Source organism: Rissa tridactyla, chromosome 17 (assembly GCF_028500815.1).
Source record: "Rissa tridactyla isolate bRisTri1 chromosome 17, bRisTri1.patW.cur.20221130, whole genome shotgun sequence".
Classification (NCBI taxonomy): Eukaryota; Metazoa; Chordata; class Aves; order Charadriiformes; family Laridae; genus Rissa; species Rissa tridactyla.
This window is the reverse complement of record NC_071482.1, coordinates 7,075,367-7,217,218: the sequence shown is the minus strand read 5'-3', so window position 1 is coordinate 7,217,218 and position 141,852 is coordinate 7,075,367. Positions and strand designations below refer to the sequence as shown.

At 52.1% G+C, this 141,852-nt stretch overlaps 1 protein-coding gene across 2 annotated transcripts; it reads right to left on the bottom strand.

Annotated features, from left to right (window-relative positions):
* Positions 1 to 53,969: 53,969 nt before the first annotated feature.
* ETS1 (ETS proto-oncogene 1, transcription factor) lies at positions 53,970 to 133,621 on the bottom strand. 2 transcript variants are annotated; one of them, XM_054222983.1, is made up of 10 exons: positions 133,490 to 133,621; positions 126,147 to 126,229; positions 123,982 to 124,126; positions 79,499 to 79,618; positions 78,614 to 78,814; positions 75,087 to 75,164; positions 73,782 to 74,030; positions 70,113 to 70,373; positions 59,810 to 59,928; positions 53,970 to 59,054 (listed from the first exon to the last, which is right to left on the bottom strand). In XM_054222983.1, the coding sequence occupies exons 2-10, from the start codon at positions 126,216 to 126,218 to the stop codon at positions 58,839 to 58,841; spliced, it is 1,461 nt and encodes a 486-aa protein (XP_054078958.1). In that variant the 5' UTR covers positions 126,219 to 126,229; positions 133,490 to 133,621; the 3' UTR covers positions 53,970 to 58,838. The 2 variants fall into 2 exon arrangements, with proteins under 2 accessions (XP_054078958.1, XP_054078960.1); XM_054222985.1 differs by lacking the exons at positions 123,982 to 124,126; positions 126,147 to 126,229; positions 133,490 to 133,621 and adding an exon at positions 103,244 to 103,416.
* Positions 133,622 to 141,852: the final 8,231 nt, after the last annotated feature.

The following is a 141,852-nucleotide window of genomic DNA, read 5'->3' as shown; positions in this document are numbered from 1 at the left end:
GCTGGTGGCTTGGACCTTAGTCCTAACTGTGGTATCCAAGCCTCTTCCCTAGGCAACCTCATGCTTTTTACGTCACTGCACTTTCCACAGATCCTCTCCTTGCAAAGATCAGCTCAGGATAATTTATGGTCAATTAAGAGCAAGGAAAGAGCATGGGGGAGCTTCTAATGGTTTGTAGCAAAGAGGCAATAAAATCACGAGCCTTGGAGGCACAAAACCCACGCACGGACAATGGCTTGCAGGTTGAGCACCCCACCGTGATGGCTTTTTGGCTCCAGCCTCCTGGTGCCGAGGTGGGAGAGAGAATAAGTTGCAACGCAACTAGTTTAAGTGATTTATATTATTGCATGTGTGCAAAAGAGTCTTGGCGCCTCAAGGAGAGGTCACTGCCAACTTCAGGCTAGCCAGGCTATACCCTGGTGTAAAATGAAACGGATGAACAAGAACATTTTTCCATAATAACAGAGCGAGAGATGCAAACGATACTCCTCAAACATCCATCTCTAATTCCCTGACCTTTGAGCAGTCTGGCAGCCGGTCCCTGAGATGAGTAGAGGTGATAAAATCTCTTGCCAAGCCCTTGTTTCCCAGCTCCGTCCGGACTATCCAGCAACAAGCACTTGCATCCCCCCCAAGGCCGTGCAAGGGCCATTTCCAAGCCATTCCCATGTATTGCATCAAAGAGACAACGGGTGACTCCTCTTGGGTAGGACCATTGCAGGTGCCACCACCTCAACTACTGATAGCCTGGGATGGAAGCCGGTTAAAGCACCCTGTGGGATCCACGTGCCGAAGCATTCACTGCATCTTTCCTGCCTCACCAGACACTCAGCTTTTCTGAAAAGACAATGTTGGGTCTACTGAAACCTTTAGCTCTGAACCTAAAACTCCTAAATCTCCTAAAGTTGTAAAGCTTATAAACTGCCTGACAGAAGAGACCACCTGGGTCATCAAGGGGTTGCAGAAGAACATGCAAACTCATGCACATTAAGGTCTTCATGTGCAAGGAGGAAAATATCCATGGCAAAATATCCATGTGCAAGGAGGAAAATATCCATGGCAACTCTTCGGCACAACAATCTGAGATGTCAGCCCTGCCATACGCGTTCCCCCCATGGGACTCCCCCAGTCCTCTGTATGTTCAGCAGAGCTTGCGTTCAGCAGCGCCCCAGTGCTTTCCCTCCTCTTGTTTACATCGCTTAAATATTTTGGGGCTGTTATCATGTCCTGGGGTAGTCGCTACATCACCGAACTGCAGGGATGCAGGGGCAAAAGGCTGGTGGAAATTGGGATTTATCAATCTTGGCTGAGAGTCTCAAGAAGATGGAAGGGTTTTCCAAGGCTTTGGGGGGAATACGTGTTGTTTCTTGCTCTGCTTGGATAGCGTTTATGGCAAGGAGGTTTTAATCCAGACATGAGATGTTGCTCCAACAGATAATTAATAATAACCTGTTTGTAATTCAGCCTCATCGCCTTGGGCTGAACCCATCCACAGACCATTTTCCCCCTGCAAAAGGGAGGTGGTGCATCGCTGTGAGCCTTCACTACCTTACAGCCTTTCTTCTTTCCCGCATGTCATTTCCTCAAGGCTGCGGGTATAAAACTTGCAAATGTGATATCAGAGGGCAGGATCCGGCCCTCGGTGCCTAGACCTACTGGATGGCATTGCCACCCCCTTAACAACCTGCTGCAGGGACCCACTTGCTGCATGGAGCCGTCGTGTCACCCCTCTCCTCTCCCTACACGGCCGATCTTGAGCTGCTTCAGGGCTTGGACACGGTGTGAACGTGGGCCAGACGCCAGCGAGCACTTTCCCGTCTCTTTTTCTGCCAAGACTCGTCCGTCTCCCTGGCCGCGGGGCTGAGCTGCAGCATAAGGATCCTGCGAGCGGAGCAGACCTCGGAGGAGGACGGCGTTGGGACGCGGCGAGGTTATCTCTTTCACAGGTTTCTCCTGTCCTCTGAACATATGTGCAGTAACACATCTCTGGAAAATATGTGAGTGGGTGAGTTTGGACTCGGCTCTCTCCCAGATGGGACATTACACAGCCCACATCACAAAACCATCAGCCGCGGTTTGACAGAGCTGCCAGCACCCCCCATCCCTTTATCAGAGGCCCAAAAATGTCCATATGATCCCTCCTCTCCCCCAAACCTCCTTGTTGCTCTCATTCGCAAGCAGGAAACATGTTGGCAAAAGGGTTTGGCCCCAGAGAAGGGGAAAAAAAAAAAAAAAAAAAAAAAAGAAGAAGAAACGAGAGGGAAGAATAAAGCTTCGAAAGGAGAACGTGGAAGAGATGAGACTCGGGGTTGCCTGGAGGGCTGCAATATTGCGGACCCCGCTGCAAGCAAAGCCGGCACCCCTAAGGGGCAAAAATACCTACGCTTATTCCCCAGGGCACCCAAAACTAGCCGGTTTTGCCCCCGTTTTCCAAGAGCAGCTTTGGACTTCTGCTTCACGGCATCCTCCCGGTCCCCTCCTGGTGCTCCTACAGCACAGGATGATGCTCACAGGTTGCACAGCCCCATAAATTACAGCAACATCTCTAAGACAGAGGGGACTTACGGCCTTACACAGCACCTAACCCACACTTTTTAGACTAAATCCATTTGCGTCTGTGAAGGAGGAAGGCTTCGCTAAGGCCAGAGTGACATCTGAATTCAACAGCCCACAGCTGGGACGCATTTCACCAGCTCCAGAGATTGTTCTAGTGTAAAGAGCTATTTCCCTGCAAACAACCCAGCGTAATTCTTAGGAAAACCATCTGAGCCCTTGGCCTTAGCTCAAAACACATTAGAAAATCAAAAGCATTTATTTTATCCAATTTTTCTCCCGGGCTTTGTTCAATAGTCTCCAGAACAAGTAGGCTTAATAGACTTTGTTTTGTGACTGCAGACACCTTTCATAGCTTTGCTTTTTCATCACATGTGAACTCAGATATTCATCATCTGAAATCCGGTTAGCAACGTGTTCTCCTTCCCTAGCCCGATATTTGCATTTTGTCCACTGTTTCTTAATGAATTTAATATGTCAGGGCTTCTAAATCATTAAATTCATTAACTGTTAGCATCCCATTTTACCACCAAAACCCTCAAAGTGCCATAAAGGCATTTAAAATCTCGCCGGGACAGTGCTGTAGGGAACAATCTCTCATCTTAAGGTTTTGCTGTGTTTTTAAGGTGCTCAAATTGGCTAAAACGTAGCAGATTTTGAGGAGGCTGGTGGGGTGCAGGAAGGAAACTATTCACCAGCTCAGACTGAACTCACAGCTTTGACAAAATTTGGCAAAAAAAGGTCCAGACAATCCATTCTTCGTCTTGCCATTTTTCCAAAAGGATGTTTGCGTGTTGGGTTTGTTGGTTTTTGGGTTTTTTTTTACTTTTGAAGGATATTTTGGTCTTAAAAATAGAGCCAGCACAGCAGGGTTTACTCCTTTACCAAAAAAACTCCTCTTGAAAGTGAAAAAAAACCATTTGCTAACTTCAGAAAATAAATTAGTTTGGCACGTGACACCAGTTCTGTTTGCTTTGACCTGACCCGAACTTTGCTTGGCTCCTTGCTGATGCTTTCACTCCTCTGGTCTGGTCCAAATCTCATGGATGGCTGCAAACACCTCGGGCTCGGCAGCCTGGGGACCTCATCTCTGTCATCCAAGCTCCGAAACGGGTGTCGTGAATGCCCAGATTTAAGGTGGGTGTTAAATCTTGGCAGATTCATGCTGATCCAAAAGCACTCTCAGTCTCCAACATCCCAGAGATGCTTTCAGGGTGACAAGCGGCTCCCAGGAGCAAAAGCACTGGCAGGGTTAGGTACAGCAAACCCATATTCAAGCTCCTAAAACCTGCTCTTCGCAACTCTTCTCTATTTCCTTAAAAGCAGAACTGCATTGATTTCTGACAGTCCAAAGCTCTATCCCATTGCTAACTGGGACCTGCAGGTAGCAGATGCTGCTATTACTGGATTTTTCCTCCATAAACCTGGATCCCAGCAGTATCAGATGAGTCAACCACACGCGCGACCCAACCGTGATGGGATTATTTTACTTTTTTTTTCCATATTTTGAGACACCAAACACCTTGTCGCTTCCTAAAGCGAGCAAGTTCCATTTCAACACCCATAAATCAAAAAGACCAAGCTCTGAATCGGGCTCACCCAGATCTTTGAAGCATACTTTGGTTCGGGGTGGGGCGGTGGTTTTTTTTTTTTTCCCCCCACTCTTTCTGAAAATTATTATTTTTTAACAAACTCGCTGCCAACCAAAAGACAAATTTTCTTTGAATGTCAAAACAGGATGTTTTTGACAATTTTAGGACATTCTAAAAGCTTTTTTTAATTTTCTTTTTGAAACAGGAAGCTCGTTTGAAAGCCCTTTCCTGCGAACGGTTTCAGTTGTGACAAAACTAGCACTTTCTGACAAAGTTTTGGGTTGTGTTTTTTTGGGTTTTTTTTGTTTTTTCAAAAAAAAAAAAAAAGATGCCACACGCAAATAAAGTTTAAAAAAACCCTCTGCCAGGTTGCTCGGTACTGAAGGTGGGTGTGAATTTCTGCCCCTAAAAAAGACCATAAATGGGTAACATGTCAAGATTGAAGTGCCGCGGCTGCTGGGTGGTGGGGATGGGGATGCTTGACATGGATATTTGGAGACCAAGGTCATGGCAAGCCATTGAAGTGCATCTGTCCACGACATGTATCTCCACACAGATATCTCTGCTTCGTCCCCAAAAGCTGGCAGGTGGCCCCTCTTTGGGTGCAAGCGCGATGCAGGAGGGAACGGAGGTGGCGGTGGATGGTGGAGAAACCTCGGTGAAACGCGGCGCTGCTCAAAATGCTCAATTCTCAACGAGGAACCGAAACCATATTTGCAAGTCAAACTCTTTCCCCCTCTTTGCACGCAGAGGGAAATGGGGCTAAGGCAGGTCAAAGGGGCAAAAGACTGGTCAGGGTGGGTTCATGGTGGGCTAAAGCATAGGAGCTCTTGAGTGGGGCTGGAAGGTGGTCAGGGCTTTGTTAAATCCCAGTTGCGATGTTCGTTGAGCTGGATTCTGCACAGACCACCGGGGACTATAAACCGGGGGGCAGCATTGGCTCCTCTTCCTCTGCCCTGCCAAGGTATTTAACCTGACCTCTAGATGGGATGGCAACAGGATGAAATCCAAGCCCCGTCACTACCAAAAAATGATGCCAAAGGGCCAACAGGGTGCTTTGGAGTCCTGGATCTTAATGCATTGACCTAGATGCATTAATGAAGCTGCAGCCTTTCCAAAGAGGTCTCCTCCTTTCCTAACCTGACTCTGGCTCCCTTAATCAGCCCTGGCTCCCTCACAATACAGGGACGGGAAAAATAACCTGTTTTACACACAGGAACAGGTATTCCAAGCCATTAATGTTTTATTTTCTTAGCGATGGGACCAGCACATCCTGGTGTGGCTTCAAACCATCGCCACCTTGCTTGGCTCTCATCTGGTCCTTGAGAGGATGAGCACCCACCTTTCCAAATGCCAAAAGAGCAGATGATCCTTTGAGGTGTCTCCTCCAGAGGCTGCTAAATATGGTCCAGGCATCGCATCACCAAAGCTATGGGAAGCCTCCATGAGATCCCAGCTTTGACAAAGCTCAGTGTCACCCACAAATGAGCCTGTATGGGCAGCTGGACCCCCAAACAGATAAGAGTGGCAAAGGTAAAATCGCCATTGAGCATCAAGCCTGTTTTCTGTATCGTTGGGTGGTCTGAAAGTTATGGGATTAATATGATGCATACACAATACTTTGCATTCATCTTCTCTATTTTTGCCAGGTTTTTGTGGTGACTTGCAAGAGAAGTCAATGTCAGAAGGAATGTAATGAAATATTCATTCCTTCTGTTAAGGAAATTCAGAGAAAGGCAGGAAGAAGGAACCAAATGTGAGATCAAGACAGGAAGATGTGCCCTGCTCGTTTCATTTGCATTTCTGTAACCCAGAGCAGGGAGAGGAGAAGTTTGCCTCCTTATCATCATATTGGATACAGCAGCACAAGCAAAGAGCAAAAGCAGGACAAGGGCTCTGATGGGAGAGACAAAAATCTCCTTCTTGATCCACAAGGAAGAGAAGTGCAGGTTTATTTGAATTTTAGCAAAGGCAGAACATTGCCGTGAGAAACAGGTCTTGATTTTCTCCCGGGCGGCCCGAAGCAGCGGTATTTCTGTGATGGAAACAACGTTCACCTTCATCCGCTCGCCTCGGACAGGGCGGTTGCTGAGTGGCACTGCCTGGATGAGTTAATGCTCCAGCGCTCCCCATCAGAAATGTTCTACAGGAGTGCAAAGCACTAATAAAATTGCTCCCCAGATGGGATTTTCAGACTTCGTTTTCCTTGTCTTTCATCTAATTTGATTAACTTAGCTCATTTCCTGTTCTCCCTGTGATCTCGCTTATGAGATGTGCAATCACAGGTTTTTATTGCAGCCTGATTAGGATCAGTAAATGACAGGAGGGAGCTTTGCAAGCACGACCTCAGCCCGACTCGGCTGCTTCCGTGTCCTCTGAGTTCCCTGGGCTACGTCTCTCTACCCCACTGTCGGGAGAAGAGATGGCCCAAGGTGGCCCGAGGTGGCCCGAGGTGGCAGGAGCAGACTGGGGGCTCCTGGGACAGCCAAAGAGCACCTCAAGGCTGCAGCTCACAGGTTATGGGCAGCCCAGGACCTGCTGTGTTTTGTGCATCACGGATAACATGGCAACGTGCTGGGTAGACCCCAAATTTTCTGCCCTGGCTCTGCTTTTTTGGGGTACCAGCTCTGCACGGCTGCGAGTGGAGTATCGCCCGAGGTGCAGAGGATGGGAATGGGGCACTTGTGCTCCCAGCCTTGTTATCTGCTCTGACCTTACTGTTTAAACAACGTTAAGCCTTCAAAAAATAAATACGCTGGAAAAGTTTGGCTTTATTCAGCTTGCCGCCTGGCAGCGCTCCTAAAAAATCCAGGAGTTCTCCAGAGCTATTTAGCTTAATATTTGACACTTCTATCACTCCTTTCATCCCGAAGTGCTTCTCAAACCCAAGACCACCATTGGAGTCAAACTGCTCATCGGACGGCAGGGTTTTTCCCTAGGGACCAAATCCCACATCGTCCTGGCATCCGCACGCATCCTCCATCCCCCTAAAATCAATGAGAGCTCAGCACGTCGCACATCCCTGAGGATGTAGCTAGGATGACGTGACTGCAAAGAGGTTGGGGAGCTCAGGAAAGCGATCCTGCTTTTGGAAAAAGTGGTACTTTTGGGGGGAAAAAAAATGCCAAAAATATACAAAGCATTACATTTGGCTCTGTAGTACTCTGCTGGAGCATGGGCTGGTAGGGTGTTGCTGGTAATAATACCCAAAGCAGGACAACCACCTTCCTAGAGCTGATTCCTACACACTTCTATGTTTGGAGCCACTTTGTGTCCAGATGGAGCGATGCTTTCCGGGCTTTAGTGGTGACAGAGCTCCCAAGCCATCAGTCTGTCCCGGGAGAGGGATGCAGGGACAGGGTGAGGGCGACACGGCATCTTGCTTGGCACCTTCTGAGGACAAATTAACCTCGGGCTTGTTTGGTTTTTCCCATCTGTCTGCCCTTGGCCAGACCCCAAGCATTTAAACTCCCCGTTCTACCCCAGTGTAGGTGAGACGGAGCAGCTCACCCACTTTTTGCGGAGTTTAGATCTCCCTGGAACACTGTTCATTGAGAAGCAGGTAAAGCCTTGGATAAAAAAAAAACACCCCATAATTAAACCCGACACTCGACAAACACTGGTATGAAAAACCTCCAGCGCAGCATGGGGTCACGGCAGCCGCACAAAGAGGGTTCAGTGCGAAAGGCCCCGTTCCGATGTTGCACTTGGACTCCATCCTTCCAGCTCAGTGAGATTTTAATCTGCTGTTTTCCTTAAAATCGCCACAAAGAGGCGACTGGCCCCAAAATCCTTGTTCTTCTCGGTGCTGGGCTGCAGGAAGGTATTTACCAGGGGGCTGAGAGGTGGGAGAAGATGCTTTTGGGTCCAGCAAGAACCAGTTTGGTGAGGAAGGGAGATGCTCTGGAGCATCACGTTTCCAGGCAGGCTCCGGAGAAGCATCCTTGGAATTTAAGGCAGGATTGCTAGGAAAAATGAACCAAATCTGGACAAAAATGAGCCTGGGGCTTTCTGCAGGAGCTCTCCTCCCTCCTCCAGACAGGACACCCAGATATTGCCTTTCCTTGAGGGAAAGAAAGCGAGTGCATTAACCCCTCCATCGCTGAGCTGGGGGGGTTAATGCAACCCCAGATCTGCTGCTGCTTCAGCTGGTCTTTGCTGGTCAGGCGCTGGAAGAGGGAGCAGGGTCCAGGCAGGGTGGTTGGAGCTGGAAAGTTCGTTAGGGAAGGATGGCATCTCCCCGCTAATGAGGTTGGCGCTAGGGAATGTGCAGCGCGTCGGGGAGCTGCCTGCACAGCCCGGGCTGAAGTTAAAGGGAAGGCAATTATATGATTACCGGCTAATGAAGGACAATTGAAATGGATAAGCCGTGCTTGGAAAAACCAAACGAGGCTGACCACGGAGTTTCTAGGGAGACCAAATTGTCATGATCTCAGCTGAAGCAACGGCTGAGGAGGAGAAAGGGAGGCCGCAGACCCCTGCCAAGCCAAGCCGGGGAGGACGACGTCTTTTCAGACTCAGGATCCCCAACTTTGAACCATCTCGGAGTCATCACATGCACCCTCCTGTACCCCAAACTCCTCCCAAGCAAAGCAACAGCTTCTTACAGCCCGCTCGAAAAAGGGGAAAGACAAATTGCATTGGCTGCCCCCGTACCCCACCAGTGATTCCTTCTCCCCCGCGGCACGGTGCATTTTCCAGCCGCTGCGACTTCAATCATGTCTCCTAGTCCCTGGGCAGAGCTACAAAATGATGTTTAATGTGTCTGACCGGGCAGGAGGTTATTAATTTGTCTGGGGGCACAGGGGTACTGGTGGCGTTTCAAGCGACGGTGCTGCTTTCATCCAGGGCTGTGGAAGCAAATCAGTGGGCGCTCAGAAGACGGGGCATCTATTTATTTGGTTTATTTAATAAATATCTTTAATGCTTAAGCCTTGGCTGGCCTCACAGCCTAAACTGACCTCCCACATGAATAGACGCTCTGTTGGGGAAAAGCCGGAGAGCCGGATGGGTTGCACATCCCTCCTGAACCCCGGCAGCACCCGCTCTCCCGCATCCCTGGGTGGGATGGCCAAGGGGAAAGGGCAGGGTACCATATTCTTGGCATGGCAAGAAATACCGGGGTAGCTGAAGGCCTGAGCAGATTATCCATCTCCAGCACGCGGCTGTTATTTCTGCTGCCGGGAGATAAAAGGTTGTAAATACGTCCGAGCTGGGTGCGCCGGAGATATATTTCCTCAAAACAGGTGAAACGCTCAATGGCAGGGATTGAACCGAAAAGCCACGGTGTTCGGAGACATCCTGCTCGTTGGGGATGTCCCATCCCCGTTCCCAAGCTCGGTGCTTTCGAGCTGATGTGTTTTATCCCCCCACCCTCCCCAGGCACGGCGAGTGGGTCCGACCCACAGCCAGGAGGGGGTCGCGACGGGCTGATAACAGCCCCGGAAACCCATCAGAGACACCCAGCCCCGGCCCTCTGCCTCTCGTCAAAATTACCTGCCAAAGGAGGCTCCGCTCCAGCCCTGCACCTTGTCAGCTTTTATGGTAATAGGAAACAGCTGCTTGTGGGGGATGGCGAAGCAGAAGTGAAAGGGGCTGGCGGGGAGGGGGCGGGGGGCTGGGGGGTGAGACGGAACCATTCATAATTTTTGCTCTTTGCCCAAGGCCTCCGGCGCGAGGCAGGCATGGGGAGGAGACGCCCGAAAAGCCCGGCGGTGGGGATGCTGAGGATGCTCGGACCCCCCCGGAGCCAGCCCTGGGGACCTTCCCACCTGCTCTGCGGTCGCGGCCGCAGCCGGCGCGTGTGCTGGGGTCGTTTTTTCCAGCTCCGTGGGGTTTCCCTTTTCCCCCCGAGTTGGTCTTGGCTCTGGTGCTGGTTCCTGACAGCATCCCTCTGCCTCTGCTCGGGGGAAAGCTTTGCACACAGGGGGTCCCATCTAGCGCTTCCCAGCCGGGGCTCAAGGTCGTGCCCAGGAGATAAGCTCAACTTTTTACCCAAAACAGCCATTCCACCCCCCAAACCGCCTGCAGTGCTCAAATCACTCCTCTGCACAGACCACAGATCTCCAAGGAGGACCAGAGCCATGGGGATGGTTGGCCTCTGGATGCGACAGCATCGGCCCTCCCTGTGCTCCGGCACCCCGAGCGCCGCAGCACCCCGAATTTTCCTCATTCTTTTGGGGATTTGCACCCTCCTCAGCGCTGGGAATAGGAGCGGGGTGGGGATTTACACGTGTGCCCAGGATGGCTTTCTGGGAAGAGCAGCACCGTCAAGGAACCGGCTCCTTAATTAGGTTAGCTACGCTCATTTTCAGGAACAGGTTGCTGCTAATGAGTTTTAATTAAAACCATCTTCACGGTGTCAGCAAGTTGAAATCAAGGGCAGCTATTAATATCGACGGTAATTCTCCCCGCCGGCTCAGCAGGCAGGCAGCGGGTAGGACCGGCCGTCTGCCGGCATTTCAATTTGGAGGCAAATAAAGCAGAATTTGTCAACCCAAAAGGCTCAAGCCCCTCTCAGACCCCCACGCGAAGCCCGTGGTCGGCTTAGCCTCTTCCTACAGTGTAGATCCTTTCTCACTTTCCCATCTCCCGAGCTTTCTCCAGGCTAATTTTAGCAACCAGAAGGTTTCTCCAGAGCTTAATCCTGCTCATGGCGGGGGGAAGGAAGAGTTTTCCTGCTGTGGAGTCACTCTCTGATTTTTTTTTTTTTTTTTTTTTTTTTTTTTTGCCACGAAAATGCTAGTTTTGGGCCGTCTGAACCTCTGGAAGAGATTTTCCCCTTCTCTTTCCCAGCCCTGGCTCTGCCCGGAGATTTCACAGCTCATTGCAGCCACGCTTTGAGTACATCTTGAGTGTTTTAAAGACGGTTCTTTTATGCTCTCTCCAGCTTTTAATGCTCGAGGGAGACAGGGTTGCGGTGGTTTCGGATACACCGATGCTGCACCGTGAAATAGGATCCGTGCCTGGAACCGCTTTCCTGGCCGGAGGAGGGTGATGGGTGCTGCTGAGCATCACTGGGTGCAGGAGAGGATCCAGCCGATGGGAGCGCAGGCTTGATACAGCCGCCTGCTTTCTGCAGAGCTGTGTAAATTCACTTTAACAGAGGCCAAATGTATCTGGTGCACGGAAAAAACGCCCTCTGCCTCTATCCTTGCAGTTCTGACCGTTAGGTCGGGCTCACGGGTTGCTCTGGTAAGGGATTTAATTCCCTGAGAGAAAAAAATCCAGTTCAATCCATCAGTGGAAAATAAGTATTAAATTCCAGGGGCTGTTTGAGTCCGTACCATTTCCCTACTTAACACCCCAACACAAGAAGAGCTGAAACATTCTGCTTCTCAGCACAGAAGCGCAACGTTTTCCATTTTTTTCCCACAAATCCAGGTCTCCAACCCCAAATCTGCCGCTGCTGTTGGCTTTTTGTCTCCCTCTTGTGACTGGCCTGTGGAAAGGGTTTCCATCCGGCGTGCTGCGAGGAGCTGGGATGGAGCCGGGATGGAGCCAGGATGCTGCTTTTGGCACGTCGGGTCTCAACTCCATGCCAAGGATGGGCTGAGCGCGAAGGGGCTGTCGTGACATGGGGCAAGAATTAAAGGCAGCTCAAAGATCCGCCTTCTCAGTGCGGGACTGTCCCCAGGGAATCGCAAAGGCACAAATCCCGGGTGGGCACGAGCATCGCTCATCCGCCACGAAGCCCAAGGACCAGCGCCTGCAGAGAAAAGCAGAATTTTTAGAAAATCTCAAACCCGTCTTGCTTACCTGGAATAAAAAGACCCTGTTTTGCTATTAAATAAAGGGAAAAACCTGCTGGAGGGGGTTTTTTTAGGTCGAATGACTCCAGAGCAGGGGCAGGGGGTGGGTTTTGTCCACACACGGTGCCTTTAAGACCCCGGAACCGGAGCGAAAGTTTGGTTTTTCCCAGCCCTGGTCAGAGGAAGAAGCGATTGGAAGCAGATGTTGGAGGCAACAGCTCCTTGCACGGGGGTGGACGGGGCACGGCGAGGGGTGCGAGTGGCTGGGACCGAGCCCCCGCCGGCAACCCCGGGCTCCCGGCGCTGGAGGGGGGGGTTGAACTCGCAGCTCCCCCTCCTCAGCGATGCGCTCGGCAGACGGATCCTAACCCAAACCAGATGGGAGAGGACAGCTTTGGTGCTTTTTTTTTTTGCCCTTTTTTTTTTTTTTTTTTTTTTCTTTCAGGGGGAGAATGAGGACCCGGGGAGATAAAGTGATTAAAATAGATCATGTGCAGTAAGACAGCCGAGGTGCCCCGGGGCTGGGGGATAAAAATTTGGGATAAAGCCTCCAGCGATGGGGGTTTTACTGCGCCTCCTTTGCAGGGATGCTCTCGCAGGGATGCCTGAAAGCATGCGTGTATGGCAAACGTCTGGACAGTAGGGGTTTTTCCATCCTAGGAAGCGGAGTTAATCCAATCTCCTTTCCGAGACCCAACTTCTGGCAGGTTTGACACTCCCCAGCTCTGCCTTTGCATTTTTCTCCCCATCCCTCACCCGGATCCTGCAGCGGGAGCGAGGTGTGAAGGCAGCATCCTCCTCCCTGCCCACTGCTTGCATTTCACGCGGGGAAAAAATACAAGGAAAAGTCCCGTTTCCCTCAGTCCTGGGGAAAATTTGGGTGTTTTGTTTTTTGTTTTTTTGGCTGGAACAGGTGACGATGCCCATATGAACTCCAGGGAAGGATTTGGGGGTTGGCAGGGTGCCGCATCGCCGTGCAGCGTGCTGGCAAGTCTCTTACAGAAAAAAAAAGGAAAAAAAAAAAAAAAATCAACTCAAAAAGCACGGTGAAATTTCCTCTCTTTACCTTTTAGTTCCAAAAAAGCAGAGGAAACAGGGCGGGCATGTCACTGCAACGGCTGATCTCCATCTCCACTGCAGATTTCGGGGGCATCTGCGGGAAAAGCTGCTGGTTTTGCAGCGCCGCACGGCGCAGGGGATGGCAGCACCGTGCGCTGGCTCCGGCCAAAACTGAAAATCCAGTCTTGACTCAATATTGGTTTGTTGTTTTTTTTTGCTGACATCCTCCCTGCAGACTGCCCTAGGCAAAAAAAAAAAAAAAAAAAATAAAGAACCCAAAAAGCCCTTTTCTTTCGCCTTCTTGAGGCTGGGACTCTGCACGCGCAAATTCCTCCCGCTCCCTTTCCAAACCGGCGTTGGAAAAGAATAAAATCATTGAATTAGCCAAGTTAATCAGGTGAGTTTCTGACTCACCTCATTTATCTTTCTTTCGAGCCTGAGCCCGGGAGACCCAAAAATGGGATTAAGTGCAGCGATAAACAAAAGATCCCAGACGGCCAAGAGATTTGTGGATTTTCCCCTGGTCTGAACTCTGGGCTGGACGGCCCGACATTTGTTTTTTATTTTTGAATAATAGGAAATGACGGAACTGGGGCTTTTTTTTTCTGCCACACTTTAGTGACCGATTAAAATAGCCCGGCGGAGACGGGAGGGAGGTCTGGCAAGGTGATGGCTGGTGGGATTCACTGATCGACTTTGGTTTGGGACCTAAACGAAGGGTCTTCTCCACCCTGGTAGAGCAGAAGGGTCGCAGCTCCCACCTCCCTTTGCCCAGATGTTTCCCAGTCCGCGTCTCCCTGTCCGGAGGGGAAACTCACGGAGCTCGTTTTTTGGGTTATTGGGAGTGCAAGGCTTGGGATGAAACCACTCCCGAAGCTTTCGCAGCCTGCCTGCAGACACCCTTGGCCACCTCCATCCATCAGCCTGGATCCAGCCCCTGTAGGCAATCCATCACTTGCAGGAGCCCTCTCTGCCCACAGCGTCCTCCTGATGCCTTGCAGACACACAGCTAAATCCTCCTTCCTCCCCTGGCCAGCCCTTGGATTGAGCAGAAACCGCGTTTTCTGGTGTTTTTTTTTTTTTTTTAAAAAAATAATCCTTTCCTTGCAAACATTCCCACCACCCATCGCTATTTTCTGTTCAGCGGGGGATTTTGGGTGCAACGGAGCTACTTACACTGAGAGTAAGCAGCAAAGCCGAGATGCTCTGTGTCTGGAGGATGTCATGGCAAATAGAAATGCATCCCCGGACCTTTTCGGCAGTGCTTCTAGTTCAGGGATAAGTGGAAGTCCTTTTCTAGGATTATAAGAAATCGAGACATAGGGGGTTTCAAAGCCTTTGAGATAAGCGAAAATTTTCTAGCTGCTTTCTCCTTTCGCGTTTGGCTTTTCTTCCCCACATGAAATATGTTCCTTCATCTGGCATTTCCTGAGAGGAGCACAGAAACCCGTAGTCACGGTTTGAAAAATTATAATTGATCTCTTCAGTTCCGTATTTTCAAGGCAAAACTTTTTTGCTGGAAGATTTTAAAGGTTTATTTTAAAAATAAAAACCCTACCTGGACAGCAACCAGCATCTTTCTGTGCAAGCTCTTCTAAGAGTTGCAGTCTTGTTCCTAAGGCTCCCAAATCAGCATCATTTGCAAATACTGTATCTGAGGAATGCATCTTCATAAGAAAATGGGTGGTTTTCCTTTAATTCAATAGCAAACCACCCTGGAAGGACAGAATTCACTGTTGGATGGAGGAAACTGCCTTTTTTTTAGCTGTTTAAGATACCCTAAAACCAGTCTGCAAGGGTTTGGATGGACTGTGTGGGCGTTGAAGTGAGCGTGGACTGATCCGGACATAAAACCCCAGACACGCATCCACAGCGATAAAATCCAGCCACCCCCCAATTTTAAGGAGTTCTCCAAGTGGAAACTTTATTTCTGCAGAAATCAGTAAGAGTTTGTTGATGGGCTGGTGGAAGGGGAGAGAAAGGGAGACCTTTCCCAAGGAATAAATGTTTCACACCAGCTTACGTGTGCGTTGAAACCGCTCAGGTCAGCTGGAAATAGCTCCCAAAGACCCTATGAGCCAGGAGAGTTGGGTTCTTCCTTTCCCTAAGACCTTTTACGATTTGGGTTTCATGCTTCCAGCATCCCAAAGGTGTCCCAAAGCATCCCAAAGGAGTGAAGCCAGGCTGGAGGCAGGAGGAAGAGGAGGAGGTGGCCTTCTGACCCCAACCCAAAAGCAGAGGAGGCATCTCCGTCCCTATAACCACTAGATGGTGCCAAGAGAAAGAGCGTGGGAGGAACAAGGTGGGAGGAAGGAGGTGGGGGGCACCCAGGCCACTAAAAATCCCTTGGGGATGGGGGATGTTGGGCATGGTTGCCAAATCCAAGCCTCGACAGACCAACTGCAAACCGCTGAGCACCAAAAAATGGATGGTTTGCAGCTGCAGATCTCCCAGACGTTGTCCATAGGGAGGTGACAGGCTTCGCCCCAGCTGTGGAGCATTTAGAACCTATCCGGCGGCTGTGCTGGGTGACGCGGGTATAGTGGGAAAGTCCTCGGTTGGTTTATACTGGGTCTGCAGGCTGATTTCACTGCGTGCGGTTGTGCTTGCACCGGGGGGGGGTCTCGCTGTCCCCATAAAATGCCCTTGGTTTCCTCAACCAGTGAAGACGTGATGCGTGGAAAGAGGGAGATGTCTCTACCATCACACTGGGAACTACGGTGAGGTGGCTCCTGGCTCGCTCACCTGTGGAGACGCCCAAGGAAATGAAGTGCTCCCTGCACTGTAGGGGAGTTTCTCCCACTAGCTGGGCGCCCATAGAGTAACTGCCCTCCCCACGGCCACCTGTGGGCTGTAAGCTTGCTATTTCCACTGACACACAATTTGGAAACCTAAAAGGCTCAGGTGGATCGTACAGTGTCACCAGCCAAACTTTCGTTTTGAAGCCAACCTGTTGCATCATCTGGTTTATTCCTCCCTTGCAGCCAGACGTCCTCTTCCACAGCCATCCCTGCCCTTCCTGCTGCCTTCCCAGTTCTATTTTACCAATGACCTACTGGCGGAAAGCCCACAGCTACTCTGAAACCAACTCCTGGCTTTCACCAGCCTGTTGCTCCATCACCAAGTGTCATTTCTTGATGTCCATCTTGTCCACGCTCACAATGGAAGCCCAACCTCTGCAGAAAACCAACGCATCTTCAGCTCCAGGGGGACATTTCAGAGAAGCCTGATGAAGTGTGGCCACGCCACTCAGGCTACATGTTGCCTTAATTCAGCTGAACCAAGAGCCAGAGACGTGACTGTGGGTTTGCCACGCTGAGGTTGCTCATAACGGTACCCTTGTAGGCTCCTGCTGCAGGAGAAAGCCTGGATGGAAATACTGCTGGGGTGGGGGAGATGTAGGTGCATTGGGTGGACCTGCAGGTATTACAGCCTCCTTGCAAATTCGGGGTACAAAAGGCCTGGAAGGATTTGGGGAGCATCTCTCAGTTGCATTTCAAGATCAAAAGCAAACCTCATTTGGCTTCATTCCGATGAAAGCTGAAAGCTTGAAAAAAACCAAAACATAAAAGTCGAGAGAAGTTTCTCTGTATCCGTCAGCCCACTGAATTTGTTTGTCCGTGCCAGGTCGCCTGAGCTGGTTTTGTGTCTCACACTCTTTATATTTCTCCTAAAAGCCCCAGTTCCCAGAATCCCGTCATTGCAGAGGAACCTCAGCTTTCTTTTCTTTCTAATTGAGGCAGATTCGAGACCTGACTCCACCTCGAAAACATGACCTCGGGGCACCTCAGAGGCCCAGAAAATCCTTGCCGGTTCCCAGAGGACGTGTAAAAAGAGCTCGTGAACTTTGAGGTCCTCTCCACGCTGGGGAGGGGAGAGGGGAGAGCTCGTGAGGCCGTTTCCATCTGCCTTTCGGTATCGATTTGCCACAAGAGGAGCTTCCTCACAGCCAGATGGGCGGAATGGGCCCACCTCATTGCATGTGTAAACATTTCAGTTTTAAACTGGAGTAGGAAAAGACCCAAAAAGTGCAGAAAAAGGCAGAAATGTTGGGTTTCCCATGGGCTTCCCATGGTATCTCCCATACAATAAGGAAGATCAAGGAATAACGCCATGGTGCACAGAGAGACGAAGGGATGGGATCCACACCCCCACGCATGATGCTTTCCTGGGGAAACTGAGGCACAGAAGGACTTGGCTGTACTGGAACTCTGCAGCACAGCTGGTAGCTGGGTGTAAACCTGCTGAGTGCCCTTTTCCCATGTGTTTTCACCCTAATAGGCAAGAAAAAAATCGCCTGCAGCATGGGCATTTCTCAGGACTTGGCTGCAGTCAGTCAATAGAGCTGGTAGGCTGGTACGTGGTGTGGGGATGTGTCTCCAGGCCCTCTTTCACCCTTCTCCTTCTCTTCTCAAAGTCCTGGGATTTCTTTTCTTCATCCTGTATCACATGGGCTGGAAAATGGATGTGAAAGCAGCGGTGGGCTGGATTCTCCATCCACAGCATTCCCAGAAAGTGGTAGTTTCTTCTGATTTTTTAACTCCCTTACCCTGCAATCAGCGGCGGGGGGGGATGAGCAACATGTTTCCAGAGAAGAAACCACTTGAACTTGCCCACCAAGCCAAAGGGAAGCTCTTTTTTGTCCCTGGCCTTCGGATACGGCTCAGCATGGAGCAGCCATCCACCACGGCTCAGCCGTGCCACGCTGCCGCGTTCCCATCCCCAGCGTCCAGGAGCTTTTCCTCTTTTAAAACCAACTAAAAAAAGGGGCAGATCAAGCTCAGGGCCAAAACCCGAGGAGAAAAACCCTTCTAGTAATAAGCTGCGTGCCGAGCGTCTCCCTCCTCGCCCCTTCGCCCGCACGTCTCCGTCCCGGGGAGGCAGCTGCGGCGTGTAGGAGAAAACGACCCTGTCACGGCTGTCTGCGCTGTGTTATTGTTAGTGTTACGTTACAAATCCCCTTTCCATGCAGAGGTCCCGGGGGGGTCATAAACTGGGAGGGGGGAGGTCAGGACCCTGCCAATAAACAGGACCCCCAGCCCCACCGCCGGCCTCCCCGCGGCGGCTGGAGAGAAGCGGCTGGGATTTACTGGCTTCTTTGCAGGCTTGGTCCTCCAAGACCCTGGAGATGATCGGCATCCATTCCCAGCCAGCCGGGATACATAAATCCCCTTGGAAACACAGCAGCGGAGCTGGGGAGCCGGCATTGCTTACAACCACTCGCAGCTCCGTCTTGCAGAGATGAGGCTTTTAAAAATAAGCATAAGCAGGAATTGATGGTTTCCCCCCATAATTAATATATGTGTTTTGCTGATGCTGTTGCGTGGTGGCAACTTCCAACCAAGTATCGTTTTCCAGTGCAGATTCCCTGCACAGCTCGGTGGCTGTTCATAGGCACGTGGAAGCATGAAAATATCTTTAAAAAAAGTCAAGGGTGGATGGAAACTCAGGGCTGATGCTGTGAGTCCGTTCCTTGCCCACATCGTAGGGTGGCTTTGCAAAGGCTTTTTGGCATCTCCTGAAGGAAAGAGGATTTTGAGAGCGTCCCGGTGGGGGATGCAGCGTTCAGGACCCTGAGAAGCAGCAGGGAATGGGTTAACGCAAGATCCCGCAGGAGACGGATCCCATCGGATCCCCTTAGGAAGGTGCACGGCAGCCCACGGGGCAAATATCAGAAGGATCTCACCCTCTTCTCATCATCTTCCCCTCAGCTGGACCATGCCACTGAGGATGCTTCTTATTAATTGAGGAGATTTCTTATTAATTGAGGACATTTCTTATTAATGTGTGGATTAAAAACCCAGCAAAAATCACCCAGGTGAGGACCCAAACTCAGGCTCTCCTGCTTGCATCCCCTTTTCCCACAGGCTTCTCCAACACCTTCTGCCCTCCTATGAGCACATCTACAGCCCTGCATAGGTATTTGCAGGGAAGATTTCCAGGGGGAATATTAAGGAAAAAAAGGGATTTATCCACCACGAGGACCGAAATCAACCCCTGCAATAAATCATAGATATTATGAAGACAATACTGTTGAAAGCATGGAGGTTTCCAGATGATTTAGGAGCTTGAACCTCATTCAGATGGGGTTGAGCGAAGCTGTGCTCCACAAGCAACGAAGCTCTCATAAAAAATGCCACCCATGGGCGCCGTGGGAGGGTCGCAGGGGTGGAAGCAGCGGTTGGTTGCCCGAGTCCGAGCAACTTTTGGTGGTATCTCTGAAAACCCAACGCCCAAGGAGCAGTTGGCTGCCCACGGACTGAAAGACGGCCCTCCCGCGCCTGACTCGCGCAGCCGGGCTCAGCTCCGAAACCACCTTGCGGGTAGTTTGCTACTAGGAAGGAAAAAAAAAAAAAAAAAGAAAAAAAAAGAGAAAAAAAGATTTAAAAAGAGAGATAGAAAAAGAAGGGCTCAGCTGGAAGAAGCTGCTCGGCTCGAGCTGGTGATGGAGCATCTGGGACCGCTCTAAGGTCCAGCATCGGAGCGAAGTTTTAATCGCCAAAAAATCTGGTTAAAAGCAAAGTTTCTGCCACCGCAAACTGAAACTTTTCAGAAGGGCACAGCTCGCGCCCGGCCCGTTAATTGTCGTCTCGAGGAGTCAACAAGGACCCACGTTTCTTATCCTATTGGGGCGTATTGGCAGCGACGCTCAGCAGCAGAGGAGGCTTTGGGGCAGGATGCTCTCCGGGCAAGGAGGCAGGTTGATTGTTTTAAACATCTCTTTTAGGCTGCATCTCTTCTGAAAAGCAGGTGTTGTAGATGCAGCAAAGAGATTTCTACGAGTCCTCTCATGCTGAGATCCTGAGCGTGTTACCGTGCGCACCCAAAAAAACCCGAGGCAAACAGCACGGTGACTCAGAGGTATGTGTGATATCAGTTTCGGGTAGATGTGAAAAGAGCTCCCCGTCTCATTTCTGCTTGCAGGTCGGGTTGGTAACAGCTCCTTTTTTAAAGGCGGGTTTGGTTGGGTTTTGTTTGCCCTTTTTTTTCTTTTTTTTGTGCGTGTGCGTTTGTGTGTGTGTGTTTTGTTCTGTTTTGCAGATGCTTTTGCCCAGAAGCTGAGCAGAGCGCTGGCGATCAAGATAAAGGGCTGAAGAGCGACGGAGGACCCTGCAATAGGCAAAACAAAATAAATAGGTGCAGAGAGCGAAGAACCGCAAGAGTCAATGCCGGGGAGGGGGGGCTGGGGGGTGGGGGGGGTTGGGTTGACGCTCTGGCTCTCGAGCAGTTATATGGTGGAGAGAAACCAAGGGGACGATTCCGAAAATGGCTTTACGGGCTTCGAGTCCCCCCCTCCAGATTACATACGCAAAAAAAGACGGAGCACATCTTCCCCGTAAAACCTTGCAGATCGCTGCAAATCCGTCGAAAGGAGTCGAGGTCGGCGAGGAAAACGCGAGAGCTCCCGGCCCAGAGGCTGCAATAAGCTTTATTTCGGAGGGATTTTTAATCCTTTGGCAGATCAAAGCCTTTAATCGCATCATTTTTCCCGGGAGGATGACAAAGGCACGGTGCGCTTGGCGAGGGTGAAAAAAAAAACCCTGTTTGTAGAAACAGGGAAACTGAGGCATGGCATGGGGACGTGACTCACTTGGGATAAATCATGGCCAGCTACAATATGTCGCGTTTATTGTAGGATTTTGGACCTCATTTTTATGATTTTGATGGATTAAATCAGGGGCTGGTAATAAAGCGGTAAGAAAATAGTCTTGTGTCCAGGGAAACTTTGACTGACAATGAGTCAGGGGAGGAAACGGTGCTGAAAAGGTCAAGTTCATCTCCAAAAAGGCAAACCGTTGTCTATTTTGACAAAAAAAAAAAAAAAAAAAACACAACCCTTTTTTTTTTCTGAAGGCAGCTGATATGTTCCCATGTGAAGTTGTATTTTGCCCATTAAGAGGAGCCGCCTTGCCTGTTCGAGTGTCCCAATAAAGGTTGAATAAATAAATAATAAAGAATATATTAAATAAAGAACACATATAGGCATCCTTGCCGAGTCCTTCTCTGTCCCTCGGTCTGTCCAGGAGCAACGGCAACTTCAGATGAAAATAAACTCCCCCCTTCCCTCCATTCACTTTTCCTCCAAACCCAGGTTTTTCTTTGGAAACCAGAAACCTCCAGCATCAGAAATATTCCAACTTTCCGCCTTTCTTTTTATGGGAAAAATCGGAAAGACAGCATCCAACTCCGGTGACAATTTGCATCTAGTCAAATCCCGATTTTCCACGCATGCATTCGGGTTTTTTTCCGGCCCGCCGCCAGGCCTTCCCCCTTCCATGAGAAAATATTTTAAAGGCCTCAGAAGAAAGGAGCGATTTGGGCTCGATTCAACCCAAATATCACTAAAAAAGCGAAAAGCCTCCACCTTTCTCAGCCTATTTTTGCCAAACGATGAAGGGCTGGAGCATCCTGGGGAGGGAGGACTTCGCCTTCATCCCCTCTTTGCCCGTCGTCGCATTGAAAAGCGGTTTATTAACGAAGCCTGGTGTCATTATATCCCCTCCTCATGCTACCGTGATCTTCAACACTCTAAATAAATGGGGTTAGCGTGTTTGATTCCCATTTTCCCTCCGGCTCCGTCCCCCCCAACCCCAAATTTCCTCTTCCCTGCCTCATAAAAGGATTTTCTCCCCGAGAAATGCAGTTACTATTTTACTGATGGGGACAGGACCTTTCTTTTCTTTTTTTTTTTTTTTTTTTATCCATTTTATTGCCCCCCAGGGAGTGAGACTTTCCATCTGGGGAGATGTGTAACGCAATCCCAAAAATAACAGCACGGCCGGAGAGCCGGAGAAATGGAGATCGACGGCAAAACCCCGCGCCAAAACACCCATCCTGTGGCGCAGGACCAGCATCGCACACGTTAGAGAGAAAGATTCGGATATATATTTTTTTTTTTGGTATATTTATCCCCAAGGCATCGTTGCTGAGGGTTTACGTACTTAAGGAAGCCCTCGGTTGTTAAAAAATGCAGTGGGTGAGGATGGGAGCATCTTAAACCGGCTTTGCCCCCGCAGTGATCTTGGCAACATCTGGATCTGGGATATTCCCCCTTCAGGGGAGATGCTGGGCCAGCTGTGCACCCCGAAGGATTCACCTCGGCGAAAGGGAAGCCGAGCAAGGCAGTGTTTTCCTTGTAAAAAAAGAAGAAAAAAGACCAAGGTCTTGTTTGCTTTTCTTTCGCCCTGTGCCCAGCACGGCAGAGCCCGAGCCGTGCCCAGACGCGCGGGCAGACGCTGATAACGACGAACCCTCTGAAACGCTGCCGCAGCCCGGCACGAGGTGGGTTGTACACGCTTCAACTAGCGCTTTTCCTGGGTATTTTTGCAACTTTTGTTAAACTTTCCGTGCTTCTTGCTGCGTCTCCGAGCCCAGCAGGTACCCGGGCTCCGTGCAGCCATGAGGTCCCACCAAACCCTGCCGCGGTGGAGCTGCAGGTTACCGGGTGCGCTCATCTCTGGAGCGCTGCCTCGGCCGGTAGCGAAGCAAAACCACCTTTTCCTCCTAAAGAAGTGGGCGTGTTGGCAAATCCACCCTCCCCTCCAGCTCATGCTTTGCAGCATCCCTTATCTTCTCTTTCCATTTTGCTCATCTACGGCTTGGCGTCGCCTTCCCCCTCCCCACCCACCTGCCTTCTCCTCCAGAAAAGAGAAAAAGGCTATAAAAAGAAGAGCGCCCTTTGGCGTCACCCCATCCTTCACCTCTTGCCATCTCTCCCTGCCTCACCCCGAGCACTGTCATTCGTCTGGTCGGCACGATGCTCAAGCACAGCCCCACCACCTCCACGTTCGGCCATAATCATCATTAATACTAACGTTCTTAGCACCCATAAGGTAATTAGGGAGAGGAGGGCATCTCTCCATCCTCCCACGTCGAGGTCTTGCTCCGTTATTTTCAGCGTGGGCTTCTCAAAGCGGCACCCAGCTGCCAAACCTCGCGAACGCCCTGAGGACGTGGGCGCGAAGCTCTGGGGACTGTCGGGCTGGCGTGCCCCAGTACAAGGGACAAGCCGGGGCTCAGGGTGGGGAGCTGAAGGATGCTGAATTTGGGGTCGCCTACGCAGAGCCCTCCAGCGCCGCGCACACACTCAGTTGCAGCAGAAAACTACATTTTTGAACCCTCACCCACTCAAATCGGCCAAATCCGCAGCTTGAATATCTCCCCAAAATAGCCCAAAACCAACCTTGACTTTGGAAAGCTTGCCCTGCCCGGGGGTACCGCCTCCCCCAGCCCTGTCCCGGTCCCCTGCACCCCTGCTCCACCCTCCCCGCGGCCTGATCTTATCTGTGCCCCAGCCCGAAACAGGCGTCGGGTGATGCCTCCAACCCTCTGCAACCCCTACGCGGGGAGAGGCGGGGGGGAAACGGTGGCTTTTGGCATGGAGAAAACACACGCAGAAGCTGCCGGGCTGCTGAGGACCGACCCACCTCGTGTCACGCACCGGCCGGCCCCAGCCCCTTCGCATTGGAGGGGACGGGAGAGTCCTTTTGAGGCTGCTCATTCAATACGGCACGGGAGATGTTTCCTAAAAGCCACTCCGAGCATGGGCTACGGGTCTCCCCGCGGGTTATTCCCCCTGGATACCCAGCAAAATGCCCCGCTCCGTCCTTTTTTTGGGGTTCCCCGGCTGGCCCCCGGGGACGGCCGCAGGGTGGGTGTCTGGGGTAGCAGACGGCAGGAATCCACCCCGAAACCTTTCGCAGCCCAGACTAAAAAGGCCGCCTCTGCCCGCAGCCGCTGCCACCCCGAGAAACGGCTCTTTCTGGCCCAAAAAAAAAAAAAAATCACACCCCTAACCGACGCGGCTAAATACCAGCGTGTGGGGGGGTACTTGATGCACGGGCAGGACATAAATCTGCCTATTTCCTATGAAAAACTGGGATAGGATACGAAGGACAGGGCGGTTTGGGGGATTGTTTTATTATCTAGGGTTTATTTAATAAACGAATCCCGAATATACAAGGAGGAGGTTTTTCAAGTCACCTTTTCCCCTTCTCCCCTTAGTTCAAACGGTTGCAAGCTTCCAGCCGGGAAATAAAATTTAAATATTCCCCCTCCCCGGCCCTTGCCAGCAAAATAAACATCTATTTATTTTAGAAACACAGCTTGGAAAGCAATGCGAAAAAGCGTTTCACGAATCCAGCCGTCCCTGTAAGCCCCCCGAGCCCCCTCGAAAGCCGTTTTTCCTTTCGAAATGGAAAGGGGGAAAAGCAAAAGTTAGAAAAAAAAAAAAAAAAAGCCTGGTCCCCGCGTAGCCCCGTTTCTCCTCCCGCTGCATCACTCCGCCTTCGGCTTTTCGAAAGGGCTTTTTTTTTTTTTTTATTATTTTTATTTTTTTGCCTTCCCCCCCCCCCGCCCCAGTTTTGAAATGAGTGCTGGCGCGCCGTTCGTTGGTTCAAAAAGGTGCGGAGAGAAAGGTCTCAACCCGGCTCCTTCCGTAGGCGGGCTTTAAAAAAAAGAAAAAAAAAAAAAAATTAAAACCCGAACCACCCCGGCAACAGGGATTGGGGCTTTTTCTCCTCCTTTAAGGAAAAAATAATAGGAAAAAAAAAAAAATCAAAATTGCGCTTTTTTCGGTGTTTTGGGGTTTTTTTTCGGAAGCGGGGCTGACCCTCAGCACAGCCAACACCACTAGAGGGCCCGAAAAGTGTTTCAAGTGATGCTGGTGCCTTAAAAATGGAATTAGCAGCCCCCCAACCCCTCCGGAAAAAATGGCATTTTAAAAAAACAAAAAGCCGAAATTAAAAAGGCACCGGCCGATGCTTGGAAGGACTTTGCTGTAGAGACTCCTGCAAGTCTCCCGCAATGACGCATTTTAGACCCTGTTTGCAATTCCCAGCGTATTTATCTGCGTTTATAATCTGTATTTTGGGTATATTTGTGCCCGCAGAGAGCTGTTTCGTATCGCTACGACCTGCGCGGGTGTAATTCCCCTTCTCGGGGGTGGGATTCAGCCCCACGGGGACGGGTTCCTGCCACGGCTGATGCTGGACCCCATCGGCTCCAGGCTGAAAATTGATAATTATTTCTCCTGGGGTTTGGGAATTGCTTTTCCACATCCCGCCATGAAATGAAAAAGGGCATTGCTTTTCCTGGCACTCTCCCGTCGTGATATTTGGCTCTCAACTTAGAAAATATAGAGGGAGAGAGCCCACGCTGGGCGGGGGGGTGGTATTTGGGGTATTCCTGCCATAAGGAGCCGGAGGGGATCGGATGCCTCCGAGGCGGGGATGTCGGGACGTGTTATCCCCAGCCATTCCCCAGCTGTCATCGCTAATTGATATCTGCACCTCCAGCATCCTGAATTAACCCTGTCGTTTTCGCTAATTCCCGCGGCGCGCGGTGGCGGGGCGGGGGGGGGGCAGAGGCATTAAGAGCAAGCGGCGTCTCCTGGGGGACACCGTTAAGGAGGAGAAATGGCAAATGCAATATTTAATGAGGGGAGCTGACGATGGTGGGGATGCTCTTGCCGGCGAGCTCAAGGTGCAAAGTCCCGAGACCCGAGCAATCACCCCAGCCCAGCGTCTGCCCTAAATTAGGGGATTTCCAGGGGTAAATTCATTGGGTTCTCTCTGATGCTCAAGCGCTTTCACATCCAGTGGTTAAAAAGCCCTTTCAGACAGGACTACAAGCCCCAGGGGACGTTTTGATGCCCAGCGTGCCTCTCCGAAGGCCCAGCAAGGAAAATCAATGGATGTGAGGATATTTGAAGGATAGGCTGCTGTCCCGGAGGCTTCCTGAGCATCCCCGCACCAGGGGACCGCGCCGCCCGCGTCGGGCGTGCAGGAAGGGGCCGGGCTCCCCTCCAGCGCCGACACGATGCTCTGGCCGGCGGTCACGAGCGGCCAAGATGTTTCCTGCAATTCTTGCCGGCCCTGACCTGGCTTTCGTTATCGAGCGAGGTCCTGCTGCTCAGCACCCGCAGCAGCCGCCTATCGCTGACCTTCCCCGGGCTGCAGCATCCCCCGTTATCCCGGTTTATCTGTCCGTGGCTCTCGCTTCCTTTGACGTCTTTAGGTTAGCGTGGAGCAGAGGTGGCTTCGCGGGGTGGATTATACAGCTGGGGAGCAGTGCAGCCTCCTACGTCCTCGGGAGTCATGGGAATGTGGATGGATAACCCCATGAGATGCTGGAGCAGGGTGGGAAAGCCTGCCCTGCTTCCAGTCAGAGCTGGAAGAGCAACCAAAGATGCTCACGTTGGTCGTGAGAAGCTCCTTCACTACAAAATACCTCTATTTAAAGTGGCATTGGTGTCAAGTCCTGGCTAGATTTAGGGTGTCCTTGCAAATTCCTGCAAGCCTTGGTGTGGAGCGGGATGTGTGACTCCTCCTTTCCAGGCTGTTGGGATGCTCAGAGTGAGACCATGGCAGTGCCTTAAATCATAGAATCACGGAATGGTTGGGGTTGGAAGGGACCTTAAAGACCATCTCGTTCCACCCCCTGCCCTGGGCAGGGACACCTCCCACCAGCCCAGGTTGCTCCAAGCCCCGTCCAACCTGGCCTTGAACCCCTCCAGGGATGGGGCAGCCGCAGCTTCTCTGGGCACCCTGGGCCAGGGGCTCACCGCCCTCACAGCAAAGAATTTCTTCCCGATATCCCATCTAAATCATCCTGCCCAACATCAGCCGGGTGCTGTGTCCCTTTGCCATGGGAAACCAGTGTCCACAGAGGTTCACGCACCCCATTTTGGGACGTGGAAACCCCAGAGGTGGAAATGAGGAGCTCCAACTGCCAAACCGAAACCCCCGGAGACCGTCCCACACCAGACGGTCCAACCCTACGAAATAACCCAGCACAGCTCTGCTGATGGGAGGGGGTCACTGTGCATCTCACCCACAGCGCCCACCACCCCACGGCGGCCGATCGCACCCCCCCAACCCGCCGGGAGCCGAGCTGCATCGCTGCACTACCACCCGGCACGGCGGCCTTGGCCCCACGGCGCTAACGGCTCGTCCTCGCCAGCCTTTTCCATCCTCCCGCTCCCTATTGTTTGCCGGAGCCCGGCCCTGACCCCGGGTATTTATAACACCCCCTTTCCGGCACGGCATTGTGTGCCGGCAGCCCCGACGCGCACCCCGCGTCCTGGATGAGCCGGGGCTCGACTCCTCGTTTCCTCGTTTTCCTGTTTACGGGGCTCGGGAGGAGCCGGTCGCAGCCACTCCTCGGAGACCTCCGTAAAATCCTATTTCTCCTTCCAGCGGAGAGAGGGACGGCGGCTTGGGATGGGTCCGGTGGATCCATAAAGCCCCCAAAATTTGGGAAAAATGGGTGCTCCCCATGGGAGAGTGTCTCCCGCGTTGTTTGTCCGTCCGTGGGGCCAAACCCCCTCTGCGTTCCTCGCCTCCTCCAAGACAGGCGTGTTTTGCCCCAAGCAACCAAATCTGGGCTACCTCAAATCCTTTTACCTCCCTGAAAATGCTGTGTAACCCCAAAACGACATCCAGGCTCGGATTTGGGCCCCAAACGGGCTTTTTCTTCTCTCCTAGAGCAATTTTAGCTCGGTGAACCATGACCGCGGCCATGCCTTGATGCGGGCAAGTCTTGAGCGTACGCTGGATTAAGAAAGCGGAAAAAAAAACCCAATTCTCCACTCTGCCCTGGTCTCGTGTGCGAAAGTTTATTCCAGCAAAAGAGACCTTTTGCCCAAATAGCTTTTATTGTTGGGGAAGGCAAATCAGCAACGCTGACAAAGGACCTTCGCCGGGGCGCGGGTGTTGCCGAGAGCTCGCAGGCGTTTCCCCCCTGCTCCCCGGCGCCAGTGACCTCTGCGACAGAGCCGGGCCAAAACAGGACGGCGTTTGGGCTTCTCTCTGCCGCAGGGATTCGTTTCAGGCTGAAAAAAACAAATTTTCAGCCCGATCCCAGTTTCAGCTGCTTTTGCTTTGGGTGGGGGGTCCCCCGAGGCTCACCGTGATGCTGCGGGAGGCGCATCCCGGCAGAGAGCCGAGACAGAGGGAAAAGGCATTCTCCTCGTGCCAAAAAAAGAGGGTAAAAAGTTGCAAAAAGGAGGAAAACCCACCCCTTGGGTTTGCTCCGAATACCTTATGATCAGCAGGTCGGGCAGAAGGGTGGCCTGTTCCCACCGTCACCCCCTCTGCGCTGCGCGGGGGCTGGGGGGGGTGACTTATCCCCATTTTTTCCCCTTTATTTTTTAGGGACACATCGCTAATGCCACCGTTCGCAAAGGTTACCCCCAGGGCCAAACTCCCTGTGTCCCCCCCGCCCCCCGCCATCCAACATCCTCATTAGCACCGTCCCCGGGTGCCGCCCCAGCATTTTTAATGTTTAATTCCCCAGCGGCGGGAATTAAAACAAAGCCAAACAAGAACCCTCCCAGCGTTAATCTAAACCCTTGCAAAAGCTGGGTGGAGCGAGCACTCCAGGAAACCCCCATTCGAAGCCATCCATTAGTCAAAAGGCTGGATAAATAATTATCTTTGCTGCCGGTTGCCCAGCCCTCAACCTCCGGGTCCAGGTGGGGACGTCAATCCCGGCGGCTACTCATGGCTGGAGGAACACCAGTCGGTTTCCACCACCACCCCCCGGCTCCGACGTGCAAACAGCGGTGTGCGAACAATAGCCTTGCGTCACCCCCGGTCCCACCGCCGTGGCTCGTGAAGCTCCAATATTTGTGGGTTTTGTTTGGTTTGTTTTTTGTTTTTTTTTTTTTCCCGGTCCTGATGGAGGATGACCCCCCGAAATCCCACCTGGAGCCCCGGCCGGGCTGTCAGATGTGCAGAGCCCGCGGCTGTCACTTAACGCTTATTCTTTATCTGGCTATGACAGGCAAAGCAAACATATTTCCAGATGTTTCCTACCCCGGAGCCCAGCCCAAGGTTTTGGGGGATTTTTCAGCGCTGGGCTGCCCATTGGGCCAGGCTGGCGGTGGGCTCGTCTGTGGGGCCGGGGGGGGGGAGCAGCCACCTGCAAACGTTGATTTTTTCACCAAAAAAAATGGGAAAAAAACCCTAAAAAAACCCCAAAATTCCATAGAGCTCCCATTAATCGATATTTAGTATCAAAATAAAATCTCGCGTGCTTTCGTATTAGGTGATTGGTATCACCGTTTGGGGGGTTCGGGGCTGGGGAGAGGGATGGATAACGGGAATAATCCCCCGGAAAGGGAGTCAGTAGAAACGTCACCGCATCGCGACGGCGTCCATCGGAGCCGGCTTTTGCAAGGAAACCGAATTTCCTTCGCTGGGGATGGTAACGCGCTGGAAACCCAGCTGAAGGCTTGCCACTCCATGGCTTTCACCAGTCACTGGTAGGAACGGGACTGAAGCAGCTCCCGGTACGATTTTGGATGTGTTGGTTCGGGCAAAAGCTGATCTCATCAGAAAAAAATTTAAAATAGACTTTAGTTTTCATTTTGGATTATATTTTAATTCTAAAACAACACCGCGTATGCGTTTTCCATGGAAAGCCCGCCTCTGGATGTCACCGTCTCCGAGGTGGAGCTGGCGAACCGGATCCAAACATCCCACCCACATCCCGGCAGGAGGAAGGTCCTGCTGCCAGCGTAGGCTGAGGTTTCTTGGTGCTGTGACTTATTTACTCATCGGCTAATTGTTGGTGTAAAACGAGCTTTCCCTTCGCACCGTGCACCCGTCTCCAGTGAAAATCCCACCCTGCATCACCTTCACCCCCCCTGAAAGTCCTCCCGCAAACAAGCGGCGGCTGGGGAAGGAAAGCAGTTCCTGGAAGCAAGGTGACACTTCTCGGTGAAAGAAATTGTGCAGCAAGGAACATGGGGGTTGGGTGATACGGGTATTTGCGGCTGGGTAATGTGCATTTTGTCAGGACAAAAAGAAAGGATGGTGCTGGTGACACGCCTGAAATGAGCAGGGAAATTACAGCTGAGGTAGCTTGAGGTTGGAGATCCACCATCCTTCCAGGTGGTAGCCACGCTGCTTCTGAAAGAGCTCTGAGATCCTGCCATGGGTTTACCCCAAGTATTTCCTCCCTGAATCAGTTCTTCCCTTGGATTTCCCTTACACAAGGACTAAGGTTGAGTCCTTACGCAAGCCCCCAGCTGCATCGATGCTCCTGGTGCTGTTGGTGAGGTCCGTGGAGATGCCCCCATCGCTTTCTGACCTTTCCCTCATTTGGAGGAAAGATATAGCTCCTACCTAGATCTGAAATCTACAGTCGGGGGAAATAAACTCCATCTCTAATTGATAAGGAGAAGCAGAGAGAGAGAGCACAAGGTCACACATTGATGGGGTAATTAAAAAAACCCTACAGTTCTTCCATGTCCAAAGGAGTCTTCCCGAAGCCTTCGTGCACTGCGGGACACTGAGCCCAGCTTGGGTCCATATTGAACATCTAAAAAGATCTGAAATAAAGTGATTGGAAAAGAAAAGCTCTTTCTTTTGCTGACTGGTTAGTGGAGGCACCAAGGCTGTAGCTACGGGAAGTAGAATTTCCCTTCCTTTATATTCAGGTCATTAGAAAGAAACCCTGAGAGTTGTGGCTTTCTTTATCGCTGGTCTTCTAGATGAAAGGGTGGACAAGTGCTCGGTGAGGCGCGCAGTCGTGTTTGTTTGCTAAGGGTGGGATCCATCTTTCTTGGTACAGGTCACCTTGGGTTGAGACGTCTCTGTGGGGCTGATGGCCAGGATTTTGTGGGGACACGGCTTGAAACTACTGGAGTCGTTTCAAACCGCTCTGCAACTGCAGAAGCGGCTGTTGGGTGGAGGTGGCCCCACATGCCACGTCCTCACCACACTGAGCGAGGGGGGTTTGGGCCACCTGGGGAGAAAGCCACCGGGGCACGCGGGTTTAATTTCCCTCCTCAGCCTCTCCTGAGATGAAGGAGAAATAAATCGCAGCTCTACGGCCACAGCACCCGTGGGTTTCGGTTCCTCTTGGGTCACCCAAAGCCCGTGGAGCCGCCGCGTCTCCCAGGTCCCACTTGTTGTACGTCCCGGCATCTGCACAAAGCCACGTCGCAGCCTCCCCACGCGCTCCCCTCGCCTTGCTGCTGTGACTCAGGAAACCAGAGCCTCCCTGTTTGTAAACTCAGCAGCTTTTATCGGAGCCCGGGCCCCAGCGTGGGGTAAAGGGGGAGAGGACACAGGCTGCTTTGTTGTGCAGGCAGGCTGGAAGGAAGGAGGTGGCATGAGAGCTAAAAAATGTCCCCAAGCCACAGCTGGACTCACGGAGCCCGCACGATGCGACACTGCCCACACAAACCCACCCATTTTACAGATGGGGAAACTGAGGCAGGGCGTTACGAGAGAACTAATGAGAGTCCGTGGCCTGAAAAAACTGCTTAACCTTCCAAATTTATTTTAGAAAGCCACCTAAATTCTGTGTATCTGGTCCAGGCTGGTGGCTCTCACCAGAGATGGTCCAGCTGGGGCTTTTTTTTTTTTCCGAATGTAGGTAGGCTTTCAAAGCAACTTGGCTCATGCCTAACCACACCGCGCTCTTATTCACGCTGCTGAGACGCTGCTGGCTCTGTGGTCTTCGCTGCAGCGTAGCAGAGAGCAAAGACTGTGCGAGGCAACGTCTACCCGCCGCCGTCCTCCTCCCCCCGGGCTTGGCCCTGAAATTTCTGCTACGTAACATCGCGTATTTCTTTTTAATATAACATTATACGTGCTTAGGATAGCGCTACAGCGCGCGCAAAGGCGGCTCTTCTTCTCTGGGGAAGCTCTGCAGAGCCATTCAGCCCTGGAATGGGAGAATTTGGGGAAGAAATTCCCTTTTATTGGCAAAAATGCTAAAAATTTCTCTTTTTTTTTTTTTTCTTCTTAATTAACCATTACTTTTTTGGGGAAGGAAACGAATCCCCCAGAAATTTATGAGATTTCGATGAAAACCAGATCCCTGCCCCTCCTTGGACCCACCAAAACCTCTTGCATCCCTTTGCGTTGCAGCATCCCTCCCCCCCCCCCCCAGGACAACAAAAGTCACTTCCCCCCCCCAAGCCCTTCTAGAAACCTTCCCAAGCCTTGCTCCCTTCCCCCTTTATTTCCTCCGGGATCATCCAGGCCGCGAGGAAGTGGGACGAGTGGAAGATTGTTTAGACGGGAGGATAAACGCCCCGCCAGAAGGAGAGGTGCGCGGCGCAGTGACGTCTCCCCACTGTATCCACCCGTGGGGCTTGGGGACGTCGCAACGGGACCCTTGGCGGGTGGCCTTGGGGAGGTCGGCAAAAGCCCGTGGAAATCCAATGTCTCCTCTAAAACCTGGCTCTGGAGACGTTTCGTTTGGAGCCAGGTGACCTGGGGACACGTCCAAAAATGCTCACCAATGTCTTCACGCCAGCGTCACTGCGATGCCACCAGGCTTGGAGAAGAACCCGCAGGGAGCTTGTCCCATTCCTGCTTCAGTTTCCCCACCAATTCAGCCGGGATTAATGATCTTTTCCACCCCAGGTCAGCGAATGCCTGCAGGGCACAAGGGCTGTATATAAAAAATACTCTTTTTTAATGCTGTTCTGGCATTCAGCATCTTAATCTTCATAAGAACGGAGCCAGCCGACGGGCGCCTCTGCACCGCGAGCCATGAGAAATCCATTGCAGAGCTCTCTGGGTGGGGGGGGGGGGACACGAGCACGGGAAGAAGTTTGTCTTGTTTTGTTTTCCAGTGTTTTCTTCTGTTTCCCAGCGCACTTCAAAGCTTGGGTGAATATAAGCAGGTCCCTACATTTTTTTCCTCCGGTGGCGGTAACCCCTTTGCACCCACAGAGAAAGGTGGAGAAGGGCCGTGTGTCCACCAAGCCTCACCTGTAGCCGGCAGACGCGACCTGCCAATATTCGTGAGCAAAAGGTGCTTTGGAAAAAGAAGAAATTCCAGGGAAATTAAGGAGGAAAGCAGCATGCTGCAACGCCCTGAATTGCCCCACAATTGCTGTGGAGGGAGCTGGGATAAAGCTTCCCCGTCCCCTGCAGCCCTTGGGGCAGGACCACGCACGTCTCCAGAAGTGCTGAGTGTATAGCCCGGATGTAAAGAACAGGTTAATTTGGGAATTACAGGCTAAATTTCCTACCCAGGTCAGTGCACTGCAGCCTCTAAAGCTTATAAATCTCTTAACTCAGGACCGTTAAGCTAATTACAGCTGGTTACCCTCCCAGCTAATAAAATATTTGTCGTTTTTAAAGCACGTGGGAGTTTTTCTTCAGCTTAACCAAATCACCCTGACGATTCCTTCAACTAAAGAGATTCCCAGCAGCATTTTTGCCAGAGGTAGGAAAAATCTGATTGCGTGAGATGACAAAAAGGTGCGTTCCCGCCGTTTTCCCGGCCGGAGCGTAAGGCGGTGGACGGAAGCGCTGCGTGGCTGCGTCCCTCCCGCGTCGCTCCCGTCAGTAATCCAGCAGCGGGGATGGAGGTGCGAGGAAATTCGGGGTTTGAACCCGCAGAGACCCATTGGACGCTTGGGTTTGAGGAGATTCGGCATTTTGGCTTCATCCTTAAGCCGAGTCTTGCTGAGCCTGGGAGGATTTAAGTTCACTTGGCTGTTTTTTGGGTATTTTTCAGCTCCGGCTGTGCTTGAGACACGTTAATTCAGGGAAGGGAAGCAAAGCCTTTTGAATGAGTTTCTGCATCTAAAGACAGCTTTCTATTTTTTTCCCCCCTTCTATCTTCTCTTATTTTTTAATGGACTTAATAAAAAAAGGAAATGTATTAGCCAAGTCCAGCCCATGTGTTTTTAATAACTCAATTTAATTAACATCTCCCAAACTGTCTTGTTAAAACTAAATTAAATCCTTATTTGAGATGTTTAATAGATCGCGCAGGCTTTGTGCGGAGACAACGGCAGCTGTGGGAGTGCCAGAAAAGGAAGCTGAGATTTTCCTTGCTCACCTTTGCAGGGGCCAGACTTGCTCCTTCCCCCATTTCCAGGCCACAATCCGGGTCTCCCACCGGGATAAATCAGCACTAATTCCCTGGGGTCGGAGAGATCCAGGGGGTAGAAACGGGCGATAACTCCCCAGCTCCATAGTCTGTCCTGGAAGACAACGAGAACTGACGACACAGCAAATTAGGCAGAATATACAACTCTGTCCACGGTGTTTTCTATTTCTCGAAACCGCTTTTCGATTTAAAAAAATGAGGATGCTCAGGTTAAAGAAGAATTGTCCCAACAATCGCGCCGTTTGCGATGCACACTGCATGGGAAAAGAGTTGGGCTTTGGGTTTTCCTGGAAACAAGTCATTTTTTCGAAGGGAAAGAGGGAAGAGCAAGAAAACACCAGTTTCTTGTGCAAACGTGTGCTCTCAACAAGAAGCCAGCAGGAAAGTGGCGGCTCCAACCACCCTCATCTTTTGTTGAGAAGCTGGTGCCTTCTCCTTGTGCCTCGTCCCCATCATCTCATCCTTCTGTGCCCTTTTCTGTCTACTTTCCTTCGCTTCTTTTCCACTTTCGGTGGGTTTTTTTTACCTTTGAGGTGAGGCCGGGGGGGGACACCTCCCCTCGCCCAGCTTTCGCGGCTGCTCACACTCCACAAAACCTCTGGCCACGTGCTTCTCATCATGCTTTTCCCACCAGGATCTCCAAAGCCAGAGAGTCATCCAAGCGGGCGCCTGCTTTCTGTCACACCTGCCAGGCAGGGCTTAGATCTCCTCCACTTTTAAGACCCGTCGGTCCATTAAACGTATCCAACCGGATTAAAACCATGTCCAAACAACCCTCGCTCGTGGCCGCCGTGGCCCGGCGGGTTGGAGTTCAAAGGAGCTTGTTGGGGGCGATGGCCTGAGATTGTGCGGCCCGGAGCCGTTGGCGAGGACGCCTTGGACCTCATGGTCAGATGCACAGGCTTGAAACGCCCGCTGGTGTTTTTATTCGGCATCTGCCGGCTCATGTCAATCACCGAGGTGATATCAAACACATGGCCGAGCTCTTCCCCCGCGCTCTGGATGGATGGGCTGGGTATCAGGGTTCAGCTACTGCTTTTTTCCCTGCAGGAACGCAGGGAGCTGCCCCGGCTGGATGAGGGGCACCCGTAATGGTGGGAATGGCCAGCCCCAGGAGATAACGTCAGTCTGGAAAACGTCTCCACTAAACATGGAAGACACGGGGCAAAACAGCAGATGCAAAGGCCACGGGAGTCGGGGAGAGTCGTGCAAGTGGGCTCAAATCCCTTAAATCCAGCTGGGCAGAAGGTCACCTCCGAGAGGGGCTGGAAAGTCCCACTCCTCGGTGGGGGAACGAAGCCTGGTTTCCCCGGGCACACAGCAGCAGCGGAAAGTCCACGATTCTTTCATTGGTGAGCCCAAAAGACACCCCACGCCCATCAAAATCGACACCACGTCTCAGCCAAGAGCGTGGGGCAGGCAGGGGAGGGCTGCCAAGGTGGGTCAGGCACCCGACTCCAGCACTGGCGCCAAAAAAAAAAAAAAAAAAAAAAAAAAAAATAATTAAAAACAAAACCGGATTTGAAAACGCGGTAATCGGTTAAAAAGCCATTGTTTCCTCATTTTGCTTTAAGAGAGCAACTCTGAGCCGGCAGCTGGTCGTTTTGCAATTGCGTTGACGACGAGTTTCCAACCTCGTGCCCATTCCCGCTGACGTGCGTGGAGTTCTATCACCTGGAAATCTGCTCCAAAAACATGTGTCGAGCAGCATTGTTTGCCGGCGTGTTTTATTTTTTTGATCCTCCATTTACAGCTCCTCTGCTGCAAAGCTACCGCCGCAAGCCGTAAAAGCGTCTTTAAAAAAAAAAAAAAAAAAGCCTTTGTAAGTGGAAGGGGAAGGAGATTTGAATCACCCAGCGCTGGAAAACTTCTCTCGTCTGTTTGTTCCTGGGCTTGACATCTCCAAAAAAAAAAAAAAAGAAAAAGGAATAACCAACCACTTTTTCCAAAGCCAGAGAGGGTCTGAAAAGGTTAATCCCGGCACAACTTTACCATCAGCCCTTCTGGAAGCCGTGTCCCCATCGGGAAGCGTTATCTTCGGTGGGGTTCATTATCTACGGTTGGGTTGGGGTGCCCCTGGACGCTCTGCTGTGGGGCAGGGAGAGGATTAGCCCCTGTGCTCTGTTTGCACCATAACTCCTTTTAATGGGGGGAGATAACGATCGTGTGATAATTGCCTCGGAGCAGGGAGAAGATAAATTTTCATGGTTTCTCTGCCATCGCTTGTACAGCTCCAGCCTTGCGCCGACGCCGCTTGGGGAAAACCTCCCTTTTTCCCTGAAAATCATTAAAAAGATTGACGGAAAACCGTCGCCGGGCGTTGTTCTCATACGGCGCCTTCAAGGGGCAGCCCGTGACTTCTCCCAACGAGGATTTTGGGGTATTTTCTTCCCATCTCAGTTTTAGGGAGGCATGGGGTGGCGTGCGGTGATGGCTTCAGCGAATGGTGGCATCTCCACTGGCTTCGGCCCGGAGACCCTGAGCATTTCGGATGAAACATGGTGGTGTTTCAAAGCCGGAGCTCGGGCTAGAAGGGTGATTTAAAACCCAAGCTCTGCAGGTTTTAAAGTTCTTATTTTCTTTCTATAAAGTGTCCTTAGAGCCTCTTACTTCTCGGTATCAAAAATCTGCTTTTCTCTTTCCTGGTAATTCAGATTTATAGCTCTTTAGTTGAGCCAACCCTTCCAGCATCCCAAGCAGGCTGGCTGCCATCATTAAGGACACGCTTACAGAAACTCAGGCAAAAGAGGAAAAAAAAGGTAGACATTATTTTCCTCTTGTTTAAAAACCCCCTTTCCCCTCTCTGCCACCTTGGCCCTTTTCATCTGTTCCTTTTCCTTTCGCAGAGCGGCGGGTTGCCAGCGTGGTTCAACCTTTTCCTTTTCCAATTGAGCTTTTTCATTTCGAAGAAAAATTTTCAGTCTTAAAAAAAAAAAAAAGAAATCAAAAAACCCCAAAACATTTCCAGGGAAATGGCACAGCAAAAAACATAAATCACTGTCTTAAGTGAAAAATAGCTGGAAAAAACAAAGTTATAGGCACTTACTGACCCACTTCTGTACAATGGTGATACGCAACCACCCTCTTAGGGTCTATTTTTTTGAGGTTGGTTTGTTTTCTCTTCCCCAAGCTGCCTTCCTTCCCCCCAAGGACCTTTTTAATGGTGTGAGCACCACGAAACGCCCGTGGAAGCGGCGTCCCCTCCCGTGGTCCCCCGGAGCTTCTCCCCCTCCCCTTCTCAATGCCATAACCTGAACTTCCCAAGAGCAAACCACAGCAACCATCAAAGCCTGGGGCAGTCGCGGTTGGTGCACAGAAGCCTGGGGGCTGGTTTCAAGGGTTTCGGGAGGCGAAATCCCCCCCAGCGAATCTCCAGTTTGAAGCGGAGAGGTTAATGCGGCCATTTATAGGTGGGAGAAGAGATTAGACATGTTGAAAGGGGAGAGGAGGAGGAACCCAACGTTGCTTTTGATCCCTCTCCGCCGTTCCTCCAAAAGCCACCATGTGCCCAGCACCTGATAAACGCTATTTATAAACCTGGAGGAGGAGAAGGGTGGCCATAAATCTTCTTGCTTTCCTTTTCTCTATGGATCGAGAGGAAAATTAAAACCATGCGCTTGATTTCCCAGGGATGCCCCATCCTCCTGCCCAAGGACAGAGGTGGCCCTGGGGACCTTCCCGTCCAGACCCGGTGATAACTGAGTAAGTCAGGAGGTGAAATCCACATACTGGTTAGGGTGATGTTTCCCCCAGGTGAGGCATTGCCCTGTAAAACTAGCGGGGAAGAAATTTTACTGGTGTTTTGGTGGGGTTTCACGTGAAAAAACAAGGCTCCAGGGCCATAAATTTCGCTGCTGAACCTCCATCTCCACCTCCTTTGTGGACCGTATTCCCCCGAGCCATTACCAAAGCCATTTTATTGGAAAGCAGAAAGCTGATCGCTTTGGGTAGGAAGCCAAACCCTTGATTTTACTAGGAAGGAACCACGGAGTTTCCACTAGGCTCATGCAAGCTGCAGTGGAGATTCTCTGGTGTCTAATAAGGGGTTAAGCTCGTGCTGCAGCCCAGCAACTTCTACGCTCGTGATAAATTTGGTTGACGGACCCAAAATTCGGGGTGAAAAGGTGGACGCCAAGCAGGCAGCACGCTCCTACGACACCAGGCCCAGCGATGCACGGCACCGTGCTGGAGCAACGATGCCCCCCACTAACGCGGATCTGATGGGGAAAGCTGCTGTCTTTGGGAGCAACGGGTCAAAGGCCAGTGCCACCGACTGTGACCCACACAGATGACCTCGTGCGGGGGCGAGGAGCACATCCAGACCCCAAAACTCATTGCTGGGGCGTTGGAAGAGGCGACATGGGGAGATGGGGAGGGTGCGGTGCTCCCTCCTCCGTCCCCGCCAGGGTGAAAGGGGAGATGTGCTGGGCAGAGCCAGTGACCCAAAAGGCCACGGGAGAAGTAGGACCAGATGTTAAACAGAAGCCCGCAGTGTTGCTGTGGCCAGCGGGAGCCTGCCCCGGAGGAAATGACCCCGCGTAAGATGCATTGTCACCGAAATTTCTTAACGTGAGATGGCGGCTAACGGATTCGGACGAGCTGCCCAGGGGCGGCAGCTGCTAAAAATACCAGGAGGCAGAAAAAACTGGCTCCTCCTGGCCCTGCAAAAATGGTGCCAGTGGGAATTCACCGCGCTCTTTGCAATGGAAATAGGACCAAACATCCAGTTTGGTGGGTTTTTTCCCCCATTCCTCCATCCTTTCCATTGGGGGTGTTCAGTTCCATGCCCTGGACCTAAAATGCAGAGGCTGGGGACTCCTTCTGCCAAAAAAAAAAAAAAACACCCCAGAGAAGTGTTTTTTGATATCATCATTAAGATGGGGAAACTGAGGCACGGAGCAGGGATGGATATTACCCTCCCTTTTTATATCCTGGGGTTGAGACAAGGCATTTTGCGCCAGCTTCCATGCAATCCGGGCCAAAATAAAAGCTGATGCCCAGCTCCACATGGACACGTGCGATGCCCCCCCTACCCGGAGCAATGCCACCCTCCGCTGTGCTGCCCAAATCCATTTGCATCCCCTTTCTCTCTGCCAGAGGAAAAATAAATAAATCAAACAAACCGAGGCGCCAAAATCCCTCCTAAAAGCCCAAGTTCTCACGGTCGGCAGCAACCGGCCGGCAGCGAGGAGCCTCCCCGCAGTGCTTTCCTTGGAAAAACTTGGGGTTTTTTTTAATTCGTGTAGGATAATCGGAGCAAAAAAAAAAAAAAAAAAGGGCTTATTTCAAAGGCGCGAGTCCCACCGGGAAGAACCCGACGTGGTTGCAGACAGAGCCTGCCGGAACCACGTTTTTGGGATGTAGTTGGGCATAAAATGGGGAAAAGCAGCAAAAGGAAAAAGGAAAAAAAGGCAAAATATCCTCCAGCGCCATCCAAGGGTTTCTTAAGCCTCCCGGACGGGGCTGCGCACGCAGGAAAAGGGCAATAATTCAGTGAATAGGAGCGGGATTTCAAGCATTGGGAAAAGCAGCGTCTGAAGTTTCCAGAAACGTCCCACCAGCACCTGCGTAATATTTTTTCTTGCTGCCTTCCCCCTAATTGCATCCATCTGGGACGGAGTATCTCTTTCAACGCCGCAGTGCGTGGGCAGGAACCATCGGGTTTTTTTGCCCCATTTTTTTCTCACAGATCGCAGATAAACATGACCTCTTCCCTCGGAGAGGCGCTTAGATGCTACGATGCCGCGAGCACGCGGTATTCCTCTTCGGGTGCTTGCAACGGCGCCTTTAAGAAAGAACGCTTCACAAAATTAATTATTTTCGTTCTCTTTTCTTCGTGGTTTTGGGAAAGGGGGGGGAAGATGCTGAAGAGAAAACGGAGAGAGCAACCTCAGCTTTCCTTTTTTTTCCCCCGGAGCATCACCGGGGGATACAGGCACTTGCTGCCAAGTCCTGCGCCTGGCCGCGTGCCTCAGTTTCCCTGCTTGTCTTAGGGAGACGCTAAAACTCCATGCTTAGGTGAGATTTGCCGAAAAAATAAAAAAAATATGTTTAAAGTAATGTTTCCATGTGCTGGTATGATGTTCTCTCCGTCAGACCAGTGTCAAACCAGCAGGAATTTAAAGAGAAAGAGAAACCGGTCCCATCACACATCGAAACCTCTGCTAAAGGGATAACTCCTACGAGACAAGGGACTTGGGGGGGGGGGACACGGGTTGGGATGTTTGGAGTTCAGCATCCCCCCAGGGAACAGCATGAGGCTGCAGCAGGGGCTGGGATTGTCATCACATTTTTTAACGTCTCTCTAAAACATCCAAGTTTTCTTCTGGTGGGAAAAAGGCCGCAGCGAGGCAGGACGGTTGTCCGGGGTGGGGCGGGGGGGGGGGTTTGGGGTGGGTTTTTTTTTCCTGATTGCAATTTTCTTTGTACGGATGTCAAGCCCTGATGCTCCAAAACACCCCAGTGACGGGGATGCTTACGGACACCCACCGGAAAACAATCTTTTTGGGTTTTGACGCCATCTGATAAAGTCGTGGAGAGATTTACCTCCCCATCAGGAGCCTCTATCAATGGCTTCCTAAACACGAGGGAGAGGAGATCATTTAGCGGCCATTTCGGTGAAACCTCGTTAGGTGTTTCGAGATTCCATCTCTCCTAAGTGCTCATAGGGTCCCTGCCACTGCAATTAGTCTCACGGCGATCTTTTTGCTGAGCTCATCCCACATCACACAGCTGGAGAAGGGGGAAAGATCCAAACATGAGACGCCCAGGGATGGAGAGAAGGGTTGGGAGCAAGGATTGAGACCCAGCCCTTCGGGAGACATTTCTGTTTCTCGTGGCGAAAAGTTTGGGATGAGATGTTCCAACGCCAAGTGGTGGCAGCTGAAGCCCCAGCGGGACTCACGGAGGTCTCGTAGGATGCTGCGGCTCTGATGCCGCCTCGGCACCCACGTGCCATGAAACCACTCGCCAACTGGATCAGAGGAGGCTTTTCTCTGCCCCAAGGTCCTACCTGCTCCCCCCAGCCTTGTGCAGGGAGCGGGAAGAGCTGGTCAGGGAGGGAGAGGAGGGAGGAAGAGGAGGGAGGTTCAGGGCCAGCAGACCGCCGAGGTTTCTGCTCTCGTTGTTTCTATTTTTACTCCCTTTATGTTTTTCCAATTTCGAAATTCCACTTGGGGGGGGGGGGGGGAAGAAAAAAAAAAAAAAAGAAAAAAAAAAAAAGAAAAGAAATAAAGCCCTGCCTGGAATTTCTTTCATGCCCCGTTCTCAGCCTGCGTGCGTATTTCCCAGCGCGTCGTCAAGGGTTGCATTGACTCAGCGGGGACAAGAGCCAGCTCTGGTTTCTATTACCAGTGATTAATGCCAGGGAACATGTTTAGACTCCCAGGGCTTACACGCTGCTCAGGGACTCGGGGAATTTTTGGTACCAGCTCTGGTAAAACCCTTCATTCCTAGGGGGCAGCCGGGTTCACGTTACCGGCCGGCGTTTTGAAGTCGGCTCCCCGGGAGGGTGGGAGCGGGACGGCGGGGCAGGGCACCCCGAGTCCCGGCGGCTGCCGGGGCACCCCGCGCTTTCCCTGCTCTCTACGGAGGATTTTGTCATGCTCAGGTCCCGGTTTCTTCCATGGGAAACCCAGTGGTGCCATACGGGGAGGAATGGGAGTGAGCGGCGGGAAGAGGTTTGCAATGGCAATCGCGAAACCAAGCAGATCAACGCAATATTCCTCCTTCCCTCTCTGCCAATAAAGTCCTGGGGACATCCAGAAATAACCTCCAGGGCCAGCATCTTCTTCACCCCCAGCCATTTTCAGCTAACTTCCATCCCTTCCCTACCGAAAGGATCACTAAATCCACTTCCGCTTTATTCCTTATAGTTTTATTTGCTTTACTTAGTTCAAGTTGCAAAGACTGGAGCTGGTTGGTCCCAAATCCTAAATGGATTAGGAGGAATCAGGAAAGCTGGGAAGATCTTCAGGGCCATGGGATCAAAGGAATGCTGGCCGGCCCAGGCACACCAAGCTCGGGGTTAGGAGCCCCCGTGCTCCTGTGCTTGGGCTTCAGAGGTGAAGCCGCTTCTGCCCTGGGAGGGTTAAACCCCACGTTCCCCTCTCCCGAAGGGATAATGACAATCCCAGGTAAAGCTTTCCCCACGCTGGGTTAATTGGATTAGCCCCAGGAGGAAATGCCCAGGCTCCCCAAACTTCTTCTCCAACAGATGTTCAAATAACACCGCATTAAAAAAATAAAGTTTCGTCTTCCAGGTAGCTTTAGCTGTCAGCGAAGCAGAGGTGAAGTTTATCCTTTCGCTCTTGACGGTATAAATCCTTTCCCGGGCTTCGGGCCAAGGCAGCTGCTGTTGAGGGGCCGATAGAAGCTCGGAGAGTTAATTCCTGCTGCCCTCACACCAGCCAGCCTGGACCTACAGGGGGAAAAACCCCAAACGCCTTGAAATCCCATGGGATTGACTGCTTTCCAGCTCCTGGAAACAAGACTTCTCCCTGCCTGCAAGAAAAAAACAAGGCGGCCTCGGAGGTGCGTGAATTATTTGGGGGTACATGGGTGGCATTGCCACGCAAGACCTCAGCAGGTTGGTTAGGTCACCTCTCTCCACCCAGGCCGGTGGAGGTATCCATCCCTCTCAGTTGCCTCCAAAGCCTCAAACGGCCACTAAAAATTCTAGCACTGACCTTCGGCAGCCGTTGCGGTGAGTTGAAAACCCCTTTAGAAACCCCATCGACTGTGATTTTTTTCTGAATGTTTTCCATTTTCACCTCCATTCCCGGCTCCTTCCAAAAGGATGCCCTCAGGCCTGGGCTGTCTTCGGAGAGAAGAGATTTCCGCCGCCCAAAATATCGGCACGGGGTTGCTTGCAGACCTGGGAGAGGTTCCAGCGACCAAACCGTACCTGACTTAGTGCCACAGGCAACTTTTATCTCCTTTACCTGTTTATCCCTATGCCTACTGGTGATGGGTAACTTCTTTCTCACCTCAATCTTATCAATGTTGCATTATCAGCTTCATCTCAGAAGACGCAGCTCTTTATACCTCCCCATGGTCACCTATTTCTAAGCTTTTGAAGTCATCTTATTGGAGGGTTACAGCAAGGTCAGGGCTTGGTTTTGCAGGTGGAAAGGGCTACGAGATGTGGAAAAGATGGAAGAAAGAGCCCCTGTGCCGTGCTGGGAAAGCTGCTTGGGTTACAGACTCCAGTACCTTGAGCCTTCGGGAGAGAATGATGCTGGGATTTTGGGGGAGAGATGGTCAAAACGGGTTTTGATTGAATTTCCTTCCTCTTCACCCCAGAAAATTGTTATTTTTCAGCTACAAGTTAAACTCTACCCAATTTACTCCCACACAGAGTATTTCTGTGTAAGTCTGTGTTAATCCCTTCCCTGCTTTTGTACCGTCAATCCAAGGATTTCTACGGAAAGCAGACATCTTTAGAAAAAACCTACCAATTTATCAGAAATCCCATTCTTCACCTAGAAAACTGTCTTGAGGGATTGTTGCCTTTTCCAGGAATGCAAATTACGTCCTTTTCAGGCTTTCCTTTCATTCAGCAGTTCAAGCCACCAAGAAGCTGGCAGAGCCGTGGGGCTGCAGGGTAGACACGTCCTGCTCCTCTGAGCATCCGGCATGGAAGAGGAGAGCAAGCTGGGGTTGCGTTGGCCCGTTCAACTCTGCTTGAGGTTACGGTCCCTTGCGTTCCTCCTCCATTCCTGGAAAGCGGATGGATATTGTCTTCTCCATCCTGCCTTTCAAGCCAGACTTCTTGCTTCCCAGCCCGTCCCACGCTCTCCTGCGTGGAGTCTGAGCAACCAACTCAACCCCAGTTTTGCTCTGCTGGTGATGGAGATGAAGAGCCAACATTGCCTCCTCCCAACCGTGCTCCTAAATAATAACACACACACACACACAAACGCGTACTTCCCGCTGACTTCGGCGAGACCTCTTGTCTGCTTCCCCCCCGTGTCCTTCATGGGGAGAGAGAAAGTGGTGGGAAAGTTATTTCCCAGGGCACCCAGCCGGCTGCAGCAGCGTCTTCAGGCTTGGAACAATGCTTGGAAGGGAAGATGGGGAAAAAATAGACTGGGATGACGGTGTAGGGACTTATCCAAGTAGCAGCAGTGCATAGTTTGTGGTGGAAATGTCCTAGAGTTATTTCCTACAGAAGTCTGGTTTAGGTTAGGCTGCCCCACTAGCAGGCTGAGATCTTCACAGCTCCCAGTTCCTTTGCTGGACTTTCATTCATTAACCACCAGCATTTCTGCTACAGGCTTGACTTTTCCCAAAGGAGAACTGTTGGCCTCCTGCCTGGTTGGTTTTCTAAGGGATGTTCCCAAAAACATGTTTGCTGGTGGCTGGGAATTCATCCGTAGGAGGACACCATGGGACTCCTCACCTGGACGTGCAGGACCGGAGTCCCCCAAGATCGCATCTTTGCTCTTACCGTCCACCACGTCCCTGTGCTGGGGCTTCAAGAACGAGTCAGGGACTGTGCCAGAGATTCTGGTGGCTGCAGTTGGGTGAGTTGAAGCTCATGGAGAGGGTTTGTCCAGCAGAAATGGGGACACGCACGGCTTGGACCTCACTGCTGCCAGAGTGCGACAAGAAAAGCAAATGGGCAACCGAGTTTGGGACTTCTCCAGTGACTCTCAGTGTCTTGGGCAGGGAAACAGGGAAGGTAAGACCTGAGTTCCCATTTGTCAGCACTTTTAATATCTGCGAGGACATGAAGCTTATCTACTAGGTGTTTTTTGAACAGATCAGCCCTTGCTGGTTTCATCACTCATCACCGCCTTCACCACTCATAAGACGTGCACACGGGAAGGCACCAGCGTTCTTTCCCATTGCACCTTCATTCATGTCACTAAGTTTGGACCCCCCTCTCCGTAGCTCCATCAGCTCCTGCTCATAACACCGTGCTGTAAATTTTGGGACCCCACTTTGGAGGGCGTTCGAACAGCCCTGCTTTTCCCAGACAACATCACCAGCGCTCTGCGAAAAGCCGCCCCCTTCAAAGCATCTGGAAGTTGAGTGCACAGAAGTTGGTCGGTCAAAAACCACAAGTCATTTTTATCCACCACCAGAAAACTTCTGTGTTTATTCCTGTCGTTACGGCAACCCGAAACGAAGATCTCTATGGCTTAAAAAGAATGTCTGAGAAAATTGTCAATGTATCCGAAAGACCATCCGGGGAGAGAAGGGATGTGCTCAGCAAAGAGAAAAGGATGCTGGTCCTCACGCAGGACGGGGCTGAAGGACCATCATCAGCGCTGTGCTGGTGCTCCTCCTGTGTCACCTCGTTTTGGTCATGGTCAAGGCAAGATTTGGGGCTAACTGCTTCAAATTCTTCTTCTGTCCACTTTCCTGAACTAATCCAGCCCTTATCTGCGATGGGTCATCTCCACACACGTACACGGGGGCTGAGGACCAGCTTGCAGATTCGTGCAAAGCCGGCCGGCGAGCGCATACCAGCCGACGACTGATTTGTATCAGTTTTGCTTGTGTGGTTAAGCAAGTTTGAATCATAAACCAAATTGTTTATTAAACTAATTTAGCTAAAATGTGCAACTTCTGGAAGCAGCCTGCGCTCTATTTTTTTTCCCCTCCGATCTCCTACGAGCCCGATGCTCGCGGTGGGGGAATCGAACGCTCCAGCTGCCGACATTTCTAAATCCGCACATAAAACTTTATTTGCTCTCTTTCTGTTTATCATTTCCATAAGCCATCCCGGTAGGAATTGCACATTCCTCGTTGCTAATTTTAACGGAGAAGGATTGCGCAGATCGCCAGGCCACCGGCAAGAATGCTCCTATGGAAATTGCATCGCGTTCTCCTGCCAGCACGTTGTGTGTGCACTGGGTGGCTCTTCCTGAGAAGACTCACAAATGGCTTTTTGTTGAGTTGTTGGACTCGCCTTGGGGTTTTTTTTTTTGCTGGTGGGTGAGCAAGCAGTTGGCACGACCTCGCCGGTCTTGAGGTTGCCGATGACTCACCGTGACCAGGCAAACGCAGCCACATCGCTCTGGCTTTTTCCCTGCGTGTCTGGTTCCAACCACCCTTTTGAGTTGGGGTTGGGAGGCTTTTGGGGACGGGCACCAGCTTTTTGCTGGGTTGGGGAGGAAAAGATGCAAAAACCCCATTTTACTACTGCCACAACGTCGGGATGGGTGAGGGATGGCCTTCCCATTGGCACGGAGGTACGTTTCCACCTCAAAATAGGATTCGGTTGGAAAAACTCTCCCAAAATTCATGTGAAACTCTCCAGTTTGTTGTCAGCACCTCAGCCCTTGTGTCTTGGTGGGGTCTCCGTGAGGAGCTGCTGTGCCCTCTGCTACAAGGCACGAAATGCATTTTTTTGAGCCAGAGCAAATATTCGAGGGGTTGGGGAGCAAACCAAGACCCCCCCCCGGGCTCTGTTTAAGCCACGGCAGTCGTGAGCAAGCCCTTCCAGCGGTTAACGAACCTCACCGCTAAATACATCTTCCTCATTTCCACTTTCAATTTGTTCACCGCCCAGTTTTTGCCTCCGGATCCCTCAGCCAAATTTGTCTTCCCCGCAGCGGGAAGGAGCCGGATAAGCCCTTTCCTACCCATAAGGAGAGAAACGAAGCTCCCGGAGCTTCATTCCAATCATTTTCCTTGCTCTGTCCTGAATCGCGGCCAATTTTGCAGCTCCTCCGCTCCGGCTGTAAATATTGGTGCTGCTGGAGCCCAAAAGCTGTCACCCCGCGGGGATGTTCCTCGCTGCTCCCAGTTCTTATTCCCCTGTTTATTCACCCCAAAATCACATCCATATATTGGCAGAGACATGAGACCAGCCACTCTTTTTTTTTTTTTTTGGGGGGGGGGGGATGTTAGCCTTATTTTACGGGGGGACAAGGATGCAGGGACACTAAAATTGAGGGCGAAACCCGGCAAACCCTGTGGCAGCACCAAGCGACATCATACGATGAAGGAAATCTTGCAAAAAAAAGAGGTTTTCCCCTGCGTCACCCAAGGTTGGGGGTGAAATCGCGCCGTTTTAATACGTTTCCCCCGTATTAATACCCAGGGCAGCGTCCCCTCGCCCTCCCGCAGCCCAGGGAGTGCCACTCGCTTGCTTTTATTTATTTATTTTGCACTTCGTCCCCCCCTTTCTCCCCCTTCCCCTGCTGGCACAAAGCCCTCGGCTCCTATTTTTATCAGCGGGGATGGGATCGGCCATGAAAGCCGCCGCGTGGGACCTCACAGGAGCAACGCCGCGACCCCAAAAAAAAGGGGAAAAGGAAAAATCAATACACCTCTCAGCCCGTGCCAGCCAGCCGGGTTCTCACAGGGGGAGGGAAAAGCCGAACGGGGGCTGTGCCAGTTGAGTGCCGGGAGCGATATTTCCCCCGCTTGCAATTATTTTTGGTGCCTTTGTGATGAAAAACGAGCCCCGCGGTGAGGCAGAGCCGGGTGATTTACGGGCAGCTCTGCTCCGACAAGGGCTTTCCGCTTGCCCAGCCTGAGGGGTGCGGAGGGGAAGGGGTTTTTGGGGGGTTTCGGTGGGGGGGGACGAACGAGCACGAGCTGGCAGGCGGATTGGAAACAGATGCTGACGGTGCTCACGCCAAGGGCTGCGAAACGCCGCCAGCCCAACCCGTCACCCAGGGTTTGAGGACACGGCGCCTCTGTCTGCCTTCGCCATCACCGAGGCGCAGCCACCGCCACCGGCCCCGTTTCAGGTGTCCCCGAGCCCCCCCCCGGAGCCCGCAAGAGCAGGATGGGTCCAAGCTGGCTGAAGCCATGCTCTGCAGAGCGGGGTTTGGCTCTTGCAGGTCATTAAGGTCCAAAATAACCCAGGTTAATTGTTAAGCATAGAATGGTTGGGGTTGGAAGGGACCTTAAAGCCCACCCAGTGCCACCCCCTGCCCCGGGCAGGGACACCTCCCACCAGCCCAGGTTGCTCCAAGCCCCGTCCAACCTGGCCTTGGTGCCTCTGCTCTCTCAGCTGTCCCCCATCTTCCCAAAAAAGCATTTTGGGGACCTGGGTGGGTGTATTTGGGAAAACATCACCACTGGCAAAGGCTCTTCATGGGAAGCAAGTGCCCCGAGATCTTCAGACAGAGCATCCCACCGCCCTTCCCCCCTGATCCCTGCAGCCCCGTGCCATCCCCAGCCCCCAGGTTTTGGGCATGGTGTCCCCAGGGAAACCCCAGACAACATCCCCCGGCGGCCCCCATGCCACCCTCCTGGGAGATATTTGGGATAGAGCCGGGGAAAGGCTGTCGGAGACACCGGCATGGGTTTATTCTGGCCAGGTATACGGGTAATTGGAAAACGGCTTTGGTGAAACAACACGGGGGTGGCGGGGCCGGCAGGAGCAACCATCCCAACCCATTCCCAAACACGGACTCCCAGCGTTCACGTGGCGCTTTTAAGCCAGGCAGGGCAGGCTTGGGAAATAGGTTTGGGCTTGGGGAAACTGAGGCAGGGAGGGCGAAAGAGGCCAAACTTCCGAACAGCTCCTCGAGTCACGGCTTCTGCCTCCTAAACCCACGCCGTGGGACACCTGCCAACCCCTCCTGCCCTTTCAGAGCGGCAGCAAACCCCTTCCCTGCTGCCAGATCCCCCTGCCTGGTTTCTGGAGCTCATTTAGCAACAGATTCGCCCCCCTCGAGCGGAGCCCCTGGCACGAGGACGGCGACGCCATCACCGGCGCAAAGCCACGGCCGGGATTTTTGCAGGAGCGAGCGGGATGGGGAAGGGGAGAAACATCATAAACCCTCAAAGAAAAACCCTAATGAGGGGATTTTTATTTTTAGTTTTCCTTGGAGCGCCAAGTCCCTCAAAGGATGATGTCCCCCCTCTGAAAGAAACATTTCCTCTGCCGGCACTTTCCTCTCCCCTCCGTCGCCCTCCCAGCCCTCGCAGCCGCCCGCACCCAGCTCCCCGCGAGCCCTGGGGCTCCTTGGCTTTGGGCTCAGGGCCCCGGGCTCGCCGGTGGTCCGCGGCGGGCACGCTGGTGGTCCGCACCGAGCCAAGGGTTTGCATGGCTCTGGCTTCGCCTCGTCGTTTCCAGCTGGTAAATGTCATTAATGGAAGCTGAAAATACATGGCACCGTTCCTGTGATGCCTTTTCCACGGTGCAGGAGCTGGAGCAGGAGGAGATGGGAGGGAGGGGGCTTGGCATTATCCCGGGCGGGGAGGGGGCGGTGGGAGATGGTGGCTTTGGAATCCCGGGAGGGGAAAAGGAGGAGGGATGGGAAGGAGAAGGGGTGTAGGAAGGCAGCTAAGAAACAGCACAGAGCTGGGCTGGGGCAGGGAGGGGGAGGCAGAGATCATCGCTCCGGGTCCATCAAGGGCGATTGGAGCTGGGGGAAGGAATTAGGACATCCCGGGTTTACGCCGGTCAAAGACAGCGCTGTCTTAAGGAAGAAATAAATAAGCTCAGGCTGCAAGTGCCCTGCTCCCATCCCTGACCCTGAAAGGATGCTGCAGGCAAGTGGGGATGCAGCATCTCGGGGAGCATCCTCACCCCAGGGGTGAAGCATTTTGGGGAGCATCCCTGCCCCAAGGATGCAGCATTTTGGAGAGCATCCCTGCTTCGGGGATGCAGCATCTTGGGGAGCATCCTCACCCCACAGACGCAGCCATTTGGGGAGCATTCCTACCCCAAGGATGCAGCATTTTGGGGAGCATCCCTACCCCAGGGGTGCAGCATCGTGGGGAGCATCCCCGCCCCAGGGATGCAGCACCTTGGCAAGCATCCCCACCCCAGGGATGCAGAATTTTGGGGAGCATTTCCACCCTAGGGATGCAGCATTATGGAAAGCATCTCTACTCCAGGGATGCAGCACCTTGGGAAGGATCCTAACCCTGGGGATGCAGCATCTTGGGGAGCATCCCCACCCCAAGGATGCAGAATTTTGGGGAGCATCCCTGGCCCTGGGCTCCCCCGAGGCAGCTGGGTGCTGGCAGGCACACGGCCCCCCCCCCCTCGGCAGCCGGGTTTTGGCCCCGGTCGCTGCCTCCCCTCCGGAGCAGCCTGGCACAATGGCTCATTGTGGAGCCAGCTTTCAAGCGAGGCCAGGGACCGGCAGCGCTCGCCGGCGCGGGGGAAAGGCCGCTGGAAGAGCCGGAAAGTTGCTGTTGGACGGTGTTCAGAGGCCTCGGCGCAGCGGGAGGCAGCAGCCGTGGAAAGCAAACAGCGCGTGGAGCGGAAAGTGCTGACTCCGAAAGGCGGCCCTGGCAACCCCGGCACCACCCACGGCAGCGGCACCCCGGGCACGAGGAGCCCCGGGAGGGTAAATAGCACCCAAGTGCCTAAATACCCTCCAGAAACCCCAAATCTGCCGTTATTCTGGTGTAAAAGCCTCCTGGTCCCCTGCAAGCTCTTGGCTGTGAATGGAAAGGGTGTGCGTGGATGTGCATGGATGTCCGTGGATGTGCGTGGATGTGCATGTGTGTGCATGGATGTCCGTGGATGTGCGTGGATGTGTGTGGATGTGCATATGTGTGCATGGATGTGCATATGTGTGCATGGATGTCCATGGATGTGCATGGATGTGCATGGATGTGCATGGATGTCCATGGATGTCCATGGGTGTGCATGGATGTGCATGGATGGGCATGGATGTGCGTGGATGTGCATGGATGTCCATGGATGTGCATGGATGTGCATGTGTGTGCATGAATGTCCATGGATGTCCGTGGATGTGCATGGATGTGCATGGATGTCCATGGATGTCTGTGGATGTGCGTGGATGTGCGTGGATGTGCATGGATGTCCATGGATGTGCATGGATGTGCGTGGATGTGCGTGGATGTCCATGGATGTCCGTGGATGTGCACAGATGTGCATGGATGTCCATGGATGTGCATGTGTGTGCGTGGATGTCCGTGGATGTCCGTGGATGTCCATGGATGTCTATGGATGTGCATGGATGTGCGTGGATGTGCGTGGACGTCCATGGATGTGTATGGAGGTGCATGGATGTCCATGGATGTGCATGGATGTCTGTGGATGTGCATGGATGTCCATGGATGTGCATGGATGTGCATGTGTGTGCGTGGATGTCCATGGATGTCTGTGGATGTGCATGGATGTGCATGGATGTCCATGGATGTGCATATGTGTGCGTGGATGTCCATGGATGTCCGTGGATGTCCATGGATGTCTGTGGATGTGCATGGATGTCCATGGATGTGCATGGATGTGCATGTGTGTGCGTGGATGTGCATGGATGTCCATGGATGTGCATGTGTGTGCGTGGATGTCCATGGATGTCCGTGGATGTCCACGGATGTCTGTGGATGTGCATGGATGTCCATGGATGTGCATGGATGTGCATGTGTGTGCGTGGATGTCCGTGGATGTCTGTGGATGTGCATGGATGTCCATGGATGTGCATGGATGTGCATGGATGTGCGTGGACGTCCATGGATGTGCATGCGTGTGCATGGATATCCATGGATGTGCACGTCCCACATCACCCAGGGAAGGGAGCAAAGCTCCCGGCCCCGCCGCTGCAGCATCCCGTCCACCTCCTCACACCGCTCCCTCCATCCTCCTGCTTCCCCAATACTCACTTTTCTCCTCTTTCCGCCCCTCTGGCTCTACCTCAGACATTTCTCGAGAGCCCTTCCCTGAGTTTAGCCTTCAGTAATTTCGGTTCCTGTTTCAACCTCTCTTTATTTCCCTCAAGCACCGGTTTATAAGTCTCATTTCAAGCCACCGACCTGAAAAAGACCCGTTTGCTCTCCGGCCTCTTATTTCCAGCAGCAGCTTCTCGGCGGGCAAAACCCCCTCCATCCCTGGCTCCGGAGGTACGCTGCCTCCTGCTCCGCTGCTGGATGCTCACATCCCTGGACACGTATACACCAGAGCCTGGAAAAAGCCCTGCTCGCTGCTCTGGCTTTGTTTAAATCGCACCCGAGCAGCCACGCGGCAGCACCTGGGGCCACTAAGCCGTGCAAAATCCTCCGAAAGGTGCAATTCCCCGCACAGGCAGGTTTTTCCTGCTGGGAAGCTCATCCCACCCAGCAACCCCCTTCCCATCAAGCTCAGGTTCGATGCTCTTTTTAATTCTTCACGGCCCGCCCGCAGGACGCATTGCTGCAACAGCCAGGGATGGCTTTTGGGGGGTGCAGAGCTGCGGCCGCGATGCTTTTCCCACGGGAAGAGCCCTGTCTCCCTCCCCGAACCCCGCTTTCCCCATCCCAAATTTCCTGAGCGGGTTATTGCACCCGGTGCCGGCACGGGGAGCCTCGGCAGGGGAAAGGGAGATGGCGGGGACAGGGAAGGGACAGCAAGGGGGGAGCACTCACTTCGTCGGCTGCCCCCGGTGCTTCCTTTGGGGGCGCGGGGAGGGGGGTGCTTGGCTGCCGGGGGCCGTTAACCACTGGCCATCATTTCCCTAGCGGCTACCCCAGGTGCGCGGGGGGATCCCCCGACGAGCCACCCACCGGTATTTTTAGTGTGAGCGTTAAAGCAATCGTCTGCAATGGCTGGGGGCAGGGGGGGACGGACGGACGGACGAGGGATGCTGCCCGCCCGCGGCTCAGCTTCCCCCTTGGTTTTTAATTCCTCTCCTTCCCTCTCCCCGGCGAGGACCAGCAGCATCCTCAGGGTTTGCAGAGGTTTGGGGAGCGCTGCGAGCCCCCCCCGGCTTGCACAGCCCTTCTCCAAGGGGGGCAAAACCCCCTCCAAGTGCTGGGGCACCATCACCCCTTGGGGTTTTTTTAGCCGAGAGGCCTCCAGCTGCAGAAGGACTTGAAAGCGGCGGATGGGAAAAAGGATCCGGCTCGCTGTTCGTTTGCCCAGGGCGGCCGGGCTCTGCCGGGCACGAGGCCGCGTTGCCTGGCCCGGCGGCTCCAGCTGCCATGAACAGAGCCACGGCATGATCAAGGTCCCGCGGCGGCTCGGCCGGCGGCGAAGGAGGGCTCCGTCCACTCCCGCTTGGAGCTCCGCGTCTCCAAGCCAAGGATGGAGCCGGCTGGGTGCTCGCCCGGCCGGTGTCCCCAGGGCTGTCCCCATTTCGGGGTGTCCCCCAGCCTCTGTGCTGGGGTTATTAAGCTCAGGGGTTAGCTGAGATTTCAAAACACAGGGGTGTCCCCCAGGCGTCCCAGGACCACGCCACGGCCGCGATGACCATCACGGTTCTCCACCCCTCGTCCTTCAGGCCTTCCCCAGGACCTCTTGCTTCCTGCCCGGCTACAAGCTGCGTCGCTATAAATGGAGTTATTATAAATATTCCTTATCCTGGATTCATCTGTTGCATCCTCTCGACGCCGATGACTCCTCCGCCCTTCTTGGTATCCAACAAACACGAGCGGCGCGTTCCTGGACGCTGTGTCTGAGCCACTTCGTGCTGATTCAAGGCAACCGGCGCCAACGGTCCCATCCTCCGGGAATTTCCCCATCACACAAACTCACCCGCCCGATGAATAAGCGCCGGCTCCTCCTGGACCCTGAGCCTCGCCGAGACACTGCCCTCGTTAATCAGCGCCTCCAGACCGACACGCTAACGGGCTCCGATCAAACCCCTCTGCAATTGGGCACAAACAGAGGTTTCCCGGCTTGATGGGGACGAGGGGACGCCTTGAACCAGCACAAAACCCACCGGGGGAAAACATAATGTATAAAACTCTGCTGGATTTTTCAAAGATTTGAAGCGCAACGGTCTGATTTGATGTAGTAGGAGGCTGGAGGCGGATTTCTTGATAGCCCCCGGTAGGAAAGCGGATGCCCAGCCAGCACCTTCCCGCTGCAGCCAGGGCGAGCTGGTGGCCACGGGGGCTTTGCGAGCCGGCTCCCGCTTTTCCACAAGGGCCTGCTGAAGAAAACGCTACTTTAAAAAGTAAACCACAGATATCCCAAGCCCACCGGCAATGATTCAGGATGAAAAAGGTCATTTTGCAACCCTGGAATTGCCCCTGGGCCGGGAATGACCGTCCTGGCAGCATCTCCCTTCTCCGGTCCCCGAGACCAGCGGCTGCCGACGCCAGCCAGAGCCCGAATCCCTATAACCAGGCAATTTTGTTCAATAAAGGGGAAGAAATAAAAAAAAAAAATCCAACTTGCTGGGATTTCGAAGTTTTTGCGTCGTTTTTCCCCTTTTCTCCCCGAATTTAAAGAGTAAAGGCAACCAATAAGCACACCGACACCCAGGGGTTATGAATTATTCCTCTTTTAATTTCACATGGTTTAAAATATGATAGGAAATAAGGCTACAGTATATAAAAAACTCTCCAGCAAAATGATGTGCCAGCATCAAGAATTAAAACAAAACCAATGCCCTCCTCCTTTAAGAATTCAATGTAGGAGGGATTTGGGTTTCTTTCGGTTTTTTCTATCCTTTAAAAAACGAAACAAAACGAAACACGACACACGGACACACACACACACACACGTCGCTACATCTCTAAGCTACCTCAGCTCAGTTTTGTTGGTTTTTGTTTTTTTGTTTTTTTTTTAAAAAGCACCCGCTTTTTCCTTTTTTTTTCCGTTTTTAATCTCGCTTTTAAAATTTTTTTCCACTTTTAAAAAATATAAATTATATGAAAATACAAGTTGGAAAATAGTCGAACAGCACAATATAACAATCTCTTTTTTTTTTTCTTCTTCTTCTTCTATGTTTATCAGCTTAAAAAAAAAAATCCCATGTGTAAAAACAAAAGAAAATTAAAAAAAAGGCTTTTTTTTTTTTTTTTTTTTAACTGAGGCAGTTAATTCCCGGAGATATTCCATTATAACATATATGTATACATAGATTTATCATTTATTTAAACCTCTTTGGAATGTAGACAACAGCTCACGGATGTTATATAGACCCTACCAGAGAGCAGAGCACGCCAAGGCATCCAAATTTTGCGACGTTAACGAAGAAAAAGCAACCTAAAGCCCTAAAGCCTCGCAGAAAACCCATCCGGAAGAGCAAAAGTCGGGAAGATGGAGACGTCTCCCGCATCACCTGAATTTACGGGCGCTTACTGGGACCTGCTTTTTTGGAGGAGGCGTCGGTTTGGAAAGACGCGAGAAGGTTAAATCTTACAATATCTTTGATTTCTCCCCCCGAACGATCGCGGCCGGTGGTAGCGCGGGAATAAAACGGGTCTACGCTCGCACGAGTGTCCGTGGGTTATGGTCACCCTGCAGACAGGGACGGAGAGGGGCAGGCAGCAGAAAAAGTGCTTGAATTTTTCATCTGGTTTTGTTTTTTTTCCCTTTACCGAGGTCCCAAATAGCGATTGCTGAAAGCCGTTTGCAAGGCAGGGCTCAGGCTCTGCCGGGGTGGGGGGGGGGGGGAAACCAAGGGGACACGGCCCCACGCAAAGAACAGCAGATCACGAGCCAAACACAGAAAATACCCCAGAAAAACCACCAAAAGCACCTGAGACATCCCAAAACAAGACAAAATCACCCCATTCCCAAAAGCCACGTGTAGCTGCCGAGGGCGAAGCTCGTCCCCGCGCAGAGGGCGGCGCGGGCGCGAGTCCCATCCCCGGCAGATCTCCGTCATCCCAACCCAAACCCATCCTCTGGTCCAGCACGTGGGCGGGCGTTAACCAAATTTTCACGGCCTCGACAAAGAGGAGGGCAGAGGGTTTGGGTTCCAGCGCATCCCTCGCCAGAAGCCAACACGCAATTAAAAAAGCAGAAAGGAAAAAAAAAAAAAAAGAAAAAAAAAAAAAAAAAGAAACGAAAACAAATCCGCAAATTTCCAGTGTATAAACAGCACGCAGCCCTCTCCGGGATGGTCTCTAGGTTGGGAATAAGAAGCAAAAGGAAAACAGAAAAGGATGAACCTGACGTCCCTGGGACCGACCTGCCCTTCTCCTGCTGCACTTGCCCCCAGGTTGTGGGCTGGGATGGCAAAAAACCGGGAGAAACGATGGAGAAGCTCCAGCCGGGGGCTACTTCCGAAAAACAGAGCCGCTTTCCATCATTCGCCCTTTCTAACCTTTAGACCATCTTCCCCAAATCCCTGGGAACGCACAGGTTCGGGTTTGGAAACCTGGAAAAAACAAGCACAGCGGAGCGGAGGAGGAACGTAGCCTGGCCGAAGGATGGGCTGGTACCCGAACCCGCATTTCCATCCAGCGGAGGGAAATTTTATCCCTGTTTTCTGCTTGAAAAAGGCACTTTGGCTGCAGTGGAGCATCCGTGCAAAGCAGAAGACACATCCCGGGGCACGGCACGGTGCCGAGGGCAGGAGCCGGGGCGCCTGGCCTCCTGGCAGCACCCTTTCTAAGGGTGTAAGGGGGATTTTTTCAAAGCAAGCGGCCCCTGAAGGGTAAGCGAAGGGCTCTCTGCATCCGCAGCAACCCCGAACGCCTTAAAACAACCCACCCGGCTGCCGCAAATCCTACCCAGACGATGCGTCCCGTTGGGATGCTCTTTAACAGCTCGCCTCCCCGGCACGTTTCCGTGCCGTCACGTCTTGCCCGACTCCCTTTTCAGCTGCTCGGCGGCGGCTGCGGCGAGCCTGGGCTCGGCGGCGGAGCTCTGCCCCGCTGCCCTGGGGTGGGGGGACCTCGTCCACCAATATCCACGTTTTCCTTCCCTCTCTCCAGCTCGGCCGAGCCGCGTTCTCCCACTCGCCCTGTCTGCCCAAGGAGACACGCTGAAGTTTAACCTCCCAGCAGGCAGCGTCCCTCTCCTCCTTTGGGGCATGCTCCTTCCACCTCCCTTCCCTCTCTTTTCCCTTCCTTTCCATCCCTCTCGCCCTTTTCTTTCCGTGCGCTCAGCGGGACGATGCGCAGCCCCCGTCAGCTCACAGCAAAACCTCCCCTTCCCCAAACCGCCCGCTTCCACCCGCCTCAGCTGGAGCTCCCTCTGGGCCCACGCGTTTCCCCTCCACCATCATCTTTTTTTTTAAAGCACGCAGCGGTTTTGGGGTTGATTCACCCCAAAATGACCAAGCGGGGATACGGAGGCGCTGGAGAATGGGGAGCCCGGCGCCTCCAGCATCACTTTGCCCTGGGGTCGAGCTCCCCATCCGACACCGCCCCCAGGCAGCGGGGGTTCCGTGCCCGAATATTTCGTTTCTTTGCACGCAGAGCCCTGTCCTGCCGAGCCGATATATCAGGATCCGAGCATCCCTGGAGAGCCTTCCCCCCTCTCTCGCCCCCCGCTACCATCTCGCAGCGCCTCCGTAATGAACGCAACGCCCTAAAACACACAGACAGACAAACAACACAAAAAGAAGGTACTTTTGGTTCAAACGCGTAATACTGTCTTTAAAAAAAAAAAAAAAACCACCCCGTGGCTCCCAGGGGCGATAGACCCCATGTCGGCAGTCGGATCCACACGGATCCAGCTCCGGGGTCGTATCGGGATATGAAATCACCGCTCCATCCTCTAACTCACACCGAGCCCACCCCGACGGCCAGCCTCAGGCTGCTCCGAGCATCCCGGGAATCGCTCGGAGCAGCAGGATTTAGCCCTCTGAAGGCAAAAGGGTTGGAGGACGGACGGAGCAGCTCCCCCCGGGACCGATCCTGCAGCGCTCCGGCACGTGAGACCTCTCCTTTATCCCGGGCATATGCTCCGTGTTACTCACACCCTGCCGGGGTCCGCAGGACCGGGCTCACGAAGAGCAGTAAAGAACCCGTTTGCAGGGACAATTTCCTTTCTGCATGTGCCCAGGCTGGTTAAGACACAGAGCAATAAAGATAGAGCTGGTCGAAACAGGAAGGAAAAAACATTTCCCTTTGGTTTTTCCAATTTTTTCCTCATTTCCCCCCGCCCCCGCAACCAACTTACATATTTTTTCCATTTATCGCATTCAGGGGACTTTCTCCCCTTTCCAAAAAAAAAAAAAAAAAAACCACCCCGCAAATTTTCTGAAAGCACCGAAGCGTTCCTTGAGCAAAAAAAAAGGTGGAATTTGGAAAATGCAAAAAAGACATTTTGCCCCGCAAACCTTGATAGGTTTCGTGCGCACGACGCGGCCATACAAAACGGCCCCCTTTTTTTTAACACCAAGGGGAAAAAAAAAGAAAAGAAAAAAAAAAGCAGAAATTTCAACCAGCTTTATCAGCAAACGGCGGGGCGAAGCGTGTGGGACTGGAAGTGAGAGCGGCACATCCAGCCGGCATCGCTAGGAGCCAGGTTTGGAGTTCAGTTTTCCTTCACATACGATTCGGAGATGCCGAGTCGCAGCGCTCCAATTCTCCAGTGGGGTCTACATAAACTAAACTTGCTTTTTTTTTTCTCTTTTTTTCTTTTTTCCACTTTTTCCTCACTGATAAAACTCTCTGCTGGCGTAACAGAAACAAACACACACAATATTGCAATACTGAGACCATCTTAGAGCTTAAGACTATTTTTAAAAAAAAAAAAAAAAAAATACTGGCACAAAATTTAATAAAATAAAACTTTAACAAATTTTAAAAAAAAAAAAAAAAAGTTTTGATCCCTCCTAGCAAAAATTCTGTCTTTTGTAGAAAAGACGACAACCGACAGAAAGGCAATGTAACAAGAACGACAAAAAGTTCTTGTTTTTTTCCTATATTGCCCCTCCCCGAAGAAGGAATATTCACCCACGTTGGTTTTCCCTCCCCGCCCCCCCCAAAAAAAAAGTTTAAAATCCTCAAATCCTCGGGAACACTGTCGTTTCCTGACCTGTCAGTTTGTGTGCGAATAACACAAAAACCAAAGGGATCCATTGGATAATATTCTTTCTAAACAGCAAGGGATGGGGAGGGGGTTGTTGTTGTTTTTTTTTTAAGTGAGCTACATTTTTCTGGCTTTCTTCAAACTCAGAATTTCTCAGAAAAAAAAAAAAAAGCCCATCCTTTTCTGAACCAAACTTTTTAGGTTTCGGCCAAAAGTTTGCCTCTTCTACCACCCAACACCCTCAAAGCATCATATCTGAGTTGCTCTTTTTCTTTAAAAAAAAAAAAAATTAAAAAAAAAACGAACAACAAAAATGACAGCAAAAATTTAAAAAAAAAACCAAACCAAAGAACCAACAGAAAAAGTCCCATCGACTCTCCACAATGACACGGGGTGATTCTCCGCCCCGGCCATCCGTCTTCACTCATCGGCATCCGGCTTGACGTCCAGCATGGCGTGGAGCTCCTCGGGCGTGTAGCCCAGCAGGCTCTGCAGGTCGCAGACGAAACGGTAGACGTAGCGTTTCCCGGCCGTCTTGTGGATGATGTTCTTGTCGTAGTAGTAGCGCAAGCCGCGGCTCAGCTTCTCGTAGTTCATCTTGGGTTTGTTTTTCCTCTTGCCCCATCGCCTGGCCACCTGGGAGAAGGGTGAGGAGAGTCAAGGCGGGGATACGCATCGCAGGGAAGGGAGGGAAAAATCCACCTGGCTTGGTTGGGCTGACATCGGTGTCAGACACGAGGGAAGGGAGAGGACTTTCCTCGTCTTTAAGATGGACATGGATGGGTCACAAGCATTCAAGTTTGGGAAAACCAACCTCCATGCAATGGCAGAACATTGCAGAGGACTCTATGAGGATATAGCATGACAGGGAAGGAAAAAAGGAAAAACCCATCTGGCTTGGTTGGGCTGACATCGGCATCGGACACAAGGGAAGGGAGAGGACTTTCCTCGTCTTTAAGATGGACACAAATGGGCCACACGCATTAGAGTTTGGGAAAACCAACCTCCATGCAATGGCAGAACATTGCAGAGGACTCTCTGAGGATATATAAGTCAAGGAAGGGAATGGATGTCCTATCTGTTCCCCAAAATCAGGGGGAAGCTCCCTCTCTCACCTGCACACATGCTATTTGAAGAGCTTTGGCACTAGATCTATCTCTACGCTGTTTCAGCTACTTCCCACCAGCTTTCCCAACAAAATTACTGCTTCCTAGGCATTACTGCAGCCCCATTTTTAACGAGTTTTCATCTGGGCTCTAGTTCCTTGTTTTCCCCTACGCATACCCAAGACCAGAACAACAAATCTCAGCCCTGAAGGGATGAGGGGAGGGTTATCCACACCAATATTTCAGAGGGATTTGGGCTGGGCACTTAATCCCAGGGCACTCTACCTCGTCTGGGTCGGAAAGCTTGAATTCCCAGCCATCACCCGTCCAGCTGATGAAGGACTGACAGGACTTGTCAGTGAGCAGTTCCAGCAGGAATTGCCACAGTTGGATGGGTCCACTGCCTAGAAAGACAAAGGAAACGTGAGACATTAACGCCAGGAAAAGCAGCGGCGGGGGGAATCACATGCAAACGGTGCTCAGTGGAAAAAAAATGAAACCTTCTACTTTCAAAAAAAAAAAAAAAGTATCAGTGGCCACAGGGCAGGATCTGGGCTGAGGTGACAGCTTGAGAGTTAAATCCTGCAGGTAAAAGAGCTTCCTATTTGCAAGAAGAGCTGAATATTCAATGCACCGGAATGCTTCACTTCGACTTACATAAATAGGATTATTTTTCTGGCATCCAAACAGCGAGGAGTCATTGTCTTGGCACAAGAGCACCACCGTTTTCCTCCGTGCCAAAAAGGCTCCCGGCCATCGCATGAACCCCGGCAGACTCCCGGCTTCCCGACCTTGACTCTTTGCTGTTCACCGAGATAAGGCGGGGGTTTGGGGGGGGCGGGGGGCAACGACCCAAGTATGAAAATTATTTGGCCTCTTTCCAGGGCGTGTTGCTGCAGGAACGGGCTCCGCCGGCTCGCGGGGAAGGCAGGGGCTGACGGGCTCGGCAGGCAGATCTCACCAGCTCAAGGACCGGTGGATCTCCCCATCGTGGTCTTGGCACGGTCTTTGCAAAGCCATAAGCAAACCTCCCGGCGGCTGCTGGTTTTCCTAATCCAGCCGGAGAGGCACGAGGTGACACGCAGCATCCCGTGCCTGTCCTTACAACGCCGCGGCCTCCATCTTTCCCCCGGGGGTTAAATTTTGGCCAACAGCGATTTGCCTCGTGGTCCTGAGCCCGACCCATCTAACCCGCAGTGCCCGGTGCACCCCGTCGCCAGCCGGCGGCTCCGCAGCCTGCTTTCGGCTGGATTCGTGGTGTACGTGGAGTGATTTCGAAATCCTTGTCTTTGCTCTGCGCTTGTGCCCCAACCAAAGGTAGAGGAGAAACCCTCAAGCCAAAATCTCTTTGATGAGCAACTTCCAAATGCGGCCGCACCCAAAATATTGCACTTAGCTCTGGGCAACGTGTTTCGGGAGTGGTTTTGCCATGTTTTAAAGGCAGCTTAGAATACATCACTAATAATAAGCATGACAATAATAATAATAAACACAGGCAGAGGTTAGAGGAAATTATTTATCACCGAAAGAATTGCACGGACTGGATTAGGATGGCAGGCTGGGGTAAACCCGCCTGCTGAGAGCCATCAGGACAAGCTTCAAGCCGGGAAAAAAGTTATTTACTCAGAAAAAGAGATGGAGAACAGCCTATTTCCACGAATGACACTGAAGGCTGTCAGAGCTGTGGCTGCGGGATAACCCGCAGAGGGAAGAGAGGGCTGTTCCCCCTTTTCCACAAGGTTTGAAATGACTCAAGAGCAGATGAGCTGCTGGGGAGGAGGAAATGAGAGAGCTGGCGCCGGGACAAGGGGAATCGCTGTGCCCCGTCCAGCCCTCCCCAAATTGTTTCCCTCCTGTTATCCCTAAGGAACCGCTCCAAGGTTTTGCAGGCTACCGAATCCTCTGCCAAACCCTGGGGGTTATCGCACAGCCCTGGGCGGGACGAAGCAGGGAGCTCACAGCATCGCTCTGCTTATAAATGGGAAGACGACACTCAGCAGGGAAAGGCTCCAGCCCATCGTCCTCAGCGGGAGCTTGCCAAGACGTTGACTCCACGACCGCGCTCTCCGGTAGGGATGGAGTTGGGTTATCCACGCCAAAACGAGGGAGGAAATTCAAATGACGCCTTCGCCTCTCATCCGAAAGGGAAGAGCCAAAACCCTGGCCTGAAATGCCACCGCATCTCAAAGCTTCGACCTATTTATAGCAGCGGGCTTTAAATAAAGAGAAAACATTGGGGAAAAAGGTTATTTCAGCTGCCTGAGGTCCTCCAAAGGCAATCACAGGTGATTTCATCCGGGGCTGGTTTCTCTTGGCCCATCCGACTTTACACCAATTCCCTACAATTTGGGCTTACGGAGAGCCGCCCAAATCAGGTTGAGAGAGAAACAGAGACAAGATTGAAGCAAGACCAGGTTTGTCACCTCACGTTGATTGTTCTCCAGCCCAACCGAAGAAGGAGGACTTAATCTTTTTTATTCCTTCCCCAAAATAGGATGGATGGAAAGCCACCACCTGGGCGCCAGGTTCTTGAGTAAGCAACTGCCCTCAAAATACCCCTGGGCCACGCTGGCTTTGTGGGAGCCTTTCGAGGTTCAAGCATCACTAGTCCCGAGCCAAGTGGCCGCCTGGTGCTCGGGGCTGGGCTGCCAGCTGGCACCGAGAGGTGTCGGGAAACCCGGCAATTTCTCGTCCTCTCTCCAGCAAGCGAGGTAGGGCTCCTGCCGCTGCGCCGGGTGCCGCTCTGCCGGGTATTTTGGGATTTTGAAGGAAGCGGTGTCACCCTTGGAACAGGGATTCCCAAGGTCTATTCCAAGCTGCCTGCGGGACGAGCGTAAAACCCCAAATTCCTCTGTGTTGGACAAGCAATTATGTCAAGAATGTGTTTACTGCAGGGCTCGCAGGCATGTCTCGGCTCCTATAAACACACGCCCTGCCAGAGGGGAAGGCGGCGGAGGCCCTGCAGATGTGCCGCTGCCGCACGACTCCGAAATGTCAGCGAGGCGGGCGATGCACGAGGTGGCAGGAACCAAACCCCAGCACATGCCCGAGCCTGCGTGCCCGAAAACAGCGCTGGGGAGATCGCAGGGCAGGGGGGCTGGAGGCTCCACGCATCATCTGGTGGCCCACTACAGCTGTAATTAGTGCTGGGAGGGCTATCTTCAGAAATGAGCTTCTTTCGCCCGTTCTGCGGACCAGCAAGGAGCAGGGAGTTATTATTCCCAATGCCTAAAGGATTTCAAGGGGACCCTTGGCTCGCACAGAGGCGATCGCCCCAACATGGCATCCCCAAAGCAATCAGGGCAAGCATGAAGCTGCCGGGCTTGTCTCCGCACCCCAAACCTCCGCCCCCGCAGGAGCTGGGAGCAGCGCCCATTTTCCATCCCTTCTGCTTCAACCCTTCTGCTCGTCCCCTGGAAATCCCCACCGCGACGCCTGGTCCAGCTCACTTCATGGTCCAAAGCACGCACAGCCGCACCGGCGGAGCTCGGCGGGTGGACCCCACCACGCGACCTGCTGCCTTGGTTATCTCCAAAAACAACCCCCACTGGAGTGTTCTTGCAGCCTTTTTTTGGATGCAGCCCCAAGCGTGGGGTGGAGGAACACAAGCCACCCTTTATGGCGCCGGTCCCACCACACGCATCCAGGGGCATCCCAGAGCAAGCCTGGCCCTGGCTGGGGAACGGGGGCAGCCCCCGCTCCCCAAAAGACAAGGCGAGGACTCAGAGGGTGGTGGGATGTCCTCCAGCCCTGCCACGACCTCCGGCACCCGCGGAGGCTGCTAAGAATAGCCCCCGCCAGAGGGGCTGGTCCGTCCGACCGGGCCACAATGGGGACCCTGTCTGGCCTCGGTGGCACTGAACGGGGTCCTTCAGCGGGGAGTGTCACACCACAGGAATTCTCCCGCGTCAGGGGGAAAATATGCCTCTTAAGCCGGATGACGGCCGGCTGCTACGGCGGGAAGCGCTGGCTGAGCGGTGCCTCCTCGGCACCGGTCCTCCCATGGCACCCGTGGGTGTCCCCAGAGCAAAGGGTTTGGTGCCACATCCCCGTGCCATCCTCCCTCGGTCAGGATGTGAGGTCCCCTACCACATTCTTACCCTGTGCCTCTGGAGGGGTTTGAAACCAAAATATGCAAAACGGGCCGCTTTCGCTGGCATGGTGATGGTGGTACCACCCAGCGGGGCCAGACGGGCATCCACGCCGTACCTGGGAAGGCACAGCCCGAACCACGTCATCCCCACTCTCTCTCGAGACGGTTTCACACCCCCACCCCTCTCAACGGCCTCTGTTTTGTTTTCCTTCTTTCAAACAACAAGAAAAGAAGAAAAAAAAAAAAAAAAAAAAAACAAAAAACCCCTACTGAAAAAAAAAAAAAAAAGCGGCGCACCTATGCTTTTCGCTCTGTGGTTTGTGGTTCCAACCCAACAAAACAATTGGGCATAGCAACGTCTCCAAAACAGCCTTCGCCTCACTCACGTGCCCGCCCTGCCCGAGCCCCCTTCAATGACACTGTGGCACCCAAGGTCCCCAATCTCCCCCACCGCGTTGGGGGGACGGCAAAGCTCGTCCCCATCGCTCCCTTTTTAGACCAAGCCCAACCGCCTCCTCCCCAGCTCTTGCCCAGACTGGTGCAGGTAGTGCCGGCTTTGCATGGGTGGGAGGGAAGCGGTGGAGCTGGGATGGAAGCATCTCCAAAGAGCAAAGTGGGGAAGGACCCAGAAAGCAGGAAAGGACCCAGAAAGCACCTTCCTTGGGGAGCCACATGCTTTTGACCATGCTGAGAGAGCTGGGGGGGTTCAGCCTGGAGAAGAGAAGGCTCCGGGGAGACCTTCCAGCCCCTTCCAGTCCCTAAAGGGGACCTACAGGAAGGATGGGGAGGGACACTCGATCCGGGAGTGTAATGGTAAGACAAGGGGTAATGATTTTGGACTGAAGGAGGGTAGATTTAGATTGGATATCAGGAAGAAATTGTTTGGTGTGAGGGCGGTGAGCCCCTGGCCCAGGTTGCCCAGAGAAGCTGTGGCTGCCCCATCCCTGGAGGGGTTCAAGGCCAGGTTGGACGGGGCTTGGAGCAACCTGGGCTGGTGGGAGGTGTCCCTGCCCAGGGGGTTGGAACTAGACGATCTTTAAGGTCCCTTCCAACCTGAAACATTCTACAATTCTATGATTCTAGACAGGAGAGGAGCCAAGCAGGCCACTCTGGGCCAGTTCTGCTTTCCCGATCCTTCTCTGTTTCAAGGAAGAAGGTGCTGGGAGGACTGGTCTCACTCCCGAGGCATCTGGCAAAACACAGCGGGTTTTGTGAGGTTCACATCTCCCCCTGAAGGTGGTCCTGCAGGCCAAGAGCTGCCGTGCAACGCTCCAGCTCGTTGCTTGAAGGAGGGACTAAGCCACAGCTGCTGCGTCGCCGTCGCCTCCGGGCTGCTGAGAAGCTGGTGCCGGGGGCTGCAGCAGCTCTGGTGAGAGCTGAGCTGCCGTCACGGTTGGGCAGCGTTGCGTGGGGCTGATTTCACTGTCATTTGCACATGTCTGGCAGGTGGAGCAGGAGCCACTGAACCAGCCCCGAGCCCCACCCTCCAGCTCCCCACCTTGCGGAGGCAAAAAAAAACGCTGCCGGGCCCATGGGGGCTCCGCAGCGGGGGCAGAAAGCGGGCAGGAGCTGCTGGCTGGTCACACTTGAAGTCACCCTGCAAGGGCAGGTAAAGGGGGTGACCCAGAAGGAGGGAGTTAACAACATCCCCGGCATGGCGCAGGGGACAGAGGTGCTGTTGTGCTGCTTCTGATTGCCGGGGAAGCTGCCCTGGACCTCCAAAATCCCCTAACGCGAGATACAAGTGGTTACGGATGCCCACAGAGGCACACTTCTCCAGAAGTGCAGGCAAGCAGGCAGGAAGGATGCCGATATTTCCAGGCAAGCTTCTGCACAGGGTCGGGATGTCAAGGACAGCCGGATCAACGGACCGTGGTGGGAGAGGGGCCAGGAAGGCAGCTGCTGGTGGATTTTCGGATGCCGATGACCACAGCACATCCAGGGAGCTAGCTGGTGGAAGCTTCAGGCCAGCAGCATAGGCAAGAAGAAGGGGGGGAAGCAGCACACAAGCTCTCTTCAAAGAGACCCACTTTCTTTGGCACCGATTTGACTTTCTTGCAAAACAGCAGCTGCGTGCTTTCACTTCTGTGTCACAGATAAGCATCGCGCACAAACGGAGGCTTGTCGAAGGCTTCAGGATCTGCACCGCAGACAATTCGGACAGGGCAGATGGGTTTAGCAGGCAAATTTGGGCCCCTATCGACATGGTGCTGCGAATGCTGATAGCAAAGGTCAGGGTTGGATCTGGCCTGGGCGAAACCGTCGTGTAGACAGAAGCGCTCCTGGGCTCGTGGGCGAGATAGCATCTGCGAGAGGTGGCTATTCCCTGCAGTACTTTCTGTCTTCTCTAAAGACAGCGTGATAATGAAGATAGCATCAATCTGTCACTGAGAGAGACACTCAGGTCATGTCTGATATTAGCTGGGAAGGGGGCATTAACTCTTCGGGTGCTGCGATTGTCTATACAGGCATCAGCAAATTCCTAACCAGGTCCGTAGGAAAGGACAGCATCACGAATGCAAAACCAGCCTGGCAGATGAGGGATCAAGGTTTGCTGTGCACTCGCTTGACCTTTCTCATCCCTCTCTCCTCCCTTCGCCTCTCAAACACGAGGGGTATCGCCCTGCTCTGCCTGTTCCGCTACGTGGAGCAGCAGCTCGGCACATCACGGCTCTCGCGGTGGGGCAAGGCAGACAACACCGTGAGATGGAAAGCCCCGGCCTGCACAGCCGATGCTGAGAGTCCTACGTACCGCAAAGCCAACAAACACCATGTCTTGGCTATAAAACCCACGCAGGTGCTTTGGAGAGCTCAAGAAAAGCCAAAAACAATTCAGTCCGGAGTGGCCATCGCCAACCGCAGGGGCAGAGGGAGGGTCTGAACCTCCACTGGACCTGAATCACCGGGAGGACAGCAGCACAAGTAGGTCAGCAGAGTGGAAAAATGAATATAGGGCAGAAAGAAAGGCCAAAGACCAATGCGGTCAGACCCACACCACCTGCCCTCCGCATGGGCTGCACGCTTCTCTGCTACAGACCGCACGCATTTCTCCGCGTGGTGTCAGGTCTCACGAAGGGTGCTGGTGGCCACGGTCGGAGACAGCGGCGTGCAGGATCCAGCTCCGGCACAGGGCTGCAGGTGGCACGGAGGCAAAGCTGAGCTCGATTTAGCCCAGCTGGGCTCAGGTACGGAGGAATCTATACCCATGTGCTGGCATGCACCCACCACGAGCCGCCCACCCACACCAACCACCGCTGCATGAACCGGGGAGCTTAAACTGAGCTGGGCTAAGCCAACGTGAGGTTTAGCACATCTGCCTGCAGAGAAGACGCCTCCTGACACCCCTCTTGCCTAAATTTAATAGATGCATTCCGTCTCCTGGGTCACGTCAAAAAAAAAAAATAATAAAAATCTGGTAATCTGTAAGACTGGCCAAACTTTGAGAGAGCTGGCCCCAAAACCAGAGGCGTCCAGAGCCGGCCCTCCCTGCAGCTATGGAAACTGAAGTTCACCAACTCCTGAGCAGTTACATTTCTCCTTCAAAAAAGATAAGAAAATTGCATCAACCTCTATCTGAGCAACCATGGCAACTTGTTAAATTAGGTCAAGATGTGGGGGCAGATAACACAGCTTTGAAAAGCTGCTTGCGAGCTGGGTGAAGAACACATCAAACGCGAGTGGAGCTTCCGCCAAAATGCACCTTCTCACCAAAGCATGCGCCTCCTTGGGCAGATACCATCAGAGATCTGCCACGGCTGCGATAAAGCACTGTGCCACCTCCCTGGGCCACCGGCAAAACAGGCCCTTGGTAACAAAAACCTGAACAATATTGTCAAGTTCTTAAAGTCAACTCAGAGAGCCCTGGAGACGAAGGACGTCATCTCCCAGGCTTCACCCTTGCACACCATGGCATGTCTGCTGGGTGGCCCACTGGGTGGTGACTGGTGTTGGACCCGCGCTCGAGGCATCGTCCGAGCGAGAAAGGGCAAGCGGGGGTCCCGGCGCTGCGGGACCCTGGGCTGGTAATCCCCTGCTCTGCTCGTTTGGAGGCTCCACCTCCTCACCAGAGCTGCAAACGGAGCCCAGACTTCAAGTTCCTCTGCTCTAACTGTTAGACAGCACTTCCTCCCACGAGTGAAGTAAAAGTCATGTAAAGCAAAGCAAAAAAAAGAAGGACCTAAGAGTTCTGCCTGAGAGTCCCCGCGGCTCCTTGCTCAGCTGCCCCAAGAGGCAGGTCCAGCACTTCTCGGTGGCCAACCTTTATTTTTCTCCTTTTTTTTTTTGTGTGGTTTTTTTTTTTTTTTGCAGAAATACACAAACACAAAGCAGTTTTGAGACTGCCCAGTTCTCCTACGGTTTGCAACGCGACGTGTTCTCACTTGCTCTCGCTGCGACCTGCTTTCACAGCGACCTGCCTTCACTTTGCACCCGTGCTGGGCTCCCTTTGCACCGCTAACGTCAGGCACTGACACATCGGGAGGCTTTAAAAAGGGACAGAGGACATCTCTGGGGTCAAGTTCACCTGTCCAAAGATCTTTCCCAATGGTAAATGCAGGCTGGGGCGGTTTGAGTCCTGAATTATCACTTAGCAGGCTTCGGAGCATGCAAGCAGCGCTCCAGCCCAAGGATTTCCAAGTGACTGCCGATTCTGGAAACCTCCGCTTTTCCTCTCCTCATTAAAGCTTCTCAAATGAAGCAATGCAAAAAAATAAAAAAATCAGGCGCTCCCACTTATTGATCACACCGAAATGCCTGGGCCAAGGGATTATCTTCCCGGCTCAAAACGGGGTTTGAAATGAGGCAAGGGAAAATGTTACGCAGCGCAAAGCGTTTGGAAGCCTGCTCTGGCATTGCATTAACCGAAGTCTCCCCTTCCTGGCGGCACGAGTCCAAGGACACTCTTTGGGGTGCTAATATTCCTTGGCAAAGCACAGGGGCCAGCCGCCGACTTCGGCTCCTCGCTCGCGGAGGGAGCTGGGAAGGCTGCCTCTCTACGGGGGCGGCTCTTTTCCATAAGCTACAGCAAACGCGGAGGGAAACATCCAGCTCGGAAAAATAAAGCCCCTCGTTTTGCCAGTGCTTCCGTGCCTCAGTTTCCCCAGCTGTTAAAACGCAACCAGCCCTCCTGCCCAGGCACTGGGTACCCAAAACACTCCCACGGGCCGTAGTGAAAGGCGTTATCAGGAGAAAATAGGAATTAAAATTGCAAGTTGTGCTCGCTGGTCTCTTTTCTTAGGAACATCAGCTTTCGTGGCACGGCCCAGGACAGTGCTGGGGGGGGCACAGCCCCTCCGACCACTCATGCCTCTGCCCACCACATCCCCCCAACGAAAACCATTCAGGAACAACAGAGCACACTTTTATTTTGCATAGACTTGGTCGAAACAGGCTCATTCAGCAGGCAGGGCTCAGCTTTCTTTCTAACTAAAGCTATAGCAACAAACCACTTCCTTTTTTACACATAGCTCCTAAAATTATCTCTCCACTTCTCCTCCCCTCGCCATCTCTCCCCCCTTTACAAAAAACTAGATATATCAGCCCTAAGATGAGCCGTGCGTGGGAGGAGATTTCAGGGACAGTCGCACCTCAGGATCTGCTCTGAACCTTCTGATGATCTTTATCTGCACAAACTATTTCCACCGCTTGGCTCCTCCGGGCCACAGCTGCTACCAGCTGGGGCAGAAGAGATCAGTATGTACAAGGGAAAAGGGAACTGGCAGGAGGCTGCCCTGCGAATTTGACTTCTAGCACAGGGAAAAGACACGGCACAGAAAGACTGGAAAGGATTATCTCAATTTTAGCTGGAAGCCCCATCCCACCTCTCTCCATGGAGATGCCAGACTGCTTGGAGGGCTGTCATATAAAAAGCCAGAGTTTCCGTGGCCTGTCACCTCCTCAACTTTCCCAGTGCAAGGAATGGAAAACGTGTGGGTCTGCTTTGGCACCATCCCATCCCTGCCTCGTACCAAGGTAAAAGAGCAAAACCGAGTGCTTCCTCCATGCCAGAAGCGGAGAAGATCATTTCACATCACACACAGCAATGCTGGAAACACAGCGGCTCCTGCCCAAGGTGGGAAACCACAAGCAAGTGGCCAGCACGTTGCATAAAAGTGTTGGAGAGGGAAACGAGGGCTCTCTACTACTTTGTGTTCTCAGCAATACAAACCAGACACCAGTTCCTACCAGACCCAAGCAGGAGCCGTAAATGAAAACACAAGGCATCAAATGCTCTGAACTCAGCCAGGTTCTACACCCTCCCTGAGGTCTGGAGCGCCCGCGCTTGAAGGGCCTTGGGGGGCTGCATACACTCAGGTGTGCCCACGTGCATGTGGCTGAGCCCAGGGACACCCCAAAACTCCTCACTCACAGACCCCTGGGCTAGCAACGCAGGCACTGGGCAACCCAGAGACCATGAAGGCTTTGCCCTCCACCGATGGAGAAGCTCTAACCAAGCCGCTCAGCACCGAGGTGGTGTCCTGAGGAGTGTGACCCTACCTGTGTAGCCAGCAAGGGCAGCAGCAGGAATGACAGGCTTGTCCTTGTTCATATCGGCCCGATCTCGAACATAGTCCTTGAAGGTGCCCTTGGGCTTGTGGTTGGGCAGGGCGGCGGGGTAGTCCTCCGAGTCGAAGCTGTCGTAGGAGGGGACGCGCTGCAGGCTCTGGAAGGAGGACTGGCTGCTCCAGGACTGCGTCAGCCGGTCGCAGCTATCGTAGCTCTCTATGCTCTCGAAGGAGTCCTGGCCACCCAGTTTACCTGGCGAGAAGGAAAGGCGTGTGAGATGTGCCCGGCCAGCGTGGGGATGCTCTAACTTGCCATGGCCAGGAGAAAAATGGTTCACCTGCCTTGTGTGCATGCAGGAGGCAACCAGGCAAATGTTACTGTCCCAGCACACCTCGTCGCCAAACAAACTCAAAAGTACGGCCTGAAACTGTGATACTTTTGTTATCTTCATAACTCAGAGCAGGGCTACCTGAGCCCTGGAGATGTTCAGGCACCAGGGAAAGACAGAGTGAGTCAGGGGAAAAACCCCAAAGTCCTGACTCTCTACCCAAGACCGATGCCTGGGACTAACTGGAAATTGTCTGTTTCAAAAAGGCAACGGCAGAGAAGTAATCCACTTTAGACAGATATTCAAGGCTCAGTTCAGGCGCCAGGACCTCTTGCTCTTGCTGCTGACAGGTATGGGTCTCCAATGAGTCCCATATTATATCTGCCAGCCCTATATAAATGCTGCTCAGGCATATTCAAGGGCACTGGACACCCAGCTTCTTTACTTTTGATGTTTCCCACAAAACTATCCAGCAGCCTTTTTTATTGCCATATGTTACAACCAGCTTCCACCCCCAAATCCCCAAACAGCAGCAGATTTGATGGAGGAGGAGTGCAAAAGGCTGAGAAGCTCAAACAGCTCTTTTTCCAGTTCTGGTAAGGTGAGCACAGCTGGGTTGTATCAAGGCTACTCTCTGGGGTATTTTTAGTAAAGACCAGAACATGAGAGGCCAGATCCTCAGCTATGCTGCTTTACACCCACTAGAGACAGCGTAAGTATACCCTCCGTACGTAAAACAGAGAGCTAAAAAAGGATCCGAAGAACAAACTGAAATTGCTCTCTCTGATCTCCCGTACGCTGCCGATTGCTCAACATCTTTACTGACAAACTAAGAGCGTAACAGGATCATTCAAGTTCACTAATTTCCCAAACCGGGCTAAAAACAGCTGCTGGGATTGTGCAAGAACTCCTGGAGAAATTTCCATTGGCAGAGCTACCCGCAGCTTGGGCCCAGATAGTAAATCACAGGGGAAGAGGAACGTGGAAGGACGTTGGCACGCTCCCCCAAATATTTGTTGTGTTGTAGTTTGAAGAGCACTTGCTGCGAAGAAACTCAACTACCGTGGGCTCTGCCCAAATTGCTGGCCCGGAATCATTTGAAGTTTGGACCCCTTGGCTTGATTCTGCTGGTAATATCCGTGCTTCAAACTCGATTTATTTTTTTTCTTCTTGTTTTTTTTGAGAATTTCAATCACTTCCTGAATCCTGCAAGGGGAAAATTAACACTGCTTTGTGCATGTTCATTAATTGGCGTAACCACTTCCCTGAGAAGTCCTGTGGCACAAGCTCGTTTCGAAAAGGAATTAAAAATCTTCCAGATAAACAGCCGCAGTGCCGGAGAGGTGACTTGGGTCATTTCATTGACAAGTCACCTAAATTTGACCTAAACGTGAGCCTTTGGGAAAATCAGGGCTTGCACCTACTCAGGAGAAACTTGTTAAGAGTCTGGCAGCTCCACTTCCCAACCAGACGTTCTCGCTGATAAGGTAGAGTGAAAAAACTCCCAGGGGACCACAAAATTAACTCCTAAAGCCCACACAAAGCAAGACAAAAGGCGACCGTCTGGAAAACCTTCATCCTGAAGTGCTTGACTTCGCGACAGACTCATCTTTTTAATACACTGGAAGGTAAAGACGTACGTAAATATAAATAAACTGGACTCTGCTTTCTATTGAGGCTTCTTTATACCACGCTGGGAGGATTGATGCCACCCAAAGGCCCTTCTACGTGTCTGAAATGTCGCGTTAGTGTAAGCACGGCCGTAGCCTCTTGCATTTCTTCAATTGCGATCAGTATTGGGCCCCAAAGGGGAGTTAAGGGCTCCTTCTTCCCTCCCCTGGAGCCTTTTTAGGCTTGCCAGTGAGAACAGGCTCAAGGTAGAATTGCAAAAGCATGCCTGAATCGTTGCGTTTCAGTGAGAATTATGATGAAATCACCACCTATGGTAAAGAAAAGGTCAAGAAAAGGGAAAGACGCTGATGAAAAGATAGCCAGAAAAACAACCCCAGAAAGAGGAGCTTACCTAAAATTGTAACACCCCTGCCCTCTTGGCTCACCGTATCGTCCAAGTCACCTCTCTCATACTAGCACTCAGCCAGCAGCAGAAGCAGAGGCAATAATACAAATAATAACTTTCCTGTCATTAGCTCTCCCAGCTTGGAAAAAGAATGAGAAACTGGAAATGAGCTCCTCCGGGCCACGCGTATGCGACGCAGACCTGCAAAGGGGCTGCGGCTTTCACAGGGACCCAGCACATCCTCAGCTCTCGTAGCTGGATGAATGGGTTTAAACGTTCAACATCAAACCTGGCTCACAGCAACACGTTACTATAATGCATTTTAGGCATAGGGACACCTGGATGCTATTCAGGGCGCGATCGCAGGCAGGTCAGATCTCTTCCCCCTGCCTCAGGTTCCCTACCTGGAATCAGGAGATAACGATACCCCTTTGTAAGTGACTTTGAGCTCTGTGGATTCAATTTTTGCTTTGAATAGACGCTGTGAGCCAGATCCTCAGCCTTGCATTAAGCGATGTAATTACAACGTACTCCGCCATCTGGGCCCCATGTGTTCAGAATTTAATAATATTAATTGAAAAGGCATTTGGGCTCAGATCCTCAAAAGTGTTTAGGTGTTTAAATCCCATCATCTCAAACAGGAATCATGTACCTATAACTCTTTGGAGATGTAGGGTTGCGGCACAAGGATTCGGGGGGTCCTGCAGCTCTGTCACTGACTCAACCCATGACATCTGCGTCTCCTAACAAAGCACAGGGCTCGGGTTCAACAGAACAGATTATCAGTTCAAGCAAGCAGACATCAAAATCAATGGAGATAATGGATAAAGACTTTGCGTCACCAAGTGTAAAACTCTTCAGAGCCTTGGACATTAATTCCTGATGAGAACTTCTGAAGGATTTGTGGGGTTTTGCCTGGTCTTCTAGGAAAATGAGATTTATACAACCACACAGCAGTCTCTGTCCTCCCTAATAACCTTAAAGCCCATTTCAACTTCACTCAAGTTTAACATCAAAGTACAGAGCCAGAAATCCTACATTTTTGCTACAAAACCAGGCAGCAGAGTAGAGGAAAGAAAGACCTTCTTCACGTTTTCCCCAGACAGAAAGGCAGGGAGGGCTCAAAGCCACCAGGGGAGCCATCTGGAAGTTCAACCTCATCAGACACGTGGCTTCGTTACTGGCATTGGCACAGTGTGCTGATGGCCTTGGTCCCCCCAAAATACGTGTCCTATAGAGGGGAAGGCAGCGCTTACGTTGATATAGGTAGAGGTGGGAAGAACCCAAGCAAACCCTGGGAGATGGCCAACTTTACCTCGACTGGCACGTCCCATGCACATGTTATCTGGCGTTACTACTTCTTGCTTGATCGTGAAGTAGTCTGTCTGCAGGGAGTCCGTCTGGACTGGGTCACGCAGGATGACCGAGGGATAGTCGTTCTCGTACTTGAGAGACAGGAGCTCTTCCGAGCTGATGGGATGGAGGGTCTGGTAGGACTCTGTGATGAAGCTGGGCTCCGAGAACTCAGAGGGAGGCACGCACTGCGCATGCTCGATGCCATAACCTGTTGGCAGAAGGGGAGCGTCAGAAGGCAACCCAAACACAAGCAGCCCAAAGAAACCAGAGCGTTGCTCACTCCCCCTCCAGTCTCCCCCAGCACAGTGAGAGCTGAGGTCTGACCTCAGTGATCTGAGACTGTCTTTGGATATAAGACGCCTGGAAAAATCGGGCACTAATTTTGAGCAAGGTTTCTAAAAGCTACAGAGAGATTGCGTCTTATAATTGCAGCAATTTAAAAAAATGAGACCTCCTCAACCACCATCAACGTGCATTACGCCAAAGTCCTCTCAAGCAAATTGCTAGTGGGGAAAAGCTGGAAAATCATGCGGAGCGTAGTCTCAGCAAAAGAGATACAGGGCAAAGAAGCTTCACTGATGACTGTAATAGATGAGTCACTTCTACGATCACCTCTCCTCACCGGCTCCCAATTCAGGTGAGGTGGGGTTTTTTGCTGGTTCATGAAATACATCACAGATTTCAAATGCCTTTAAAGAACATCTCCCAGTGGCAATGGGAAGGTCAGGAGTCTAGACGGATGGCTCGTCTCTTTCCTTGCTAGGCTCCTACCTAGCAATTCAGAATTAAGCCTTCTTCCCCCACACGCCTTCCTTTTTAGTAAGTTTTTTTCAAATTCCTAACGGTCTGGAGTGTTGAGGTTGCTTTTGGTTGGAGGTGTTCAAGGCCAGGTTGGACAGGGCTTTGAGCAACCTGGGCTGGTGGGAGGTGTCCCTGCCCGGGGCAGGGGGGTTGGAACGAGATGATCTTTAAGGTCCCTTCCAACCCCAACCATTCTATGATTCTACGATTCTTTTCAGGTCTACTGAGCTACAGCTTCAAACAAACGGTGCTTGCAAAGTCAGATTATGGCACCTCAAGGTGGTCCCTCCAAAATAAAAACGGCTTCTAAATAAACCCAAACCCCTTGGAAAGACAGAATTACACACTTTGCATGCTCTGCCACGCCAGAGCAACAACCGCATGGTGTGACGCAGACAAACCTCTACTAGGTGGCACTTTCATGCCTGGAAGCACCAGAGTGACACTGATAATTGAGACTTACTAATGAAGTAGTCTGAAGTATAGCGGGATTCTGGATATGTTGTATTCACTCCGTTTGCTGGGTACGGTTTTACCTCTTCTGCAAAGAGAAAAGGAAGGAAATGTCACGTGTCCATAGGCATACCGTGCTTCGCAAGACTTGCTGTAACGCAGAGAGGTCTGAACTTCCTAAAATGCTCCTCTCTGGGTTAAACCGGGACATTCAAAGGCACAGAAATGAGCTGAAATCCCACCGAAACAAGTGCTCGGTGCACTTGGGTTCCTTTGGGGATTCTTGCTGCAGGCATGCCCAAATTTAATCAAAACAAAAACAAAACAAAACAAAACAAAACAGCAACAACTTTCTCAATCAGAGGCTCCAGGTGGTTCTGAAATACTAGTTGCATAATTTCCTTGCTTGCCTTAATTTTTGTCGTCCTTCGTTCTCTTGAGGATTGCTTATCACACTTACATGTATGAGCTCGTGAAAGAAAACCCACCCCACCGTACAAGGACGGTTGTTTTCCTGAAAAAGCCCCTATTTTGAGACCAGCAGTAGGTGTGCGCAAGTGAGCGGGTATTGCATCCCAAAACCAGCTCCTACAACCCCAAATTAATGCTAATTCCCAGCCTACGCAGCACCTTTTACCTTGCGCCTGATGCAGGCAGAAGATCCTACGCTCAAAAAAGCTTTGCCGCACTGTCCACCACCCAACTCCCGATACAGACTCCGCGGTGTTACGTATGGGCAGCACGCCAAATTTTAGCCTTTCTATCAGCATAATTCGCTGAGAAAGAGCACATTTTACATCAAAGCCTAGATCCTCCGCTTCCCGTTGCTTTTTCCGAGCACGTTGGTAGTCCTGGGCTTGGCGCGGAATTTGCTTTCCCGTGTAAAAGCCACATTGCTCCTACTCTGACCGGTTTTTCCATTAACACCTTACTCGTTCCAGCACGGCATGTGGGCAGAGATACCGGCCTGGGAGATTTTATTTTCTTTGCAGAGGGTAATGAAAATAAAAAACACACAGACAACTCGGGGTTACGTTTATTTCTGCCGAGGCTAAAGAGGACAGAACCGAAGATAACGCACGTTCGTTTGCAAGCGGCCTAATTTTGGCCCTCTCTCCTGGGGATTGCAGAGTGGAAAATATTCTCTAACAAAAGGAGGTTTTGTGCAAACAGAGAGACCTAATGAGAAACGCTCTTTTCCTCTCCCCACGGTGTCTGCCAAGGGGCAGGGTGGGTGACCACAGAGAAAGAGAGCAACCTTCAGCTACGCTTACAGTCAAGTGAAGGGCACTGCTGACTGCTGGTAACTGAAGAGGTTATTTTAGGAAGAAATTTGGAAAAATATGCCTGAAAATACCCAAATCCAGGCAGGGAAAAGTCGCCCATCTGCTGCCTTTTTTAAACCCCGAGCAGCCTGTGGTACATGAGTCACTCTCAGAAAGCGCTCACAAGGGAGGCATGTTAGCAGGAGGGACAGCAAGGTCACAGCCTGTCCCAGCGTGACCCGATGCCGGCGGTCGCAGCGCTATAGGTAAAGCCCAGCATTTTGGGGTTAACCACCACTCCCAGCATCAGCGCCCCCAAGCGATGATGGTGGGTGGCTGGGGAAGACGGATGAGACGGGGACTGGCAAGTTGGACCTTGACTCCTTGGGTGAGCCTGGGGAATCCTTGGTCTCTTCACGCTTCAAAGGTCCTTCGCCTTTAAAGGTCCGTTCCGGCCTGACACGTTCTACGATTCACATCCTCAGCTGCAAAGCAGAGACGACCATCTCCTCTTGCGCGGGGAGAGATGCGACAGGGAGAACTTTGCACGAGCACAACACAACCCAGATCTTGTCAGGGGTTTGGAGATGTCCTGCCAGTAAGATGAGTCCTGTGACTTACAGGGAACAGAAATCAGTCCTTGGGGTGAGGCTGGTTATTTCTTGGAAGCTCTTCTTAGTTACTCTCCAAATACTTCACAGATACTGCCCTTCTGGGAAACGTGTGAGGAACTCACCATAGAAGCTAAGGCTCAGACAGCTTGTGCAAGAGGTGACATGTAAAACCGAACACAGGATGGAGACTTCTTGGTTCCCAGGGCTACACCGACAGTGTCGAAACAAAGAAATTCAGCTTTATTTTCTCATCCTTTTGGAAGAAAAACTCCAACAGGCACAAAGATTCCCAGTTTTCTTTGTAAAAGCTCCTCTCTGTCTCAGCCCTTTTGCATCCTCATGACTGCAGCATCCTAACACCCGCTTGTGTCAATGCCACAAGGAAAGATGGTCCCTACCTGACGGTGAAACTCCAGCACCAAGTTCATCCCCGTGGCCTGGGGAATCTGCAGGAAGGAGCTGCAAAGCCAGCTCTGCTGCCTCGGTCAGTACCCGCAGCACATCGCAGCCCTCTCCAGCAGGTTACAGCCCAAACGGAGGGAGAAGGGTTGTGGGAAGGCATCGCTACGTTACAGGCAACGGCTTCCAGCAAGGAAAAAATCGGACTGACCACAACGTTTTGCTTTGTTTGGTTAAACTGCTTGCTGTTGATATAAGCACTCAATAAAAACTAGGCAAAATGAGAAGAACAGAACAGATATAGAGTCAAAGAGCAGAAAACCAGCCTGTCCGTACACAGACCCTGGGAAGAGCCGTGTTTACCTTTTGCAAACCACAGGTAGCAGTAAAATTAGTAATCGGCAATTAACATCCATTTGTCAATGGTTTCCTGGAAGGCATAACTTTGCTCCCCCTCCCCTTCCTGCCACCAGCGCAGGCCGGCTGACAAGCACGCAGGGTCGGTATGACAGTGTGAGGGATATTCCAGGAAAGCAAACAGCTCTGCGCAAAAACCAGCCAGAGACAGAGCCCAGATTTGCCGCTGCTCCTGCTGGCGGCTCCGGTAAAGGTGCTGAGCTCTTCACCCGCCCTTTAGAAACCATTTAAAAACCCTTAAGCGTTGCTTGGGCATCCAGACGCCATGAAAATCAACACCCAAAAGCAATGTGTGTGTCCCCAGTCAATAAAAATTAATGCTGGCGTGCAGGAACTGGCAGAGATGGCTTCTCCTGTGGGGGACGCAGCCACTCTTAAAATGCCATGCCAGCTTTTGGGACACCAAACAAAGAAAAGCAGCTTCCAATCACAACTGGGAAATTAGGGTGGGATTTTGGTGGTATTGTTGTACCCAGTTCTACCGGAGGAAGCAGTAAAATTCACAACGGGAGCTGAACAAGGGGAGGAAGAATGCTTTGGAAAATCCCACCGTCGTTTCCAGGCAGGCGGAGCGTCCCTGCCCGCTGTGGATTCCTGCCAAGCGGCCGGCACAAACACCCTTCCTCTTTCAAGCAGTGCCAGGATTTGCATTGCCCACTACCGGTTGGGATGCCCGTTTGAATTCCTACTGGGAAGTTGGGCTTTGAAAGCTGCTCTTCTTGGGATTAAAGCCTAAGGTGAACACTCATCGCACGGCCAGGCTGCCAGCCAAGGTCTTTGGAAAGGCCCAAAATCAGGCCAGCCGGGATGGCACAAGCCATCCTGGAGACTCCAGGACTCACCTTTCTGCAAGATCTCCAGATGTTCCCAAAGGATATCTCCCACAAAGTCAGGCGCTAGCTCCAGGAAGCACTCCTTGCCCAGGGCGCAGAGGGCAGCTCCGTTCATGCAAAACTTCTGGAAATCCACTCCCTTCAGGCTAAACTCGTTCACCGCCCACATCACCCAGTCCCGCACGTGCGTCTCCGTCCACTGCTGGGGATCTGCACCAAGGGGTTGTAGAAGACATCCATTAATGAGCAATCACAAGCCCCTTCCCCAGGGAAACAGGACACAAACAGTGCTAGAGCTGTCCCAGTGGATAAGCACCTGCAGAGTTTCATCCCATAGAGACTGATGGCCCGTTGGCAGAAGGGTAAAACGTGGTGGGGGAACACCGTACCTGCAGTTTGGGTCAGCCCTATTTCACACAAGGAACGAGCTTTGGATTTGTTTGGGGCTTTTAACAATTCCACCATTTCTTTGACCCTTTCTCCCACCCTTTTCTCTGTTTCGCTTGGCTTCTCCCTGTCATCAGCCTCCCGTGAAGGGTCCCCTGCTGCTTCTCCATATAGTGGAGATGACTTGCAAATAGAAGTCCTGGAAGGAGCAGGTCCCCAAAGAGAAGAAGTCCAAAAGGAGCAGGTCCCCAAAGCTGCAAGAGCAGTCATCCAGCAGAAATTAGTAAAACAGACAGGCACAATCTGTCAGTTGGGTGTAATATCCAAGTAGTACTGAAAGGTTTTGCCTGTATGTCCACATTTTTTCCAGCTGAAGCTGCCAAGAAACAAGGCAATACTACCTGAAGAGCACCACAGAAGAGATGGCAGATGTGGAGAAGGGCAGCCTGGCAGGAGGACACGATCTCTGCGTCTGCCACGGCTGCTCACTGGGAAGCCATGTCTTACCTTTGGGGATTCCCAGCCGCTGTTGCTCTTTCGCGAAGCCGCTGAAGGTGGCTTTCAATGCCTGAGACATCATTTCTTTGCTGCTGGGAGTTAATAAAGGCACGTCCGCACATTCCATATCTGAAAGATGAAGGAGAGAAAAATGGCCATAAGGACATGGCACTGGGAAAGACGACAGGAGTCGTGCTGGCCATTGAATTATCAGAAAAACAGAGGAATCTTTCTTTCTTCTGAAATTTTCACACCCAGACCCTCCGGCCCTATACCTCAACCCTGCAAGTCCATGAGCAGGCTTCTTAAATAGAAGAAAAAGAATCTTGTGCTTATAATAAACCTGTACTTGAAGGGCAGAAACAAGCCGGGCCTGGTGAGGTAGGTGACATGGCGCACATGGTCTCCCTCCAAGCCAACCGTGAACGTGCTACTGGAAATTTGATGGTGATATCAAAGACCTTTCCAGACATCAGCCTGCTGGGCTTCACCACCCCAGGCAGCACCTGGAGCCCGGGAGATTGCTGAGCAGCTCCAGACGCCAATGAAGGTAAAGAGTCCTACACCAAGGTGACCAAGGACGCAAGGAGAAAAGCGTCTTTGAATCACCACTCCAGCTTTGGGCATCCCAGTCCAAAGAAAAGCAAAAGGAAAAAATTAATTTTAAAGATTCACGGGCAATCCTGGAAAAAAGTAAGCCGAGGCAGGATGAAGAACCGGCAGAAAACCCATCCGAGGAGGGAGGGAAAACAAAGAGCTGGAAAATCCCACATGAGCACAAGAGTTACATCACGCGCAGCCCAGAGCGCGGAGCGACGCAATTCGGGGTGAGTCACTGAACAATGCTCAGCCGCCCCCAGGGGAGAGCGCGGGGCCAAGCCAAGAGCCGGGCCTTGGAGTAAGTCCCGATGAGAAGCAAAGCTCTTCCTTTTTTTTTTTTTTTCTTTTTTTTTTTTCCTTTTTCTAATTTATTTGGAAGGAGGCGGGTATTTGTAGCCAAAGGGTTTCATAAACAAAAGCAACCGTTTGAAAAAAAAAAAGCAAACCTCCTCGATCTGAATAAAGGTTTGGCTCTTTTTCATATATTTTAAGCATTCCTGAAAAACATCTTTTGCAGAGAAGGGAAGCCTCAGACAACCCCCATCTCAAACAACTGAACTTTATTGGTCTCATATGTAAATCTTCCACCTGAGGCTGGTTTAGCACCGTAGGCGATTGGAAATTTTTCAATGAAAACTCTTCTCAGTGGAAAAACGGCAACGCGCGCAAGCGCTGTTGGTGTTTTCGTGAACGTCTGGATGTAGACATCCACGAGTCAAAGAATTCTCTGTCCCGTGGAAATCCCAGCCACCTCGGCTTACCATCGCTCTAAGTTAATTTAGGCTCTGATTTAATAAGCCATTATACCTGCAAAACGCTGGCGAGTGCATCCCTAAGGCAACGGCGAGTCAGGGCTGGAGACGGCGCTGCAGCATGGGCAGCCCAGCTTCTTTCCAGTCTGACCCGCTCTGGGGCTCCCGCTCCCCTCAAATCCTCCACAGCCAAACTCGCAGGCACCGTTTCAAGTCCAAACAACACAACGTTGGCTTGTTGGTTTTTTTTTTTGTTTTGCAAGCGGGAGACCTGGGGGTTGGCTCAATGAGCACCCACGTGCAGCTCTGCGGCACAGGGGGAGGTCGACCACGCTGCGAAGCGTCCCCCAGTCGTCAGCTGGAGGCACCGAACGCCGTTCCGCCGCCAAACCAAACGGCACCACTTCTCCGTCTCCACCTTTGCACCTTCCCCCCTGTCGTCCCCAACTAAAAGACATCATGCAAAAATCGCCCCCTCTGTTTGCAGCTCTCTCTTAGCGTCAGGCACGGAATGAGTTGCACAACCCTTCGCTCAGGTGGGACTAGCAAAACCCCCGACACCGAGCCTCTCGGCACCCGATTCTTCCCCCTAACCCCCCCACGTCAATCAAGGACTCCCTGCCACGGTGGAACTATGGGGACCTTCGAAAGCAAATAATAGATTCAAAGGCTATTTGGCAAATTACACTTCATTATTTGCTGGATTTGGCTGGAGAGGGCATGGAAAAATGAGCAGCCACCCTCGCTATCTCTGTTCTCCATCTGCCGCTTTGAGATAACAGTGGGAGAAAGTGGTTCAGCGCCCCTTTCCCTTCATCCTCATGTTACGTTTTAATGCTTTGCTTTCTGTGCTCTGTGGTTACAGGGACCACCCAGGAATCCGCTCCCCTCCACCGGCTGCTTCAACGGCAGTTCGCTGCTCCCGGGTGCTACGGGAAGATGAGTCAGAGTTAGGCTAAGAAAACGTTTCTAACCCCAATTTTTACACTGAATCACTCGCAAAAACCGGTGCGGAGATGACCTCCACGAAGAGCAGCGGGGCAAGGTGAGGTGCGTGCAAAATGGGCTCTTTTATCTCTGCAATACAAACACCTAGCGCCGATGCCCCCCCCCCAGTTCTCTCGGTTCGTGGGGCTGGGTTTGCGCGTACCCAGCGAATCAATTTTTTCAGTAGCGGGGGATAAGGTTTCGGTTTAGGAAGGTGAACGCTGAGCTCTGCACAAACATGTCAAAACAGGGAAGACTTAAAAGTGATTCCCAGGGAGAGGTCACCGGAGAAGCAAACGGCCTATTTTCAAATTTAAAAAAAGAAAAAAAGAAGAAATTTAAAAAGCAAAGTGCCAGAGGAGGGTTTCTATTTAAACAGCAAAATAAACCAAAATGTGCATTTCAAGGCTTCTCCTGCAAAATACCTTGCGCTCGGCAGATTTAGCATTGAAACATCATCTGCTTTTTTTTCCTGTTAGACCGTAGCTACAAGTTAAAATTTCTTCAGAAGACAAAACAGCCAAAAAAACCCCGAGCCTGCTAACGCTTGCAGGAGCCTTATTTTAGTCAGCAGTGTCCCACATCTATAGAAACGCTCACATGTGTAAAACTAAACGTGTTTGTAAAGCTCTGCACACGTGTTTGTGGACAAGTCTTAGCCGTGTGAGCCGAAAGAGATGGGGGGCCGGGGGGGAGCGGAGAGTTTTTAACCTGAATTCTGCCTCTGCTGGTTTTGACGTACTGAATTTACTGAAATAGAATTTTCTTTGTTAATCTCTCAGCATCTGGGGAGCGTGACGGGCTTTACCGGGCTCTGCTCGATGCAGCTTTGCTGGGTGCAGGGCAGTTAGTTGCCGGGGAGGAGAATCGAGCCCCGGTGACATCCCCCAGCGCCCGCAGTCCTTCGCCTTCAGTTTGGGATGCCGAAAGGTCAGAGCCAAGCCGAATCGCGGCAACAAAAGCAACCCCGGCTTAGCTCCCCCGGTTTCAGCTTTCACCGCCATCTGAAACCTGTTTCCAAGATTTTAATCAAACCTCGCACGAATAAAACGTCTCCTTTTGTGTACCTCCCGCTGGACACGAAGTACACAGGCGCATGCGTGCGTGCACCCACACGGCCTCGGGAGAAACGTATGGGAAGGGGCTTTAGCCAGCGCCAAGCCCAGCTGTTACACCTAAGCTCGGCTTAGAAATGCCAGGGCTTTATTTAAGCCGAAAACCAAGCACAGCACTGAGGGCCAGGCGACGGCGGCGTTGCATCCCAGGCTGGGTTTGCCGTGTCGTTTTGACGCCGCCCACCAAAGCCCCACCGCCACGGCTGCCACGTGCAGTTTGCTCCCGCGATGCCATGTCCTGCCCCTGCACTGACGGGGAACCGCGTTTGATTTTCCTCCCGGGACACCAGGCAGGGTGTTACGGTTTGATTTTTAAATACTAACAGGACTTGCAGCAGCCGCTCTGGAAAATTATGTCACCGTCATCTCCAGCATCTGTAGAGCAGAGATTAATAATTTGCCTTGCACGGTGGGAAGACAGAGAGGGACATCTACGCATTGGGCTGCAGCTTTCCAAAGCAAGGAGGGATCTGGGAGCCCACCTGGAGACCCCAGAGGCTTCTCACAACCAGCCCCCTATTTTTCCTCCAGCTCCCTGACATCCCTGGGGACAGGATTTCAGAAAGGCAAGAGGATAACAACAGCTCTGACACTGCTGCATCTCCATACGGGTTTTAAGCTACGGGGGATCTGCCCCAAACCCACCACCCCACTTGTTCTAGGTGTTGCACCAACAGACGTGGAGCCTGGGAGAAAACCAGCCAGCAAAGGGGCAGAGAGGCCAAGATCACCGAGTTCATCCCCCAGCCACATTCCCGCTCTGCTCTCACCAGGTTCCGTGTGTATAAACTATTTCCACGCATCTGATCTTTTTAAAGGACGATGATTTACAAACTTTAGGGATTTTGACCTCAAAATGCAAGCGGCTCCGCTGCACGCCAAAGCATTCGCATCTGATTGCATGAGCAAAATAAATGGCAGTAAAGGAAAACAAAAAAAAAAAAGATGCTCCGAGCAGGAGGATGGGAGTAAAGTCATTTTTCACCCGAGTTTCCACTCGGGGTCAATGCTTCTTTAAAGCTCCCCTCGGCCACTCACTTTTTTTCCCATCAAAAGCCCCAGTGTGTCCTTGTCTGGTCCCCGCTATTCTGCCTGGGAGCCCGGGTGTAAATGGATGTACGGCGGGTCAGAGTGGAGCCCGCTGACCCGGTGGCCTCCTCCTGCCCTTGCTCTGATGGATGGACACCAAGGTCAGGAACCCAACACGCTGTTGTCTCAGGTGAAAGCCCGCTCCCTCCCCAGCCTCCTCGTCCTCCCCTTCCTAGCAGCACGCTGAGGATTCCAGGCCCTTTGGTGACTTGAAAGAGGCATGGGGACAAGATCGGGAGATCATGCGTGTGGGTTTCAAACCAGACCATTTGCTGATAGTCAAGAGAAATCATCTCGCTGGGACTGCACATCCAGGGCTGCACGAATTTGTGCCCTTCTCCCTCAAAAAACCTCAGTCCTTGAGCCCGGAGCTAGCTGAGATCTTCCTCTGACCCCGCCATGCATGACAGCCACCAGCACTGCCCCACCTCGAGGTGTCCACGGCCCGGGACATCCCGCCACCACTGGATGTCTGTGATGGAGCAAGAGGAGTTCCTCAGACGCTCTGCAAGGAGGGACATTGGTTTTCTCTCCTACCCTCTTCCCATGTGCCCACGGTGGTCCTCCAGCCCATACCAAGCCCAACACTGCCCGAGCTCGTCCCCACACCACACCGAGCCCCCTCTATCCCAGCCTTCATGAAGACCAAAACCAGGGCAGAGGTAGGGATGGGGGAAGCCGAAACACGGCAAATTTCCCAAAGTCCCCCAGCTGGCAGGGTTCCGCAGCTGAGAAACCTTTCTCAGGATAAGAGGAGGCTGGGGAGAGGGGGGCCGGGAGCCGAGACCCTTCCCACGCTCCCCGTCGAAGCAGCCCGGGCACCGTGGGGGCACCATCTCCCCATCTCAGGTTTCCACCACCACCAGGCACCTCCAGTTCCCCCGGGGCAGCTCTGCCTTTCCCAGGTGCCCCCAGCTCTGGAGCAGGGACGCCGGGGCAAATAACCCCGGCTGAGCCCCCTGTTATTTAGGCAGGATTAGGCAAAAATTTGTCTGCACTTTTGAACTGTTTTCACAAGCGTTGCCTCTCACTCCCACGCAGGAAGCAGGAGAAGAGCCGGCCTGTTCCAATTAGGGCTCCTCGGACCGAAAGGGCAGCAAAATTAAGGGGGGAAAGGGAAAGCGAGACAGAAAGCTGGGAAAAAGGGAATAGAGGGAAATCTGGGAAGCCAGGACGGATGGGGAGAAAGGGCAAGCACTGGGAGAGGCGTTTGCTGGGGATGCGGGGACAGGACACGGGGAGAGAGGGCGAGGAGCGGGCAGTACAGAGGGGAGGTTTGATTCCCCTTCTTGCAGCAGCTTGCCAGAGACCGGCCCCGCTTCCCTCCGCAAGGAATGGCACAAAAGGCACAGACATTTGCTATTTTAATTTAAAATAAATATATTTCTTTTTTTTAAAAAAAAAAAAAAGAGAAAAAGAAAAATAAGTCTTTCTTTTTCTTTTTCTTTTTTTTTTCTTTTTTGTCCTTCAAGCGGTGAAAAATAAATACTTGGAGATGAAAGCTGGGCTTCAAGAGAAAAAATAAGAGAGGAAATCGAAAGCCCACACTGCTTAGCGCTGCAGAAAGCACAACAAAGCCGGCTTTCTTCCGGCATTCAGCAGCTTTCTTATGGAGATGTGGTGTGTCATGGGGGCGAGCTCTTCCCCTAAATAAAGGGCCTGAAAACTGTCTTCCCTAAATGCAGATAAAAGCATTTCTTCCAAGTTCGGACTCTCGGCGCTTAGAGCATCACAGGGAGCGAGGAAGGGGAAAGGTTAAGAGGAGGGTGAGATGGCAGGATGCTCGAGCTTTGGGGTAAATTGCTTCACCCCTCTGTAAAATGGAGACACTCTTGCACGGGTGCAAGCTGGCTAGAAGAGGATGCTCAGGGGAGCCCACGAGGAAAACTGGACACAGAGCACGGGTTTTGGCTCTGGATGTCTTGCATCAGGACCGGCAGGTGAAAGGACGCTTCTATCCCGATGCTATCGAAGTCGCAGGCTTCGCCCTCCGAGCCTGCCTGCTGCCCTCCTTCAGGCTCCTTTCTGCTCCCGCTCTCTCTCCCGGCTTTATAATGTGGGTGTTGGACGGAGATCCTGGGAAAGCGGCATCCCCTGCAGTCCCAGGAGCTCGCAGGGGAAGAGCAGCCTGGCGGTCAGCTCGCTCGGTCCTCCCCGGCTTTTGTGGGGGAGAGGAGGGAAAGAAGTGTTAGAGAAAGCCCTGGCCCGAAGCGAAGCAAAACCACAGGGCTTGCGGCAACGCTGGCAGCAGTTACAGGAAAGTTTCCCCAGCCTCAGCAGGCAGGGACAGGACCTATGGTTCGTCTTCCCGCAGCAACTCGAAGCGGGGCTTCCCTCGGTGGAGGGCTTCGCTCCGTCCTCCCCACCTCAGCCGCTGGAAGGAGCGCAGATGGATAAAAGCAAGCCCCGGGGAGATGCGGCCACCTCTGAGGTTGGGGAACGTGGCCACGGTTTAACACCACTCGTCAAAACTATGCAAAGCAGTCAGCAAAAAGATTTTTCCATCAAGACGAAGCAGCAGCAGAGGTTAAGCTATGCTGCGAGGCTGCCGAGGTTTAGCTCCAGCACCGCTGTTAACTCAACACAACCCCCCCCCCAGCAAAGGCAAACACTCTTGAATCAGCTTCCAAACGGCTTCTGTCGCTTCAGATTTAACAGCAGCGCAACTAAAAACTTGCGCAAGCCTCTGCCGGCCTGACGGCAGACTCCGGGCTTAATTAAACCCGTGCAAAACCCGCGCGGAGGCTGAGCTCGCAGGTCAGGGCTCTGGAGAGAGCCAGCCCCAGGAGGCTGCGGGGCAACGCCGAGGCAGCGAGGAACAACCTCCACATGCCCAAACCACTCCTGCGCGGGACTCGAAGCCTCTCCTTGCAGCCATCAGGCCCTTTATCCCCCTTCGCCCTCCCGCTTTCCCCATCGAACATCACGTGAGCCGGGGCGCCCCTTCTGAAGCCAGGGTTAGCATCTCACTTTCAGGCTTGTTTGCCTTCGGTCCTTCCTTCGCAGGCCTGGAGGACACTCCCTGCCTGGCGCAAACCTATGAGACATGCTTCCCCTGTGATAATTCGCTCTAATCCCCGCTAACCGCGCTGCTAAAGAGCTCTAATCCCCATGCACAGGCACACACGCACTAATGGGAGCGCGGGGTGAGCTCAGCAAAGCCTGTAATGGACACCCAGCCCCGACCGAAAGGAGGTCAAGTGTAAATAGCAAGTCCAGGTCATGCCTGTGTCAGCTGCCCCGCATCAGCGCTCCAGCTCCGGGAGATGCTCGTCGGCAAACAAGCGGCTAAAACCCGGCTCCTCACACCCTGCATCCCAGCGGCGAAGCTCAAATTGCTCAATAGCAATGAGAAAAAAAAAAAAAAAAGGAAAAAAAAAAAAACCAACCCAAACCTATAAAAACCCAGCGATCCCCACCGAACAAACAACTAGATACTCATTTGCTTCTTGGAAGGGTGCCCGAGGTATTCAAATGGCTCATGCCTGGGACCAGAAGCCTCTTGAAATTCCTCGTTCTCTTCGGGCTGGGCTGGGAGCCCTGCGAGGCCAGTCGTGCCGGCTTCGCCGCCCTGGAGGTTTCCACAGCCACAAGAGCACGGTCCAAGCCCTCCCAAAGCAAACCCACAGCCGGGCTCCAGCACTCCAAGGAGGAGACAGTGGTCCAGGCTGTCCACACCCAGCGCGTCCCGTCATCCGCGACAACATCCATTTCTTTCCAGCCAGGTTAAAACCAGGAATTCTGCTGTTCTCACCTCAAATCTCTGGCTGACGATGCCATTTCTGGCATCTTCAATGAAGTGATGTGACTGGATTTGCCCCTGGAGAAGGGAGCATCCCAGCACCCTGACAGGGATTTACCCTGGGGTGCAAAAGCACACACGGGATGCTACCAGGGTACCGCTATAATCACACCCAAGCAGTTCAGATTGGGCACTTCTTCATCCAAAGAAGCCCTCACTCTCTCCTCCAGATATTAATCTCCTCCTCCTTCATCATCCAGGGATGCGGAGAGGCACTTAATGGGAACTCGGCTCCAACGCCTCCAGCTGCTTGTTCTGGAGAAGGACGGGGCTGCCAAACCAGGCGTGGTCGTCTCCCAGAAAAGGGAGAGCGGAGATTTTGCAAGGCTGGGTTGAGGTTAATCGGCGGTACATTGTGCGAGGAAGATGCTGTCAGCATCGGAAGTGTGAAAAGGGAAGGCTGAGACGTCTTGGCAGGGCTGTCCCCTTGCAGCAGGGAGAAGGGCCAGGGAACCTTTGGTCGTATTGAGTCCTTTCATCCCCCCCCAGAGATCCCAACCCCTCTACGTCGGCTCAAACACACCTGAGGAACACGCCGTGCCAACACATTTTGTAAGCAGCTACTCATGACCTCACGGCTCAGGATGGTTTCATTGCGTATCCACGGCCACATGAAATGACTCTGTGCCTGGAATGAAAATCCAATTATTTGTGCTGCCCGTCACCGCAATACGACACACGTCTGATGTAGACGGACTCCACGGATGTCCCTGCTGCTGGGAGCCCACTGGTCCTAAATAGGAGACGCAGTTCTCCTTGCCTCAGGATTAGACACGCAGATGCTCAGCCAAACGCCTCCAGTCCATCCATCCCAAGGAATTCCCCAACCTTCAGTTGATTTTCAGCCCTGCATAAACTGATCTCTCTGTGTCCTGGCCTCAGCCCTTGCCCCTGGGTTGAATCAATGCCACGTCATGCCAGACACGAGGGTACCACATGGCAGGCCACGGTCTGAAGTGCCCTCAAGCTAGGATGATGTTCAACCCCCAAAATATCTCCCTCCACATCAAAGCCACCCTCCTCCACTCACCAGCTCCCTCATTCATAAACTAAGAACATTTGTTAAAGCTGGAAGGGCTGGACCTGCTGTGGAGACATATTGCTGGTGTCCACACAATAAAAGTGCCCATCAGTCAACAATAAAAGTGCCCGTCAGTCATGAGTGGAAGGTGCCCACGGATATTTCTACAGCATTCCTCAAGCCCAGGACACCTCCATATGTTGCAGAGAGCACGAAACCAGCGATGCAGAAGGCATCGAGCCGATGACGAGGAAAGGGAGGCTCGGCAGCTCCAGGTCACCTCCCGAGCACGCAGGCTGCCCCGCGGCAGCACGGTACGGGGGCGAAGCTTGCCACATCGCTCCGCAGCTGCAGATTCCTGCCGCCCGTCCCACCCCCACCTCCGCAGCCTCCCTTGGCCAACCCTTCCCTTCGGGGCAAGACCAGCCAGACGTACAGCCAAGCCGGCGATAAACCGCGGCCGATTGCTCAACGGGAGGGTGCAAGTTGCAGCGTATCACATCCCCGGTGGATTGCAGAGGGATTGCTACCTTCCCCAGAAAAAGCCCTTCTTCTAATATTAGGCTTTCGATAGCATCTTTTTTTTATTCATACAGCAGGGAGTGTTTCGGCTCTGCCCAGGAAGCGCAGGCAGCACTCGATGAGTACATGTGGAGGAGGAGAAGGAGCCCGAGAGCTTTACCCTGTTGACCACAAGGTCCCCATCTCACCACCTTGTCCCTTTCCTGCCCAGGGACCTGCCACCGCACACGAGGACTCCAGGTCTGTCCTCCCTTATCGGGCCGAGCCGTCCGGCTGTCTTTGCAGTTACCAGAGGAGAAGAGGAGAGATTAGGGTATTTAGCTTTGAAATCAAACAAATAATTGCACAGGCTTCTGCAAACAGATCGGGGTTGGGAGGTCAGAGCGCGGCTGGTAAATCTCAGCACTGTTTGCTCTGACTAAATAATATTAGACCAAGGATAATCAATCATTTTAATCAACAAAATTATTTACAACTCTTTAGAGCAAATAGTAAACTCTGCTAGCAGCTGCCAAGAGATGGCAGGTAGCGTAACGATCCACATACCTCTAATTCCCCTGCGCTAGATATGGATTTACTTCTTTGCATCACTGGATTTACTGCCGCTGAAGACTTGCACTTGCAAGTACTTTGACCCCTCCTCTCTGAAGGTATCCGTCCTCCCCTTCAGTGGCTCACAAATGCACACAACAGCCCCCTGCAGCTTAAATCAAAACCGAAGCAGCTCACAGTACAGACTCCAGGCGTCTTCCCAACACTGCTGCATCTCTCAGCACAGCATCATTTAACAGGAGGGGAGAAAGAACCAACTAAACAGAGGAGGCGAAAGATGCTCAGAGCAAAGGACCCGCTCTCTTCGCTTTGCTGCCTGAGCCAGCCCCACCTCCTCGGTTCCCCGGGCACCCCTCAGGGTTGTGACTCCACCAAATGACACCTCCGTGAGCACCATCCCTGTCCCAGCCCACGGACAAGAGCCGCAGGCGCTCTACACCCATTGCACGTTGAGTGTTTCCAGCCACCGGCCCCCAGACAGGCGCGCTTTGCAGAGCAGCAGACGACCCCAGCAGCCACAAACGGGGGAGGATTTTGCAGGCTGGGCTGAAAGCCGTGCGAGCAAAGGTATCGCTGGGGCAAGGCGAAGGAGGCTCAGCCTCACAGCAGCCTTGGGGCCCCGAGGGGACAAGGGGACACATCCCTGCGTGCTGCTTGCCAGCCCACCACCGTTTCATCTCCCTGTGCCCAGAGAGGGAACCAAGCTGCTCGGCTCCTCCAGTGACGGAAGCCAGAAAGAGCCCTGGGAGAAACCTGGGAATCAAAACTCTCCAGCCCACGCTGGAGAAAGTGCCTCAGAAACACCAGTGCCAAACCAATTTCATTTCACAACATCCCAGGAACCATTCTCCTGGTATTATTTATTTTTAAGCAGACAGGGAAACGAAGGCAAAGAACAAGAGGATTTGCCCAAGCACAACAGGCAGACGAAGAGCCCCGAGACTAAGCTTCCTCCATCTCGTTGTGTTTCAGACATCGGGTCAGGGAGCAGCACCGCTCTCCTGAAAACCAGGGCAAGCACGGAGCTCCTGGGATTTGCCCCTTCCAGGCTACACTGTGAAATGTCCAGGTTATCAAGTGTTCCCACACAGGAGAGCAAAGGTTTTCCTAAACAACGCCACGAAGGTCTTTTTTTCCAGCTCCAACTTCTAGGAAACTTCCCACTAGGAAGAGACTGGGCCAAACAAAGCCCTGGGAAGATGAAGAAGGTGGGAGTGACCTGGGGAAGGCGGCCAAAGATGAACTGGGCTGCCCCATCAGCTTCGGTCATCCCCATCCCAGAGCCAAGGGCTGTCCAGGACAGGGATTATGTCACCTATTGGCCCCAGCCGGGAGAGCAGGGATAAATCAGAGCGGCTGGAGGTGCTCGGATTTGCCCAGAGGAAGCCCGAGCTTGGAAACCTCAGCGAAGGCTGGGGGGAGAGAGGCTGAGACACTCGCAGCCCTCGCATCCACCCCGAGCGCAGCATCCGGAAGCTATTAAGGAATTACAGCCTCTCTGGCCCCGAGCCTTCCCCGGCAGAAGTGCCTGGGAGCAGATGGTGAAAGGGCTGATTGAATTCGGCTGCTCAGGCCAAGAGGCCATTAGGAGGAGACGTAAATGGAGGAGGGGGTGGAGGGGGTGTCATTTGGCGACTCGGGAGCCGGGAGTCCTTGCCAGGAACTCCGGGAATCCTCCACCATCCGTAACAAGGTTGGAGGAGCTTCAGCAGGGCCCTGGATGAGCGGCTTGGGGGTGCGAGCCTCCCCATTGCCCTTGGCAGCTTGGCCCCAAGCTCCTGCTGCTATGGGGCTGGGGTGAAACCAGTAAGTATATGGGGAGCAGGAGCCACAGGCTGGTTCCTCTCCCCGGGCATCTTCACCTTAAAAAGGCAACACGGCCACCACGGTGGCTGGGCACCCTTCCAGGGAGGCAGGACGCCCACAGAGACCCGCGTCCCTGCGGTCACAGCCCCAGGAGCCACGTGCTCCCGAGAGAAGGAGATACAAGAGCCATCAGCTCAGCAGCCCTGCCCACCCACGGGGCCAGCCTTCCTCCCAGAAAAATGCAGGTTTGCAAAAATCCTCGATTCCCAACCTGGTCTAATCCCACCCAATCCCCAGCGCCCATGGGAAGGCACCAGCCATGGGACCAGACCTCCCAAAGTGCCTTCAAAAGGGGATGGGATTCAAGTGATTCTGGATGGGGAGGAGGTGGGGAAAAAAAGGCCAGGGGGAGAGAGACACATAGGATGAAAAAAAAAAGCCGAGAGGCAATATGATAAATATTAATGTGATTCCCAAGTCATCCACGGTGCCAGCCCTGCTGAAGGTAATGCCAGTGTCCGAGCAACAGCACTGACAGAAGAACCGAAATTGCCTGGGGACAAAGGAAGAGTTTAAACCCCTCCCCGGGAAGCGAGGGAAGAAAAAGGAGGAACGACCCCAAAATCAACACAACCCCAAGCTCTGGGCTCCCTGCCCTGGCAAGGCAGCTCCAGCTCCCCACACCCCTGTACCCTGGGGAGGGACAGGCCCTGGCTCCAGAGCCTCTGTGCCATCCCCATCTCCGAATCCATCCCTCTTTTCCCAAGGGAGAAAGGTCCAACAAGTCCCCCCCGGCTGCCTTGGCTGGCTGCCCTGGCTCCCCGAGGTTGGGAAATCGGGAGCCTCGTCAGGGCTGTGCCGGAGGCCGGGGGGGGGCACGGAGCGCTCCGTGACCGTTAGGGGATCTTTTCGGAGCAATCTTTTCCGAGACAAGTCATGAGATTATTTCTTGCCTGGAATTTGCTCCCGCGGCTCCCATCGGCCCCGAACTGCTGAGTCAAGAGACCGCCAGGGCTGTGCCCTCCAGATGAGTAAATAAATTACCACGGGGAGTGGTGGGATGGCTGGAGGGGGGGTGTGGGGGGGGGAATGGCGCCCCGGTGGGGTGCGGGATGAAAGGAGGGAGGGGACCCGATGACTCCTGGAGCCTTCGGCCGGGGATGTGGCCCGGCTTGGCAGCCAGCTTGGCTGCTGCTTCCCAACGCACCGAATTAGTCACCAGATTAGCGAGCCCAGTTACACACGCTGGCGCGCAGCTGTTTAAAGGCACACTATCCCTCCCCTTTGCTTTTCTTCTTTTTCTCGAGGTTTTTCTTTCCGCCGCACACATGCTTCTTCCTTTTTTTTTTTTTTTTTTAATTTATTTTTAATTTTTTTTAGGCCCAACTCCGGCTTTCAATGAGTGCTCGGGACCGGCAGCCAGCAAACTCCTGAGGAAGCCAAGGAAGAGGCAGCCCTCGATCACAGCCTGAAGATGCCAAAGGGCTTGGGCTAGCGGCGAGAGGGCTGGTCTAGCCCAGGACCAGCTCAGAGCAGGGGCTGCCCCCCCCCTTCCCTCCTGTTGGCGTTACGCCCCTCCGACGGGCAGCCAGGTCACTCTATAGGATCCATATGGCCCCGGCTGCTCGGGGCTCGGCCGTTTGAAAGCAGGAACGCGCGAGAGTCATCCAGCTCCAAGGCAAAACCGGCGCACGGCCGGGGCCTTTCAAGTTGCAGGCTTTAGAGCCAGCTTCAAATCTGGAGCCGCTTAAAGGGATGGAAACCAGCCCCAGTGACTAACCACCCCGCCAGGCCACGGCTACCGTGACAGCTCCGAAACCCCACTGCTGACGCGGGAAAGCGAAACTTTCCCAGCGCCGCGGTGGCACCTCGCTTCCCAGAACCGGGGACAGCCCTCCGACATCAAGCCCAAAGTTCTTCGCATCCCTTCGAAAGGACGGGTCCGGGAAATGCCACAGGGTCGGGACACGGGATGGGGAGCCACGATGCTGCCACCAACCTGCCGAACTCATCCGCTGCCTGCGGCTGATGCTGGGGATTGAGTAAATGAGTTTTTCCCCACCTCCGGCTGCAAACGAGGAGGAATGGCGTATACTGACCTCACAAAGCGGTCTGGAGAGATGGAGTGGTTGGGTAACATGCCTTGAGCATTTTAAAAGAGAAAGCACTTGGCGCTGCATTTTAAAACCGCTTCTAACAACAATGTGTAAAAAAAGAAGGGGAAATAAAAAAAAGAAAAAAAAAGACCCAAATTTCACGTGTTCCGCTACATCTTTTTTTAATTTTCCAGTGGAAAAAGCCAGGAGGACTCAGCTTTTGCAACTTGTTTCTTCTGACGGTTCAGGTTTCGGTAAACAATTTCTCAAAACTAAAAGGTAAAAAAAAAAAAAAATAACCCAAACCTTGCTGCTTCCAGAACACTGACCAAAATTAAGTGGTTTTGCACAAACACATGCAGACACCTATGAACAAAGAAAAAAAAAAAAAAACAACTTTCATGTGGGTCAAAAAGCCACATTTTGATTATTGTGATAGATGGTGCTGATGGGGGGGAGGAAAAAAAAAAAAAGCAACAGAAAACAAACCCCAAAGCACTTCCCAATGTCCGGCTCCAGTTTCTGGGGTCTACTGGCTGCAGATTTCCCTTAGTCAGCAGGTTTCATCCGGAGACCTCCGAGCACATCCCAAGAGAGGCAGCATCCCAGTGGAAATCCCAGGCCAGGACACCAGCCACCACGAGGACACGCATCCCTCATCCTGCTGCGCAGGACACCTGGTTCCTGGAGGGATTCGTCAACCCCCCCGGTCTAGGTCCCAGCCCAAATCCGAGTCAACCAGTCCACCCAAACCGGAAATTCCGAGAGGCAGATTGGTCCTGGCCTTCCTGGTGCTGCGGAGGAGACAGAGAGGTGCCGTACGGCTTAAAGAAAACCTAAAATACCGCAAGTAGAGGGAGACCTGGAGCACACGGCTGAGGATGCTCCCACGTCCCTGCTGCAGAGTGATGGGGGCCTCGTGCCTCAGTTTCCCCTAAACCCAGGTCTCATCAAGCCTTTCTTCAGCATCTTTTGGGGTCAGAGGCCCCAAAAACATGCCGCATTTTAAAAAAATAAAGCAAAGTCCCACTGGCTGGCTGCTCCTGCGCTCCCCACCAGCCATCTGAAGAATGCCTTGGAATCACGTCAAATATTTGAAATGAGATGGGGGGGGGGGGGGAGAGGGGGCACGGGGAGGGGAGCGCGGGGGGAGCCGCTTCGCTTTTGACTCAGTGTCTGGCTTCTTTCATCAAACCCACATTCCTACTCATGCCATCACCCTCCGGGAAAGTGCGACAACGTACATAATCCATGTGGAGCCAATTTAAAATCCCCCTCCGTGTAAGAAAATGCATTTTGTTCATTAGCAAGCGCTGAACGCGTAGCTGGGGTTAGGAGGCGGCCTGCAGCTCCACAGCCACCCCAGCAACGCGGTCTTCAGCAGGAAAGGTCTCCACGTCCTCCAGGAGAGCAATCCCTCTTGCAAACCCACCAGGGTTGGTATGGCCCAGCCCACCAGACACTTCTCGTAGCCCGAATAACGCTGTTTTTCTGCGCCAGCCACCCGAGATGGAGGTCTCTGCCTCTTCTGGCTTTATAGGAAAGACTGAACGGGAGCAAAAATGGTGGGAAGCAGGGGATTGCTGGAGGAGGGGATCGCTGCTGTGTCCAGCACCAGCCATGAGATGCCAGGGATGGGAATTACAGCCCCGGAGCCCGGCCAGCTCAGACCAGGACAGAGCCCCGCAATATTGCACATCCCAATCCACAACGGGGGCTGCCACCAGCGCAGCTCTCATTCCCAAACCAGAGGGAAGCAGAGAAACGAGGGGATTTTCCCCTGTGGGGAAGCAAGCTGCTATTTCTTCCTCGCATTTGTACTATTTTTCTGGCGGGTTATATTTATCCACAGGCTGGGTGGCTACAGGAACCAGGTGTGGGACTGACCGGCATCCTGGCTTCTGGCAAACAACGGGTCCACCTGCGCGGTGCACGGAGCACGACGCTGGACGGAGGGAGACAGCCGTCGAATTCCAGGCACGCCAAAAAAACGGTGCATGGACAGCAAGACCAGGCGAGGTGACGGGGAAAAAATGTATGGCCTGCCCGGTCCTGCACGTACAGATATTGCCTTGATGCTCTTGAGGGGAGCGAAGAGCAGCAACCCAGGTCACAGATTTTTGCCAGTTGAGTGGAAAAAAAAAAAACCAACCCTCAACACAAATGTGCAGTTTCGTCTCACAGTTCAGAAAGAGGTGAGCAACGGCGGAGAGCTCTGGGTTCACCACCATCCAGGGCTAAAGAAGCCAGAAGTTACTCTGAGCCACCCACCGCATTCGACGAGGGAAGAGAAGAACTTCGAGCGCTTTTGATTACAAGCGCCAAGAGCTTTGCCTTCACCTAAACACCCGCAGCCTTGCAGAAGCTCCGGCTTCGCATGCAAACATTTGCAGCCTGTTCATGTTACACGCTTTCAGATCCGGCGGTGTGGCTGCAATCGAGATAGGAAGGCTGAGCCTTCTAATCAAATTTCCAACTGAAACCACCCTGATGTTTTTTTTCATTTTTTTCTGCCACCCCTCTGGACCCGACATCGAAGTACGCTGCCCCCCTCCAGCAGGCGAGTCCCTCCGGTGCTGAAGGAGGTGAAGCGACTTGCAGATTTGCACGTTTTCACGTCATTCCCACCGAAGCCTGCAGCAGTCACAGGCACAGATCCTCAGACCTGGGGAGGTTGGGAGGGACAGGCTGGATGCAGGGCAGGGGGGCATACAGCAGGATTCAGCCCAGCTTTGCAAGGGCCACCTTCCCATCCAAGAACGGATACCGTTATCTCCGGAGCCATCACGCAATTTTGCCATCAACAGGACTCAAGCGCCTCCCCCCCACCACCCCCTGCCCCAAATTCCACAGCACCTGGGAAAAATGTAGGAGCTCGTAGGAGAATCAATAAATATTTATTGTTTAACCAGCAGTATTTTGACTGGAGATGTAAGCATGGCCCGATGCCAGGGAAACCAGAGCCTTCTTGGCCAGCACTGCAAGCAAATTTTTTTTCTGTATCTAGTTGGAAGATTATAAACTAACACAATGAAGAAAAAAAAAAGAGAAAAAAAAAAAAAAAAAGAAACACAGGCAGCGAGCAGCTTAGTCACGGAAGAGGAACAAAAGAGTTGAGATGCATAACTATGTCAGGCGTTAAAAAAAAAAAAAAAGAGGGGGATGCAGGCCCAATTTTTGGCCGCGGGACAGCTGTACAGTTTCTATCAGCTACAGATTTGTCCCACTGGCTTCTGCAGCGATGAGGCTTTACACTGGATCAGAGGATATATCCTCGGCTTCAGTGGAGCTACACTGATCTGGACAAGCTGCAAACCGGCCCATGGCTCGCAGCCGAGGAGCGAACCTGGGGAGTCCAGTCCCGACCCGTGGAGGCAGAATTCTGCACCCATAAGGAAGCCCCCGGTTTCCGTGGGGATCCCCCAACCGCACAGTGCCATGAAGAGTCAATCCCTGGCTCCAGAGGCATTTTAATGCCCAAGTAAGACAGCTCATCCCCTCCTTCACTTCAGTTAGTCCCTGGCACCGTCCCACCAAGCACAGGTCTTGTCCCAAGCAAAATTTGTAAGCCTGGAAGACGCCAGCAGCTCCAGCCTTTGGAGCCATCCCAGGGACAGCAATGACACTTGCTCTCCTAAATCATGTAATTTCCTCGCCTTGTGCCCTCGCAAGGACCAGCTGACAGTGCCAAAAAGGAAAAGACCTTGTCTGGGACAAATGCACCTGGATTTGTTCCTTTCTTCCCCAAAATCCTAGCGGATACCGGTACTACAACTGAAAACAGCCATTTGGGATGACAGATCTGCAAGTTTACATCCCTAAGCCGTATTCAGACAGAATACCTACCTCTTCCCCAAGTGCCTGAGATGAATCTGCTCTCAGCGAAACAGCAACTGGTGACGAACACCAAGCCACCTTCCATTTTTGCCTCCAGCATCAAACCATCAGCTCCAGGTCTGGCCACAGGACAACCTTCGCACCCTAAACCCGGTCCCTGCTGTCCCCCCAGCTCAGCCCCACCGCAGGGATCCATTCAGGAGGATGCAGTGGCTGCTTTTTCACTCAAAAGCTGGTTCCCCTGGTAAAATTCAGCGTGCCACAGACCCATCGGAGAGCGTGCACGGTGCCGGCTACTTGCTTCCTGCCTGCCAGCGATCTGCTATGGATTTGGGAGAGCGGGATGGCAGAGGACGTGCTCGTCAGCTCGCTTTGGAGAGCTCGAGTGCAGCATTCCAGCATGAGACTGTGTTATCCCTTCGTTTTATAAGGCCTATCAAAGCATGGCACGCTGTAATTACATGGCGAATTAGCAGCCACTTCATGTAACAACACTGTAATTACACAGTTGTTACATGCTTTGGGGAGTTTATGGTGAAAAAGTGGAAGGAATGGGGCTTTGCTCCTTTTCCCTAGAAATCTCACTCCCTGGACCCAGGTTAAAAACGCTCGAGTCAGGGATGCGCTTCAGTCGGTGAATCCCTGAAGGAAAGGTCTTGGAGTTGCCCTCTTGCCACCTTTTTTTACAGCTTTGTCTCTTAAGTAGACAGAAGTTGACACTGAAAAAGCTGGTGGCAGCCAGGTGCAGACAGTCCCCTCCCTCCTGGGAAACTCTCATTCCCCCCATCCTAGCTGGATACCACAGTAATGGGCATTTTGTAAGCGCATAGAAAGATAATTGCTCTTTTTCAGTTCAAATTCTCACCTCCTCCACAGGCAATCAGCATCGAAAATGCCACGGGAGCCCGAAGCCCTGGATTTATTAGAGTCTCGCTCTTGTTGGCTGATGGATTCCTGCCCAAAGAGAACAATCCACAGCCAAAGCCAAGCTCTCACCTCTGATGTTAAGGCAAAAGCGTTCAGAAAGATGCCGGATGCAATTCTCTGCATCCCTGAAATGCACCTTTCGGTGCTTATTTCCTTTCCCCAGGTTTTGCTGGCTTTCCAGGCAAACACTCCGGCATTTTGTGAGCGCACACCCTGTCCCAGTGAGGACAGGTAACTGCTCTTCCAGTACAACCCATGCAGAGGAAGGGAGAGAGGACAATGCAAAGCAGAGAGGGAAACGCTGCTGTTCTGCTGCCGTGTTTCATCCCGCACACGAAACCGTGACCGTGCAAGCCACCACGAAGACCGACCTCTTAACAGCATTAACAGCAGCAGGGAAACTGAGTCACCCAGCGGCTGACACAGCTGGAGGGAGCAGCCTGGAGTCCAAGTGCTTTGCAAGGGTAACGCAGGATCTTTTTTCGGAAGGGATGTTCCAAGTCCCTGTGAGCTACTTTTATCCCCAACCACCTCAGCAAAGTGACTCGCTTGAACGGGCTGATCCTGCCGGGACCCTACTCTGTGCACATTTATAAAGACCTGGGAGCGAAGGTATGGCTGGAACCTTGGCTTCCCCAGACAAGATAGAGGGAAGGGCGAAGGATCCCATCCTAAGATGGTAACGAAGATGAATTCAGACTCACTTGGCCATTTCCCTGCAGCAAGGCACTGCGGAGGAGGGTACGCATTTGCCAGAAGACTCGCTTTAAATGCAAACTCCCTTATTTGCCTGCATTGAAAGTGAAAGCAAAGGAGAAAAAGAAAAGATTGACCCGGCTATGGGAAGGGGAAGAGGCGCGATTCAGGCAGGTCCTACATCCCAAGATACACTACGGAGAAGCTGTCTGCTTTCCCGTACCCTGCAGCAGCCACAGCAGGAGGAATCTTGTTTCAGCCCTGACCCAATGTTGTCCCAAACCCTAAACAGAGGGAAAGGCTCTCGCCAGATAAAAATACACCCCTGGGGTGCCACCCACGCACAGGCCAATGGAAACAACGCGCCTGTCTCCCAGCTGTCCTTAGGGTAGGCATGGGAAGCGCCGAAACATCCTTCTGTCCCCCAGCAGTCAGGATTTCTACGCTGCATGTGCACAGGCCAAATTCCGCTTTTCATGCCAGGCAGGAACAAATCCATCCCCGTGCCCGTGACACCCCTCCAGGGAAAGGAAGCGAGAGGGGGAGTGGATGCAGGACGGGGAGCCCAGCATCTCCGCCCCACCTGTGATGCCCAGCGTCACCACCTGCCCTTCTACCGTACCTTGTGGGACACCCCGGGGACAGCAAGTCAGCAGCTTCGTTAGCAAGAAATGTCGTCACCTCTCAGGACCTGGATCCCCCATTTACACACCGCCAGCTTCCAGCAAGGGTGGCGGAGCTGCTTTTAACCCTGACCACAGAGAGCAAACAGAGCTTTGCAGAACTGGAGGAAATAAGTTGATTTGCGGAGGGCTGCGCTTACCAGTTGCAAGGTTAAGTTCCCGTTAGGGTTGATTTTTGCATGGTTTGGGTTTTTACTGTCTGAAAAAAAGCCGGTAAACTAAGTCCTACCAACCCACTGGCGGATCAGTCGCATATCTGCAATCAAAAGGGATGTTGCCATCTACTCTATCAGATCCTTGTAATGAAAACCCACGCATATACAACTTGTATGTGAAAGCAGAAGCCCACCACCGTGGTTTCTTGGCTCCTGACCTACTCATCTCACTCACACATTCTTGCTGGCAACAGCGGCGGGGGGGTGAGGGGTGGAATTTGGCTTTGGAAGCTTCGTACAACTTCACATCCCTTTCAGGTTATTTTTAAACCCTTTGGACACACTACAAATCCCATCTAACTTTTACCCGCAGAGGCTGCCTGCACGTGTGGGCTGGAGCAGGGTTTGATTTCGGGGGAGCGAGAGGGGGACGGGCGCTGTGCGGCCAATGCATCTCTCTGCAGTTTTACGGGGCATCAAGCACCTGGCACATGAAACATCTCGCACAATTGAAAACCTATGCCTGTAACGACTCCTCCACACACACACACACACCCCCCCCCGTAAGGTTAACCCTATGGATACCGCGAAGCCAATCTGCTTTGCTGCTTGCTGGGATGGAAAGGAACGAGGGGCTGGACCCCTTCTCAGCGAGGCCGATGCCCATTCCGAAAAGAAGATCAATGGGCCCATGATGGCAGATTCAGCAACGTCCAAGGGCTGAAGGAGCCATCAGGGAGCAGTGAAGTCCTCAGACATGGTCCAAAACAGACAGGATAGAGAAAAGTTATGTCCCCCACACATGGCATGGCTGGATCCCAGAAACGTAAGCCAGCAGCATCCATACTCCCTCTCCCAACATCAATCTGCCCAAGCAAGAAAGCTTCAGCATTCTCTAAAAAGTTAGAGGGGAAATGAGGTTAAGCCAGCTAATTGACAACATTGACCTTTCTGGCTCACGGTGTTAGCGCAGCCACCAAAACAGAAGCGACTGCAGCTGAAGTCGATAGGGAGTCGGCTCTTTTTTTACCTTTTTGGTTGGTTTTTTTCAGCGCTCTTCCGGCCAAAGTTAAAATTTTGGGTGGACTCTAAAAATTGCTTGCTGACATAAGCTGCAAAAGAGCTTTCACGGAGAGAAGAAAATGAACTTAAAGCAGCGCGAAAGACCGAGTCCTCGCTTTAGCCACAAGGTAATTACGTTGATCCAATGCTCAAACACCTAAACACCACAGACGCCTTCGTAACATGCTCTCACCCATGCCAGGAGATGTGTGAATTTAAACAGATACTTTGGTCTGAACTGAAAAACAAACGCCACATCCCCCCAGCCCTGCCCCAATGGACCAGGTGTTTCTTCCTATCCCATTTTCTTCCCCTGCAAGCAAAAACACTGCCGGCACGACCTGAAGCGCAGGAATAACTCTCCGGTAAATGTTCTTTTAACCGGTGTTTTAGGAAATAGGCACAAACAGGTCCTTAACTCCACCAGAGCCTCTCGTTTACCCTGCAGAGGTGCTTTGGAAAATCATCCTCAGCGTCCCCGTTGCGTTTTGAAGCCTGGCCCTTCAGAGCCCGCACCTGAAAGCCTGGCTCAGCCCTGCTGTCAGAGGCACAGAGCACAGAAATACAACCGGCAACCGGGTCCCCTCTACGTGCAGGTAGAGTGGGACGATGGATCATGCGAAAGACACTCTCCCCCCATCAGACACCGCGTAACCCATCGGTGGCAGATCCCCCAGGCGTGTGCTGGCTTACTGGAGCTCTCTGCAGACAAGCTGCTCCTACAACAAGCATGTATTTTAAATCTGAGCACCAACCCCTCTGCCACCCTGGCCCTCCTCGCACTCAGCTGTCATTTTGTTTCCCACATGGAGCCTGAATATTGCCTGGCAGGAGCTGAGCCCCCTTTCTGGGTTTCCTAGGAACTTGCTAACTGGCAAAGAACCGCACAGCTCTATCTTTAATTCGATTTTCTTCAGCGCACCAGCACCGCGCAAAATCCAGCAACGTCCCCTTCAGAGCAGTGGGAATTACAGCAGGGAGAGGTGAAGCAACAGGACTCATTTCACCCTCCCTTGCAGCCAGAAAATGATAGGGTTTTTTCCCCGCAGGCCCTCCAAGCCCCATCCTCTTCCTCGGCTGAGCAAGGCAGAAATCGGTTGAGCATCTGGGGTCAGGAGGCAGTCAGACGACATCAGTATGTGAACAACAGCCCTTATTATGGTAAAGGCTCAACTATTAGCACTAACCACAGCCAGCAGCAGCTAAACTTATCGCTACAGCAAAAAAAAAAAAAAAAAAAAAAAGAAACCAAAAACACACTCCTCGTTGCAGTAACATGTTGCTATCTTTCCCGATAACTCCTGCACCCTTCCTCCACCCGTTTCTCCAGCTCCAGGGAAGGGGTTGGAGGGGGGGAATCAAAGCAGCGGTCTTTCCCGGTTTAAACGCGGTAAATCTACAGGAGGTACCGCTGGAGTTTTGTTTCCCAAATAGCAGGAGTGCTTGCACCACACAAGACCTTTCCAGGGAGGGATGGGGGGAACACACACCCCAGATAAGGAGCTTGTGCAGGGCTGCCAGCCCTGGCGTGGCTCACCCACTCGGGAAAGGGCAGGGATGTCCTGAGGAGGTCGTTAAAAAAAAAAAAAAAAAAACAAAAACAAAAACAAAACAAAAAAACCATCCGAGTGCATCTCTCCTGCCTCCCAGCCGGAGGTGCTTGCCTACATCCCCGCAAAGATGCCAGAAGCATGAGAAAAGGAGGCTGGAGGGGCGGCGAGTTGTTTTTTAAAAGAAAGGGGGGGAGACAGGGGGGCCTGAAAGTCTTAAAAGTGCTCGGGAAGCAAGTTCGCCTTCCCCCAGCGGTGCTGCGGGGCAGAGCCGGGGCAGAGCCGGGGCAGAGCCGGGGCAGAGCCCGGGCGGCGCCGCTCCGCGCAACTTGGGGGGTGCGTTTCATTTTGCCTTCCCAAAGACACCCCCCCGCCGCAAAGAAACCCCAACGCTCACATAACACCCCCTCCTCCGCCGCCCTCCCTGGGAAAAAGGGGGAGAAGGGACCCACAGGGCTCCCCGGCGAGCGGGGGGACGGGGAAAGGCGGGCAGGGCGCTTACCGGGGGACGGGAAGAGCTCGATGTCCACCTTCTCCGTCTTGATGATGGTCAGATCCACCGCCGCCTTCATGGCTGGGGCAGCGCCGCGGGGGCGTCCCGCCGGGACCGGGGGGCGGCGGCGGCGGCGGCTGCTGAGCCCCGCCGTGCGCGGAGCGGGGCGCCCGGGGCAGCGGCGGCCGGGCGCCTGCCTCCCTCCCTCCCTCCTTCCTTCCTCCTCCTCCTTTTCCTTCTCCTCTTCCTCTTTCCTTCCTTCCGCGCTCCCTCGCTCCTCTCTCCTGCTCCGCTCCGCTCCTCCGCCGCCCCTTCCGCGCTCCCTCGCTGCCGCTCCGCCTCGCCCGTCCCCCGCCGCCGCCGCCCCGGCCCGGGCTGAGCCGCCGAGGGGAGGGCGCTGGGCCGGCCCCGAGCGGTGACAGCGGCGGGGAGGGACCCGCCTGCCCCCGCCCCGGAGGCGGCCCCGGCGCCCGGCGCCGCGGGGAGCGGAGCCGGCGCTGCCCCGGCAGGGAAGAAGTTCGGGGGGGATGAGGATGCGGGGTGATGGGGGATGCGGGGTGATGGGGGATGCGGGGTAATGGGGAGTACGGGGTAATGGGGGATGCGAGGTGATGGGGGATGCGGGATGATGGGGGTTATGGGGTAATGGGGGATGAGGGGTGATAAGGGATGCGGGGTGATGGGGGCACGGAGTGATGGGGAGTATGGGGGGATGCAGGATGATGGGGGGTATGGGGTAATGGGGGATGCAGGGTGATAGGGGATGCAGGGTGATGGAGAGTATGGGGGGATGCGGGGTGATGGGGGGTACAGGGTGATGGGGAGTGCAGGGTGATGGGGGGGACGGGGTGATGGAGGGGGAGGACCACATCCAGCACGAAGTTGGGCTCTGCTGCGCCTCTGCCACAACCTCTGCTTGCATCCCAACCCCGAAACACGAAGGGATAAAGGGAGTCGCACACGAAAATGACGCTGGCTGCACACAGCTCAGAGCTGGAACCGCAACGGCCCGCCAAAAACCCATGTTTCTTGAAACCAGACCAGTTGCCTTCACCCTGCCTGTCCCAACACAAACTGCCTTTGATGCTCATGTCACCCCTTCACGCTTGCGTCACCCCTTCACGCTCGCGTCGCCCTTTCACACTTGCATCACTGCTGCCCGTCCAGACCCACAGGCGCATCCGAATGTGCGGGTCCGGTCAGGGCAGAGCGTGTGTGCACAGGCACGCTCAGTCGTGCGGCCACGGGTGACGGCCAGGGGTGGTTGTTCGCAGGCGTGCTTCACACAGGTGGGAGGCCAAAAAGGTTTGGGAACCAACTGGATAAAAAGCATCTTACAGATGCGAGATGAGTATCATGCCAGCATGGCATGAAGTTAACAGAAGAATATTGTTTTTCACATGAAATATGTTTTATTATATTTAGGTAGCACAAACTTCAGACCACAAACGGTAGAGCAGAAGGGAGATTATGACTCACAGATGTCAATTTACCGGTACGAGTGTTTAAAAAAAAAAAAAAAAAGTCACTAGCAACCAGCTCTTGTGGTTCTCTCGCTACGAAAGTCTTAACAGTCTCTGACACGCTGGCAGAAGCCGGCCTGCTCTGATCAGACATGGGCTCAAATGAACATCCCGGCTGGAGCAGTGGGAAGAGGGCAGCCACGTGAGCCAGCCTCAGGGGTCCAAGGCCACCTCTAACCCACAGGATGAGCCAGGGTCCTGCTTGCAAGCACCACTGAAACCTTCAAACGCACTGAAAGATGAGCCGCAAATGCAAACGGTACAGCTCAGGATTATTTCTAGCTTCTTCAATAGTGCCTTTCTCAGCTGCCTAAGGTGTATTTATAGAAGAAAAGTTCATGTAACTAAAAGAAGCTGTGAGGTGCCGGGGCCAGAAATCAAGAGCCTGATTCTGGCTCGCACGAGCAGCCATTTTTACCCAGGCAGATAGCTCAAGACGCAGCCAGCAGGAAGTTTCAGAGGTAGCAAAGCGGGGCAGGCAGGCAGCTCCAGCCGAAAGTTCATCTTTCAGGCGCCTCGCTCGCTGCCAAGCACTCGTATTTCCAATTTGCTTGCAAGCTCAGTTATGGGCAACCTATTCTTGCAGCAGTAGGACCAGCAATTCACTGTGTGACTAATATATAACCACCCTGCCCGGATTCCCGTGTGCTTTGGAGAACCTGAGCTGTGCTTGGGCAGAGCACGCGGTTGGAAACCTCAGGTGGTGGGTCCTTGGTTTGAAAACTACCACAGGAATGAGCCTGGAAATCCGAAAGTGAAAAGAGTAAGGATAAAACTCGGTCCCCGTTGCCTCTTCCCGTGCAGGATAATGTGCTTGCACCTGCCCTTCGCTTCGGGTTTCTTTCCCCTCTTCCCCACACAGGATGGACAGCAATGACTGAAGGAAGAAACTGCAGAGAAGATTTAGAAGAACGTTTCCAGTTGAAAATCAAAAGGGGATTCAGGAGAAACAGCTGCCTTTCTGTATGAGCCCTTCCAGAGCAGGCCTGGGAAGAGAAACCCGAGGCAGTTATCGCAGCCTGACGATGTTTCCCTTCCTACACTTCGCTCGGCGCGCTGCAATCTCCCGGGCGAGCGTGCGCGCAGGCAGGCTGCGACGCTGCGGCGGGGTGAGGGTGGGAGAGTGCCTGCGTGCCGGTGTCAGGGGGACCGGGTTACGCAGCTGGCCGCGGGCTCTCGGCCTCGGCGATGAAGCCATCAGAAAGCACCTGCGGTCCCAACCGTATTGAAATGACCCCAGCGCTCCTCCCGAGTCGACGGCGCTCAATAATCCACCCGCAGCAAACCACAATCCCCAGACTGAAAGAGAAGAGGAGGAGCGTGGCGAGGATGCCGGGGCTCGCTCGAGCGGGCACTGACGGGGATGGGCTGTTGATGCCACATAGGAGAAGGCTCTCGTGAGCAGAGATGGTCCCAGATGGAGCTGCCGGTGGGATTAAAAGTGCCACCAGAGCAGGCAGCGGCTGCCCCTGCCGTGTCTGTGCTTTAGCCTTGCTCCTGTGGGCTGACGTATTTGGCTCGGCCTCTCGTGCGAGCGTTATGGTCTTAAGGACTGGCTGAACTCCAGTGCACCTGTAATGGGGCTCCTTCTCTTCTGGACCAGTACAAAGGCTCTAATAAAGATCTTTCTTGCAGCTTGTGTGTTTTTTATTAGGAAAGATACACACGCTCTTGGCATGCTGGCTCAGCCCTGATCCCGCAAAGCTGATGACACTAAGCCACAGCTTGGTGCAGCATGGCTGCGGCGAAGCTTTGAGCTCCTCCACTCCCCTGCTTCACCCCCCTCCCTGCTCCCCCAAACTTCTGTTTCATCTTGCTTGTGCAACGTATGGAAGCCCCTATGCGCAGGGAATCTAGAAATGCTTCCAAAAGTAGCACTGGGGCAAAAACACCCAAAGTGGAGGAGAAGAACGGAGAGGCTGCGGACAGAGATTTCCTCCCAGGGCAGCTGAATCTCGCCTTCGAACTCGACTCCATCCTAGCGGCCGCCTTAATTTGTGTTCACTTCAGAGCCTGCAACATGAAAGCCCTGGCTCTGAACTCCAGCTGAGCCGCTCAATGGCTCAGTGTTCGCAGAAGGCATGGAAGGAATCCATTGATTAGTTTCTTCAGCTGGGATGTGACCATTTGGAGTCCAAGACCTGCCAAACATGACTTCGCCTCAGCAACTGGTTCCTATTTGCTGCTTACAGGCTTTAGAAAAATCTTTCCTCTTCCACATCCAAGCCTCACCCTCCTTTTCCATTCTGTCGTTATTCAACGTTAATATCTATTCAGGCTCTCTCCTGTCGAGGGAGGATGCTGGGTTGCGGAGAACAGCCCTCCTGCCATTAATATAGCCAAAAGATTTTGCCGTTGATCCGAGATAACCATCTGCCCTCCCTCTACAATGCGGCCTGACTGTTTTTCAACAGTTTGGAACAAAGAAAGGACGGGCAGTAATGCCACATTGTTCCCAGGGACGCTGGCTAACCTTGGTTTAAAAGAATAATAATAATTATTCATTTAGCATTGAGGAAAGGTATTACGAGACCGGAGCCTTTGCTGTGATTTCCGAATGCGCAGGGCGGGCAGGACTGCTCTTCCATGACCTCTCTTCTAGCTGGGGCCAGCTCTTTCCCTTTGGCAGGGCCAAATTCCCTCCTGTCACGGCTCTTTTTACAAACGGGCAGCGGCTAGCTCTCCTCCAGATGTTATGGAGCTGGGACAGCTTCTCCTCTCCCTTGGATATACCCATTCTCACGACAGCAGGCTCAGGATTAGGTGTTACCGGTAGCCTGGAGAAGGAGCTTTTCCTTGCACCGCTGCTACCAAAACGCGGCCACCTCTGGGGTGAAATACAACGTCTACGTAATAACACGGAGCAACACCACCCAGCTGTTATGGAGAGGAAATGAAGAACACCATATCCAATTAAAACTGCAGGGGGATATTTATGGCAGAACGTAATTAGCCAAATTGGAGCCTTCCCCAAAACTGCCATGGGATTTTTAATGACCGCAAGCGGTCAGGGCTTCGGTTTGATGTTGTGTCAAGTAAACAGTATCCAGAGGGCATGAGACAAAAATCAGGAGTAAAGGGGAAGGAGGCGAAAAAAAAAAAAAGAAGTGTCGTGCAATTCCAGGGAGAAACGGAGACATGAAAGGCTTTATCGTAAGGGGTTCATTGTTGGAAAGAGCAGCAGCCACCACTCCAAGAAAGGAAAGAGCAGGGAGGTGGCTCTGGGTGTGGAGGTGGCCCACTGCAATGAGAGGAAAGAGCAAGCAGCTGCCATGACCGTTCCCCAGGGAGATACCTTTCCTGGAATTTAAAATGATATGAGGAATTCTTTCAAACGCCGTAATAGCTGGGAAGTATTTGAGTGAGTTGTTTTACGCTGGTAAAAGGAGGCTGGATTAGTCGCGATGACTACAGCCTCCCCTTTTTGGCTAAGCAGAGGGCATGAAAATAGAGCTTGTTAGTCAGCACGTACTGCGTGTGCCCCCGGGCTGTCTGTAGGGAGGGCAAGCTGCTCTCAGATCTGGCATTTGTGGCCAGGAGGTGATGACCATCGCGAAAGCGTTGGCTCCTCCGTGACCCAGATGGCTGTGGCCTCTGGAGTCTCCTCACTGCTCCGCACTCTAGGGCTGGAGTCACGGAAAGTCCTCATCCTCCACGCTGTCTGCATTAAAAGCAAGTTTCTGTTCACGCTGCGGAGATCCAGACTTCAGGCCCCGGCTCAGCCCCGAGACATCGCTGCCACAATACCGTCCTCTGATTGCCCTCCGGGCGCGAGCAGAGGAAGCCGCCTCCGAGCCTCCCCGACTCCTGCTCTCATTAACTTCCCAGCGGAGATGGCTCACAAAAGCATCTTTGTGGCCAGCTAGGAGTCAGGACTCCAGCACACACGCATCCCTGCGTGGCTGCGAGGGAGCGACAGCCCCGGTCCACACGCCGTAGGTACCTCAATCAACAGTCTCGCAAGCTGCTTGAGCATCTTCAAGTGCCTCCTGCGATTGGTTTCCCAGAGGTTCCATGCTGATTCATAACCTGATTAGCTAATCTGGGCTCGAGCAATGTAATTCTGCCTTGAATTTCGTTGGCGGGGGGTGCTGTCACTCACTTGTTACCCTGCTGGAAGAACTGGCTGGATGGAAAATCCTCGTAAGCTGTTCTGCAGCGCTGTTTGCTCTCGGTACGTTTCCCCTCTCCTCCTCAAGTAACAGCACTGAGTTCTTGGTAAACATAACTTGAGTATTTTTGCTGTTTAACTCTTGATATTCACAATTACTCTGAGCACGCACAGGCGATATACATCATACCTCACCTGTGGGACCTCTCATGTTTGGTCAGATCTCTTGGGCAGCCTCCTTCATAGCAGAAACAAACGCAGCCAGCTCAGACTTAAGCAACACATCCCTGCTTGCGACTTCACCCTTGGCATTCACCGATCTCTGGCTAAAAAGAGGTTACTGAGATGATTTCTGACGGTCCTTGAGTCCTCCTTCCCTGGGACGCAGGTGAGGGATTATGAAGGAGAAGCAATGGGATCATTGCTAATAAAGCAGATCTCCTGGACAGCTAGACGACATTCACTAACGTTTATCTGCTCCTTCAATCTTTCAAAAAAAACACCCTACCAACAACAAAAAAGGACCCGCTGCTTCAAGAAATACCAAGTAACAGCCACATTTCACTTCCATGAAGGTGCCGGGAGCCACACAAGCACCTCCTAAGGAAGGACAGTCCAGCACCAGCCTCTGATACACAAATTCAAAGCCTAAGGAATGGCAGTCACCAGAACAGCAGAAAAACAGGCTTGCACGCAGCTGGCTGGAAGTGGTCAGTGTGGGGAGATAAAACTCTTGAGTGCAATGATCCCCAGGTTAACTCTTGTGACCAGGACAGAGGGGTTCAAGAGATAGACGTTTAATTCCTGGTCAATATTTCCACACGACCTCTTGCAAACCTTGGTGTCTCCATCCCCCCTCTTTAATGAAATGACACTTTCTCGCTTCACAAGGGACTGGGAGCATCAGCTCGGCAGCCCCGATGGAAAAGCTCAGGGGCCAGGGTCTTGGCAGAGAGAGATTTGAGGGGAATTCTCAGGAAAGGGAACTGGGATTCCCATTCCTTGTCACGCAGGACCCTGGGAAGCACAGGGCCAGGATCCGTCCAGCCCAAACCACTGTCCACCACGACCATGAGATGACAGGTGCATACCTATGGAGATAATTTGGCGATGGGCACGATTACCCCACGTACACCATGCCCACAGCAAGGGAATTACAGGATGAGACCCACACTAGCGATTAAAGCCCTAAAGCTGCCTGCTCCAGACAGGCTCTGCTGGTGGAGACACCCCCGCACCGCTCCTGAGACGAAGGATTCACTCCTGTATGTGTTTCAAAGAAGAAAAAACCCTCGCCCGGCGCTGGAAATCTCCTCGCTTGCAATTGTCTCCGTTTGGCAATCCGGCCCGATAGTGAATAAACGACGGAGAAATATTCCGCTCTACACGTGTTTGGGTTTTTCGGGGTGGTTTTCTTGGACGGCGATCCTGGCTTTGCAACAATACCCGTCTTGTTCGGCCCCGCGCTCCAGAGCAGGCTTGAATAGATCTGTCTAAAATTATAAGCGGGCAGCCCCTGGGCTCTGCGAGATCACAGGCCACATGCTGGGGCTGAACAAAGGCTCTGCTATTTCCTAACAATTAGCCCAGCTAAAAGGACATCTATCTCCTTCCATTAGAGCCACCACGTGCCTCCCAGTCAGTCCATTGTAAAGCTAATTAAATAACACGCCTCTCTCCCCATGAGGGTCTCCTGATTACTTCGCCTCGGTCCTAAATCCTTGCTGGTGTAAATGGGGAAGAGACAGCTGGGCGGCAGGGGCCTGCCACTCCAGTGGGAGTGTGGTCACCCATCTACAGCTACCATCAGCAGCACCAGTTATTTCAGGGTTTTTAATTATCTTCGGAAAGCCGTTGAGCGGAGATTTTGAGATATAAGGGGGTTCAGCACACAAACTGGTTTGCTTCCCTGTCCACTTCCCCACTGCCTGCAGCAAAAGTTGTGAAAACAGCTGATTTATTTATTATTTTGGGGGGCTTTGCTGGTAGTTGGAGGAAAAAAGCAGACGTAAATATTTTTTTCTAAATATGTTCTGGGTTGCAAACTAGTTTGTTTGTTTCCCCCCCCCCCCCCCCCCCCCCACTTCTCATTGGGCTAAAACAGCGAAAAGAAAATAAACAAGGAAAATGGTGTGTCATTCAACCTGAGCTAAAACTTTCTAATTTTGCACTTTTAAAATGGGAATAAATTTCAAAATGAAAACAAAAAAAAAAGTAAATTAAAAGTAATCCATTAACAAACCCTCTTTTTGCCCAGTTAATTCACCTCTTTGAGGAGGTTCCTATGGGAGGGGCAGGTCTCGGGTTGTGAATGAGCTGAAATGAATCTGCCTTTTTAGCTGAAAAGCCCGATCCCCGTTTTAGCATCACGAGTGAGATGAAGCAAAATCTATCTCTGGTGCGTGGAGCCTCCTTCCAGTCTGAAAATTCGTTCTGGCAAGTGAAGAAAATACATTCAGATGATACACCAAACATCACAGGGTACATCTCAAGCATCCTGAGCAAGGCTTCAGGTGGCCAGGGGCCACCATGACCCATCATCTGTCCCTGGAGGTGGTCGATATGGCAATGCCCTACCTAAACCTGCTCAAGGCAAACACCACAAGGGTCTTTTCTCTCTGTCAGCCCATCCCGGTTCTTCGAGGTGAGCCAGGTTTGCACCACCACGAGTGCTCAGCCTCGCACAACAGCACGAAACTGCTAAATCACTCCAGATGTTCAACACCTTTTCTCACACGCACCCAAGACCCGGAAGAAATACAGTTTCCTTCTGCCAAGTCTACAGTCCGCAATAGTTGAGAATATCCCCTTTACCCCCTTTAAATCATTATTTTCCACCCTTGGCTATTTAAATCATTATTTTCACACCAAAAGAGCATGGCTGGAAAACTGGGAAGGCGGGTCAACAGACTAATGAGCGGATTTCCTGTGGACCCTCAGCTCCAGGCTTGAAACAGCTGGACCTGCCACTACAGCTGGAGCTCTTTCCACCCGAGGAAAACAGAAAGACCCCGTTCCTCAGCTCTTGCGGTGGGGAGAGAGTGGGAAGAAGGACATGGAGGAGGAGGAGGAGGCAGAGCTTGGTTTCGTTCTAATGGGAATGAAAGCTTGCTCCTGTTTTCCAAACCCCCGAGCCACCCTTGCTGCTCCCAGCCATCCTGGGTAGCAGCCGCTGTTGGAGCCTGGGTGGGAAAATGCTGGGAAACTTTGGAAATGCATCAGGGCTTGCCAGGAAATACATTAATTAGTGTGTGTGTGTATGCAAGTCCATTGGCTTTTATTGTAAAAGCACAAGGACCAACTCATTGCCCGTTGCTATCAAAATCATATTTACCCTATGCTTAGGCAATGCAGATGTTCTACATCGAATAATCAAATTTTGCAGGGACATATCAACAGGGCCAGGTAAATCATCATTAAAAGATGCTGCATGACTCACTTGAAGGCCTAGAAGGGGCTAGTGCAAGAGGCAAGCCAAAAAATGCAGTTTGAATGTAGCCTAGGAGCATGCTTCTCAGCCCTCCGTCTGCTTTCAAACCCCACCAGCCAGGTCTGACTAATTCATTCATCGCAGACCTACCAAAAAAAAGGGTAAGAGCCAAGAAAAAGATGTCTTGTATTAACCGCCTGCCTCCCCTCACCCAGCTAGTGCCCTTGATCCCAAAGCTATGGGAATGGCTCCACAAGCCACTTGATTAATAAGAGCCCAGGGGGGAAAAATCGTTTATATAACCTCGTCTTCTCTAAACTTCCTAAGTGCTTTAGAAAGTGGCTGCCCTGGAAACCCAAACTGGAAACGAAAAATATTATCTCTTCCATTTATAAACATCTCCAGCGCTAATGAAGTGAGGAGCGGCGGCAACGGGGAGGGGAGCGTCGCCATGCACTTGGCAGGCGTGGGAGAGCCCCGATAAAACCATTTCGTTTCAGGTGGGTGTGGAGCGGAAAGTCCTCCCACCGCGGTCCGGTGCCACCGTAGGCTGCTGACTACAGCGCTGCGAGGCCCCCGGGGAGGGATTTGGGAAGATGGATGGTTATGGAAGTATCTCCTACACTAAACACAGAGGCAGAGCGACAGCCTTACTAGGTGCCAATGTGGAGGGAAGGAAGACAGGGCGACACGCAACGACGCAAGATCAGATGGATGAAACCTTAAAAATCAGTTCCCTTAGCGTGAAGCTATAGCTCGGATCATGTCCTGATATTTGAAAGCAGGGAGCGAGTATCGGTACGTACTCTGCGTGTATACTTTGTGGCACAAGCTGCACAGACCGGCCTCCTTGTGCATGTCAGCAGAGCACGTCTGTTTACACCAATCTGGTCTAAATAAACATACCAGCAGTCCAGATTATACTCTTGGGTTCAACCACCTTCTGCCTTGCAGGCCCTCAGGCACACAACTGAATCAGAGAGCCAGCAGAAGTATTCTGCAGAATAGTCCAACCTATTTCCTATTTCTCCGTTTTTTTCCCATGTTGGCATTTCCCACGGAGATTTGTTTTTGCATCAACAGAGCCAGCACCAGAAAAAATGCTGAGTTTTGCCTGGAAATGTTTGGATTTTGTTTTGACAAAATATTGGTGATTTCCGCAGAACAATCCGTCACTTTTGTCAGCAACGAGAAGAAAAGTCAAAAAGACGTATTTCATCTAGATAGGGGCCTGAGCTGACACCCAGCCTGGAACTTAGCACAAGTGGAAGGCAAAGCAGGCTACTGGATTGCCTCGTTATCCTGTCATTTTGATTACTGTAAAGCAAGGGAAACTGCTACTACTTCCATGTAGTAGCTGTTTGCCTGGATAGAAACACAACCAAAGCTGCCAGACAAAGGAAGCATCTGGTCTCCTGGGGTGAGGCAGTAACTAGATGCAAAGCAGGGGAAGAGAAGGTCTGATCATCTCTGGAGACGTTTCGCAGGAGACGTAGATACCCCAAGGTTGCAGTGTGATGAGGAGCTGGTCCAGGGCAGGACTGAGATGCCAGCTTTATTTCCATCACTACCTTCCATAATTATTCATGCCTCTTGAGCCTGCAAAACTGGGTTGAAATCTCCCAAGTACAGGCTCTTCTGTGAGATGCCTGGAACTGACCAAATTAGAAACTTTCCATGAACAGGCTCCCTTGGGGCATCTCCTCCTTTTTTCCTATTCTACCTCAACGCTGACATCAGTCTGGCCAAAACGAGTGCCTCTGGCCCCCCTTGAACTTAGGATGTGGAGAGTGAATCACACAAACCAGGGGGGAAAAGGCATTTCTGACTCCTGAAAAATAGTTGCTGATGAGTTAGGGAGAAGTAGTTTGGGCCAGCTCTTCTTAGAAATCCAACCTCTGCTTTGGCCGAGCAGTTTCTTTTGCTCCATCCTATTTGTGCTACGGGAAGCAGGAATATCTGCAAGTGTTTTTACCATCCCGTGTGCCCCTGCTCACGCAGCGTATGCCATGTCAGCGGCCTTGTTTCCCTTTCCAGGAAGGGAAGTCCTGTCATGAACTTTATTATATCGCTTTTTGCTGTGCGCACCCACCCCCTCCGTTGCTAAAATCAATGGCAGCGTTCCCACTGAGCGGGTTGAAGCCAACCCTGTTTTCCCGCAAGCTCACGGCAGGCTTTAGGGGTTTAGAGGCTAGATCCTTGAATCCTAACCTGCCCTTGCAGCCTTGTGGGGGAAGAAAAAACACCAAAAGAGGAGCCCTGCCTCTAAGAGGGGATCAGAGGTCTCTGAAGGCAGCTCCCAAAGGATGGACCTGCACCGCTCATGCTGGCTGCGAATCTCCTCTCACAAGCCTAACGCCGAAAATAAGCCCGCATGGAAATTCCACCCTCCATCCCAAGCTTTTCCCACACCTCACTGGAGTCATTTGGAGGCCGGCAAGCCGCCTGCTGCAACTCTCCCATGGCTCTTCTGCAGAGAAACCATCTTCCCGAGGCAGACACGCAGCCTCATCAGCCCTGCCTGCTGCCAGCGAGGCAGCCTCCCTTCCCGGGAACCAGCTGCAAGGGAGAGAAACTCTATTTCATCCATTGTGAAACAGCCAACAATTGACCCGCTGCAACTTTTTCAAAGCCTATTGATACAAAACCCCACAGGGGAAGGTCCATCTGGTGGGCTGTGTAAACTTCAGCACGTGTTCAGCGGCTTCAAGGGCTCAGCCACGCTAGCAGCCCGGTGTTGCTTAAGACGTCTTTTTCTTTTTTTTTTTTTCTACAATATCAAACACTTGTACAACACCGTTCTCCAGGGACTTCCAGCCACTCGCCTGACCTCAATGAATTAAGCATCGCAATAAAATGTGCAATGAATTAATCATCTGCACCTCCGACGTGAGAAACTGCTATGCAGTGGCTCACAGGCAGCCTTTTGAATGATTTAGGCATCTCACACCAACAGAAGTCAGTGGGGTTTAGATGCCTAAAGACTTTCTGTTAAGTGATGTAGCCAAGGTCTTCCAAACCCCAGTTGTAAGACCCCACAACCTCAGCCAGATCTCCTAAATCTGCTGTTCTTATCCCTGAGAACCCTTCCTCCATAAAAAGACCACGGATGCTGGGGAAGCGCCACTAAAACCGAGAGCTCAGGTGAAAGAAAGCACCCCACGGTCTGGGAAGAAGATGTGGCATTATGCAGACCAGGCACTGCAGCGGCCTTTTAGTCCGACAGTTGATTGCTGCAAAGCAGGAATGAAGAGGAGGGATGCTAAGAGGACAGCGAGACAGCACAGATCCCTTTTTCCCCGGCCCGGGAGCTCCAGACGAGATGAGAAACTTCACATGCACAAAACAGGGTCTAGTAAACAAGGCGCAGAAAGCACACCACCTTTGAGAAAGCTTAGACCTGGGTCGGGTCTGAAAAAGGAGGACTCATTTCCATCCACAACTAACAACAGGGGCAGCTTGAGCTTATTTCTATTCAATTTTAGAAAAAGAGCAGAAAGATGCAGTCCCTTACAGGGCTTTCAAGGAATATTGGTCCTAATCCTGTCTTTACTCTCGCGTGGCTCTAAGCATGCTGTTTCTCCTTCCTGCCCTTCATCTGTCCAGCCTGCTCCTTGAGCTGCATGGGGCAGAGGACAGTCCACTTCTCCTGGAGGTGTCTGTGTGTCAGAAACAACAACAAAAAAAACAGACAGACCATCCTAATACAACTTGCCCCCCTCCCCAAATGTCTGACAGCCTGGTCTCTCAGGCTGAAGTGATGCAAATAGCTCAGATAAGGTTCAGATAAAGTATCTGAGCTCTCAAGGGCTTATCTGAGCTGAACACCAACTCCAAAAATTCTGAAATTTGCCCTGTGGGACTATCTCCATAGAGCTTGATTTCCATCTGAAGCCTCGACCTCCAGAGGCTGCAGGAACAGCTACTGTTCAAATGCATTCTTGAGATAGCGGGGTGGGACACGGCAGGTCTGCAGCTCCTCTATCGCGCGCTATCTGGGGATTTGCCTTCTGGTGGGAATGTTGCAAGAGCCGGGCTGATGGCTCAAGCAACCGGTGACGGCACCTTTCACCACCAGCGCTTACACTGTAACAGATGAGGTAAAACCTTCTTCAGGGGTGTCAATGGAAAGATCACTTTCCCTTGGGTACAAAGTGCTCCACGCTGGCTTTTCCTTCCAGCCGTGTTCCCTCTCAGTCATTGCTAGCAGAGGGAAGGCTTGTGGGAGGGCACCGGAGTGAAGTCCGTCACCGACCGTGTCAGCACGGGCATCGTGCGGAGATTTGGGGTTTCCAAAGCAGCCTGGATGCAACAAGGAGCTGGCTGCAAAACCCATCCGCGCTTCTCTGAAAATCTCAGCCTGGCAGGATGTAAAGAGAGTGAGCAATTGCGGCGAGGAGCTCTGAACAAACAGACCCAGGCTTGCAGAAACAGACAATCTCTAATATTCATTTACAGTGATAAACATTTGTGCTTAGAGATCCGGCCTTTCTGAAACACAGATAGTTGCAGCGGTCTCAAAATGTGTGAGACCTGGTAGTGAGCATCCATTTATAGTACGCAACTCAGACTGAGAAAGGGGCCAGGGGAAGTCCAAGGCCAGGCTTAGAGAGGGTAAATTGAGATCTCTTTGTAAAGTTGGTACAAAGGGCCCATTAGCTCACTTACACCTGGACTATAGTTGTTCTTTGTCCTGTAGGAGCATCAAGAGCCCCCATTTTACAGCCAGATCCCATATGCTGGGTACTCTACAAACACAGGAGTGAAAGACAGCAGGAAGGATTCCTGCCTGAAGGGTTTGCAACCAAATAGTCAGTAATCTAATCATTTATACACCTAACGCAAATCTAGCAATGATGAGAAAAAGAGCCTTCTGAGAACCGTCCAAAGCTCTGCAGAAATTGCCCCCGAATCTCGCTGATTCAAGCAGAGAAAGATTTCCTCTCTGTAGAGGTTTGCAACAGTCAGGCAGAGTTCTCAGGCAAGAATAACTATGAAATCCTATAGGATGGCTCATAAACCATAGGAAAAAAAAAAAAAAAAAAGATTTCATTTCCTACTAAAAAATTCCCAACGGCTCGTTCCCAAAGGGCCGGCATGCCAGAGGGCTGCTGCAGAGTGCTTGGCTCCCCTTCCGCATCGGCGCTTCGTCCTGGCTAAAGCCCAGGGAGCTGAGGAAAACGCGTGGGCAGGCTACGGGCTCTCCGCAGCTCCCCAGCACTCAGCTGTGTTGGCAGCACCAGGGTTAACCGCGGCGGCGCCCTGTAATGCAATGATTTCTGGTTTATTTCAGCAGGGGAAGTGTGTCCCGGCCTGATTAGCCCAATGGTTTCCTCTTTTCCCATAACCTCCAGACCCCCATGGCCTAAGTGTTTACTTTCTGAAATAAAAAATCTGCTAGTGTTTTTCTTTTTTCGGGGCATGTGTATTTTGGGAGGTTTCGGGGGGAGGAAAGTGGAGAGGGGGAGTTGAATGGGATGGGAGGCTTGCATACACCTCCCTTCTCTCTCCCACCCCTCACCCCCAGCTCCTTTCCAGCTGCAACCTCTGAGCTGAGACTTCTGGCTTCAATGTGAGAGAGAGAGAGAGAAAAAGGGAGAGAGAAACGTATTAATGAGGGAGTTCAGTCTCTTGCTTCAGCAGCTATAAACACAGCGAACATCTGGAGGGAGAGAGAGGTGCTTCATGCTGCCAGGAGCTGAAAGAAACAGGCTGTTTTCAGGGTCCCAGCCCCCCGCGCTCCCCACGTCCCCCTCTGCCTGCCCTGCACATAGCTCTGCCGGCATCACCCGGCCAGCCTTCTCCAGCCAGAGAGAAAATAGTAGCCGGCCTCGCGCTGCTCCCCCTGCCAGCGCAGCAAAGCCCACCGAGGTGCTGCTACGAGAAGCGCTGGCCACGTGCAACCCGAACCCTCTAGAGAGGGGGCTCTGCTGCCCACTGTCCCCAGAAGCAAGCGCTCGTGGGTCCCAGCGTGGTGCCATAGGCAAAGGAGGCTGGGAAAGCTCAAAAAAAAAAGCAGCTGCGCTTTGTGTGGCCTGTCCGAAGCAAGTGTTCGGTGGCTCAGGATAGCCCCCTCCTCCGGAAAAAGAACCAGGTACATCCACCACATGCCATCCATGGAGGGGGATCAGTCCTACTCCAAGGCCAACCCAAAATGAGACATCTTCTGCAGTCATCCTCAAGGCACCACAGAAGCCCCGGGTAGCCTGTTGCCTAGTCCCTTTCCTCCTTGCCTCAACATCACGTTATCCCTTCCCCATGGCATACTGAAGCTGCCAGGGCTGCTGCTCCTTTTCGCAATGCACCTGGTGCGTTTTCCCTCTTGCCGAGCTCCTGTCCCCCTGTTATAATGGAGGAAAACCTGCAGGCATCACCCAAAAGCCAAGGAACAACCTTCCCGTTTTCACTCAGCCGCATCCAGGGGACCAACGCCCTGTTCGGAGCACGATTCCTCCCTGCGCGGCAGCTGATCCCCAGCTGACACCAGGCTGCAGCTCAAGTGGGAAAAGAGCTCAGCGCTCATTCTCTGGTGATGACCCAACACACAGGGAGCTCCCTGGGGTTTTGCCTTTGAGAGGCGAGACAGGGATTTTTCCAGAGTCAGGCGGGAAACAAATGGAAAAGCGAAAGCCTGGATTTTTGTCATTCTATCGCTTCGGCGCAAATAAACCTCTCCAAGTGCTGACTTGCAGCAGGTTACAGCGGGGAAAGCAGAGGGAGCATCACTAGGTATCATAGGGTCGCCTGCACGTGTTTTTCTCACCTGCGAAACAACAAGGATCCACACAAATCAGACACTGAGTCCACCGAAGGACAAACCAGAAAGGGCTCAGCATCTTTCACAGGGCCCTTGGAAAAGGGCCAGAAGAGGCTTGGACACGGACACCACAGGCAGCCCACAGCTCTGCAGCTCACTCACAAGGCATAGAGGGATCTTTTCTCTCCCCCAACAAACTGGAGTAAGTGCTCTTTATGGAGAAAATAAATGGAGAAATTCGAAAAACCTGGAGCGCCCAAGTATAGTAGGTGCAGCATGCCTTTAACCGGAGCCAGTGAAACAGCCAAAGACTGCCAGGAAGAAAAAGGGTCAAAGAAAAACCCATTCCAACCAGGCTAGAACCAGCGCCAGACCCCAAGGCTTGCAAGAGGCTGTGCTGACTCGCCGGCCAGAGGATGACAAGAGAGCCCAGCAGAAAGGGCTCATTCATCCCCTGGCCCGGAGCCAGCGGCCAGGGAGGGCTGTGGATCTGGGAGAATGAGCAGCAGCAGGTTGGGCAGAGGCAGGATTTTGTGCACGGCTTTAGTTAAGCCTTGAAAAGAATCAGCATCCATTGCCTCAGCTCTCGCTCGCCCCCCGCCCCATGGCAGCTCACCCCTTTTTTTCTCCCCCTGTTCTGGTTTCCCTCCACCTTCCTCCACGTCCTCCCTTGCCCGCTCCTCGTTTATTAAGGAGGGAGAGGATGGACGGGCCAGTCCAGGAGAACCGCCTGAGAAGTCCTGCTCGGTCTCGCAGCCCAAGCAGATGTGCGTGCCCTGTGAAAAGACGCCCATTCATCTCTGCGGAGAGCGTGCGGGGGAGGCGGCAGCAGCGCAGGGGAGGGGGGGAAGTGTTGGAGGAGGTTGAGAAAAGGAAGGAGGCCGCAGTTAAAAATAGGATAAAAGGACATGAAAAAAAAAAAATGCAGATTTTTTTTTTTTAAAAAAAGCTTTGCTTGGAAAATGTGCTGCAGCTGGAGAAGCCATCGGGCTGAGCCTGGTCAGCTTTCACCTTCTCCCCCCACCTCCTCCTCCCCAAGCCCCCTTCCTCCGAGCGTGGGCCTGGAAGACGGCCCAGAAACTGCTCACAGAAAGAGTTTTTCTCCGGGGATGTCCACCACGGAAAGAGCAGGTCTCGCAGCGAAGGAGCAGGGCAACGCAGGGAAAAAGCAGGGGGAGTTCGCCATGGAAGCAGGCAGCCCCCGTGGGACTCCTGCCTGCAGGCCAGGCTGAGCTGAGAGCCGGGCTTGGAGGAAGATGACGGCCAGAGTTAGCAGGGTGGGGGCAAAGGGAGGGCATCCCGATTTTGTCGGCATGGCGTGGGGCAATGCGGCACGCTGCAATGCGTTGCTCCAGCTGCAAGGGCTTCGCTTTCCTGCCAAACCCAGCACAACACCGCGACGGCCCAGGCTGCAGGGACCCAGTGTCCATGAAGGACCAGGGGGTCGGATGGAGGTTTGCTGCGTTAGGGATGTGCCGCCCCCAAAGCTAATAAACCCAAAGTATTGTGGGCTGAGAAGTGGCACCAAGCTAACGTGGCCAGGCAGCACCAACCACAGACTGGGCAAGGCTGGTCTCCGCGCCATGCTCTCCCACAGCACTGGCCTGAACCACGCTGGGTGTTGGGGATGAGCCGAAGGTGATGCCTTTTACTTGTGACAGTGTCTCCGTGCAAGAAGCCTGACCGAAGTCATCAGGATTGCTTTCATTAGCCTGGGAAGCTGAGTCAGTCCTGCAGCTCTAATTTCTCCTCTAGAAAAGGCTTTCATTTCATTTCTTGCCTTGCAAAATCCCAAAGATACTCCCCCAAATGCTCCCGTAGTGTCCAAAATGCTGGGAGCACCTTCAGTCCAAGTGTGCCAATTCAGCTCAACAGCAGTCGTAGAAACTTCTTCAGCCGGAGTCATTTCGTCCCTTGCTTGCCATTAACAACAGTTTTATCTCCCCTATCACTAAGGAAAACAAACCCGTTCAGAGTGGAAGGGGTTGTCAAAGTGGCCTTGGCTCCAAAAGGCAGTGCAGCCAGGACTGTGTCCGTGCTGAAATTATAATACTGCCCTCAAATCTTTTCCTCCGCTCCCCTTTTGTGCCTAACCTTGTCTCAGACAAAAAACATTACCGGGGGTAACATTAGGATACTATTAGCTTAGGAATTAAACACAGGGCGCTAAGTGTGGCTTTCGGCATCCTTTCAGCAAGCTTGCCATTTCGGGCAGACACACGGCACCCTGAATTTTGGGCTGCCGGATGGTTCAGCTGAGGTGCAATGCCCTGTACGCTCCTATTCCCACCTGTCCAAGCAGCAGAGCTAGTTTTCATAAAACAGGCAGCAGCTCCCTTCTTGCTAGTTATTTTCTACCACCTCTGGGACGTGCCCTTTTCTTGCTGTCGACCCAGTTTAGACTGATTCTCTGCGCAGCAATAGTCCCAACATATGATTGTGGTAGCGAGCTAACAAATAAAACTGACTCTTTTTAAACAAAAAACCAAAAACCACCACCTCCTTGTCTTGATCAACCAGCTAAATCCACATCGGGCTTTCCTTTATCCATATCACTGAATAATCTAATCGGATTTCAAGCACAATGTAAATAAACTCACCCAAGCTTCAAAGGCAAAATATCTTCTCTAAACGCAAGCAGCTCTAAAACTTTTAGAGATGTTGTGGGTTTCTATTGCAAGAGGATATATTCACACTTGCATTTTCCTTGTTGACTTGTTTCTTTCACCAACATCAAGACCATGAAAACCAAAATAGCCTCTAGTACACCAGAAGAATAGATGACAAATGGTTTTAATGTGCACCCGAAACACAAAGGAGAAATGAAAGACCGTTCCTAGCGGTATATACAAATGAACGTTTCCTCTCGTTTAAAATTAGCAACTGCTCTAGACTGAAGAAACAACAGTATTAAAAAAAAAAAAAAAAATCAGAGAAAGAGTACTTTGCCCTGCAACAGGAAGAACTGAAAAGTAATTCTTAGTTGTTGCAAGAGAATCAGAGGCCTGTCCTACTCATCCCAAAGTACCGAAAGTCTGATCGAAACCTGTTGGAGACGACGACAGCATTTTTCTTTTTTTTTTTTTTTACTGGCTTCCCCGTGGTTGGAACCGGGCTGCAGTCTCTGCAACAAGAAATTTCACAGACCCGGCATGGGGTAATGAAGATCTGGGTTGCAGATATGTTGGTCCCTGGAGAGAGCACTTTCACAGAAAAGGGGAGAGGGTAGGGAAAAAAAAAACACAAAGAAAACTTTCCAGGCACAGATTTGCAAAATGTTTGAGTAAATCCAAATGCTGCAAGGGCAGATTTCATCAGAGCAGAGTTGACATCATGCTGAGAGAGGTCACCCACAGGAGTTGAGCAAATAGCTGAAATAAGAACGGCTGGGAATAGGCAGCAGAGTTTTGCTCCAGCCACAGGCGCAGCGCTCTGCGTCCATCTCCTGCTCACACACAAGTGCTCACCAAAGGAGAAAAAAAAAAAAAAAATCTAAATGCCTGAATATTTGCCAAGGAGAGATTTGACCGCAACAGTCACTGGTTCTGCTGAACTCTTTAGCTGCAAAATGTCTCTGAACATCAGGGCTTTTCCCCTCCCAAGGGGCCAATGTGCATAACAAACGAGCCAGGAACAAGTCACAGAAGACCAGCACATGCCATGCAAAAGCTTACATGGGATTTAAGTGCTTCATGATAGGCTTATGTGGGACTTAAGTGAAACATAAACTTCATATTGGCCCTTCGCAAAGGTCACATTCGTGCAACTTGAGCTCTTTCTGCAGTTCCTGTGGTTGGCCTGTGCCTCGGCGTACCTGAGCCCTCTCCTGCCTCAGCTCAACCGGGCTCTTTGCTGGTGCCTCATCACCCATCCTGCAGGCAGGAGGACTGACTGCCCGCCCAACATCTGCCCTGCCCGTTGGTTATACAAGCAGCAGCCCAAACTGCCAGCTCAGCTTGAAGATTCACGGGTTGAACAACGTGCGGGGCAAGAATTAGTCACCAGCGATTTTGTAATGACTTTCAAATTATGAATGCATTAGAGAAGATGTTCATCCAGTCCATGTCAGTGAAGTGCTTTAGCTGTGCAGCACGTTGCAACCACACAGCCCTGACAGCACAGCATGACCACACATCTCCAGATGTGGTTACCTGAAGATGATGCCACCACACTCCCAAGGAGCAAGGTGATGGGCTACAAGAGCAAGAGACCCCAAAATTACTACCCCAGTGGAATTAAAACTTAGAAGTCTCCAGCTCCTTGCAACCCTCCATGGAGGCCACATTGCCTTTCCAAAGCCACCAGCGAGGACATCAGTCCTGCAAACACCATGAGAAACGCTGAAGATGCAACTAGCAGGTTGGCAGGTCCACCTTGCCCACAGTCTCCTCCTGGAGACCCTCATGTCTGTCAAGACCCCAGGGAGCAGTAACCATGGCTGCAGTCCCTAAATGCAAGGGAAGTGCCCACAGGACACCAAAATCACCATCCGAAAGAGGAGAGGGGTTCTCCCAGCCCTGCACCCATGCCATGGCGGGGAAGAAGGAAGCTCCTACCCTTCAGCATCATTCCAACAGGAGGAGAATAGTTAAAGAAAGCAAGTTCAAGTTTTTTATCTGCTTTCTGGCCCCACCTCCACTGAGGGAGACCCTTGAGGGACAGCAAGGCAGGTATCGACCTGGTGATGCCATGGTAGGTGCCCTATGGCTGCAATAAGGGCAAAACACCCCAATAAATGAAGTCAGGACTGGGGCAGAAAGCAAATATAGGAAGAAGGAGACAAGGGACACACACTGGACAACAAACAAGAGCATGGCGGGGCTTTAAGTCTCCTCTTTTCACCTGAGCGTGCTGGCAAAGCCCCACGGCACGGCGGGGAAAGGCGCCATCCCGGTTTGCAAAGCCCCCCCCAAAATGGTGTCCTACCCGTGCTGTAGTGCTCCAGGCCGGTGGGCACTTCTTGCGTGGCAGGCTCGTCCCAGAGCGGGCAGCACGTCCTGGGCTGGCAGCAGGCGGCCTGGAAGCCACAGGTCACCCAGGGATCCTCGCAGGGGCCGGTGGCGCCTGGCTTCTGGGAGCAGGAGAGGGAAAAGCGTCAGGGGAGCTGGACCCCGAAATGGCTGCCCTGTGCAAGGTGGCAGCGCGCCTTTATCCCCCCCCAAATTCAGGCACAATCCCCCAAGACGGCAGGGTTTGCTCGGGAGAAATGATGTCCAAACTCACCTGCCTGAAGGGCGTCATGTTGAGGCCCCAAAGGCCCTTTTTTAAACAAACATGGGGGGAAAAAATCGGAGGCCCTCAGTGAGGCTGTGCTCAGCAAGATGGAGGTGGGGAGGGGGCTCTCCTCCCGTGGGGAGGAGACCCTCCATGAGAGGGGGGAGCGTTTCAGCCCGTCATCTAGAACTGTTATTTTTCATCAGCGTGAGGCAGGAGGCCCTACAGCCCCCCAAAAATGTGGGGGTCTGTGAGGAGGTGGGGGGCCATGGTCCTGGCCGGGCGGCAGCCCCTGGCCCTATGGGGGAGCCCGGCCCACGCTGGTGGGAGCTGGGGCAAGCCGTCATGTTTATGTTCATATTTCTATTTATAGCGATATTGCTTGTGATTATATTCGTCTTTATGTTTATATTTGCCTTATTCGTGTTTATATTTATGTTATTTATGTTTATGTGTCCATGGACATATGTGTGTATACATACACGTGTACATACATATGTGGTATGCACACATGAAGTACACACACACGTATATTTATATAAACTTATGTATTATTACATATATATTGCACAATATACTGCATTATATTCTTACACATCATACGTTATATATATACATGCATTGATTTAATGTGTGACATGTGCATGTATATACCCACACGTATGTAATCCTACGTTACAAGTGTCATTATATGTTACACGTTTGGTTTTATTGCATATAAAGTTGCATTTATACTTTATAAAGAAAATATGTGTATTATATATGCAAGCATACATAAGTATATGGAAATAATCCCAGGATACAATTTTAATTTTATTTTATACATACTTATTTTACACGTATATTCTTATAAATATGTGTGGGTATATGTATATACCTTATATACATATACATACATATACATACCTGTATATACCTTATATACATGTTTACTATATATATGTACGTGTATATACATATATTCCATATCATATATATGGTACAGATACATGTATATCTCTACATAAAGAGGATAACAACATATACGTATGTATGAATAAATTCAGGATGTTTTCACGTTTTATTATTATTATTATTATTTCCCTGCAGGGAAACAGTTTTGCTTCATTTCCAATCAATATTTAAAAGCTAAATGCATGCTTGCAACCCTTTAAAGGAAAAATACCGAGCTGTGCTGGAAACATTTCATGGGTCAGAGTGGTCTTTTCTCCCTAATTTGGTGAAAATTTTGCTTTCTAGCAAGATTTCTGTGCAGCCCGGTGTCTCAGCTCAGAGTTACAGCTTTCAGCCCACCTGGCCTAGCATCTTTAGCATTTCTTCGGGCAAATGTCTATTAATGTGATTTCTCTAAATAAGGGTCTGATTTCTCTAAATAAGGGTGGAAGCACGGTCAAGCCGGTCCCGTAGCTGCCGGCGGTTGGCATGGGCATGCCCAGGATCACGCTCTAATGTATATTATCCATAACCACCCATCAGCTGCACAGACAGCGGGGAGCTGGCCTGGGAGAGGGAGCACCAAAATTGCCCAAAAACTTTTCCAAAGCCTGATCTGCTTTGTGCTGATCCCGCTGCGTTCGTCCCCGGCAGGTGAAGGTCAGTCAGCACGGGGAGCGGAGGCACGGGGACAATGGTTGCCCTAACAATCCTCCTCCCAACACAAGCGCAGGAAATCCGACGCAGCGATCCCGTTTCCAGTTGAGGTTCGCAAGCTCCAGAGGTTCAGATAAGCGCCGGGTAAACACTCAGCATTTGGACGTGAAACCTTGGAACGATTTAGCGGTCGACACCGAGCCCTGTCAGTGAACGGGCTGGCAAAGTCACAGCAGCCCAAGAGAAAAATGCTCGGGACAGAAAAATAACCCAAATTTCTTTCTTACCATCACTCCAGGGCGAGCCAAAGGATAAGGGGCTGCGTTGCCGATGGTTGTGTCCATATAGTAACTCATCATCTCAGAGGTGCCTGCAGAAATGGAGATGGACATTAGATGCCCTGCTGCAGGAGGCGTGAAAATTGATAGCATCGGCTAAATCCGTGCTTTGTCACAGCCATATAAAGCTAGGACCAGTCTATCACCTTAATGGGTTTAAGCTGGAGAAGCGAAGAGGAAAAATCTTTGTATTAATAGCAGCTATTGTGATTCGATGTGGTCTATCAACAATGCAAACACACAGCTCCATTAGTGTAAACTGACGAGAGCCTGACAATGGTGAATGAATTATCACCTGGAAGCTGATGGAGCTACTCTGAGGGAAGATGAGATCATATTTCCTTTGCTGGAGAATCAGGGGGAAATTGTTGCCAATTTTTTTTTTCTTTTGAGAGAGAGAGAAAAAAAAAAAAAGCCAGTTTGTTGAGATCAACACCTTTCCTGTAAAAGTTTTGTCAAAACCAGTCTGCTTGACAAAGAACTTTGCTGTTTTCAAGAGACACCTTCTGTTTTCCCACATCGGCTTATGTTCCCCTTGCGGAAGCTCCCCCTTGGATTGCTGAGACTAATTCCTGAGTAATTAGCAGTGCGGCAAGCATTCATCTCAGCCCACGGGAGCGCGTCACGGTTTCACGTGTCGTTCCTAGCATGGGGTGTACTCCTCCGAGCAAGTCCTTCTACCAGTGCTGCTCATCAGATGCGATTTTTAATCATCGATTAGCCCATTTGTGTAGCTGAGGCGAAGGAGCTGCGACCCGGCTCCATTTTCAAATATGTGGCTGTTTCTCCCCCTCTCCTTTAAACGCACAGTGGGAAACGTGGGGCCAAGGCACTTTCTGTGTTTTGGGGAATATGACTTAGGGGTGCTGGGAGGGAAGAGTAAAGCCTGGGCTGGGAAGGGCTCACTCTGGCAGGATGTGACTAGGAGCCAAGGGGAATGGCTATTTTCATCGTGATACACGGCACAGCCAGCGAGACGGAAGAGCTGCCACTGCTTTAACCTCTCTGAGGACACCACAGCTCCGCTGAAATACCTCCCTTTGGATTTCTGCCTCCTCTGCTACTTACTGTAACTGCTGCAGATGCAAACACTTGTCCCAGTCATCTTGTTCAGCCTGGAGCCAGGAAAAAGTTATAGCAGCTTTCCAGTCCCTAAAGGGGCTCCAGGAAAGCTGGGGAGGGACTCTGGAGCAGGGAGGGGAGCCATGGGACGAGGGGGAAGGGTTTTAAACTGGAGGAGGGGAGATTTAGATGAGATCTGAGGAAGAAATCTTTCACTATGAGGATGGTGAGCCCCTGGCCCAGGTTGCCCAGAGAAGCTGTGGCTGCCCCATCCCTGGAGGGGTTCAAGGCCAGGTTGGACGGGGCTTGGAGCAACCTGGGCTGGTGGGAGGTGTCCCTGCCCAGGGCAGGGGGTGGGATGAGATGGTCTTTAAGGTCCCTTCCAACCCCAACCGTTCTATGATTCTACAATTCTACAAAAACACTGGCCCAGGTTGCCCAGAGAGGTGGTGGATGCCCCCCATCCCTGGAGACATTCCAGGTCGGGTTGGATGGGGCTCTGAGCAACCTGATCTAGTTGAAGATGTCCATGCTCATTGGAGGGGGTTGGACTCAATGGCCCTTAAAGGTCCCTTCCAACCCAAACCACTCTGATTCTGTGATGATTCTGTCTTCTGGACACAGCCAGTGCAACCCCGTTACCTTCAGCCTCTGCTTCTGCTCTGCGCCCATGAATGGCTCCCGGAGGCACCGGACCCCGCTCCCAGCCTCTCCTCCACCCCTTCCCTGCTCCAGGGGCTAGCCAGCGGCCAGCAAACATCCCGGCAGCGGGCAGAGCCTGCTCCAGCTGTGCCACACTCACCGCCTCAGCAACCAGGGGCTCCGGAGAGCATCTCCCACCGCGCTCTGTGACTAATGGCCAAATGTGAAACACCTGCATGTGTACGCGTATTAAATTATTATCAACATTTCCTGCTTCTTATTACCAACTTTTGCTTTAACACCAGTATTTTTTTTTTTAATTTTTTTTTTAACCTTTTCTTCTTATTTCGCAAAACTGAAAACTACCGACGTGGTGCCTCTTTCCCTTTCAACCCAAACCACTCTGTGATTCTGTGCGTCTGTCTTCTAGACACAGCCAGCGCAACCCAAAAACACACATATTGCAAGTTGCTGTGGCTGAGAAGCCTTAACTCATCTCAGCATCTGTGCACGCCCTACCAGCCCCGCTCTAACTAGGCGTTAAAACACGGTTGCTTCAGTCTCGTTGCAGCTGGGTCAGCCCGCAGCTGGGTGAAACAAAGAAGGTGCGTGGAGCTCATTGCTGCAACTCGGCTAACGAAGGGCGAGGTGCTCAGTCCCAGAATGTTGCACTCCTGTCCCCTGGTCTTATCCTTAAATTAAGCACAAATCGTCTCGTGTAAGCATGAACTGATCTCTTTCTTGCTCTAGAGTACAGACTGATGCTGCCAAACTCTACTAAAGCAAAGCAGGCAGTGCAAAAGGGAGGCAGAGAAATCCTATTTCAATGGATTCACCTATTTCAACGACACACACGTGTCCGAGACTAAGGAGTGACAGCGCCAAGACAGCAGTTACAACAGCAGTCCCCATGAGCGGCTCTTTTTCCGGTGCAGTAGGCAGCTGGGGGTTGGTTTGGTTTTTTATTTTCCTTTGATCAAGACGCCGAAGTGGCAGCGCTTCTCGAGAACGGCTTTCATGCCTCGCTGAATGCCGTTTGCATCTCTCTCAGGATGCCGTTGCCAGCTGAACCTTCCAGCAAAGTACCACACGTTGCTGCTCGAAGCAGCATGTGCTTGGGTCACCAGGAGAAGCACTAAACCCGTCCTGACACTCAGGACAAGGCTTCATGCAATAAAGAATATCAATAAGATTGCCAGAGTAAAGAAACACCTGCAACCCCTTCTCGAGCCCTGGACTGGAAAGGGGGAATTTTTATGTCTAGACAGCAGCTCCAACAGATTTATAGCAAGAACGGTTTGCTTTTCGGTTTCTCTTCCCCTGCAACCTGCTGTTAAAAAGTGGGGTCAGAAATACAACCTCCGCCACCATTTGCGCCCCCATCAAGACAAGCACAAGTTAAATCCGTCCCCCGACCCGGCGCGGGTTTAGCCACGGTTCAACGACAGAGAGACACAGGCTTCGGGCTGCCAAAGGGACCTGGAAGACAAGCCCCGCGAGGAAAAGGCAGGTTGAGGCCATTCCGTGCGCAAAATAATTGTGCTCTGGAAAAACAGGTACGCAAGGCCGGCAACGGGAGGCGAGGTGACAGCCGAAAGGGAGCCCTGGTGCGCTTTGTCCAGGCTAATTTTAACAGAACTTCCACCACTTCCCATAGGAAACTACTTCACAGCCCAATACATCTCTCACTGTCAGCAAGTTTCCCTGATGTTGGAGCGATATTTTTCTTCTCTCTAGCTTCCTCTAATAAGAGCCTAAATAGTTCCTCTCCTCCCCTTGGACGCCATTAGAAAGCTTTAATGACCGCTCCGGAGCTTGCGGCTGAACTAAATTCAATGATAGAGCCCTTCGTGGCAGGTAACTTGCCCGATATTAAGGAAATCACTGCAGATTTATACCAAGATAATCAAGATCCACAGCCTGCTGAGAGCTGTTAATAAATAGAGGGGAATCAGAGCCATTTGGTAAAATCCTTAATGACTTAACAGCTTGACTTCAGTCTTATTGTTTGCTCTTATTATTCCTGTCTTATTGTGAAAACATGTGTGGGAGAAACAGCATTTATTTTGGGACTTGATCAAGTACCAGCCAAAGCTATTAGACTCCCGGGTCATTTCTAAACTAAATTAAAATTTTAATTTCATTTCAACATCCATCCCTCCTCTTTTACAGGAGTTTGGTGGCTGGTTTTTTGTTGTTTTTTTTTTTAAACCAATTACCAAGCTTACTTTAAAAAGGGAAAAGCTGTTTGTCCTCATGATTAACACAGGCAGAAGTTAGGAAGGAGTTAAAAACATGTATGAAGACAAAGCAAAATTTGTCTATTGGATATATGAAGACCCTTAACAATAATCTCACACAGCGGTTTAGTATTATAATGTTTTAAGGATGGGGAAAGGGAAATGGAGTGCGACCACGGTGACTAGCGGCAGAGTCAAGACGAGCAGCTCCCACCACTGTTTCCCAGTTTAGTGCTCTGTGCTCGGGTCTCCTCTGCCTGTTGTAAAATCCGGCGGCACAGATCGCTCCCCACTTTCTGAGCTGTAGGAAACTTCGGCTCCTGCCCGGCCCGCAGCCCTCAGCCCCAGGCTGCCAACCCAGTAAAGGTGTCACTGCAGGGCGGCGCAACCGGGACAGCTGCAGAACAGTATTGGGGCGCTTTTCTCCATCCCAATAAGCCAACGAGATTCCCTTTCCATGGGGTTCGATGGGAAGCCGGGAGGATGGGGCAGCATCAGCAACCCCGTCGCGATATTTCTGGCTTCGAGAACGGGAATGAAGACTTGAAAAATGAGAAGCAGCCCCTTCGACGTGACCATCCTCCCCGGGCTACCGCGCTGGCAGCTCGCTGACCCAAAGCTGCTTAGTGATAGCCATTTTATTTTTGCACCAAGTAATAATTTATCATCTTTGAGGGGGTGGGGAAAATAGCTCGTGGAAATGACATTCTTCCGCAAGGCTTTAACCCTTGAAATCCTGGCACTTTCCAGGCCGCCTGCCAATTCGGTTCTCAGGGGAAAGAGCGTTTGTTGATCTGTTGGCATGTTAAAAACCTCATTCAATTCATCAAACCCTGGCACCAGCTTAAAATAAAAGGAGCATCCCTAAAGCCGGGTTACGAGCGGTAGAAATGAGCACGCTTCTCTTGCTGCCTATTTACAAATCCTGCTTTTTAACAGATCGGCCACCTCCTGGCCCCGTCTCATATCAGGGCATCCCACATTTGTTACGATTTTAAAATTTTGCAGCGTTCTCCAGGATAAAACTTGATTTACGGAAGGGAAGGCAGGCAGGGCAGTAAATAATGATGCTACGATAAATAGAGCAATAACAATTGCCCTTCTGCACCTGCCGTAAATACTCCAAGAGATTAAACGCCTTGGCTAAGGCCAGAGGGAGAAAGTGAGGGTGAGAGGCCGAGCATCCGAGTCCCTGAGCCACTATCTTAACTACCCGGCGGTGATTGCAGCCGGATTAGCGCTGCCGCAAGAAGATTGTTCGTGCTGCTTCTGGGAACGATGCGGCCGGCAGGGGCGGGGAGGGGGGGGGCTGCCTGTCAGCACATCACTTTCTGCTTTAACGCTGTGCCCTTTCTTGTCTCAGTAGAGAAAGATCTGACAGAGATATGATGGTGGCATCCCGTTTGGCTGGACAAACTCTAGCTGGGATGGATGACAGCGCTTACAAGATAGCGCCGGGACGGTTAAGGTTTGGACCAGTCTCATATACACACGCACCCACACGAGCCCTTGTTCCCTGTGCTTGGGAGTAAACTGCTTTCTGCTTTAGACTTCTCCTTTACCCTGCTCATTCATCTGTTACTCAGCTGCTGTTTAATAATTAAGCCAAAATAATGCCCCTGTCAGCAGCAGCACCAAAGCTATAGTGGGCTGGTGATGGCAAGGAGAGGGGTTGAGGTGGGCTAGTAAACCAGAGAGGCGGTTGGTGTTAAACCGTGCTGCTCTCTCTCGGATTCTAGCAGCTACTTGCAATTGCAGGAAGATGTGAATGGGTGGGGGGGTGTTAATTAGGTCATCTGTTATTTGACTCACGAGTTTCCCTCCGCGAAATAATAGACTTGGAGAGCAACGTCACGGGCCAGATCCTCAGCTGGGGCAAAGCGAAGGGGGAAAGAACCAGATGAGTTTCCCGCTGTTCGGTGAGGGATCCCCCGCACCAGGGAAGGATCTGGCCCCCGCGAGGAGCACGCCTTCCCTGTCTCGGAGAGCCCAGTCTGCCCCGTGGCAAAGGGGACTTGGTCAGGGATCGGTGGCCCAGCCGTAAGTCTGTGTTTTGCTGCAGACCCGCAGCAGGACGCTTGGGACCAGCCGGTGCTTTGAAAAGCCCACTAAGCACCTCTTCATTAAGCATCCAAAGCGCTTTATAAAATTCAGTTACCTTCCATTTCTCTGTGCCTCAGAGATGTCAGAGGAAAATAGCACTGGGGTGTTTTCTGGTTTGGAGGTGCATCTGGTCCCCCAAAGCTGAGGGGGGACGTCCCAGTGCACAAAACGCCCGCGGGCTGCCACACAAATCCCAGCCGCTGGCTGAGCGGTGCCGTTCCCTGCTGCCCAAGGCGGAAACGCCTGGGTAGTCCAAAAAATCTGGCTTGCCAGAAAATTGTTTACATGACAAGCAGGGGTGAGCTTAAAAAACCAGCCGAATTAGAGGCAGCGTGAGTAGCCTGTAAGCAGGAAACGGCTCCGGACCCAGCCCACAGCCCCCAAAGGTGTCAGTTGACAGCACAGGATGGGAAGTCGATGGTAACTGTAACACCAAATCAGTGGCCACATGCAAAGCAATGATTTAGAGACTAATGGGAAGGGGGAAGGCCTTGGCTGTGCCCCTCGGGGACTTGTAACTGGCTCTTTTTGGCTGGGTGAGGGGTGCAGGATCGTGCCCTTCCCAAGGAACGGCAGCAGCACCGCAGCACATCCATGTGGCTGTCACCCTCCAGGCTCCAGTTCCTCCCAAAAGCAAACGCTGGCACCTGTGGCACTTTCTGCCCTTTGGGGGATGGCATTGCTATTGAAAACGTGTGGAGGTGCGGCAGCGAACCCCTTTACCAGCATCCCTCCAAAGCTAGGAATCAGCCCCGGTCTGAGGGGTCCGCTCCTTGTCTGTCTGTCTGTCCGCAGGGCTGGAGGGAGCCGAGGGAGCATCCAACCTCGGGCACTCCGCTTCTCCCCCTGCCTCGCCACGAAAACAAACCAGCCCCCATCCGAACCAAAATGCAACTCAAAACATAAAAGGAACTGCAAATTTCATCCACTGTAATCATGCCAAGGCGCAGCCTTCTACCTAGACGAGGGAAACAATAATGTTCTCCTAAACATACATATAAACTTTATATAGTCCATATAAAAAAAAAAAAAGGATTTTTAAAGGGAAGCATCAGCTCAGACATTTATATAAGATCCTGCAGTACTGTTAGCAAGCACAGGAATCAGTTACTGGGTGAAACTGGAAATGGAGAGAGGAAAAGTAAACCACCGGCAAAGCAAATCTTCGAGATGTCCTGAAAATGAACACAGGTACCTACAACCCACCAAAGAGTTTCAAGCGACTCTCTCCCCACCGCCACTTACTACTTAGCTGAAAGACCCGGGGGAAAAGCTTATGTCCTCCACGGCTTCCCACACTTGTCTCCGGTCTCTTTCCAACTACCTGGTGCTATCCTCTGCGCTGGAGCTGGAGAGGATGGAAATACCATAGTGTTTGCAGCAGGGCCGCCTATTCAAAGGGAGGGGGAGTGGTCAGTCCCGCATCCAGGGCGGTGGGAAAGGCGAGCTCCACGCCGCTCACGCTCCGGCCGGGGAAAAAAAACCCACCTCTGGCAGATGTCACGCCGACAGGGGAAAAAAATATAACGTTGCTCGGAGGTGGTCGTGGGGGGCAGCCCCCCCACCCCCGGTGCGGGGTGCCGGGCTGCGGTGGTGACGGCCTTTGGGTCCAGGCTGCTCCTGTGTCCTGTAAAGCGATCCAAGGGCTCCTTTGGAAGTGTTACTCGGGCCCCCAGGGTCCCTGTGAAGTGGAGCTTATTCTGGCACGGCGGCTAAAATACCGGCACGGAGAGCACAGGCAGGGCGAGGTTTTTTCCAGCCCTGATCCCCCAACCTCAGCTCAGCTGCTGGCTCTGCCTGGAGGTGCCTAATGGCAGAAACTGCTGTTTCCTCCTAAAAGCTCCCCTGGGCACCTCTGCCTTTCCTGCTCCCGGGAATATCCCAGGGCATCGCTGGGCTTTCTGCTGCTTGCCTTACCCTCAACCCTGGGAAGGATCCAGCCTGGTAGCATACCCTAAAACCCCTTATCATGTACCTCTGGTACCAGGCATGCCAAAAAAATCCCCCCCACAGTAGCTGTTTCTGGCTTTTAAAAGCATAAAGGCTGAAGCAATATCCCCTTAGATATGGCACCAGGGAGGGGAGACGCTCGGGCAGCACCGGTTCAGCCCCCTCCTTTGATAAAGGTGGATGGTCCCAACCTGCATCACCCCCAAAGACTGCTTTTAACGCAGGCGCTAAAGGATGCCACAGCCTCTCCGGAGAGGAGAAGGATGCCAGGACCAGAAGGGCAGGGGAGCATTTTCCTTGCTGGGCAGGAAAAGAGAGGGTGCAGAAATACTGGTTCTCACTCCAAAAACCTCAGTGTAAATCACCTGCTCTGCTCCGGGAGAGCAGGACCTGGGGCCGCCCTCTGCCTCCCCCTGCCCTGCTCAGGGACCTCCAAAGCCCCAGATCCTGGATGCAGGGGGACGTGCCCATCCTGCCTTTCCTGCTCTCGCTCTCCAGGCAGCAAAAGTGCCTTTTCCTCCAGGAGAGGGCTCCAGGCTGAAAATCCTCTCTGGCTCCAGCACAGATCCCCATCACGCCGCCTTGGTGAGCAACCGCTCGGGCTGAGCCCCTGCCAGCAGCCCCAGGAGCGGGGCAAAGCCCAAACGCCCAGGCTTACACTTGTGCTGCTCTGGGATATTTTGTTTACGGGCAAAATGGGAGGCTGGGAGCAGCTGCTGGGATTTTCCCTAGAAATCCTTAGAGCAAACTGTAATATCGCAGCAACAAAGAGGACGCAGCCATGGGACTCGGCCCTTGTTGCACTGACGCCGTAATATTCTGTTTGCCAGGATATTTGCGGAAGTGGCTGGATGTCAGGGAAGTTTGCAGCATCCTCACAATAAAAAAACCGCAGCGTGTACATCTAAGTACTGTCACTGGAAATCCGGGCTGAAGCACTGACCAGTCCTGGGGAGAGAAATAACTCCTGGGGACCTCCTTTCCCACTCCAAAAACGCGTATTTTGGATACTCCAAGCTCAGTGGACATTTGCAAAGTGCAGACTGAAACCGTATTTGCTATCACATGGTTAATTTCTGCCTGCACAGGGCTTCTGTGGCATCTACTGCTGCCAAATGCTTCCCAGAGAAATCAAATGTGCAAAACTGCGGTGTTCACAGGCATAAAGGACTCCCCTGTTCTTCACCCCCCAGCCCAGGAGATTGATGAAATGCACATAGTGACAAAAAACCCCCCAATATTTATGCGCATGAAGCTATTAATAAGTCCTTCGAGGATTTTCTCCAGCTCCTAAGAATGAATCTCCACTTTAGCCATGGCCTTAACTTAGAAACACCCAGCTACAGGTGGCCCGAATATACGTTACCTGTTGAACTCGCCGCCGTAAGGCACGGATCGCTCTTGTAGCTATTTTAACGCAGGAAATTATTTACAGGGTTCCCATCTTCTCAGGAAGGTTTCCAGCCTCCTGGGCTTTGGTACAAAGGCTCGGTCACGTCTGAGCACCAAAGGAGTGGAATGCATCCAGCAATCAATTTTTGAGCTGGGCAACTCTTCCTGAGGCTGCAGGATAACCCCGCTGGCAGCTGCGGACAAGATGTCTTTCCCCGGGCTGGATGCTTTGCTCCGCAGCAGACGGTTCTTCCGATACAGTAATCTATATATTAATAGCCTCTGTATTATGGCTGTCCAATCGACGGCGTGTGTGCAAAATGGAGAGGCTTCTGGTTTCTTGCAAGGCAGGACCATGGCTGCTGCGCGCAGATCACCTCGCTCGGCTTATAGAATCATAGGATCATAGAATTGCCCAGGTTGGAAGGGACCTTTCACATCATCGAGCCCAACCATCAACCGAACTCCGACAAAACCATCACTAAACTGTATCTCTAAGCACCACGTCTACCCAACTTTTAAATCCCTCCAGGGATGGTGCCTCAACCCCTTCCCTGGGCAGCCTGTTCCAATGCTTAATAACACTCTCAGTGTAGAAATTTTTCCCCAATATCCAATCTAAACCTCCTCTGGTGCAGCTCGAGGTCGTTTCCTCGTTGTCCCAGGCTTGCACATGGGTGCCTGGTTTTGGGGTTGCTGCTGTCACATCAGTCGCCTAAGCCAGTCGCTTCAGCTCGCAACAAAAAGTTGGGTTAAATTTCGGGTAGTTCATGGAATCTATCATAAAGCCATTGCGCATCGAGAAGTACTTTCCATTCCAGATGGTTCGGATTTTCTTTGTACTCGTAAAAAAATAAAACGATTCCTTAACGTTTAACTGAGGGCAGATATTAGTGTTTTTATCGAATCTGAGATGTCTCGTGGACGTTTCATGGGTCGTGCGCTGGGAGGCTCCTTAAATTTAGGGGCACACAGGCTGCTTCTGGAAGGTGCTGGACGCAGGTGTCAGCAGAAACAGCCCCTTTCCCAATAACCCGAGAAATCCTTATGACCATTTTGCAGCTAGAGGAATGGATGGGAAGATGAGAGTGGATGGGAAGATGAGAGCAGCATCCTACCGAAGGTGGCCACAACCGGAGAGGGTCACGGTTTGTATCCTGGGGCTGGGGAGTGAACGCGGATCACCTGGGCAAAACTCATCACTGCCAGAGCGCTCTGAGTGTCACCGACTGTCACCTATCATGATTCACCACCACCACCACCCCCTGCAGCCCCAAATTACTTCCCAGGGAAAGATCCTGGTCCACTTGAGGATCATAAGACACTAAGGGTGAGAAGCTGCCTGTAATAAAACTTCCACATCCCTTTATGGGTCTGGAAGTATCATTATTTCCATATTACCCTGGAAAAACAGAGCAGGATCTGATAAAATGAGCCCGAGCACCTGAATCCGTTGGTGTTCTGTGCTGACCCCAGTGCCAGGGAGCAAAGAAAGGGAATTTTGGAGGGTTCCCTTCCCGGCCACTGTTTGCCCGGGGAGAAGGGGATAAAGGCAGATCAAGGAGCTGCCTGTGCTTGTAAATATTGCGGCAGGTTTGCCCAGGCTGCGGCAGCGTTCCCTCCCAGCCCTCCCCAAAATCGAGGCAATGACAGGCAGCCTGTGCCCCAGATGCTTCAGGAATGGTCCACCAAGAGCTGCGCACATCTGGTTTCCAGGTGCGGAGGCTTTCCGTCGCCGGCTGGCCTCGAAAGCAAACCAGAGGCACCACCGGAGCTCATCCCTTCTGCCCAGCGGGCCAGGGGCAAGCACCCGATTAATTGCCTCCTCGGATGGAGCCCAAGGATGCTGCATGCCCCCTCCAAGCCGAGGAGCAATATCTGTCCTCAAAAGCAGGACTATAGGGTTTTTCCATCCTGGGGTCAGGCAGGAGCTCCGATCCGTCCTCTCCAATACAATGTGATGGAGACAGGATCCATCTAAAAAAGTGCATCTAAAAAAGAAGCAGATCGGGGTGTACGGGAGCATCCCGAATGCTTAAAACTGGTCCACACGTGACTTACGTGAGGCTGTATTAGGTTAGAAGCTGCTACAGTCCCATCTCCTTCATATGGATTGAGTTAATTGCTATGAACTCGCTCATACGTGGTTTATCTCACTTCTATAAGGGGCACGAGAAGCGTGCGGAAACGGGCTTTAAATAATGGTGGTGTCTGAAGATGTTAGACTGGCTGGGGTGTGATACAAAGCGCAGAAAAACTCCTTCCTTCAACTTTGTGTTTTCATTTTTAGTCCACACACATGACTACAAAGACATGCACACACATATATATGATAAAACCCAAAATAACACCAAGTCCCATCCGTATTTTCATTCTGGAAGAGGAAGTGAGAAATTTCCACTCAGCTCTAACTTCGACGTTAAGCAACATCTCTGGGGAAGTTCTAGCCATAATATTGCCAGCCTGAGCCCTTAAGATGCAAATTTGTGAATTTTGCCTCGTAAGCACGAAAAATAATCACTTTTCTGCAAGCCAACGTAAATACTATTATTATTTTAATCTCCTTTCTGCAGGTGGCTGCCCTACTCACACCGTCAACAACGCAGGGGAAGGATGCTCAGGAACTCCTGAAAAAGGTAAATCAATTATCATTTCTGAAAACGTTAACTGGAAAATCAGTCATCATTTACCAGTTCTCTCCCGTCAAGAAAAATTAGGCCTGTTGGTTGGGAGGGGGATCTTTTATTAGACTGTATCTGATACACTCCAAAAAAAAAACCCCAACCAGATAGGATTTCATCGCACATCCCCGCTTCGAATCTGTAAATTAAAATCCTCATCCAAAATCATTTAAGCTAGGACTATAAAGCCACATTTCCAAAGTGCTCTTTTCCCAGGCAAGCATATAAATAAAGATCAGATTTACAAAAATGCTATCAACTAACAATTCCTGCCTCGAACACATCTGGCCAGATTTCAAAACGAATTCAGCAGCCACTTAATCACTTGCTCTTTATTACTTAACTTACTATTAGCATGGGGGTAAAAAAAAAAGAGAGATATTTTTATTTCCTTTTATCTGTTAAAATATTCCCTGCATCTCGCTGCAGTGAAATTCAAAACCTTGATAAAAATGTTGACATTTTTAAAAAGTCAACTGCTTCTCAAGCCATCATAAAAATACAGCAAATGAATCAAGATCATTTAACCGCTTCCCTTTGCATCTTCTTTTTAAAAAAAAAAAAAAAAAGATTAGCACCGCAGTGAAAATGTCATATAAAAACCATTCTGAAAATAATAAGCAGCTTATTATGGTTAAACGACGATGATAACGAATGGGAAGCTGTAATTATCATCGGAAAGCTGGGTCCCCTCCTGCTGCCTGCTCTATTTAGGTACAGGTTTCTGTAGTGTAGGTGGCCTTGCTTGGAGAGCAGGGTGCGGGGGCTTTGGTGGCCCGGGCTTGGAAGACCTCCCACCCGGCAAGTCCAAAATTTTTGGGGAAGGGTTGAACGGCAAAAACCTGCTCCTGCTGGAGCAGTTTTCAGCCTGGAAAAAAGACAACGGAGGAGGGATCTTATTAATGCTTATAAATACTTCAAGGGTGGGTGCCAGGAGGATGGGACCAGGCTCTTTTTGGTGGTGCCCAGCGACAGGACAAGAGGTAACGGGCACAAACTTGACCGTAGGAAGTTCCACCTAAACACGAGGAGGAACTTCTTCACCCTGAGGGTGGCGGAGCCCTGGCACAGGCTGCCCAGAGAGGTGGGGGAGTCTCCGTCTCTGGAGACATTCCAACCCCGCCTGGAGGCGTTCCTGTGCCACCTGCTCTGGGTGACCCTGCTCTGGCAGGGAGTTGGACTGGGTGATCTCCAGAGGTCCTTTCCAACCCCTGCCATTCTAAGGACTGTCACTGGGAGCCGAAGCAGCATCTGGAGAACGGGCTGCAAAGGGAGACCCCAAGTTTTCCACCGCTCAAGGTGGTCCTGGAGACCTCGGGAGGTCTGTTTGCCCCCCGAGAGAGGACACCTTGGCAGCATGGCCGAGCAGAACAGCTCAGCTGCATCCATAAATCAGCTCCTGGTCCCCGTGCGTGATCCCAGGCCTGGAGAAAGGGGCGGTTTGCTTCCCGTCACCGCTGTTTCATGACTCATCACTCGACTCAGCCCCAGCACAGCACATCCTTTGAAGTCGCTGCGCTTCTCCTTTCATGGCTCACATCTTTCCAGTGTCAGAAATGCCACCATGCTGGGGGTGAGGAGGAGAAAAAACTCAAATGACGTAAGAATTAAGAGATTTCATTGCATTTGGGTTATATGGTTAACCGATAAACCCGGGAAACTCTCTTTCTTGAGGCCTTTTTCCAAAATCAAACGGACCTTTTTGTTCTCCCTCAGCTGACAGACACACAACAGAGGACGACATAGGTTCGGTGGTTTTTACAATAATCTCAGGAGGTCCGAGGTGACATTGGTGCCCTCCTGGGTGCCCAGCCAGGAATGTGAGTTATGTGCTCGGCAAAGAAAATATTATTATCCTGTGTTTCTGTCTGAGGAAGCGTAGGGCAGGGAAGTTGCGTGACGTGGTGGCTGAACGTAGGCTGGCGGCATTTCAGCACGGCGCTCCAACTGCACGTCTAAACCAGCGCAAAAATGTACGTATCTTACAAAATACTTTTTGTTATGGGAGCAAGCAGGAGGGGAAAAGAAATACGGTAGCAGAAACATGAGGCTCGGTTTTGTGGAAATGAGTTATTAACATGTCCTTTACCTCTCTGTTTATTTTCCACGTGGTTCCAGGTCAAGGAAAGTTTGTCTGTGACAGAGATTAGCCTTTCGGAACAGCTGCGTCTTTTCATATTTAATTCCTGAGCTCCACCGAGCCAGGACAGATTCTCTTTTGTATCCTCCGTCGATTGTCGGGGGAGCTCAGGCAGGATAACAGGACACAGGTGACATCCCCCGAGAGGTGTGATGTTCCCCTCTGTGGGGGGACACCAAGAGCTCCAGGAGGAAGAAAGAGGAAGAGCAACGCTTGTACGGGCAGGCTCAATGCGCGCTGTCACCGTGACTGCCTGGCGATGGAGGGGTTATTTATGGCCAGGCTGGGGATGGCGGCGCTGGGTCCCACATGTGAAGTGAAAGTGGAAGTGTGTGGGTGGGAGGGGAAGCAGCAGCCTCTCATTTATCAGCGCTCCCGGGGCCCAGCAGGTTTCCACCCGGACCCAGGCTGCGTCGAGGAGCGCTTCACATCTCCCCTGCCTGACCCCAAGGGCATGGCCACGTCCCAGCATCCATCCTCCGAGGACGGGTGAGGCGGGAACACCTACCCAGGAGAAGGGAGACCCTCACCGGCGTCCTACAACCTGCTCTTCATTAACCTGCCCGTCCTTATCGCAGCTCCACAGCTCTCCAAAAAAAAAGATGTCCCGGCCTGCCTTCCCCCTTCCCAACCTTCGCAGGAGTCTGCGGGAGCCGGCGTGGGCCCGCGGGTTTTAAGAGGAGCAAGGGGGGATGGAGGGGAGGGCGGGGGGGGTGGGTCATGGCGGGGTTAGCTGACGAACAGCAAACAATCCGAATTTATGCAAAAAGCAGTCTGGAAAAAATGACATTCCTGGTCGTCTGCATATATAATATACAGAAATCCTAAATAAAGGAGCCAAAGATGTTTCTATGAATTAGACCTTTATCCTTCCAGCATCCCAGAGCTCAGCCCATGAATTTGGGTGAGTTTGCCTTTTTAATTGCTCTGTCTTTCTAATGCAGGCTATTTAGAAACTGCACGAACAATGCCCTATTGGAAACCAAACAGGTCATTTGGGCTACGGCTTTTATCTGGGTTTCCACCATCTTAGACAACAAACAAGCCATTAATGTCTGGAAACTGCAGCTTTGATTTCAACTTTGAAACCACAGCCCAGATCACTGCCAGTGATGCCCAGCGTCACATTTAAGGCCAGCCCATGTCCCAGCGCGGATTAATTCCTCCCTGCCCTTACACCTGGGTGCCCACGGGCGCCTCCCTTCTCGGTGGAGATCCTCTGGGTTTACAGCCCTGGGAACGAGACGGCAGCGCGGCTTTTTCTGATTGAAACCTCCCAACAGTTGGCAAGTACAGGCTTTGCTTTTGGTCCTAGATTTGGCTCTCCGTTAGGATAAGGAGGTTTGCAAAGGGTCTTTGGGCCAGTTGCTGGATCAGCTGCAGCAAACGCTGTATCTTCATCAATGCGCATCTTCTGTGCCCTAGAATAACACCTGGTTTCTTCT

What these genes read in the sequence shown, in the direction of transcription:
- ETS1 (XM_054222983.1), bottom strand. Translation starts at nt 126,218, where the DNA reads ATGATGAGTTACTATATGGACACAACCATCGGCAACGCAGCCCCTTAT. An exon ending in CATGGGACGTGCCAGTCGAG is followed by an intron (nt 70,374 to 73,781) that starts GTAAAGTTGGCC and finishes CCTTCTCGCCAG; the next exon opens with GTAAACTGGGTGGCCAGGAC. An exon ending in TGCCCTTGCTGGCTACACAG is followed by an intron (nt 59,929 to 70,112) that starts GTAGGGTCACAC and finishes TTGTCTTTCTAG; the next exon opens with GCAGTGGACCCATCCAACTG.